The following is a 138,852-nucleotide window of genomic DNA, read 5'->3' as shown; positions in this document are numbered from 1 at the left end:
AGACACACCATGGGGGCAGTGTTGGGAGAGACAGAAAAGTGTAGAAAGAGAGAGATGGGGGGGGGCAGGGGAGATACATACAGGGCATACAGGGTGGATAGAGGCAAAGGGGAGAAAAAGATGGAGACAGAGAGAGAGAGAGAGGCAGGCACAGAAACAGAGACAGAGAGACAGAGAGAGATAGAGGAGGGAGGGAGGGAGAGGAGAGAGAGAGAGAGAGAGAGAGAGAGAGAGAGAGAGAGAGAGAGAGAGAGAGAGAGAGAGAGAGAGAGAGAGAGAGAGACTCAGTCTCCAGCTCTCCCACTCTTCCATCTTCCCCCAAAGGACAGTCACTGTCCCTACACCAAAGATGCAATTGCCTGAAATAATTTTATTGTCATCTACCTTTTGTGCCTTGTAAGACTTCAATGAGGAAGCCAGCTTCTTCTTGGATACGCTCCTCTATGCCCCTTTTGCCCATGCCAAAATCCCTGAGAGTGGTGATGGAGAATCTTCGGAGCTGCCGGGATCTCTCCCCACTACTGAAGATCACACCTGAATAGGAGCAAGAAGGAGGAAAGGGTGTCAGGCAGGCCTGGTAATCCTACAGGATCTAGCAAGGAATAAGAGCGTGGGCATCCAGGAAAAACCAAGAAGGAAGAGAGAAGCAAAAAGAGATAGATATAAAGGGAGTGACAAAGAGAAATGGAAAGAGGGAGATGGGAAGACAGGAAGAAATAGAGAAAAATTTAAATGGAGAGGAAGGGATATAGGAGGGAGCAGCTAGATAGGGAGGCAGGGAGGCATGGGAAGGCAGGAAGAGATGGAAGAGAGAGGAAAGATGGCAAAACAAGGAGAGAGAAAGAGGTGGATATAGAAATGAAAGAAGGAGAAACAAAGGGAGATGGAAGATAGGAAGTGATATGATGAGAGATCAGGAAAGATTGGGCAGATAAAGAGATGAGGAAAGGCAGAAAGGTGGAAGAGGGAGAAAATGGGAAAGCAGTCAGAGACAGAGATGGAGAAATGGAGAGACAAGAAGAGAGAGGGAGAGATAGGGAAACAAGGAGAGAGGGAAAGATTGAGAGATGGAAGATATGAAGAGATAGTGAGAGGCAGAAGAACAAGGAAAAACAGGGAATTAAGAAGAGATACCCCCAAAAGATGCCAAGAAATAATATGGAAAGACTGGGGAGATGGGAATAGGGGCAAAAAGAGAAATGGAGAGGTAGAGGGAGGTGGTGTTAAAATGAGAGTGCAAGAGAAATGAAAAACAGAAAGATGCAGAGGCAGAGAGAGCTAGAGGAAAAGAGGGAGGCACAGAACAAGATGAAATGGAGAGATAGAGAAATGGGGAGACAAGGATAGGCAAAGAGAGATGAAGAGACATAAGAGTTGAAAAGAAAGGAAGATATGAGAAGACAGAAAGAGACAAAGAGAAGTGATGATAGTCAGGACAAGAGAGAGGAGGGGACAGAAGATGGCAGTTCACGGAGGAACTCTGGCAGGCTGCCTAGAGGAAGCCACACTGGTCAGGGGAAAGTTGTGTGTGGGTGTATGAGAGTTCCTCCACAGACACTCACCATATTCCTTAAAGAGCCAGTCAAAGGTGGCCTGCTTCCCCCGACCAGAGAACTCCTCTGCTTGGTCCACCAGTGCCTCCTTCACAGCCTCATACCCACTGAGGACCACGATGGGCCTGGATCCCAGGTGCACTGTGAACACGGGTCCGAATTTTTCCCCAATCTGTAGGGTATGGAGAAGTCAGAAGAAGCAGTATTTTTCCTCTGAGGCCCATGATTTCCTCCTTCTTAGACCTTTCTTCCTAGAAGATATCCTCTTGCCTGTTGTCTCAGCAGCTTTTTCAAAAATGTGTAATTGTGATGTAGACATTTCTTTTTTTCTTTTTTTTTTTTTAAGCCCTCACCTTCCGTCTTGGAATCAATACTATATATTGGTTCTAAGGCAGAAGAGTGGTAAGGGCTAAGCAATGGGAATCAAGTGACTTGCCCAGGGTCACAGAGCTAGGAAGCATTTGAGTCCAGATTTGAACCCAGGACCTCCCATCTCTAGGCTTGGCTCTCGATCCACTGAGCCACCCAGCTGCCCCCCAAATGCAGGCATTTCAAACACACAAAGAACAAGGAAGAGGTTCACCAACCCCCCTATTGTACATAGTTTGTTTACACACACACACACACACACACACACACACACACACACACACACACACCCTTCTATTCTTCAAGAGGCAGCATTGTATTGAGGACTCTGGTCTGGGAGATAGGGAGACCTGGGTTCAAATCTTTCTTCAGACACTGATAGCTCTGTGACCCTGGGTAAGTGACTTCATCTCTGACTCAGTTTCCACATCTATAAAATAAAAGGTTTCTACTCAGTGGCCTGTCATCTTTCCAACTCTATATCTATAACCCTATTATCCTCAAGGGAGAACAAGATTGCCGTGGTTGCTTCCTGTTCAGTCCATCTTTCTGTCTTCTTCCGTGACAAGTCAAGGTAACAAGCATTTATTTGATGCCTACTGTATGCCATGCACTTTGCCAAGAACTAGAGATAGAAAGAAAGGTCAAGACAGTCCCTGTCCTTAGGGAGCTCATAGTCTACTGGGGGAGACAATTTGCCAACAGCTTAGTATGAACCAGCTCTAGGTAGCATACATTGGCTATGATCAACAGAGGGAAGGTTCTAGCATTAAGAAGGCTGGGAAAGGCTTGTTGCTGAGGGTGGGATCTCAGTTGAGACCTGAAAGGATCCAGGGATACCTGCAGGAGGATTTCAAAGTACTTTTAGTTTTTTTAAACCCTCACCTTCCATCTTGGAATCAATACTGTGTATTAGTTCCAAGGCAGAAGAGTGGTAAAGGCTGGGCAATGGGGCTGAAGTGGCTTGTCCAGGGTCACACAGCTAGGAAGTATCTGAAGCTAGATTTGAACCCAGGACCTCTGGTCTCTAGACCTGGCTCTCAATCCTCTGAGCCACCCAGCTACCCCACCCTAAAATGCATTTTAAATATTTGGTTGATGCCATTTTGTGGTGGAGCCATATCTATTCCAATTCACTCATCTGCCCTGGACATCCTGAAATAATTCTGCAGTCATGTCTGAAGCTACACTTCTAGCCCTCATTTTTCTGTCATGAGATCTCCCCAGTCTCTCCTCTCTCCATCTGCTCCCTCCCTTCCCCTCTCTGAGCCTCTTAGGCTGGCTCTCCAGCTCTCTTGACTTCTTTTCCACTGTTCCCCCTGAAACTTTCTCTTGCAGCCTAGCTGTGCTCATCCCTCCCCAAAAGAAGGTTCTGGGCTTTGGCTGCAGCCTCTTAACCACAGAATCATAGAACTTAAAAACCATCTTGCCCAACCTAGTGTAAAAATAATAGACGACTGTAAAACTAAATAAAGCAATGGACTTGATTATTTATTATAAACTGATTTTTGGGTACACTGCTTGCTATGCTCGCAAAGTATCTTCAGTTTATATCAGTGAAGTGAAGCTCATATGTGAACTCCTCAGGGCCAAGTTCAAGGACGCTAAAGAGACTCTTGTTATAAAAAATAAACTACAAACCCGGCCTCAGCCACTTCCCAGCTGTGTGACCCTGGGCAAGTCACTTGACCCCCATTGCCCACCCTTACCACTCTTCCACCTATGAGACAATACACCGAAATTAAGGGCTTAAAATGAATAAATAAATAAATTTAAAAAAAAAATAATAAACTATTTCTTGAAATAATATAAGGATAAAAGAATTTCTAACTCTAACCCAAATAAAACTCCCTGGTTCCTCAAGGAACTGCTGCTTCTCCTGTTTTCACAGGCTACACTAATCCTTCCTGATCTGACTAACCCAAATTTTTACTATTATATATTTCAGAGAGAGAAACTGAGGACTAGAGAGAGATAAGGGACTTTCTTCAAATTGGTAGTAAGAAACAGAGACTTTTCTCTGTCTTTCTCCACCTCTCCTCTCTAACCCTCCCAGAGTCTGCCTCCAGCCCTCCTGGAACCCACTTATGCGAGTGGGAGCTAGATCTCTCTCTGCCTCCCTCTCTGCCTCTGAGTCCATCTCTCTGTGTCTCTGAGGTTGTCTTAATCTCCATCTCTGCTTTTTCCTTTCTGCTGAATTGTTCGGATATGTCTCACTGCTCGTTTCCCTGTCATTTTCTTTGTCTGCTTCTCAGTATGTTTCTCTTGCACTTCTCATACACCTTGTCAGGCTATCTTTGCCGCTGTTACTCTCTGTGTGTCTCTCCGTTTCTGGGTCTCACTCTCTCGGCTCCTGTGAGTTTCTTTGTCTAAGGCTCCATCTCTCCATAATTGTCTCTGTGTTCCACCGTCTCCCTGTTTCTGTGTGTCTTTGCTTTCTCTTCTGGTTCTCTCTATCTCTCTGTGCATCCCTTATCTCTTGATTTCACTGTGGCGGTCTCTGTCGTGCTCTGAATCTGTTTCAGTGTCTCCCTGCCTTCATGATTCTCTGTCTGTCTCCCCATCTCTTTATACCACTCCCTGCCTCTGCCACACTTGGTGTCTGGCTCAGTCTCTGTCTCTGGGACTTCCCAGCTCTCCTTGCCTGTCTCTGTGCACCTGCCTTCCCTCCACTCAACCCCACCCAGTCTCTCTGCCTTTTTGCTCCTTGAGTCTCTCTCCATCTTTGTGTTTCTCTGCCTCGGTATCTCCATGTTCTCCCTCTTGTTCCCAGCCCCCCCCCCCAGCCTCAGTACCTTCATGAGGGAGTCATACATCTGCTCAGTGTTGAGCTGCAGATAGTTGCCGATGAAAGGCAGCGGGGTGGGCCCTGGAGGAAGGCTGCCTCGGAGTTTCCTCTGTCTCCATACAGAGAGTACCACCAGGATTGAGAGGCAAAAGAACAGGGCCACCAGCAGCAGCCCAGAAGCCAGCATGGTGAAGGGGACAAGAACCTCACTGCACTGTCGCTAGGGGGTTGGAGAGGTATTGAGACAGGGCTGGGTCCAAATTGGGCTGTCTCTGCTTTAAATAGTTGGGCTTGGGAGTGGAGGCTGGGACTTGGCCCTGCTCCAACACACATATAATATTCTCAATCCCAATCTTCTCTTCCCCTGAGATCCAGGAGCAGCCCAAACTGACAGCCAAAGAAAGGGAGGGATCTAGTGGAGTGGGAGCTTAGAGACTTGAGGATTCCAGAGTGCACAAATAGAAATGGAAGAGGTTCAAAGGGTATCACGGTCCAGAGATGAAGGCGGGGGTTCAGAACTTGATGATGGAAATTAGAGGGGCAGCTGGGTAGCTCAGTGGATGGAGAGCCAGGCCTAGAGACGGGAGGTCCTAGGTTCAAATCCGGCCTCAGACACTTCCCAGCTGTGTGACCCTGGGCAAGTCACTTGACCCCCATTGCCTACCCTTACCACTCTTCCACCTATAAGTCAATACACAGAAGTTAAGGGTTTAAAATTAAAAAAAAAAAAAAAAAGAAATTAGAGAGAGGCTCTTGAGTCTCCAAATAGTGGAAGGGGCGGAGGGCTACTGTCTTGGAGTCCAGAGATAAGATGGGGGAATCCCAGAGTGTAGAGATGACAGTTGGGTATCCAAGATCAGAGAGGCTTAAGCAGCCAATAATAGGATCTAGAAATAGGGTTTGGATGGGGGAAAGGGGTTTCAAGATTTGAAGATGAGGCTGTAGGGGATCTCAGGGGGGACCAGAATAGGTCATTTTCTGACTGTGGCCTTTAGAAAGTCCTTTTCTCTCTCTGAAATACCCATTTCTCCTTTATGTGAGGAGAGATTTTATCAGCTGAGCCCCGAGAAGTCCCTCAGCAGGCAAGGGGTCCTGTAACTATTGCTAATTGAGTATTTCTTTAAACATAATATTCACCACGAACCACAAACTGATCCAAACATGAGATAAATCAGTCTCTAACCCAAACTCCCATGTCATAGCATTTAGACCTTGAGGACTAAATTGCCTATTGGAGACAATTATTAGATCTCAGGTTATAGACTTGGGATTCCCCAACCTGGAGAACTTCTAATCTCATTCTTGTTCCTTTCTTTTAAAACTGTAAATGTATTTTTTTTTAACCCTTGTACTTCGGTGTATTGTCTCATAGGTGGAAGATTAATAAGGGTGGGCAATGGGGGTCAAGTGACTTGCCCAGGGTCACACAGCTGGGAAGTGGCTGAGGCCGGGTTTGAACCTAGGTCCTCCCGTCTCTAGGCCTGACTCTCAATCCACTGAGCTACCCAGCTGCCCCTAAAACTGTAAATGTATTTTGAGGATAGACTTAACAATGATCAACAAAGAGCATCATTTCTGACTTCTTTGTTTTGCAGATGAAGAAACTGAGTCAGACAGCTAGTCGGTGACAGAGCTGGAATTTGAACCCATATTCTCTGGCTGGGAGGATAGCCATGGTGAGCACCCCCAGATTGGGTACCTGCCCTATCTACCTCTGGGCACCCTTTTGGTAGAGGAGAAAAGAAGCAAGAGTTGGCAAACAGAAGTCAAAGGGCTGTGGTACTTTTTAGGAGGATTCAGGGAAAGGCAAGTTAGGCAAGGTAAGAAACTAATTGGCCTTCCTTCTTCCCATCTGGGCAGCTTCCCAGTGGGGCAGTGGAAAGAGTACCAGGTCTGGAATCAGGAAGACTCCTCTTCCTGAGTTCAAATCCAACTTCAGGAATTTACTAGCTGTGTGACTCTGGGTAAGTCACTTAACCTTGTTTGCCTCAGTTTCCTTGTCTATAAAATGAGCTGGAAAAGGAAATGGCAAATCACTCCAGTATCTTTGCCAAGAAAACCCCAAATAGGGGCAGGAAGAGTTGGAGACAATGGAGAAGGACTGAAAAACAACTCTTTCCCAATTAGGGTTAACCCTGGTTAACCCCCACCCCAAGATCATGGCCTAGGAAAATTCAGAGATAGGGGAAAGCCTGGGAAATCAGAACAATCTTCTTTAAGTCTTCTTTTGGTGAGAGGGGCCTAGGGTGGGTGTGGGCAGGGGCTCACTGGAACAAAATAAGGACTTCCTAGAACCCTGGTTAAATTGTCAGTGTCTGTTTGCTCCTCAGAAATCAGTGATTGCTACAAATTAGAGCTTGATGTTTTTGTTTTGCTGATAATTTAGATTTAACAAAGTATAAATAATGCAGAATAGACTTTTAAAAGTTTATATACTTAAACCCTTTGCTCTGCCTTCCACAGTTGCCTTAAATATTTACCTGCACATTCCAATATTGCTCTAGGAACAGTTCTTGGACTCAGCAAGAATGTAATAAAAGGCTCAGGGAAAGAAGTGGACCCTAGCCAGTTGGCTTGGTGATTAGAGGCCAATGGATTATGTGACTTTACAATGAGCCAAGGTCTGACATTCAGTATCTCAGTCGGGTTTTATAACATCCTACAATATGAGTGATTGAAGAAGAACTAACTGGAAACAGAGACCAGGCTGACTTTGGAGGTCGGGGCTCTCAGAAAGAAAAGTCTTGGAGAGCAGAGATACAACCTTCAAGTCTGGGGTCAGTGAGGGCTGGAGGAATCATGAAAGGGGCTCTTGAGATCTAGCCTGGCTCATGGACCCTCCATCAATCTGGTTGGCTTCTGTCCTCTGTGAAAGTGAATTAGATCAAAGGGTCTGGGTCCATAGTCACCAGGTTCTGCTATTCTAGGAAGACCAACCAAAGATTGCCCTAGGATTGTGAAGAATCTAACCCAATGCCTCCGGCAGTGCTGGACTCTGTTTGATCCCAGCTGCAGGCTGCAGCTCTGTTACTTACTACCTGGGTGACTTTGGACAAGTCGATCAACATTCCTGGGCCTCAGTTTTCTTATCTGGACTTGGATTGGGTAATCTCTAAGTAAACTTTCCAGCTGGACTCTAAGTAACACCAAGCCAAGAGTCAGGAAGATCCATCTTCCTGAGTTCACATTAGCCTCTAGCATTCCTAGCTGTGACCCTGGGCAAGTCACTTAACCCTATTTGCCTCAGTTTTCTCTCCTGTTAAATAAGCTGGAGAGGAAAATAGAAAACCCCTTCAGTATCTTTGCTGTGAAAACCCCAAATAGGGTCATGAAAGGTTGAACATAACTGAAAAATAATAACAAACTTTCCAGTTTGAAATCCTGAGATTTGGAGGGTATAAAATTTGGCTTCCTATCCTTGGGAGGAAATGCCTTTGGTCAAAATGTTGCTTTCCTTTCTGCCTCCCTCCCTCTTTTCTTTCCATTCTGGGCTGGAAGTAAATTTCTTTTCTTTAAATCCTAAGAGAAGGGCAGTGCAGTGCCAGGGGCCATCAAACCCAGCCTGTCTGGCATGGTCACAGGAGGGACCTTGAGGAAGTGCATGGCAGCCTCAGGAAGGATGGAAACCCCTCACTTAGATACCCCTGTGTGACTCTTCTCTTACTAACACTCATTATTGGAATCATTGTGATCAATATCCCCACTCAGCCCCAAGGAAATACAGAAGAACATTATAGGCTATTATTAGAGCCCTTACCAGCCCCCTACAAACTCCTAGGAAATTCCCACCTTTACATGTATTAATACAAAAATTCCCCTAAAAATCACTTCATAACAAGCCAGCAAATAATGAGTTAACGTTTAAGATTTTTAACTCCAACAAACTTTACCCGAATTTTCCATTCCCATACACAGAAGCTTACATAATGAGAAACCAGAAACAATAAGCCTTCCCGCCCCCATCCCTGATTCGGTACGTTACAATGGATGAAAAATGGAGAAGTAGCCTTCTGTGTAAAGGCCAGTACATCCCTGAACTGTTCTCTCTCCACCCCATTGCCTGGGAAGCATGTCAAAACATACCTTTGAAAAATATTGAAAGTCACTGGGGCATGAAGAGTTGTTAGTAACAAAGTTAATGTATGACATTCATTATTTCCAAGAAAAGATGTATGTCAAAAATGAATTTCCATGCCAACATTATGTGTGATCGCAAAGCATATAAAAAAGTATATAAAAATAAAGTTTACTCAAGGTAAACCAGAGCAGTATTTATGATGCCTGCCTGGCTGAAGTTTAGACTGTCTCTCATTTGTCTTAATGTGCTGACGCTGTCCCACCACCGAGATTTCCTGGACCTGTGGGAGTTGGACTCCCACTGTGCAGGAAATGGAGGAGTATGAAGAGGGACTTGGATTTGGAGCAAGAGGGGAAAGATTGGGACATAATGAGGAGTAGTGAAGCTTGCATCAGAATTTGTAGCAAGCAAAAGGTGGTCTGGAGGCTCAATACCAGATTTATTAATAAAAATAGAGAGAAAATGCTAGAGAGAAGAGGTATTTCAGCCTAACTATAACTGATTCCTCATTTGGCTGGCTCAGAACCTGCTGCCTCAGCAGTGAAGCTTGTGATTGTGAAGCCCCTTACCCCATTTTATGATGATAATATTATTAGCGTTTATGATTATTTTTATAATACAATCATTAGTTTTGAGTTATGGTTAAATAATATAGTTATTTTTTTTAAGACCCTTAACTTCGGTGTATTGTCTCATAGGTGGAAGAGTGGTAAGGGTGGGCAATGGGGGTCAAGTGACTTGCCCAGGGTCACACAGCTGGGAAGTGGCTGAGGCCGGGTTTGAACCCAGGACCTCCTGTCTCCAGGCCTGGCTCTCACTCCACTGAGCTACCCAGCTGCCCCCTATAGTTATTTTTTAATGAATTATAAATATTAGCTAATGTAAGCTTAAAAAGTAATATACAATATCACCAAGTATTATATTTAATAATATTTTATTAACAATAACTTGAAGTAAAGGAAAATTAAAAGCTAGAGTAAAGAGGGAGCTAACCCAGCCAAGGCTGCCAGAGAAGAGAGAGAAAAGGCGGGGTTACACACAACTTATTTATCAAAACGTTAGGACACAACGTGGATGAAGGGAAAAGAATTCTGGAAGATGGAGTCTTTAGGGTACAACATTCTAATTACATACTAAGAAAAATACAGCTTTGGGTGGTATTAAATCTCGCTGATAGACATTTTGGCCTTAAGCCTATAATCCAAAAAAAATCCAAATCCAAATCCAAAAGCAAGCCCACCACACTCTGCTGCATGTAGGACATAAGATGGTCATTCGGGAGATAGACAGCTGCCTTTGGGGGCATGACATGAGGCAGTCAGTCATGGGGTAGAGGAGTACTTTTGGGATTTGACATAAGACACTCAGTCATGAGTACAAGATGTCCACTTACTGGGTGCAATGACTTAGATCAGACACCCTTAGGTGCCATCTTTAGGTCAAAATATAAGAGGGACTGACTCCTGACAGAAATAAGAATTGTCAGCAAAAAATCTGACCCTGACCCACTTATTGCAGAGACCTTGCAAAGGTCGGTCCTAATAATAGATATTAGTTACCACCCATAAGGATGGTAATTTCCAGCTCATTCAGCACTTGCATCACTAATTAAGACCTGCCCTTGTGGAAGACTTATATTCATTTTAACTATATTTTCTGACTTTTATCTGACACTGTATCATTAGATTTCTCTGCATAAAAAAGACCACCGCCTGAGGCTCCAAGTCTCTGGTCTTGACCAGGCTCTGGCTTTCTTGTGAGATAGGCCCTCTCTCAATAAACCTCTTTTCTATTGGCTTGGAGATTTTGTTTCCCTTATTAGTGTTTCTGCTAATAAATTTTCCCCACAAGCTCACCATAGATCAAGGGCCAAGATAAGCTGGAGCCTGGACAGTTTAGAGAGCCAACTCTAGTACCCGTGTCAGTGGGCAGTATGGAGCTGAGAGACTGAGAGAGCTCTTCCTACCCGGGTTTAAGAATCCTCCTTGCCCCCCGTCATCTACCCTTCTGTGGCTCTCCCACATTGTCACTCACGCTGAAGCTGAGACCAGGGGACTCCAGGAGATGTCAGCTTATGACAGCTTATTACTCTGTGACGTGAACCGGTCCTTGGGATGGAGGTATTTTACTTAACACGAACTTCAGTCAGAATAATCGAGGTTAGATTTATAAAAATTCAGAGCTGCAAAGGACAAGAAAAAGATGGGTGTTAGATAACAGATGGGCAGGTTCTACTGAACTTCACTCAAGCCCAGCCAATCAGTTTCCTCTATTATGCTGGACCATTTGGCCTCTTTCAACTTTCCATCTGTATTTTTTTTTTTTTTTGCTTTCCATTCAATTATATATTTTTTATTTTTTTAATATTTTAAATATTCATTTTTAACATGGTTACATGATTCATGCTCCTACTTTCCCCTTCCCCCCCCCCCCGCACTCTCCCCACCACCCATGGCCGACGCACATTCCCACTGGTTTTAACATAGATCAAGACCTATTTCCAAATTGTTGTTAGTTTTCCATCTGTATTTTTATAAAATCCAAGATTTAATTTTTTGTTCTAGAAAAATTCTCAGGGAAAGAAGCTTGCTGACTCCTTAATCCAGAGAATGAACTTGCAGAGAGATGCCTGAAGAATCTACATTGCATCAAGAGATCCAGAATGAACTTTGGGGTACAATTGATTGAACTGATGGGGTTTGAACAGTTACTTTGAATGTACATTTTATGCCAATAGGGGACTGCCCCCAAATGATTTTTTGTCAATGCACCTAGCAAAGCATTGGTTTTTCTTTCTCTCTCTTCCATTCCCCTCTTATCTCTAACTCTGTGGGTACAAGATGATTATGTAAAGTGATCACTTGGGGTGTTGTGTGAATGGAATTAGCTCACCCTCATTCATTTGGGTAGACTTAGCCACCAGGAATAATGTCACCCCACCCAACTTAGAATTAAGTGTGTGTGGGGGGGGTCTGTGACCCACACGTGATAGTAACAAATCAAAGACAAGGGACTCTTTGGGCAGTCCAAAACAGTGCCGAGGCTGCCATTTGTCCACTTGAAATTGGAGGTGGACGCAGGAAGTGACAAAAGCTGCTACCTTTTAAATATGATGGTAACTTCCTGTGGAGGTGGTTGGCGTTTTGAACTTGGTGTAGAAGGATCTCTGGTGAGACCTCAGACGGCTTCCCTTGAATTGTCACGTGGGTAAGTTGGGCTGACTTTCTCTCTCTTCCCTTGGCCTTTCTGGAGGCTTTAGCCTTAGGGAGGCCTCTCTTCTTGGAGGAGGCCTTGTGGCTAGAAGCCCTGTTTTATCAACCTCTGTGCCCCTCTGCTGAGCCTCTAAATATCTACCTGGTTTGGACCTCTGGTCCGGGCCAGAGTTTCTCTCTCAATTTCCCTTCAACCTTCCTAATTGTAAATAAACTACCATAAAAGGCATCCTGACTTGGGTCTATTTTATTTTGAAATCGAGTTAATCGATTTCTGACGACCAAACCTTAAATATCTAGTTTTCCCCTCTTACACATCTTTGATCTCATGGCCCTGTGGCATTCTGGTAGCTATTGTCTACCACCCTCTAAGATACTCTCCTTCCTTCTTTCCTCAATGAGTTCAGTATCTGGCTCACAGTTTTTTCTGTTTACCAACTCCTGCTCTCCTACTATAGGACTTCAGTACACAAATGACTCCTTCAATGACTCTAACCTGACACCGGTTCCTCAGCTTTTTTACTTCCCATAACCCCACCTCAGCCACAAAGATAAGCTTAATCTTACCATCTCCCAGAAATATACACCGATTTCATATTCATGAATTCTGAAATTATCTGATCACAACCCGCAGTCATTCTGCCTCTCCTCCTTTCATAAAATCCCAGATTCTGCTCTTACTCACCCACCCGGACTTCTTTTTTCTAAAGTTAATTTAATTAATTAATTTTGAATATTTTTCCATGTTTAAATGATTCCTGTTCTTTCCCTCCCCTCCTCCCGCCCCACTCCCACAGCCAAGGAGCACTTCCACTGACCACCCAGACTTCTAATCCTTTCACATTTCAGTTCTTTCCCAGGCCTTAATTCTACATGAACTACATTCTGTTCTCTCCACCCTTTTAATCCCTTGGTGAGTCAATCCCACTCTACACTGTCCTCTTCCCTTCTGTTCTTTGCCCCCCAATATCAATATTCTTGCCCTACAAGCCTCAGCCTTGAATCCCTACTTTCGTCCCCTGCCTTCATTCCTATACTTGTACTGCTGAACAAAGATGGAGAAAAATCACAGAACCTTGCTGAATGGATCCACCCAAATTTTGTCTACATAACCTGTGTTGGAGCTTCACTGCTACAAAACAGTCCTTTTACAGCTCCCTAATTAGCTCACTATCCCATTAACCTTGGCAGCTCTTCCAAGACTTGGTATCCCCTCCTCAAATCTCCATTGGCTCCCCTCCCATAAAGCCTCTCAAATAAGAACCACACATTTTACTGAGGGAAAAAAAAGGATGCCATTTACCAAGAAATCTTTCATCTCTCTCCTCTTTATCCTGTATCATCCAAATGCCTTCTGTCACTACTTTCTCCTTCACCCTTGTCTCACATAATTTGGTGTCTCTCCAATATCTTTGCCAAGAAAACCTCGAGGATAAAGTTAAAATGAAAAAAAAAAAATTGTGACACTAGAAGCCGAGTCCCTCAGCTTGGAAGATATCCAACATACTATCGGGGAAGAGCAGAGAACAACTACAAATAGCTCCAGTGCTAATGAAGTATCTGGGCCAAAGCTTGGCTATAAATGTGTCTGCTGATAAAAGGAAAGTCTGATGCTATAAAAAAAAAATGAGTGATTTTATTATTTTTTTTTAAATCCTCACCTTCCATCTTGGAGTCACTACTGTGTATTGGCTCCAAGGCAGAAGAGTGGTAAGGGCTAGGAAATAGGGGTTAAGTGACTTGCCCAGGGTCACACAGCTAGGAAGTGTCTGAGGCCAGATTTGAACCTAGGACCTCCAATCTGGCTCTCAATACACTGAACTCCCTAGCTCCACCCCTCCATATCAACATGGTCAACATTGAAATTATATACTTTGCAGCCGAAGATAGAAAATTGATTATATACTTTGCAGCCGAAGATAGAAAAGCTCAATAGAATCAGTTAAAATAAGACCTAGATCAAACTGTGCCTCAGATCAGGAGCTTTTATTGCAAAATTAAGTCTTAAATTGGAGAAAGTAAGGAAAACTATCAGACTGTCTAGATATGCCTTAAATAACATCCCTTTTGAATATAAAATGAAGTGATGTGTAGGTTTTAGAGATTAGATCTGATAGAGTGCCTAAAGAATTCTGGACAACGGTTCACAGTATTGAAAAGGGAGTAGCAATAAAAATATCAGAAAGAAAAAAAAAACACAAGAATGCCAAATGGCTATCTGATGAGACTTTACAAATAGCTGAAGGAAAAAGAACAGGGAAAGGAGAAAAGGAAAGATATTCCTAACTTAATGCAGAATTCCAGAGAATAATAAGGAGCTAAAAAATTTCTCCTAAGTGAGCAATGCAAGGAAATTGAAGTAAACAAAGAATGGAAAAGACAAGAGTTCTCTTTAAGAAAATTACAACTTCAAGGGATATGAATAAGTAATTCTCAAATGAATAAGTTAAAGCTATCAATAAATCACATAAAAATGTTCTAAATCACTCTCAAAACATGTGGAAAATTGTTATTACATGTAATTGGTAAAATAAAATATTTTTAAAAAATAAATCATTTTTGATTAGAGAAATGCAAATTAAAACAACTCTGAGGTACCACCTCACACCTGTCAGATTGGCCAATATGATAGTAAAGAAAAGTGATAAATGTTGGAGGGGATGTGGCAAAATTGGGACTCTAATACAGAACTGATAAAGTTATGAACTGATCCAACTCTTCTGGAGGGCAAGTTGAAACTATGCCCAAAAAGGCTATAAAACTATGCATACCCTTTGATCTTGTAATAGCACTATTGGGTCTGTATACCAAAGAGATCATAAAAAGGGGAAAAAACTTACTTGTATAAAAATATTTATAGCAATTATTTTTGTGGTGGCAAAGAATTGGAAATTGAAGAGATGTCCATCAATTGGGGAATGGATGAACAAATTGTAGTATATGTTGGTGATAGAATACTTTTGTGCTATAAAAAATATAAACAGGATGATTTCAGAAAAAGCTGGAAAAATCTACATGAACTGATGCAGAATAAAATTAAGCAGAACTGGGAGAACATTGTACACAGTAACATCAATATTGTACGATGACCAACTGTGAAAGACTTAGCTACTCTCAGCAATACAATGATCCAGGACAATTCTGAAGGACAAAGAATGCTGTCCACCTCCAGAGAAAGAGCTGTTGGAGTCTGATGCAGATCAAGCAGACTATTTTCACATTAGTTTAATTTATGGTTTTATTTGGGGGATTTGGTTTTATATGAGTATTCTCTTAAAACAATGACTAACATGGAATCTGTTTTGCATGATTAACATATGCATAACCCCAGATCAAATTGCTTACCGTTTCCAAGAAGAAGGAGAAAAAAAGGAGGGAGGTAGGCAATTTGGATCTTATAACTTCAAAATACATATGTGGGAAATTGTTATTACATGTGATTGGGAAAATGAAATATCTCTGAATAAAAAATAAAGAAAACTAGGACTATCAACAGTATGTCAAAAGAGAAAAATAGTAAAGACTTAACAAAAGTAGGAGAGATTAAGAAGAGATGGCAAGAATATACAGAAAATACTGTACAAGAAAGTTCTTAACATCACCAATAGCCATAGCAATATAATTACTGATCTAGAGTTAGACATTCTGGAGAATAAGGTAAAATAGGTCTTAAGCTACCTTGATAATAATAAGGATAGTGGAGGAATTAGATTTCCAGCAGCACTATTGAAAATCCTAAAAGATAATGCTGTTAAGCTGCCCTCAATATGCCAGCAAATCTGGAAAATTGAACAGTGGCCACTTGATTAGAAAAGATCAATTTACATTCCAATTCTAAAGAAAGGCAATGCCAAAGAATATTCAGATTACCAAACAACTGCAGTCATTTCACAGGAGAGCAAGGGTTTTAAGATTCTACAAAGTGATCTCTACTAGCAGCAATGCAATGATCCGAGGGACTTATGAGAAAGAACGCTATTCACATCCGGAGAAAGAACTGTGGGAGTGGAAACACGGAAGAAAAACAAGTATTTGATCATATGGGTCAATAGGGTTATGATCGGGGATGTAGACTCTAAACAATCACCCTGATGCAAATATTAATAATATGGAAATAGGTCTTGATCAACGACACATGTAAAACCCAGTGGAATTGCTCAATAGCTATGGGAGGGAGGTTGGAGGAGGGGAGAGAAACAACATGAGTCATGTAACCATGGAAAAATATTCTAAATTAATTAAATACTTTTTTTCAAATTAAAAAAAAAGATTCTATGAAGTGAGCTTCAGCAATGTGCAAACTAAGAATTAGTGCACTCTGTTTTTTGAAGAGGGAGAGGAACTAGAGACCAAACTGCCAACATTCACTGGATTATGAGGAAAGCAAGAAGTTCCAGAAAAGCATCTGTTTCTGCTTAATTGACTACACTAAAACGTTTGACTGTGTGGATCACAACAAAATGTGACAAGTCCTCAAAATGATGCAAGTACAAGATCATCTTATTTGTCTCCTGAGGAACCTGCATGTGGTCCAAAAAGCAACAGTTAGAACCAAACCTGGAACAACTGATTAGTTTAAAATTGGAAAAAGAGTACAACAAAGATGTAAATGTCACCTTATTAATTTAACTTATATTCAGTGTGCATTTTGCAAAATGCCAGGCTGTTTGAATCAAAATCCAGAATTAAGGGTGCCAGGAGAAATATCTGCATTCTTAGATATGCAGATCATACCACTTTGATGGCAGAAAGTAAAGAAGAATTAAGAAGCCTCTTGATGAAGATAAAAGAAAAGAATATAAAAGATGGCTTGGAATTTAAGATAAAAAAAAAAAAACACTTTAGGATCATTGGAACTGGTCCCATCACTTCCTGGCAAATAGAAGGAGAACAAATGGAAGCAGTGTTGGATTTTATATTCTTGGGCTCAAAGATCATTGTAAATGGTGACTGCAGCCATGAAATGAAATGACACTTGTTCCTCAGAAGGGAATCTGTGACAAATCCAGACAGCATCCTAAAAAGCAGAAGCATCACCTTTCTGGCAAAGGTCCATATAGTCAAAACTATGTTTTTCCCATAGCAAAATGTGGCTCTGGAAAATGGATTATGAGGAAGGCTGAACACCACAGAATCAATGCTTTTGAACTGTGGTGCTGGAGAAGACTTTTGAGAGTCTTGGATAGTGTAGGATTTAAATTAATAACCAACACTCCAAGTATTATATTTTTTTAAGTTTATTAATAGTCACTTGAAGTAAAAGAATAAAAAGGCAATTATCTAAGAAAATATAAAGCCACATGAATAGATTCTCCTGCCACTCACCTCACGCCACCACCACCAAAATCAATCAGAGCAAGAGAGCACGAGAGGCAGGGCTACACGAAATTTATATCCTTCCTACATCAGCATGTAATGTAAGAAGGAGAGTGGGGTGCTGGGAAGAGTAGTTTTAGGGTACAGAAATTCTAATTACACAATAGCAAGGAGATTAAATCTGTCAATTCTTAAAGAAATTGATTCAGACTATTCACTGGAAAGTAAATACTTCAGCTGAAGCTTAAATAATGTGACCACATAACGAGAAGACAAGTATCTCTAGAAAAGACACTGATGTTGGAGAATGGTGAAAGGCAAAAGAAAATGGGATGGTAGAGGATGAGATGGATGGATAATGTCCTAGAAGCAATGAACATGAGCTTGGACAGACTTTGGGAGATAGTGAAGGATAGAAGAGCCTTCCATGTTAGGTCATAAAGAGTCAGACATGACTGAATAACTGTACAACAACAACATCAAGAAAAAAAATCACCAGAACCTGATCAATTTGCAAGTGAATTTTAGCAAACATTTAAAGAACAATTAATTCTAATATGATATAATTCTAATATATATATATTCTAATACTATATAAACTATTTAGGAAAATAGTCAAAGGAGTCCTATCAAATTCCTTCTATGACACAAATATGGTCTTGATACTAAAACCAAGAAGAGAAAGAAAAATTTTAAATGAATGTCAAAAATTATTTTTATGTGTAATTGGAAAAAATAAAATATAAAAAATTTTTAAATTTAAAATTAAAAAGGCATATTGTGGAAAAGGAGGAAAACCAAAGGAAGGATTGGTCTAGTGATAAGTGCTGATGAAATGACAATGGATGTAAGAGCAAAGGTAGAATTACACAGTTCTGGTTTGCTCTGATTTTTCTGCCAACAAGATAGCCTTTGGGCCAGGGAGGATAGAACAAAAATAACTAACAGGAAACATGCCCATGTAAGCAGCCTAAGAGATAGTAAGAGATTGTTTTGCTGTCCTAGATAAATTCAGACCACTAGGTCCAGATGAACTACACACACATATTGTTTTGTGAAAGGACAAATGTATGTGACTGATGAGGTTCTACCTGGATTTTTGAAAGAAGTCAAATAGCTAAACAGGTGCTGAATGACTAAAGAGAGGTAAATATAGTACAAATTTTCAAAAAAAAAACAAGAAAACGAAAATAATTTGTTCTTGCTTGATTCTCTAGAACAGTGATTCCCAAAGTGGGTGCTACCACACCCTGGTGGGTGCTACATCAATCCAGGGAGGTGGTGATGGCCACAGGCACACTTATCTTTCCTATTAATTGCTATTAAAATTTTTAAATTAATTTCCAGGGGACTAAATAATATTTTTTCTGGAAAGGGGGACGGTAGGCCAAAAAAATTTGGGAACCACTGCTCTAGAATAAAGGTTCTTAACCTATCTTGAGTCGTGAACCCATTAGACAGTTAAGTCAGGTATAATCTATGGACACCCCCTTAGAATCCTGTTCTTAAATACATAAAATGAAGTAGAGAATCACAAAGGAAATTAATTATATTGAAGTACAGTTTTAAACATTCCAAATTCATGGACCCTCTGCAATATATTGTTGGACCCCAAGTTGAGGGTCTTAGCTCTAGAGCAAAGCAGCTGTTCTCCTCTCTAATCTACTAACCTAAACCAAAAATCAACAAGCTTCTGTTAAGAGTTTTTCTATTGACCAGGCACTGTGCTAAAGGCTGATGGGGAAAAAAAATGCAAAAACAGTTCCTGTTTCAAGGAACTTACATTCTTTGGGGGGGAGACAATATATAAATCAGTACATAAAAGATAGATACAGAGTAGATAGAAGATAGACTTAAAGGAGAAGATTCTAGCAGCTAAGGGGCTGGGCAATGGGAAAGACCTCTTTGAGGAAAGAACCCTCACCATGACTTGGAATTGTATTTCCCTTTCCCATCCTACTTTATTGTAGAAAATTAAAGCTATCCTTCTCTCCCCATTTTCACACACAGCAATCCCAATCATCTCAATACCACACCCCACATCCTCTGCTCCTTTGCTCTGCTTTAGGTGATTTTGAGGACCTTCCTCCTTGACAAAGTCAACCCTTTAACTTCTACCCTTGATCTCATTCCCTCTCTCCTCCTCAGGTTGTTTAACTCTTCAATCAATAGCTCTCTATTCAGAAATTTCAAGTTCTCCTCATCCTCTGGGTCTTTCTTTACTGCCTTTAAACATGCCTAGATCTTTCATCCTTCAAAACCCCCCACCATTTCTAGACCTTACTATCTTCTCATGGTATCATCCTAGGCCTCCCTTCTCTTTCATTGTTAAACTCATAGAAAGAAAAGGCTGTCTTTGTTCATTTTCTCCACTCTCTCACCTACAACTGACATTTTTAAATTACATTTTTATTTTGTCAATTAAAATCATCCTCTCTCTCACTTCCTCTCTCACCCCCACTAAGAAAGAAAGAAAAACAAACATGTATTCATTCAAGCATAACCAATTCCCACAAAATTCTATGTACCAAAAAAAAATGTCTCAGTCTGTACCCTGAGCCCATCATCTCTGTCAGGTGGCAGGTAGCATGCTTCATCATGAGTCCTCTGGAATCATAGTTGGTCATTTCATTGATATCCAGAAATTCTAAAGTTTTTCCAAGTTGCTTGTCCTTGAAATTATGCTGATATATAAATTGTTCTCCTGGTTCTGCTCGCTTCACTCTGAATCAGTTCATATAAGTCTTCCCAGGTTTCTCTGAAGCTCTCTTCTTTATCATTTCTTACAGTACAATATTCCACTCCTATAGCATAATTTGTTCAGTCATTCTTCAATTGATGAACATCATTCCCCCTATTGTTTTCATTTATTTTTTGTATATCTTATACATAGCTTTGTATACAGTGGTACCTTGATGCACAAGTTTAATTCGTTCCATGGTCAAGCTCATAACTCAATTTGCTTGAGTGTCAAATTGAATTTCCCCATTTAAATGAATGGAAATGCAATTAATCTGTTCCAGCCCCCCCAAAAAAAACACACTAATTTTTTGTATTATATGCTTTTAAATATGAAAATGTACTTCATAAATAACAAATAAATATATTTATAGATAATAAGAAAGAACATAAAGAAATAAACTTGCTTATGAAATGTTATTTACCTTCAAGGACAGGCGAAGATGCTGGCAGAGAAGTTTCATTTCGCGTGCTATTTATTGCTTAACATAACTTACTCTCTACACACATAACGCTACATTTAAATACAAAACTGACCTTACACGTTACTTATGATATGTAACTTTATTGCTAACCTTAATTGCTATTTTTTCACTTTTCTTAATTATCATCATTTTGACTGTTTTGCCACACTTTCCTCGATTTCACTTAGAGGCCGTTTCAACAAAAACTTTTCCATGGAAGTTTGTTTCTTCTTCCCTTTCAGAACATTTGATAATATGTGAAATAAGTCATTACACAACTCCAACACATGACCTGTTGCAGATTTTTTTGGGTGTATCTTTTCAATGAATTGTTTACATTTTCCCCCAATCCTCAACATTTCCTTAATCTCGCTTGTATTGATTACCTCATCCACCTCAGGCTCCTCCTCATTAATTTCCTGCAAACAAACCTCTATCCACTGGCACTGCTGTTACTCCTTCAATTCCTCCATCATCAGGACCCATGGTTAAAAGTTAAGAAATTTGCCCCCAAAACTGATAATAAATACAAAAAGAAGGAAGAAAACAAAAGCAATTCAATAGAGATGCTTGCATGGCCAGATAAACACTGAACTAAACAAGAGAGCTTCATGTAATTTGTGAAACCGAATGTTTGGCAGGCTATCTAGTGGAGGGTGGATTTCCACTCGTGACTTAAAGCAAAAAATCCTGATCACGACTTCTTGTATCTTAGACCGCTCATGACTTGAGGTGCTCGTGTATCGAGGTGCCACTGTATATGAATCCTTTCCCCCTTTCTCTGATTTTTTCTGGATATAGACTTAATATTGGTTTCACTGGATCAAAGAGTTTGCACAGTTTAATGACTTGGAGGCATAATTTCAAATTGCCTTCTCTAATGGCTAGACCAGTTCACAGTCCCACCAACAGTTCATTGATAGGCCTTTTTTCCCATAGTTCCTCTACTTTTGTCAGCTTTGATCATCTACTAGGTATGATGTAGAATCTCCGAGTTGTTTTCATTGGCATTTTTCTAATTAGTGAGTTAGAGCATTTTTCATATGTCTGTTGGTACTTTGGATTTCTCCCTTTGAAGAGGGAATAACTCTTAGCCTTAGAAATTTGAATCTGTTCCAACTGATTCTTAGCATCTTTCAGTCTGGCTTGACCAAAACAGCTTTCTCCCAAGGCAGTATAGAGTAAGTGCCTAATAAGTGCTGGCTGTGTGATAGACTGAGATTGCAAACTAAAGACAAGTGAGCTTGAGATTGGTTTCTGACAACCTTCTAGAATCTATTATTAAAGGAATGGTTAGTGGATGTCTAGAAAAGGAAGCAGCAATTACAAAGTCAGCTTGGTTCCATCAAAGACAGGTGATACCAGACAAACGTCAGTTCTTTTTTTGACAAGAGTAGATTGGGACACTGAAAGAAGTACAGGTTATAGGTTAACTAGATTCTGGCAAAACATTTGAAAAAAATCTCTAATGCTATTCTTGTGGATGAGATGAAGATATGTGGCTAGTCCAGTGGTAGGCAAACTTTTTAAAGAGGGGGCCAAAGGAAAAGAAATGCTCATCTCTCAGTCTGGTTCTAAGGAAACTCTTTCAAAGTTTCATTGTATTGTATCCTACTCATTGTATTCGTCAGATTAGGAATAATGTCAGATAGAACATTTCAGGGGGCCACATCTGGCCCGCAGGCCATAGTTTGTCCATCACTGGGCTAGAGAATAGGTGGACACAGAGCTACTTGAGTCAAGGAAGTCAATGACGAATGGGAAGGAAGGGAACCAAATCTCAAACTGCCCTACAAAATCATAATCATAGAAACAATCTGGTATAGGGTAAGAAAGAAGTTGATTGGTGAAAGAGATTAGGTACATAATATACAAAAGCAAAATGGACACAATAACCTGGTGTTTAATAAACCCAAAGATATGAAAAAACTGCTGGGAAAACTAGAAGATTGGCAGAAACTAAGCATAGACCAACATTTCACATGATATGCCAAGAAAAGCTCAAAACAGGTACATGAGCTAGATATGAAAGGTAACATTATAAGTTAATTAGTGGAACATGGGAGAAATTACCTGTCAGATCTATGGATAGGAAAAGAGTTCATGACCAATCAAGAGATAAAGAGGTTCACAGCAGGTTCTTTCTTCTTTCCTTCCTTCTTTCTTTCCTTTTTTCTTTCCTTCCCTTCTTTTGTTCTTTCTTTCAGACATGGCCATGGGAAGAATTTCTTTTGCAGCCCAGCCCCACCTCCCTCTGGCTTTCTAGTAATGAACTCTAGCAAACTCTGTACTGCTAGGACAGCCAGTAGGCATGCCAACCCACAGAGAGGTCTCTGTGTGCCGTCCATGGCATGCGTACCATAGGTTCACCACCATGGATCTCGAGTAATACAGGACGCACATGAGGAATAGGGGACAAGAGAGAGAATTCAGGCCAGACTGGGGAAACTTCAAATACTACTTCTAGATCTAATTCTGGAAGCCATAGGGAGCCAAAAAACATCTGTCCTTTAGCAGGGGAGGACAAGGTCAGAAATGGGCTATTAGAAAGAGGAGCCTGGGGTCAGAATATAAGGTACTAGAGACTGGGGACAAAATTCAGACAGAAGAAATAGATTCTAAATCCTCCAGACATACTGATTAAGCTTGTATGTGATCATATATCAACTCCCTTTTAACCCTACCCCCAGCACAGAGAAGAGAACATCAATAAAATTTTATTAGGAGAAGACACAAAATGTAAATGACGGTGAAGCAGGGTGAACAGAAAGCCTCAGACCCTGCCCATAACTGCCCATCAACGGGCTACAATGCAGAGCTTATAGGTGGGAGGGATGTTGCCAAAGCCACTGATCTGGGGGGTGACATCAATCTCACTAGGTGGAACCAGAGGTTGGAGGGAGAAGTTCTGCAGGATGGTGGTGAAGTAGAGGAAGAGCTCCATCCGGGCCATGGCCTCCCCCAGACACACACGCTTCCCTGGGGAGAGCCGCCATTGTCCATGGTACCAGGAATGGGCGAAAAAAAGAAACATACAGCATGGATCATTGAAATGGTTCCCAACAGATAACCCAAATCATGGTCATCAAATAAAATATTTATATACACTGATGGCAATGGGATGGGGGAGGCAGTTCTAAGATCCAAAAGGTTCAAAAGCAGGAATGTGCCATTTTGTTGCTCTGTCATTTCACTAATGTCCAACCCTCTCTGACCCCATGTTGGATTTTCTTGGCAAAGATACTGGAATGGTTTGCCATTTCCTTCTCCACCTCATTTTATGGATTAGGAACTCGAGAAGATGAAGTGATTTTGCCCAGTGTCACACAACTAATATGGGATAAGGACGGGATTAGAATGTAGGAAGATGAATCCTTCTGATTTCAGGTTGGCACTATCCACTGTGCCACCTAACTGCCTCAAGGAGTATATAATAGCCAGTGCTTAAAGCTCCAGTGAGCCTATAATTAACTTCTCAATAGAAGCATTTACTCCTCAGAAACTGGCAAAAACTACAAATCAGAGTTTGATTTCTTGTTAAGCTGATGGTCTACTCTAGACTTAAGAAAATAATGGAGAAAATGGTAATACTTCAGATTAAATTTAGAAGTGTGTCATGAGTACATTAATTTTTTTCAGAGATCTGGTTATTAAATATTGTACTAGCACATCCCTGGTTGCAAATGTCTAAAAGCTCAAAGATGCCAAGATTCTAAGAGTTTAACAATTTGATATTGTACTTTCCTACAGTCCTAAAATTCCGTGGTTCTATGGGACAATGGAAAAAGTATCAGACAGAGGCCCTGAGTTCAAATTCCCTCTATAAGCCTTATTTCATGTATGACCTTGGCCAAGTCTCTTCCCCTCTCTGGGCCTCAGTTTCCTCCTTTGTAAAATGAGGCAGTTGGACACTGAGAGTCCTCTCCAGCTCTAGAGCGATGGTGTTGTGATTCTTTTCTAAGATTCTAGGGGTTTGTGGTTGTACCCCAGCCTTATGGCCCAGGATAAACCATGCTCCAATCCCAAACTCTTCAATTTCTCTGAATGAGAAGATTGGAGGGAAGGGAAAGAAATCTAAGAACTCACCGGAGGCGAATGGAACGAAGGCCTCATTCTTCTTGAAGCGTCCCTGCTCATCAAGGAAGTGCTGGGGTTCAAAGGCTTCAGGTTTTTTAAAATACTTGGGGTCTCGGAGAGCAGAGCCAATGAGAGGGAAGATATCAGTGCCCTGTTGGGAGGATAGTATGAGCAGAATGAGCAAGGCCAGTTCAAAATATAGGGCCTGGAGTTGGGGTAGTAAACAGGGGAATGGAGAAAAAAATATTGGGTCGGGGAGACACGTCAGGAAGAGCCCCTGACCTTTGGCAGCATGTAGCCTCGGAAGTTGGTATCTCGGGTGACCGTGTGAGGGACGCCCATGGGCACAATGTCTGTAATCCTCTGGATCTCATGGATGACTGCATCTGTGTATGGCATCTGCATCCGGTCCTCTGCCTTGGGGATTCGGTGTCGCCCAATGACGTGGTCAATCTCCTCTTGGACCTTGGCTGGAGAAAACAGAAATCATGAGAACCTGAGCTTCAGGCTCAAAGGAGCCTCAGAGCAGAGATTAGGTGACTTTGGGCAAATCACCGCCCTGTCTGGGCTTCAGGTGAGAATTAAGAGAATTGATCTCATCATATTCCAGTTGGAACCTGCCAACCTTAATGTGAGAATCATTGACTCTTGAAATGATGAATGTAGGGCTGGAAGGAATCTCAGAGGCCATCTGACCCCCTCAGATACAAAATGAGGAAACTGAAGCCTATATGATTTGTCTAAGGCCATACAGATCAATGGCAGAGACAAGATCTAAATCCAGGCCTTCCAACTCCCTAATGTAACTATCTTTCTACAGTTTCATGCTACCTCCAAAAAGCAGCAGCCTAGAACTGTAGGGTGTCAAAACCATAGAACATGGGACTATAGAATTTTTAAATCCTTGTATTTCAGAATCCTGCAATCTGATGATCCCCAAAGCCCTTGGATCACAAGATCTTAGAGACACAGATCTCTAGGACATTTAGAATCCTGGAACTTTGGGACTGATCAAATCTTGGACTCTAAGAATAATGGAATATTTATCATGGTCAAGAAGAGATGAAAAAAATGCACTTTCTTCTCTTCGTAGGAGAGGTGAGGAACTATGGGTATTAAACACTGCATATACTGTAAAGCTCAGCTGATGCGATCCTCTTCCTCCCTCTTTTTAATTCTTATTCTTAGACTTAGAGACTTGCCTAGGGTTACACAGATGGTGCATGCTAGAGGGTCTTGACCCCAATTCTTCCTCACTCAGAGACTAGCTTTCTATCCACTAACACCACAGAGATCATGGTTAGGTGGATAGATGGATGAGTGATAGATAGATAGATAGATAGATAGATAGATAGATAGATAGATAGATGATAGATGGATGGATGGATGGATGGATGGATGGATGGATGGATGGATAGATCAGAAAGAGAGACACAGACAGATAGATAAATAGACAGACAGATAGATAGATAGACAGATAGATAGGTAGATAGATAGATAGATAGATAGATAGATAGATAGATGATAGGTGGATGAATAGATAGATGATAGATGATAGATAGATAGATAGATTAGATTAGATAGATTAGATAGGTAGGTAGGTAGGTGATGAAGAGATAGCTAGAGAAACAGAGATAGATGATCAGTTCATGTATGCTTGATGGATGAATATAGAGATAGATGATTAATGGATGGATACTTGATTGGTAGATGGATAGGCGAATGGGTAGATAATGAATGGTTGGGTAGTTAGATAGGTACCTTAAATTGTTAGAATATTAAGTTTTAAAGTACATGAAAGAGAAGGTTACAAGCAATTGTCTCCAAGGTCCCTGTCTAACTCTGGCGTGTGATTTTATGACTAGTTTCCTAAGTGTCTCTTTCTTAATGTCTCACCCTCTCCCAACCCTACAGTTGCTTGAGAGTTTATTTGAGATGTTATTTGAGTCTTTGTTTTTAAATCTCTAGAATGTAGACCAAAGTCTAGTACACAGTAGGTACTTATGCCTATTGACTAGGTCTGTGGTGGCAAACCTATGGCATGCATGATGGAATATACCAGTGGGGGCTATTCACTTCCCCCCCCTTCACATGTACCTGAGGAGGTACACGACCTGTCCCTCTGCGAAGCAGCCCCATGAAAGTGCTCCCTCCCTCCCTTGCCTGGGGTAAGGTGGGACAGGGAGGGGTTCCACATGCAGCTTGAAGGTTACAGTTTGGGCACTCAGTCTCTAAAAGGTTTGCCATCACAGGACTAGATGATTGATTCAAGGAGATCAGAAGGTCCATGGCCGTCAAGATCATGGATCAGGCTCAGGATTAAGGAATGAGGTTCTCTTCAAGGCTGGAAATGGGGGTAAAACGGGTGAGAACCAGGAGGATGGTCAGGAAGAAGCCTCACCTCCCACTTCTGGGTGTTTCATGAGAAGCAGAAACCCTTGGCGTAGAGTAGAGCTGACTGTTTCAGTCCCAGCAAAGAACAAGTTTAAGGTGGTGAGGACCAGGTTCTTAAGGTTGAATTCTGTCTGAGGGTTGTTTTTTTCCTGGAGGTAAAAGGGAGACAATGCATCTCAGAATTCATGCTTTCCTCTGCTCTTCAACAATAAACCTCCCTCTTCCCAGCTGTGTCTCAGTTGCTGGCCAGCTTGGTCTCTAGGAGTGGGAATTAGTGAGATCAGGTAGGGCTTTCTGGAGGAAGGAGGGAGAAAGAGAAAGATTGATTCAGGCACATGAGGCAAGGAGGAGTGACAGTCTGGTGGTAGGGGGAGGTGTTCCAGATGGAGTTTGGCTTATGTAGGGAAAAGGTTTCCTTTCTATAAGAAGCCTTCCTTGATCCAAAAAAAACTCAGAGGACATGAAGTCCAGTTCCCTCATTTTACAGATAAACAAACTAAAGTCCATAGAAATTAAGTTACTTGCCCAAAGTCATCTTGTAGTGAGTAATGGAACCTGGTACAGCAGAAAGATCTCTGGGTCTAAAGTTAGAGGACCTAGGTTCAAATCCTACCTCTAATAAAAATAATGTTTGACCCTGGGCTGCTTGGTTTACTTCCTTGGGACTCAGCTTTCTTGTTCCCTGTCAAATGAGGGAGCTCTAGATTTATGCACTAGCGCCTCTGATTCAAATCCAGTGTGGTTTTTCCTTGAATTATCAAACATCTGCATGTATTTATAGGTTCTCTATCCCCAACCACTTTAATAAAATGTAAGATTTTTTATCCACAGTAGTATGTACTGTATTTTATTTATTTATGTGTGAATATATTATATATATAATATTTATTATTATGGTAGTTGATTGGGGAAATCATTGGCATAGATTTGGAAAGGCCCTTTGAAATTTTCTAGTCTGATCCCTTTCATTTTACAGATGAGGAAACTGTGTTCAAGATTGAGGAAGGGATTTGCCTTGTTTTACACAGCTAGTAAGTGGCAGAGTCAAGATCTGAACCCAGGTGTGACAACTTAAGATCCCTGGAAAATGGCCAGGGCAGCTGTGGGACCCTGGGCAAGTCACTTAACCCTGATTGCCTAGCCCATGCCACTCTTCTGTCTTAGAATTGATACTAAGACCAAAGGTAGGGAGCAGCTGGGTAGCTCAGTGGATTAAGAATCAGGCCTAGAGACAGGAGGTCCTAGGTTCAAATCTGGCCTCAGACACTTCCCAGCTGTGTGACCCTGGGCAAGTCACTTGACCCCCATTGCCTACCCTTACCACTCTTCTGCCTTGGAGCCAATGCACAGTATTGACTNCCCAGCAGAGGGTGCTGGCACAGCACTCCATCTGGGGTGTGGGGTATGGGCAGGGTCTGGCACTCCATCTCTAAAAGGTTCACTATCACTGCTATAGGCCATTCCGCCTTGTTTCTTTAACCCCTTCAGTCAACTCAATGAGTATACATTCTCTTTCCTCTGTCTCAAAGTGTTAAAGTACTTGCACATAACCAAGAATGGGAACAGAAACTGCCTTCACAAAAGAGACCAAGTAAATCACTGTAATGGTAGAACAATAAGGACAGAAAAGTAGAAAGGTGGGGCCTCAGACACTTCCTAGCTGTGTGATCTTGGACAAGTCACTTAACCCCCATTGTTGAGTCCTTATAACTATTCTGCCAGGGGAGAGGAGAGGAGGGGAGGGGAGAGGAGAGGGAGAGGCGAGGAGAGGGAGAGGAGGGGAGAGGAGAGGAGGGGAGGGGAGGGGAGAGATGAAGAAGTTGAGGGAGCCTAGGGGATGGGAAGATGACTCAAGAAAGAGAGTTTGAAAGACAGCCTGAGGAGTATGGCTTGGATCCAAGGGACCACAGGGAGAAATGGAGCCACTCTTGATTATACTGATAAGAGGGTCAGGCCTGGGCAACAGAGACAGGATAGGGAGAGGCTGGGAGCACTCAGGGAGGAGTAGGGAATATTGCAGGCGGTACCTGGTGCATTTTGACCAGGAAGCAATCAATGAAGTCCCGAGGGTTGCTGGGATCCAGGGAAGCCTCGTTGATCTTGACCCTGGATGCAATGAAGTCCTTCAGCTCTTCGATAAGGTTATAAATTTTGTTATGGCGACCGGGCAAGTACTGCATAATCCCTGAGTACATATCATAGAGCTGGAAGATTTGGGGGGGGGGGGAGGGGGAGGAGAGAGAGGAGAGCAAGTCTAGTTAGACTGGAGAAACAGGACTTGAGGGAGGGGAAGGAATTGGGGGACTTAAATGGGCCGGGATACCTAAAGGGTTAAGAAATTTCAGAGGGAAATAAACAACTCCTTTTTTCTTCCAGAGAACATTTTTTTTTTTACTGTTCTGTCAAATTGGAGTGAAAAGAAACAGACCCAAAATGTGAAAGCACATCCCTCCACCACCACAGCTCCATTCCCACTCCCTTCAGGCCAAATGTTTTCGAAACTCCCCTCTAGTGATGACATCTGCAAACCACTTGGAGGTTTCCAAGTTTTTATTTACTTCTCATTGGGCTCTCCAACAACCCTAATCTGAGGTGCTGTGGGAATTATCATCCCCTTGATTGAGGGGAAAAAAACTGTGGTCACAAAGCTAGCAATTAGAAGGAATTACCAGAGTGGGAAACTCTCTCCATTGAGTCACCTGAGGGCACTAAGAAGTTCTAATTTGCCCAAAGTCGCCCAACTAACATAGATGTCAAAAGCAGATTATTCTTGCTGAATCATTTCAATGAGATTTGACTCTTTGTGACCCCATTTTGGATTTTCTTGGCAAGGATACTGGAGTGGTTTACCATTTCCTTCTCCAGCTCATTTTATAGATGAAGAAACTGAGGTGAACAGGGTAAAGTGACTTCCTCAGGGTCACACAGCTAATAAGTGTCCAAAGCTAGATTTGAACTTATGAAGATTTATCTTCTTGACTTCGGACCCAGTCCACCCAGCTGTAGGATTTAAGCCTGATTTTTTCTGCCTCTCAGGAGTTTCCTTTATCCACTATGCCACACTTTCACCAATAAATGATCATGTGTATAGATAAATGATTATTTATTTATCTAAAAAAGAATAAATCTTAGAGTTCCATGATTCTGAGGTTTATAATATAATTCCAAGGTTCTTAATTCTATGATTCTGAGGTTCTGTGATTTCAAAGTTATGAAATTCTGGGGTTCCATGAGTCTAAGTCTCTGGGGTTTGATGATTCTGAGATTCTAGGATTCTGAATCTATATTGCTAAGGTTCTAAGACTCATGATTCTAATATTCTAAAATTTGAGAGTCTAATATTCCATGGTCCTGGGGGCAGCTGGGTAGCTCAGTAGACTGAGAGCCAGGCCTAGAGACAGGAGGTCCTGGGTTCAAATCTGGCCTTAGACACTTCCCAGCTGTACGACCCTGGGCAAGTCACTTGACCCCCATTGCCTATCTCTTACCACTCTTCTGCCTTAGAACCAATACACAGTATTGATTCCAAGACAGAAGGTAAGGGTTTAAAACAATATATATATATATATATTCCATTTTATATTCCATTATATATATATATATATTCCATGGTGCTAGGTTTGTTTCTATGGTTCTATTATTCTAAGATTTATTTGGTTCTAATATTGTATGTTGTTTCTTTTCCAAGTTTCCAAAATTCTAAGGTTTTATAATCTAAAGCTCTAGAAATTCTAGTATTCTAAAATTCTAAGATTTTGTGATTCTAATATTATAAAATTCCAACATGCTATGATTCTATTACTCTAAGATTCTGAGTAAGTATATTTCTAACACTCTTGTATTCTAAAATGTATAAATTTTAGTATAAAGTTCTGTGATTCTAAGGTTCTAATGTTCCAGCAGTCTCTGGTTCTATAGCTTAATGGGCGATGGCCCTAAGATTTTGTTGTTCTTTGTTTCTAAGGTACTTGTATTCTAAAATTAAGAGATTTGTATCTCAGGGTTCTAAGTTCCCAATATTCTGAAATTCTAGAAACTAAGTTCTTTTAATAAGACTTTAGTCTTCAAAAATTCTAAAGTTCTATGATTCTAATTTTCTAAGATTCCAGTATACTAAGGTTTCATGATTCTAGGATTCTTCAAGTCCACATTTCTAACATTTTAATATTCTACTTTATGAAGGTTTTGATATAAGGTTCCTATTTTAAAGTTTCAAATTTCCAGTAGTCTGGTTCTAGAGCCTAAGAATCTACGACTCTAAGATTCTGTGCATCTGCATTTTTTTAAACCCTTAGCTTCTGCCTTAATATCAGTTCCAAGACAGAAGATTAGCAAGGGCTAGGCAGTCACAGTTAAATAACTTGCCCAGGGTCACACAGCTAGGAAGTATTTGAGGCTAGATTTGAACCTAAGTCCTCCCAACTCTAGGCCTGGTGCTCTATCAACTGTGCTAGCTAGGTGCCACTGTGATTCTATGTTTCTAAGATACTAGTATTATAAATTCAAAGATTCTAAGTTCCCAGCATTCTAAGATTCTAGATCCTGTGATTCTGTTTCTATTGTTCTAGTTATCTAAATTTAAATTTTTTAATCCCCTGAGGATCTAAGTTACAGAGTAATAGTAAATATTAAGGTTCTAGTCTATTTCTAAGGTTCTAGTATTCTAATGTTAAAAAATTCTAAGTTCTCAGCTTTCTAAGATTCTAGATCCTGTGATTCTGTTTCTATGGTTCTAGTTATCTAAATTTAAATTTTTTAATCCTCTGAGGAGCTAAATTATGGAGTAATAGTAAATATTAATGTTCTATTCTATTTCTAAGATTCTAGTATTCTAATGTTAAAAAATTCTAAGTTCCCAGCTTTCTAAGATTCTAGATCCTGTGATTCTGTTTCTACCGTTCTAGTTATATAAAATTAAATATTTTAATCCCCTGAGGCTCTAAGTTACAGAGTAATAGTAAATATTAAGGTTCTAGTCTATTTCTAAGGTTCTAATATCTAACATTAAAAGATTCTAATATTCTCAGCTTCCAATATTCTAAGGTTCTATGACGATGAAATCCTGTACCCCAACAAGGCTATCATTTTATGAGTCTATGCTTTGAGGATCCCATTGGGTAGCCTTTGCTTAGATGTGGGGGGTGGGTGGGGTTAGGAGAAGTTGCCCCCACAGATACCACCTGGGCCCAGGGTGTGCTCATCTCAATGAAGCTCTCATTGATCAGACGGAGCAGATACAAGAATTGTTCATCCTCATAGTCAAAACGGCTCCCAAATACCACGGAGCTGATGACGTTGGAGACGGTGCGGCTCAAGAAGAAGGTGGGATCAATGGGGGTCCCTAGGAGAGAGAAGGAGGGAGGAAAAAAGGAAATAGGGGGAGTAAAAGAGACAGAAATGGAGATGGGAAAGGAAAAACCCCAGGTGAGAAAACTTTTTTGGGGTCATCCCATTCGCCAAGTGACCTTAGACACTTCTCCTTTCTTCTCTCTATGGTCTTAGTTTCTTCCTCTGTCATACTGACTTGTCCCCATGTGCTAAGATCATGAGGTCATAGATCCAAAAGGAACCTTAGAGGTCCCTTAGTTCAACCCCTTTTCATTTTTCAGATGAGGAAACTGAGGACCAAGTCAGTACAGTGTCTTGTCCAAGTGTACTCAGGGATGGAATTTGAACCCAGCTCCGGCGATTTCGAACCAATGCTGCCAACATTCTCATTTTGACAGGTGAGGAAACATCTAGCAAGGTTAGGTCACTCGCCCCAAATCACACAAATAATTCAAATTTGAACCCAGGTTTCCTGACTCCAAATCCAGTGCTCTTTCTAGGTCCCTTCTAGGTGTGAGTCTGGACCAAGGGAGAGAGAGAGGCTGGGCAGCCTCCAGAATTCAAGCCCACCCCTTACTAAGCTTTCTTCCGGAGCTGCTGAGATTCTCATAAGCCCATCTTTCCCAATAAATACCTCCTTCCCCCACTTCTGGCTCTCCCTGTGGCCCTTTGGTCTTGAGCTACCACCTCCGGCTCCCTCTTCTCCTGCTTCCATTTCTCCCAAGGCCCCTGGGCATCCTCTACCTTTGGTCTTCCGAAACTCCTCCAGCAAGAAGCCAGCTTCTTCCTGAATGCGTTCTTCAATGCTGCGCTTCCCCATCCCAAAATTTCGAAGGATGGTCAGAGAGAAACGACGCAAAGTCCGCCACCGTTCCCCGTTGGCCAATGCCACACCTGCCAAGGTCAAAGTGAGTACCTACTGTGTGCCAGGGGGTGGGGTGGGGATCAAAGGCAAGTAGGTCAGGGAGGGAGAGGAATTAGTGTTGGAAGGGATCAATCTGGCCCAATTCCCATTCTACAGAAGAGAGAACTGAGGCTGAGAGAAGTGACATAATCATTGATCAGTAGCTGTGAGGGAGATCAAAGGCTATCTACTACAACTTCTTTTTTACAGAAAAGAAACTGAGACCCAGAGGTCACAGATCCAGAACTGAGAGAGACCCCAGAGGTTACCTAGTCTAACCTACTGACATTTTACAGAGGAGGAAACTGAAGTCCAGGGAGACCACCAGACCATAAAATCATAGATCTAGAGCTTGAAAGTATTTGGTTGTTATTCATTCATTTTTCAGTAATGTCCAACTCTCCATGACCCCATTTGAGGTTTTCTTGGCAAAGATCCCGGAGCGGTTTGCCATCTCCTTTTATAGTTGAGGAAACTGAGGCAGACTCAGTGAAGTGACTTTCCCAGGGTCACACAGTCTGAAACCAAATTTGAACTCAGGAAAATGAATCTAGCACCCCAACCACTGCACCACCCAGCTGCCCTTGGGTTTTCTAGTCCCCTCCAACTCACTGTGGGACCTTGAGTGAACTCCTGCCCCTGAGTCTCCATATCTTTGCAGTGAGCAGATTTTGTTCAGTAGACTCTAGGATTCTTTCTAGCTCTTGTATTCTGGGATTCATTGATCCCTATCAGAGCTGCAATGGTGTGGGTCTGTGGGAGAAAGGCCATTGGTTTGGGAGTCAAAGGACCTGTGATCTAGCTCCCCAGTCTGACCTTCTTTAAAATGAAGGGACTGCTGGCAGCTGGGTAGCTCAATGGATTGAGAGTCAGGCCTAGAGACGGGAGGTCCTAGGTTCAAATCTGGTCTCAGACACTTCCTAGCTGTGTGACCCTAGGCAGGTCACTTGACCCCCATTGCCCACCCTTACCACTCTTCCACCTAGGAGCCAATTCACAGAAGTTAAAGGTTTAAAAATAAAAAATAAAATAAAATGAAGGGATTGGCCCAGTGGCACCAGACTCAAAGAGCAATGGATCCCTGAGGCCATAGACTGACTGCCTTAGAAAACCACAGATGAACATTATGGTGTATTTCTGTTTCTTTTGTTAAACATTTCCCAATTATATTTCAACCTGGTTCAGGGAGTTTGTGGGCCACTTGGGGCCCCGAGTTGGACACCTCTGGCAGAACATCTCTCAAGTCAAAGCAAGAAGCATTTTTTAAGTGCCTACTGTATGCTAGCCGGCAAAGAAAGACAAAAGACAATCACCTCCTCAATGAGCTCAGTTAATCAGTGAGGCCACCTGCAAACAGCCATGTACAAACTAGCTAAGGAGAGGAAAAAGGAGAGGAGGCCTCAGATGGAAGGCAGGAAGGGGAAGCAGGACCAGGGCTGAGTTTTTTTGCAGAAGGTAGGACTTAAGTTGAGACTTGGAGGAAGCCAGGGAAGCCAGGAGGCAGAGATAAGGAGGGAGGGCGTTCTGGCCATGGCAGACATCTAATGGAAGTGTCCAGAGTGGTTTTGTATTTCTCCCCATCTCAGTGGGGATAGGGGGGAGGATCTGGACTGTAAGACTAAATTACATTAAATTAAAATTAATTTAAGATAAATTCAATGGAAAAAAGAATCTCCCGGGGTTGGGCGATGGAGGTCATCGAGCCAGCTCCTTCTCACGTCTCCATCTTAAACTTCCGTCCCCTCCCACCCAAGCTCCACGCTCTGGGCAGGTGGCCCATTTCCTCGAGATTCTAGAGGGTCCTGGGAAAGGTGGCACCTTGGCCTGGGCTGCCCACACGAATAGGCTGGGATCGCTCACCGTGGCCCTGGAAGTTCCGGTCAATGGAGGCCAGCTCCCCACGTCCACTGAACTCCTCGGCCTGGTCCACCAATGCTTCCTTCACTGCCTCATGGCCACAGAGCACCACGACTCTCCGGGGGCCCATGTAGACGGTAAACACAGGCCCATATTTCTTACTAAGCTGAGGAGAAGGGAAGAGAGGTGAGACGGGGGGATCGAAGCCCACATTTCTCCGGTTCGGGCCTCAGAGACAAGGTAGGGGAGCACTACAGAATGGTCCAGGGGCAATCCTGGAGGATGTGCGGGAATAGCCCTGATGGAGGCAGCTAGCTTTCATCCCGGGCTCTCTCCTGGATTCCCAGGTGTCCTTGGGGAAGTCATTTCTCCTCTCTTGGCCCTTCCCTGTTTGTTCAGTGTGGGGAGTAGACTAGATGACTTCTAAGGGCTCTTCTAGGCCTTTTGGTCTAAGCCCCTGCAACGTGAACATTCTGTCCTTTCTCCAGTCGTGATGTTCAGGCTAGGGAGTCCGGCTCTAACGTCCAGGGCTCCTGAGCCTCTGTGGCTTCATGAGAAAAGGGGGGCAGACTCACCTCCAGGAAAGACTGGAATGTGGCATCCGTTCGGACCTGCAGCAGGTTGCCCAGGAAGGGGAGGGGAGTGGGCCCGGGAGGCAGCTTGCCCCCTTTGTGCATGCGCTTCCAGGCAATGAGGATGATGAGGCAGGGGACGCAGAGGGCCAAGAAAAGAGTGATAGCACCGCCAAACTCCATGGTGCCTGGAGGAGGGGGTGCCCAGCCTGCTAAGAACCCCGGCTATATACTCCTCAGGGCTCAGACTTATCTGAAACCGAATCCTTCTGGGATTAAGCTTCCCAAAGCCTGGCACTCTGGATTACATAACTAGTGTCCCCTCCCCTAGGCATGGAAGGTAAGGTCACTCCTGGCTGGAGCAACCAGGGAGAGCTTCCTGAAGAAGGAGGCCTCAGCCTGGATTCCTCGGCTCCTTTTCCCTCTCTAACCCATGCCCCATCCCTCCTTCTAGAGTCAGGAGTGACGGCCCGGCAAGGACTTTGATTCGGGAGTTACAGGATCTAAATTTGAATCCAGCTCTGCTACTGCCTGCCCGTGTGACCTTGGGCAAGTGCACTACCCTTCCTGAATGTGTTTCTTCACCTATTAATGAGAGACCAACTTCAGAGAGCCCGTCTAGCTCTAGGTCTAGGATGCAATGTATGAGCTTCCTCTCCTTGAGACTCAGTTTCTTCATTTGTAAAATGAGGAGTTGGACCCAAATGGCCACTGAGATCCCTTCCAGCTCTCGGGTTGTGTCTGTCCTTCATAATAAAGACCAGTCTGACCCGCTATCTCTCCAGCAGAAGAAACCCAGAGTGGGAAGAAGGGAGGGATTTGTCCAAGTCCCACAATGAACCAGAAGTAGGTTCTAGGTTCTAGGTTCTAGGTTCTAGGTTCTAGGTCCCAGGGATCTTGATGCCTAGCTCTGCCTTCTACTTTCAGCCTCTGTAGTGGAACGGGAGTCATCTGGACCCTGCAATACTCTCTGCTGCCTGACTTGGCCCTGCAGAAATGACTTTGGCCTCTGAAGAAAGCTGGAAGGCTCCTTGGGGCCCCTCTAGGCCAATTCTCTCGTGCTAGAGATGAGCAAACTCAAGCTTACGCAGGCAGGAAGTGGGAGGCAGTAGGGGACAGTGGCTACTGAGGTCGCTTTTAGTTCTGGGTCTGCGTCCCTAATTACCAGGTGCTGTTGGCACCCAATCTTAGGCTCTTCCCACTGCACTATAGGCAGCTCGGTGAGCCCAGGCAGGAAGACCTGAGTTCAAAACTGCCCTATAACACTTGCTATCTGTATTACCCTAGGCAAGTCACTTTACCTCTATTTGCCTTGGAGGCAGATAGGTGGCTCAGGGGATAGAGTGGTGAGCCTGGACTCAAGAAGATCCAAATTCAAATCTACCTTCAGACACTATCTGGGTGACCCTGCATCACTTAATGCTTGCCTCAGTTTTCTCAACTGTAAAACAGGAATACTAACAATATTGACTTCTCTGAGTTATTTTGAGGATCAAATGGGATGTTTGCAAAGGACTTGGGACAGTGCCTGGCACATAGTAGGTACATAATAAATTATTTTTCCCCTTCCCGATTTCCTTGAGCCTCTGAGGCTCTGAGCTTTAAGGGTCTCTGGGAGAGAAACTGAGCTTCAAGGTCACTCTTATATATGGTGAAAACAAGAGCCCAGAGAGGGGCATGGGCACAGAAGAACCTGAAGGTCTTATCTCCTTGGTGAGTCAAGACCCTGGGGAGGAAAGGGTCCGGGAGCCAGCAGAGATGCCTAGGGTGGGGCTGGAGAACTGAGACAGGTTGCCTATGGGTTGGGTTTAAGCTCTTTATTCTTTGTTTCAGAAGAATTCCAGTCAGGTGGGAAGAGAAAACTAGAGCTAGGATGCAGGTCTTGGCAGGAAGGGGTGCCACACCTTGGTGTTTGCTTTGGGAACCTGGGAGGCCAGTGGGGCAGTCTTGCCCACGACTCAAATGTCTTGGGATTAGCAGAAACCAGATCACCCAGGGAACTCAGAACCTGAGAGGGCCTGGGCCTCAGGGTCCAGAGGGACCGAGGCCTCAGGGGGGAAAAGGGGGAAGATATCTAAGAGAACTAAACAGACCCCTCAAAAGGCTTCCTTCGGGTGCTGGTTCTTTCTCTCCTCTTGTTCCTCCTCCCTAACTCTCTGTGTCCTCTATCATCTCTCTTTTCTTGACTAAATATATTTCTCACATCTCTCTATTCTAGCACCTCTGGGGGGAGGGCTTGCCAGGGCTGGAGGGGTGGTTTTTAGGGTTGCTTTCTTCCTTTGGTGCCATCCAGCTCTTACCTGTTGCTCAAAGAAGCTGTAGCATGTGTGGTGGCCACACCCTGGCAAACCATTTTGGCAGGCAGGCTAAACCGGGTTGTGGGTAACTGATGGATCATGAACCCATCGGTGAGTTTGGGGGACGTCTAGCTCAGACATGTGAAGACACCCCCCAGCAGAACGGGCCGATGAGAACAATTTGTTCCGACAGTCATGAAAGCACAGGTGTAGGTGCTGTGGAGAGCTTGGCACGCAGTCAGACCATCCACTGCGTTCTGTAAGGGGGAAAAGGGGATTTTATGGGTTCAGTACATTAAAGATGGTCGCCAGAGGATTGAACTATTATCAATCCTCAATTAAGAATAATCTCAAATCAAAATTGACTTTTATGGAAGTTTCTAAATAGAAGTTTAGGAAGATTCAGTCTTTAAACTCACCATGTGGAACAGTCTCAGTCACGAACCAGCAAAGCTCCCTCAGGTCCCCTTCACCAAACCAGAAGCCGCCTCACTCACTCCACTCCCTCTTTGGAAGCGCCACATATGCATCCCTTCCAGTGCCTTCCCCTGGCCTGAGTGTCCAATCACAATAGACGCTTTCTAATAGAAAGTGTAGGGGCCGGTGCCTTGATTCTGATCCCTTACTCACTCTAGCACACCTCCCACAATTGGAAGGTGCTCTCACCTTTGGTGATTAAATCTAAAGATGGTCAGTGTAGACTTAATCTAATTATCACAGTTCTGAGCCATTCCCAGCCTTTGTCCTGCCACTGGACTTGGATGACTCTGCTATAAAAATATTTATTTTACATGTAATAAGGAATTTCCACACAAGAGGATCCAAATTATCTCCCTTCCTCTCCCAGAGCTGGCGAGAGATTCGATCTGGGTTATGCATGTTTTATCGCACAAAATCTATGTCCATTTTGTTCATTTTTGTAAGAGAATAATCATAGAAAGCCAAAACCCAAATAAACTAAAGTGAAAAAATCGCACGCTTTGATCTGCACTTGGACCCCAACAGTTCTCTCTCTCTCTGGAGCATTCTTTGTCCTAAGTCCTTCAGAACTGACCCGGATCGTCGTAGTGCTGAGAGTAGTCGAGTCTTGGATGACTCTGAAAGAGAGAAGCTGACCCCTTTGTGCGACTCTGCTTCACCTAAATCCAGTTCACATGCCAGTCACAGAGTGATTCAGCCTTTGGTCCTCTTTAAAAACAAAGAATGAACAACAACACGTGCCCATACATCTTTCTGGCTCTGTCTGTGTCTCTGCCTCCCTCCCTGCATCCCTGCTTTTCTCTTCCTCTCTTGTTTTCCCCTATTTTTTCCTCTTGTCTTTCTTTCTTTTTATGTTCTTCTCCCTTCTTACTCCTCCTTTTCCTGTCTCTGTGTCTGCCTGTCTGTCTGTGTCTCCCACAGTCTCTGGGTCTATTTTGATTTCTCCCTCCCCGACTCCTTCCTTAGCCTCGTGGGCAGAGCTGAGTGTGTCTGTCCTGCTCAGTCGGGTACTTTGAGGATCTGCCTTGGGGAAAGAGACAACAGGGGTCTCACACGGTCCCTCTGCTCCAGCCAAGCCAGCTTCTCTGGGTCCAGCCTCCTCTGTCTGGCCCTAGCCTCTCCCTCTTCCTCCTTCAGCCCAAACCCGCCATTCCCTCCTCTGAGCTATCCACCAGCCTTTCCCCAACAGTCTACTAAGCTGGATTTCCTCCACTGCCATCTCCCCCAGGAAGGTCCCTAACTCCTAGGGTTCTCCCCGAGGATTTTCCCCATCTTCAAGGGAAGCTCTGCACTTGAGGCTCCGTGCATGATGAAGCAGAAAAAGGGATCATGGGAAAAAGTGACAAACCGCACAGAGTGAGGCGTGAGAAGCTTTATTCATTTCGTGGCAATCTACCACTGCAGAGTAAAATCCAGGCTGTTCTCAAGAGATTGTGGCGAGTGGTGACTCGATGGTGCTTGTGGAACAGAATTAAACTCAGTTCAATGGAATCATCTAGACCAGTGGTTCCCCAGCTTTTTTGGCCTCCCGCCCCCTTTCCAGAAAAAATATTCCTTAGCCCCCTGGAGATTAATTTTTTTAAATTTTAATAGCAATTAATAGGAAAGATAAATGCACCTGTGGCCATCACCGCTTCCCTGGATCGCTGCACCACCCACCAGGGGGCGATGGCGCCCACTTTGGGAATCACTGAATTCTAGTCTAACCTCCCAATCCTCGAAAGATGAGTCAATTTGTGCCGGATCACACAGCTAGCATGACCCTGGCTGTGGAACTGGGATTTCAATCCTCATCTTCTGACTTCAAATGCGGAGCTTTCTAGGATGTTCAGCTGGTTCCCCAAGCCCATGATTCCCATCATCGGGGCAAGAAGCGGAGCTTATAGGTTTGGGGCAGCGTCCCAAACCCACTCTGCTGGGGCCTGATATCCAAATCTTCAAGGGGCTTGGAGGAGGCCAGGGAGAAGTTCTGCAGGATGGTGGTGAAGAAGAGGAAGAGTTCTGTTCGGGCAATCCCCTCACCTAGACAGGTGCGCTTCCCTGTACATGGCAGAGAAGGACAATAAGAAGAGGAACCAAACAACAAAAACACTGCCTAGCACTTGGAGCGTGCGAAGCCCTTTCTATTTGTCTTTGAAGTTCACAACAACGCTGGGAAGTGGCTGCTATTACTCTACCTGTTTTACAGATGAAGAAACTGAGGCTGAAAGGTTAATTCGTTTACTCAGGGTCACACAGTTAGATAAATGTCTACAAAAAAAAAAGGATGATAACTCCGGCTCATATGATCCTAGATTTAGAGCTGGGAGGAATTTTAGAGATTATCAAGTATAACTCCCTCATTTTACAGATGAAGAAACAGGAGAACAAAAGGGAAAGCACTTGTACACGGTTACATGATTCCTAAAATGTCTCATACAGGCTTTCTGGCTGAGCTCTAAGACCTGTACCCTTCCTTCCATTCTTTTCCTGGAGTAATAAAATCACTGATCTTTCCAGCCACGGGATTACTGAATCTCAGAGCTGGAAGAGCAGTGAGGTCAGACTACACCCGAATGAAGATTCCCCAGCCCAGTGTTCCTGCCAAGTGGTCACCCAGTCTCTTTGTGAAGGCCTCCGATGAGGAGGAACCCAGCACCCGACTCCCACAGCAGTCCCGTCCCCAAGGACAGCTCTCATTGTTAAGAAACCACATGTCAGAGTGAGCCCAAATTTGCCTCTTTTGGGGAATAGATTCTATTCCCAGTTTTCCCTTTTGGTGCCAAGAAAAATTAAGATGTCCTCCCTCTCCTTCAGATACTTAGCCATGTCCCTGCTGAGATAGATGATCCTAGTTCCTTCAAGAAAGAGCCAGCACGGGGTAAGGTTGGAGTTTTGACTCCCCAAAAGACATTCTTGGAGTCCATGATGCCCCCTCTCAACCCAGAGGGCCTCATTACATGGGACACCTGGGATAAGCAGGGATGGAGTGATAGTGGTGGGAGGCAGAGGAGGGAGCCAAGCAGTGACTGTCTCTTCTCCCCTCTTCTCCCACCCCTCACCAAACTCAGCCCTAGCCCTCCCCAGTCTTTCCTCTCTCCATTAAACTCTTAAACTATACCCTCTGGCATTCCCTATTATTAACAAACTCCTCCTTTTGCTTCCCAGAGACCAAAAGATGTCTCAGTAGGCAGATTGCTAAAACCTGGATTCAGGAAGAACTGAGTTCAAACCCATCTTCTAACAATTCTTATCTATGTGATCCTGGGTAAATTAGTTAACCTCTGCCTCAGTTTCCTCAACTGTAAAATTAGGTCAACAATAGCAACTGTCTCCCATCATCTCCCATCTACCACGTCCGACAGACTCTTCTTCTGACCATTGAGCCAAAGCTCAGGATCCATTTCTCCTGCTTTGAGTTTATTCCATCCTTATGGCTACCTTCTATACATCTCCAGGTCATTCTCCCTCCTCCCTAAGAGTTTCAGAATCCCCTTCCAACATCCTATCTTCCCTATTTTTTTCAGTATCTTCAAATATCATAATTACTTTCTCAGGGCTACCTGAACCACAAATGAGATAATATTTGTAAAAAAAAAAGGGGGGGGGAGCTGGGTGGCTCAGTGGATTGAGAGTCAGGCCCAGAGACAGGAGGTGCTGAGTTCAAATCTGGCCTCAGACACTTCCTAGCTATGTGACCCTGGGCAAGTCACTTAACCCCCATTGCCTAGCCCTTACTGCGCTTCTATCTTAGAACCAATCCCCAATATTGATTCTAAGACAGAAGGTAAGTGTTTAAAAATTTTTTTAAAAGTGTGTGGCTCTGTGTCTGGCACAATGGACTGGATAGGGTTTGATAAAGACTGAGGACAGAGAAAACATCACCTCCTTAGGCCTGGACACTGCCTTCCTACATTTGCTTGTCTTCAAATACTTCCTAGCTGTGTGACCCTGGGCAAGTCACTTAACCCCAATTGCCTACCCCTTACCCTTCTGTCTTAGAACTGTTTCTAAGACAGAAAGTGAGGGTTAAAAAAAAAAAAAAAGATGACAGTTGCTTCTTGCCTACTGTATCACATGGTTGGCTCTTATTGAATTTGTAAATTCACTAAAACCCCTAGATCCTCTTCAAATACATCTTAATCTTGTATTGAGTTTTTGAGCCCAGGTATAAGACTTTACATTTATCCCTATTAAATCCATTCTCTTAGATTTGGACCTACTTTAAAGCCCAGCAAAATCTTTTTTGGATCCAGTTTAAGTCACCTAGTACACTAACTATCCCATACTGCTTTGTGTCAGGTGGATCTAAATAAGCATACCATTTATGCCTTTATGATTCAAAGTTAAATAGCACTTAGCCAAACACAGATCCCTGGGGTCCTCCATTGGAGACCTCCATCTGTTGTGCTTGTGGTGGTGGTGGTTGTTCATCTTTTGTTTTGAAGAGGACCGATGACACCATGGGGTGATACCTTGATTTGCTCATGAATTAGATTTAAGCGAGGCAGAGTTGCAGCCTCTCTTTCTTCCAGAGTCATGAAAGTCCAGTGGCAAAACGATAGTCAGGACAACCAGCAATGGCCCCAGGGTGCAATGGACGACCTTGGAGTCTTCCATGTTTGACCAAGCTCTTAGCATTCCACTGTGCCTGCTTCAGCCACCTCCAAGGCCATTGGAACAAATTGTTCTTATCCATCCATTTCGCGGGGGGACGTCTTCACGTGCTTGGCTTAGACCTCCTCCAACTCACCAGCTTGTTGGAGGCCCGGCAGCTACCCTCAACTTCATTTAGCCTGAATGATAAATGGTTTACTGGAGTGTGGTTGCCATCCATGCTACAGCTTCTTGGAGCATCAGGTGAAAGTCGAATGAGAAGTAGATGCCAAAGGAGGATGCACAGCCCTGAAAAGGGCTGGGAAATCCCACTCGCCAGGGTGCTAGTCCTCCCCGAATACCCCACATGCCCCAGAGACTTCCTTCTAATTGACATCAAACTATTCAAGAGTACTTCAGGGATCTGACCACTCAACTGGCTCTGAATCCAGCTACCTTTCCATCCTCTGAGCCACGTGTCGCCATTTTGATCCCAAGAACGTCATCAGATGAAAAACACTGCCTGCCTCCAGAGAAAGAACTGATGGAGTCTAAAGGCAGATTGAAACAAACTTTTTTGCTCTCTTGATTTTTCTTGTGTTTTCTTTTGGGTCTGTGTTTTCTTTCACAACATGGCTAATTTGGATATATGTTTTGCATGACTGAATATGGATACTTAAATCAAATTTCTTGCCTTCTCAAGGAGAGGGGAGAAGAAGAGAGAGGGAGAGAATTAGGAACTCATATTTTTTCATGTTAAAATTTGGTTTTAGGGGGCAGCTGGGTGGCTCAGTGGATTGAGAGCCCTGAGACGGGAGGTCCTGGTTTCAAATTTGGCCTCAGACACTTCCTAGCTGTGTGACCCTGGGCAAGTCACTTGACCCCCATTGCCTACCCTTACCACTCTTCTACCTCTAAGTCAATACACAGAAGTTAAGGGTTTAAAAAAAAACACCAATACACAGTATTGATTCTAAGAGAGTGAGGATATAGAAAAAAAAACTGGTTTTACATGTAATTGGAAAAAATAAAATATATAAATTTCCCCCCCTAAAAAAACACCATAAGAGACTTTGTCAAGTACATGGTTAAAATTCAGCATTTAAACTTGATCAATAATCTTTCTTTGATCTAGCCTAGTAATTCCTTTCAAAGAGGAAATGAAGTCAACTAACATGAGGCATCTTTGAGGAAGAAGCCCTGGCTGACTCCTTGTAGTTATGATTCTTTTTCCTGGATGCTCACTAGCCATCCCATTCCAGATTGTTGCCAAGAGTAGGTCGTGTTCAATGGCCTGTGACTCAAGGGCTCATTTTCTTACTTTTTTGGAAAATCCAAGGGCCATTTGTCCTTCTGAAGTTCTTTTTTTTTAAACCCTCACCTTTCGTCTTAGAACCAATACTCAGTATTGATTCCAAGGCAGAAGAGCAGTCAGGGCTAGGCAATGGGGGTCAAGTGACTTGCCCAGGGTCACACAGCTAGGAAGTGTCTGAGGTCAGATTTGAACCTAGGACTTCTGGTCTCTAGGCCTGGCTCTCAATGCACCGAGCTCCCCAGCTGCACCCCTTCTGAAGTTCTGCAAGAGCACTTCTCCCTTTCTTTCATTACTCACTCACGTGGCCCAGCAAGTGCATGTGATAATTCTTTCAGTGTCCTGGGATAAAAACAAAATGGCCCTGGCCATCTCTGGTGTCATCCACGAGTCCTCATTCTCACCCCACATATCCAGCCTGTTGCTGGATTCCAACTGCACATCCCTCAAAGACGGCTCCTTTCTGCTCACACGTCCTCATCACCCCTCCGACAGACTATAGCAATAGCCTTCAACTGGCCGCCCTGCCTCGGGTCTCCCCCACCTCCAATCCATCTTCCACTCAGCTGCCAGGATGATGTTTCTAAAACATGGGTCTGACCAAGGCACTCCTCTGCTCGTTGAGTTCTAGGAGCTCCCTATTTGCCTCCAGTACCAAATAGGAGGTCTTTAAGGCTCTTCATAACCTGGCCCGTTCCTTCCTTCCTTCCTTCCTCTCCAGTCTTCTTCTCCACCTTCTTCCCCTCCTCTCTGTCCCTTCATTCTACAGCCCAGTTAAACCTCCTCAGACACGATGATGGTCTGTCTCTCCCCTCTGCACACTCTTGCACTAGGGGAGCCCCATTCCTGGGATGCTCTCCCCCCGCCTCCATCTCATGGGTGAGCCCAAAGTCTGGCCACCCTCCCATCAGCTGCATTTTCAGTTACCCCTTGTGCCTTCTTGTCGTGCCCAGTTATCTCCACGTTGGGCCTCCTAGAAGGAAGAGGCTAGACTCTCTGGACAGCGAGCAGCCGCAGAGATGCCCCTCTGGCAACCCCAAGGCTGAGAATCCCCAAACCCTTCCAGAGGGACGAGCTCCTGGGCAGCTCCAGCTTGTCAGCGAGAGAAGTCGGCTGCTTCCTTTCCCATCACACGGACGGGAATCACATGTGCAGCCATCCAGTCCCCAAGAGGGTGGCATTTCCAGGAACGCTTCATTCCTGTTTCCAGAAGGCTCCACCCTGGAACTCTCAGACGTGGTTACTAAAAACAGCGAGCTCGGGGCTGTGGCGGCCCAGGAAACTGCATGCCAGCCCTTGTCATCCATCAAGACTTTAGGACCGCGTTGTTCCCTCTGTTCTGCTTGGCCTCGAAGGGCAGAATTGGGAGTGATTTAGGGAAGTTGTTGTAGGGAAGCAGATTTGCCTCATCATCGTCATCCTCTTAGCTCTCCAAACTGGAAGCGGTAGCATGGGGTGGTGGATAGAAATATGGCTGCAGGGAGACTTTTATCTCTGTCCTGCCAGAATTAAGGGACGTGGCCAGGATCCCACAGCTCCTGCTAAGATGTTTAGCCACTGCCTCTTCAAGTTCAAAAACCCTGCTCTCTGGACACATGGATGAGAATCTCTTCAGTTCCCAATTAACTTTGGAAGTGCTGGCGAAAGTGAGGGCTGTGCCCCTCTCCCATGAGCCCGAATCGACTCTTGGCTTTTCACCCCCCTGCCTCATTGGCCAAAAAGGTACACAGGCCCTTTTATGGGGGCCCAGGACAAAGGGGTAGTTCTATTTTTAAACCCTCACCTTCCATCTTAGAATCAATACCATATTGGTTCCAAGGCAGAAGAGCAGCAAGGGCTAGGCAACAGGGGTTAAGTGACTTGCCTAAGGTCATACAACAAAGAAGTTGTGGTAGCTCAGATCCCCAATAGTTGAGCTAATCAAATCACCCTGGAAGACCCAGAAGCTATTTTCAATCCTCTCTACAAGGGACATTCAATACCCTTCTTAGAGAGAAGTGAATAAAGTCCTAAACAGAAGCTTGCCTGGGCAGAGTCGACAGAGAGCCCACCTTGCAGTCAGGAAGACCTGAGTTCAAGTTCCACCCCTGACACACAATGGCCATGTAATCCCCACAAATCTCTTAACCTCTCTATACCCTAGGCAGCTCTATTAGACTATAAACAGCAGGGCAGGTGGTATTCTGCAGGAGGGGAAGTTCTTCCTAGGAAGTCCCAGATCTGATCAAAGCAAGACAAAACAACATGCCCTAAAAGTTAGGCAAGTTGCCTGCCAATTGGGAAAGGTTTCTGTATGGTATCTGTATTGTATCTTGGATGGCTTCCATCCAAGGCCAAAGCATTTTGAGAACAGTTATGGCTCCAGAAGAAAAGGTGCTTCTTGGAGAAAACACTGAGCTCCACTTGACCCTGACTACTTGTGTGACTGCTTGGTGATGCCAAAGTTTCTTCTGAGAGAAACACTCATGGTGCACCACACCCTCCAGTTGGGAAACACAGGAAGAAAACTCTAGAAATAGCAGACATTTGGAGAAAGTAGCTTCTCTCTATGCCATGAATTTTCAGCTGGGGCTTCAGACTTTCCCAGGGCTCTGGAAATATTCTCCTCACCAGAGATCAGGTCCCTTCTCCACTTGAGCTTTCTCTATGTGTCTCTAGCTTCCAGTCTTTTGACTTCTCTTCCAAAGAGTGTGTTGCAAAACATTTGTTTCTCTCCCCAAACTTTCTAGCACCAACTCTACTCATTATCATTTCCAGCTCAGAATTCTCTCCACCATGAAAGATCAAGACTCCACACAAAAAAAATTGGAAAATGGGGGGATTTCCTTTGATTAGGGCATGGCTGAACAAATTGTGGTATCTGTTGGTGATGGAATACTATTGTGCTCAAAGGAATAATGAAGTGGAGGAATTCCATGTGAACTGGAAAGACCTCCAGGAATTGATGTAGAGTGAAAGGAGCAGAACCAGGGGAACCTGATTCACTGCGGCACAATCAATGGGCTTCTCTACTAGCATCAATGCAATGATCCAGGACAATTCTGAGGGACTTATGAAAAAGAACGCTATTCACATCCAGAGAAAGAACTGTGGGATCAGAAACACAGAAGAAAAACAACTGCTTGATCATGTGGTTTGAAGGGGATATGATTGGGGATGCAGACTCTAGACAATCACCCTAGTGCAGATATCAATAATATGGAAATAAGTCTTGATCAATGACACACGTAAAACCCAGTGCAATTGCACATCAGCTAGGGAGGGGGAAAGAGGAGAGAAAGAACATGAATCTTGCAACCATAGAAAATTATTCTAAATTAATTAAATAAAAATTTCTATCAAAACAAAACAAAAAGACTCTTTCCACATATTCAACAGCTTTCAAAATGCCTGGAGCTGTTGAGAGCCTGGTTACATGCTTGTATTTGTTGTTGTTGAGCTGTTGCTGTCACATGCATGTCTTCATGACCCCATTTGGGGTTTTCTTGGCAAAGATACTGAAGTAGGTCGTCATTCCTTTCTCCAGCCCATTTGACAGACAGGGAAACTTAGAGTTAAGTGTCTTGCCTGGACTCACACAGCTAGGAAGTGTTTGAGGTCAGATTTGAATTCAGGAAGATGAGTTTTCCTGACTTCAGACCTGGCCTTCTTCTATCCACTGCAGCAGCTAGCTGCCCCAAAGTATACCTAGTAGGTTTTTGATGAATACTTGTTAATGTTTTGACTGGTCTGAGAACTCCTCTTCTTCTAAGGGAACTGACCACAAGCAGCTACCCATTTCAGAAATAAGTGCTTCTCTTGGGAAAGTCCTCTCCCTTCGATCAATCAGTAACAGTAATGAAAATATTATCTTTTGCCTGGAAATCTTTGCTTTCTTACTCTGTATTCCTTAGCAAAGGCTTCTAGATTCCTTCTGACAGTATCGATGGGGCCACAGAGTGAGTCCTTCTGGTACCAATGAGTTCAAAAGGTTCCCTGCCATGACCTAGACACATGCCCATGGATGGCAGCAATGATGTCTCTTCTTGACCAACTTCTTCCTCTTCCCTCCTCACCTGAGGAGTCACCACCTGCCACCTTCTGTCTGACCTCTCACCTGAAAGGCACTGACAGAGTATCCTAGTGATTCCCTGGAGGACCAGGGCTTCTCCCTCCTTCAGGAAGGGTCTCCTTTTCTTTTCCTTAGCTCCAGAAGTTCTGTGGTCCTTTCCTTTCTGCTTTGTGCTCCTCCTTCTGCTCACCAATTTGGCATGGATCAGGATGCCCCCTATCTCTTCAGATCTTTTTCTTATTTGTTGGTTTTTTCCCAAATTCTTGCTCCATTTTTAATAAGATCATAAATTTAGAAACAGAAGATAAATTAGAGGTCATTTAGTCCAAAGATATTATTTTACAGAGAAGTAAACTGAGGTCCAGGATGGGGAAGGGATTTCTTCAAGGCCACCTCATTGGAAGAGGGAGGTGGGATTGGATTGGGAGAGAAGACTCAATTGTAGGTCTTCTCCAGACCTCTGTCTACTAAAACACACTGCCCTTCAAGACAGATAGTAGCCCTCCAAGAGGCATCCATAGCAAAGAATAGGTTGTTCCCCACACATCTTTAAGGAGTCTCCTCCCAAAATGGGCCAAAGAAGATCCATTTGATTTCCCTGGTATGGTATAAAGAGTCCTGGATTTGGAGTTATAAGACTGCCAATAACCCACTGGATCACCTCAGAAGTGAGTTCCCCTCTCTTCTCTTATTTCAGTGGTAGAATGGGAATAATAATATTTGCACTGCTCACCTGATAAGGCCACCTGTGGCAAAAGCCCTTTGTAAATCTTCTGATGCCATAAAAATGGGAATTATAATTAAGATGATTATCCTACATTAAATAAATTTTTTGCATTCTTTGCAAAAGCAGGGGACTAGGGATGGGGAACACTGTATAATGTTGGGTTCAGTTGATACACTGGTAATTTTGCTAAAAGGCTTTTGTTCCTTTTTTTCATGTGGAATAGCTTTCTGGTAGATAGGGTAGGAGGAATATTTTTGGAAATTAAGGTAATATAAAAATGAAAAATATCACTATATTTTTAAGCCCTTGCTTTCCATCTTAGAATCAATACTAAGTATTGGTTCCAAGGCAGAAGAATGGTAAGGGTTAGGCAATCAATATTTTTCTAAAGGAAAAGAGTTCTTTGGTTTTTTTTCTTAATATTTCTTTTTCTTAAATAATTTTTTCTTACATTAAAAAAGCATTCTAATGGGGCGTGGGGGTGGGAATCCATTGCTGTTAGCATTCCTTAGATAACAAACTCCCTGTTAAAAATGAGAAATTTACTGTGGTTTGGTGGAGATATCTCTTGAAAAATTCACATCTTTCTGTTATAACTCTATCCTTGTCAAGCACTTCTCCCACCCTCCCTCCCTCTCTGTCTCTGTCTCTGTCTCTGTCTCTGTCTCTGTCTCTGTCTCTGTCTCTGTCTCTGTCTTTCTCTCTGTCTGTCTCTGACTTGGTATTCACCCAGGCAAGATGCCATTGCAAGGATCTAATGGATTCTGTTTAAGCGGCCCATGCCTCCTAGGTTTGGTTAGTACCAATCCTGATTCCATAACTGAGGGGGGGAAAGGGGGTACAGGCAGAAGTGTAGCATGTGTGTGTGTGTGTGTGTGTGTCTGTATGTGTTCTTCACCAACACCATCAGGACTCAAGGGCATGTACTTACCCATGGAGAAAGGGATAAAGGCTTCTTTCTTTTTCAGAGCTCCTTGGGCATCCAAGAAGTGGTTGGGGTCAAAGATATGTGGATTCTCAAAATGACAAGGATCTTTCAGACTGGCACTCAGCAACATGAACAAATCGGTACCCTAGTGTAAATTGAGGGAGAAGGTCTCAAAGTAGGTAGGAGTGAGACTCCCCCTAATATACTACCTTCCTTTTATAGTAGAAGGAAGGTGGTTTAGAGTTTACATCCCAAATCATGTCCACACATCAACCCACGTGTTCAAGCAGTTGTTTTTCTTCTGTGTTTCCACTCCTGCAGTTCTTCCTCTGAATGTGGGTAATGTTCTTTTCCATAAATCCCTCAGAATTGTCCTGGGTCATTGCATTGCTGCTAGTACAGAAGTCCATTACATTCTATTTTACCACAGTGTACCAGTCTCTGTGTACAATGTTCTTCTGGCTCTGCTCCTTTCACTCTGCATCAATTCCTGGAGGTCATTCCAGTTCACATGGAATTCCTCCAGTTTATTATTCCTTTGAGCACAATAGTATTCCATCACCAACAGATACCACAATTTGTTCAGCCATTCCCCAATTGACAGGCATACCTTCGTTTTCCAGTTTTTTGCCACCACAAAGAGTCCAGCTATAAATATTTTTGTACAAGTCTTTTTATCTATGATCTCTTTGGGGTACAAACCCAGCAATGGTATAGCTGGATCGAAGGGCAGGCAATCTTTTAGCTCTCTTTGGGTATAGTTCCAAATTGCCATCCAGAATGATTGGATCAGTTCACAACTCCACCAGCAATGCATTAATGTCCCAATTTTGCCACATCCCCTCCAACATTCATTACTCTCCCCTACTGTCATTTTAGCCAATCTTCTAGGTACTACCCTAGTACAACTATCAATAATTTGGAAATAGGTTTTGATTGATGACACATGAAGAAACCAGTGGAAATGTGCGTTGACTACAGGGGTGGGGTGTGAGGTAGGGGGGATGGGGAGGTGGAGGGGAGAGTAAGACCATGAATCATGTAACCATGGAAATTTTTTTCTAAAAAACAAAATTAAATAAATAAATGAATGAATCTCATTGAAGAAAAAAAAAAGAAAAGAAATTGATGAGCAGGATGCTTTCAGAAAAAAACCAGGAAGACTTTTATGAACAGATGCAGTGTGAAGTGAGTAGAACTATAGGAACAATGTTCATAGTAACAGCAACCAGCAAATGCCAAAGGACTTATAATGAAAAATGGTATCTACCTTTAGAGAAAGAACTGATGGAGTCTGAACGTATATCAAAGAATTTTTAAATTTTCTTTATTTTTCTTGTTTTTTCTACTTTCTTTTGCAACATGGCTAATATGGAAATATTTCTTGGATGAATGCATATGTAAAACCTATGTCAAATTGTTTGCCTTCACAAAGAAGGAGAGAGAAGGGAGGAAGATAATTTGGAATTCAACATTTTTTAAAAAGAACAAAAATTGTTTTTATATGTAATTGAGAAAAAAATTTTTAAATTTAAAAAGTAGAAGGAAGGTAGCATAGTATGCCCACATCAGGGGTGTTGCAAGCATTGTTTGGGGTACATACCACTCCGAAGACTCCAAGGACCCAATGACTTTACCTTAGGAAGAAAGTAGCCCTGGAAGGAAGTGTCCTCAGTCACCATGTGAGGTAAACCCAGAGGAAGTAGGTCACTAAATCTCTGGATCTCATGGATGACAGCATCTGTGTAGGGCATTTGGGCTCGATCCTTGAGTTCTGGGGCACGGTTCTTCCCAACCACCTGGTCAATCTCCTCCTGGACTTTCTCTGGAGCAGAATGCAGGACATATAAACCCAACTCATAAGAAGGACCCCAGAGAGAACCTGGTGAACTGGCAGACTAGTGAGTGCCATTGCTTTACCAAGCAGCCTAGAGGCATCCATATTAAAATGTAGACACCACTTTGACAGTAGAGCCCATTTGGAAAAAGTTAAGCTTGAATCTCTAATGGACACTCACATTCAACTTGCCCAAGAAAGCTTGAGACAGTGGGAGAAATCATTCCTTCACTTAACCATTGATCGAGTGATCAATGTGCAAAGTCTTCACTCTAGAATAACCAAGGAACATGGAGTTTCCTTGGACATCTTTAAAGTCCAAGGGAAAGTCATTTAATGCCTCATTTCCCAAGTAAATATAGGATACCTAATATAGGAGAAGCTCCTTGATTCCCTGCTTTATTTTCAAGGCTTTAAAAAAAAATCACATTTTTTCATTGAATTCAACTCAATTCCTCCTGGTGAGATGATGAAATCCTCCCAGGCTTTATCCTACCCCTGACATTGTCTTCTAAAGTCCTCTAGTCCTTGGCACCTGCCCTGCCACTACTTCCTCAGGTCCACCAGGTCTTACCAACTGTGATCACAATAAATCTGTGATAATGAGAGAATGAGGCATAAGAGGTCTGAGCTTATCTATTTCTTGCCTGGTGGTTGTCAACAAATAGAGGTCAATGGTCCCTCAGTAACCAAACACCCCTGATGCAGTTAGAATAGCTCTTTAAACAGTTCAGTGGTTACATAAAATGCCCCCCAAACTAAGATTGTGATTGGTTCTTAATTATGCTATCTCACCACTTGACTAGGAGTCTTCACCCATCTTGCTGACCAGAAAATCCAATGTAGGTCAACATCCTTTTCTTAAAACCAACCCTACAGTGGGCAGCTGGGTAGCTCAGTGGATTGAGAGCCAGGCCTAGAGATGGGAGATCCTAGATTCAAATCTGGCCTCAGACACTTCCCAGCTGTGTGACCCTGGGCAAGTCACTTAACCTCCATTACCTAGCTCTTACCACTCTTTTGCCTTGGAACCAGTACTCAGTATTGATTCTAAGACAGAAGGTGAGGGTTTAAAAAAAAAACCCGCAGTGCCTTCCCAGACCAGGAACTTGCTAGAATTCATGGTATTATAAAGGATGGCATAGAATTAGTCTTCTCCCCTAAACATTCTGCAGAAGGTCTCTTAACTACCACTCCCTATCTCAGCAGAATCCAAAATGAGGAAAAATCTTGTGACAAGGTTGTATCATCCACCCCTCATCCATCTTTCTTATCTCTCTCAACTAGCATCTTGCTTCATTCGTTTATCACGGGTTAGAATTAGATCTGCACAATAAACTCTAAGCCTCAATGCCTTAAAGCTCACTTCCAATAATAAAGCTTGATGATTATGCTTATTATTCTTTAAAAACTCTTGATTATAAGCCAATTAGCAATAATCAATTTCCATTTCCACAGCAAGATGGGTGAAGACTCCTAGTCAAGTGATGAGATAGCATAATTAAGAACCAATCACAATCTAGTTTGGGGGGCATTTTATGTAACCACTGAACTGTTAAAGAGCTATTCCAATAATCCAGACCTCTGGAATTGTCATCTGGCCCACCATTTTCTCTCTTTCTCTCTATCTCCTGGCTTCCCTGGCTTGCCAAATTGCTAAAGTCTTAGCCAAAATCTCATCTGGAAGAAGCCTTTCCTCATCCCTTTTAATGCAAGTGCCTTCCTCCTATTGAATACTCCCAAATTATCTAGTTTATATCTTGTAAGGAAAGCTAGATAGAGTTTCTCTCATTAGATTGTGAATTCCTTCAGGGTGAAACTTGGCTTTTCTTTATAGCCCAGTGCCTGGTACATAACAAATGTTTAATAATGTGTTTATTGTCAGACTGGCCTCTTGATATAGCCTCAAAACTTTGGACCACCCTGATTCTTGTGGCTTCTAGGTCTTTCTGTCTGCCTTATGAATGAACTTTCTTTTATGTTTGAGAGCATAAGTTCCTTAACAGTGGGAACTATAGCTGTCGTTTATTTGAATCCTTGGCACTAAAAGAAGTGATTGGTATATTCTAAGTATCTTTTAAATACATTTTAACTCATTCATTCATTCGTTTATGCATCATTACAAGTCTGAGAAGAGTGTTTCATCCGAGTCAGAATTTGAGGTAGGAAACCAGGGTAGGGTTAAAGAAACACTTCTCTGAATGGGAAAGTAGAAAGAATACCATCCCACAGAGATTTGTTTCTTGGGTTGGTCTTATTTAACATTTGGATAAATTGTCTGAAGAGGGAAGGCATCCTCTGACTCCTACTGTCTTAGGGTCTCCCCCTCTGGTAATTTCCCTGTTTCCCTGTTTTTATTATTATTGTTTTTGTGATAAAGATGATAATAATAGCTAGTATTTTTATAGCATCTACTATGTGCCTGGCACCTTGCTGAGCACTTTATCTCATTTATCCCATTTGGTCCTCATAATAATCCTGGGAGGTAGATTCTATTTTTATCTCCATTTCACAGTTGAGGAAACTGAGGTAAGCAGAGGTTAAGACACTAGAGTAATTTGCCATTTCCTTCTCCAGCTCATTTTACAAACAAGGAAAATGAGGCAAAGAGGATGAAGTAAATTGCCCCAGGTCACAGAACCAGTAAGTGTCCTAGGCCAGAGCTGAACTCACAAAGATGAGTCTTCCTGATTCCAGGTCTGACACTCTATCCACTGCATTATCCAGCTGCCTCTCTTAGGGACACCCCAGAAACTGCTTGAGAGGGCTAGATGAGAAAAGCCTTGCTAAAATGAGAAGTTCAGGAATTTCATAGCACATCATAACTGGAAGGTACCTTAGGACACCATCCCAAGTTTCCCTTGGCATCTTTTGAGTTAGGAGGGACTTCTGTGGCCATCAAAACCAACTTACACATTGCCGAAAGAATCCCCACTCCAACACACCTGAAAAGTGGTCAGCATTGGTTTGGAGACCCTTCCCAACCTCCTGAAATAGTCACTTGGTTCCACTTAGAGAAAACTCTCTTGATTTTTACCTCAAGCCTCGGTTGGCTTCTTTGCCACCTCCCCAATTGCTTTTGGTTCTCCCCCTGAGCCAAGTAGAAGAAGGTTACTTCTTTCCCACAGGACTATCCTTCAGATACTGGAAGATGTCATCACAGTCCCCCACCTACCTGATCCTCTCCAGGCTAAACATACAGTTTCTTAAATCACTACTCACACGCCAAGGACTCAAGGCCTTCCAATACCATGATTGCCCTTCTCTGGATGCTGTCCAGCTTATCAACATCTTTCCTAAATGGTGATCTCCAGAACCAAACATAACATTCCAGCTATGTTCTAAGGAGGGCACAGCAACACAGGACTAGCACCTCCTCGTCCCTGAAAACTACGCCCCTCTTTATGGAGTCCAAGATTCCATTCGCTCTCCCGGCTGACTCATATTGAACTGGGGGCCCACTTAAACCCCCAGATCTTTACTAAGCTACTGTTTAATTGTGAACCCTCATCTCATATGTAGGTTTTTAAAAACAAGATTGTACACTTTCCATTAATTTCTATTCAATTTCATTCATTAGATTCAATCTAATATTCTAGTTTGTCTAATTATTTGGGGATCAGAATTCTCTCATCTGCATGTTTGAGTTCAATTCCCATTTTTCCCACATGGGGAAACCAAGTCCCAAATAAGAGAAAGGACTTGTCCAAGGTTCCCTATTAAGCCAGGGGAAACACAAGTGCTACGACATTACCCCCAGGCTCTCCGGGTGCAGAAAAGGCACCTTCAGTAGTCCCAGCGATGCCCTCCCTTCAGATGCATGCTTACCTGCCACCTGGGGGTGTTTAAGAAGCAGAAGGAAGCCATAGCGCAGAGTGGTGCTGGTTGTCTCAGTGGCCGCAAAGAACAAACTCAGGACCGTAAGGACAAGGTTCTTAACATGGTACTCGGAACCTGGGATCTCCTTCTCCTAGGGAGGTTCACAACAAATAAAGAAGGAGGGGTGCAGAGAGCTCCCTGTCTCTGGTCGATGACTTCTATCCCAGAGGCTGAAGCTTCCTCTGCCTATCCTGATCTCTATCCATTTCAGTCTCCATTCTGTCTGCCCATGTGTGGATTAATGTTCCCCTTCCCGTGTCTCTCTCTGAGCATCACCCTTTTCTCTTTGTCTCTCTTCTTCTTCCTCCCACCCTGGCCTTTCTACCTCTCTTTTTCAGCCTCTCCCTCCATACCTCTCCATTTCTCCATCTCTCCTGGGGTTCTCTGTATCTCTTCCTGCCTTGTGGCTTTTGACCCTCCCCTTACCACAGTCCTTTTCTGTACAAATCACTAGGGTTTTTGTGTCGGGACAGAGAGAAGCTTACTTTTTCTATGCGGAGCAGGAAACTGTCTATGAAGTCCCGGGGGGAACTGGGATCCAGGCTCTCTTGGTGCCGCTCGACATTGCTAGAAATGAAGTCTTTGAGGTGCTGAGCTATCTTCAACACGCGGTAATGGGGCCCAGGAAAAAACTTTAGCACATTTGGGAACTGTTCAAACAACTGGAGAGAGAGGACATGGAGGAGGACTAAGGCCTGGCTATGCCCCCAACCTCCCGGGTCTTCCACTTCTCATCACGCTTCATTGGAATTGATCCACATGCCCTCCCTCCCACCACTGTGAATGTGAAATCCCCTTCCCCTTATTTTATATATTCTATAATTCTGTAATGCTTTATAGCTTTCCTGTTCTGATATAACCCCCCCACCATGATTTAAACTTCTGGCCTTATTTACACCAGGCTGACTAAGCTGTATATCCCCGGTCATTTTGTTCTATGCTTCTACTGCCACAAGGCTGTGAAATTATTAATCTGGCACACACAAATTATACCTACATATGCTTTGCTGACTCCGCCTATATGACCTCTACCCTATGTAAAATCCCTGTATCTCCATATCTGCTGATTTTAGGTTTATATCATAATTTCCTTTATAAGGGGGCTGATCTCAAGGCTCAAGGTCTTCAATTGCCAATCAGACTCTGGCTTTATTGTGAGACCGGCCCTCTCTTGATAAACCTATTTCTTTTTGGCTTGGAGACTTTATTTTATTTTTGGCATCTTGGCTAATAAATTTCCCCCATACCATGACCTTTCCTTACCCCTAATCCCAACCTGATCCCATCCCAAAACCATTCTTTTTGTCCCTGTGACCCCTTCCCTATGTCTTTTCTCCCTTCTCTTCCTTTTGGATTTTTATCTGACTAGAAATATTAATGTTCCAAATGAATGTTCCATGTTGTTGTTCAGTTGTTTCTGACTCTTTGTAACCCAATTTGGGGTTTTCCAGGCAAAGATACTAGAATGGTTTATTAATTCTTTCTCCAGCTCAAGGCTAGAGCCAAAATGGTGGCTTAGTAGCAGTGAAAACTGGAACTGATCCAAGAATTCTCCCAAGCCAACCTTAAAATAGTGCCTCAAAATGACTGAAGTCATAGAACCAACAAGGAAACAGAATGAGGGGGCTCTCCTGTGGAAAACAACTTGAAAGGTAGGCAGGGGAAATAAATTTTCATGGGATAAGGGGGAACCAGAATTACACAGTAAGTGGTAAGAGTGCCAGCTGATTTTCTTATTAACACTCCTTATTATTGAAATTATTGTGATCAATATTCCTATTCAGCCCCAGGGAAATACAGAAGAATAGTAAAGGCTGTTAGTAGAGCTTTTACAGACTCCTAGGAAATTCCCACCTTTACATGTATTAATATGGAAATTCCCCTAAAAGTCCCTTCATAACAAACCAGCAAGTAGTGATCTGGAATGATAGCATAATGAATGAAAAAATGGAGAAATTGCCTTCAAAGGCTAAGCACATCCCTGAACTATTCTCCCAACCCCATAGCCAAGGAGATGAGCCAAACATACCCTTGAAAAATATTGAAAGTTACTGGAGAATGAAAAATTGTTAGTAACAAAGTTAATGTATGACTTAATCCATTATCTACAAGGGGAAAAAAAGTATGTTGAATATGGAAATCCATGCCAAAATGTACGTAATCTTAAGAGAAGGTTATAAAAAATAAAGCCAGCCTGAGGCTGACAACAGTCTTTGGGATACATGACTGAAACGCTGACTGTATCCATTTGTCTTGATCTGCTGATGCTGTTACACCCCCTCAAGCCCCTGGACCAGTGGAGAGCAGGCTCTCCATATTAATGGCACCCAAACAGGCTCTCCTCTTACCTACATCCTTTCCTCTGTGTCCTCTCTTTTCTGTTTCCCCTTATTTTCTTCCCAATGTGTTTTTCTTCCTTTGTTCTCCACTACTATCTCTTGTTTCCCTCTCCCTGTGTCCATGGCTTCCTTGTCTCCCCGGGCACCTTTGTGATCCCCCTTCTTGGTCCCCAAGTCAAACCTGCATCCATGAGGAGCTTATAATGGTAAAAGCTTCAACAAACATGTTCAGTATTTCCTGGAACTGGGTGTCTTGATAAGAGAAGCGTTCACCAAACACAATCGAACAGATGATATTGGCTGTGACTGAATGGAAAATGAAGGTGGGATCTAGCAGGGCCCCTGGGGAAAAGAGAGGACAGAAAAGGAGAGAATTAAAAGAAGGATGGTAAGAAGCTCCAAAGTATATACTATCTGTGTGTCTTTGTTTTCTGGTAGCCCAAGAAAATCTTTTTCTCTTCTCTTGGTGAAAATCCTTAGAGCAAAAGGAAATGATTCACAGAGGGAGCCTGTGGAGCAAATTCTAAGTCTCTGGGAAGGGAAAAGGACCATCTCTTCCCACCTCTGGCATCCATTCTGTGACTTGTGAAGAGAGAATTAGACTCTCTTAGTTTATTTTTGCAATCAATCAACAAAATTTAATTTAATCAAATCAAGAACTTAAAGTACCCCTACTTAGTACCTAGCTAACCATTAAGTAAGAGAGCTCACAAGTCACTTACTAGTTCACAACCCCAAAGGCCACAAGCACTGCCCGCTCTTGTGCAGTGCTAGATAAATTGGGAGGTTGTGATTGGTTCCCATGAAGTGGGGGAGAGACAGAAAGTGATGTGGAAAAAGGCCAAGCCCAAGGACTGATTCATTCATTCTGCATTGATGAGCCAGGCTAATGGGAGACTCTTGGAGGCAGTCACTTTTTCTTGGGTTCGTCCTTGGCTAGAGCTTTCTGTGCTGAGAGGCTTGCTGGGTGAGTGACTGTAGCTGAAGGAGGAGGCTTGTGTTGGTGGATTTCTGGCTAAAGATGCCACCTGGACTTCCATATGGAGATCGGGACTTGAGGGAGCTCTTGCTCGGGGCTGAGCAGGACTTCACCAGATCAGCACTTAGGCTCTAGTAGGCCAGACAGTCTCTGCCTCCTTCCTATATTTCCTACTTTTTTGTAAACATTTATTAATATTCATTTTTAACATGGTTACATGATTCATGCTCCTACTTTCCCGTTCACCCCCCGCTCTCCTCCCACCCATGGCCGATACACATTTCCACTGGTTTTAACTATATTTCCTACTTTAATATCTCTACCTTGGTGTAAATAAAAGCTGCTAGTGGTTTTTTCTGACTTAAGGGTTAATATTTTATAATTGGCAACCACAATCTTACTTTTATAACTCTCATATTTAGTCAAACCTAATTTTAAGACACCATCTGTGATTTTGCCTCTTTCTTTTCTTTTATTCCTTCCCATTCAGACTTTTTGAAGAGAGATGAGAGAAGTTATGAACAGTGAGCCAGGCCAAAGACAGTGGAGCAGCTAAGAGTTGACCCTTGAGTTGAAGAATATATGCCACCCCAAACTTAAAGTTGCCCAGAACTTGCTGAATACCTCAGTTTCTATGAACTCTGTGACTCATGAACCAGGGAGAATTCCATCTTGAGCATAACATGAGGGAGTAGATCCAGCACTCTGTGCCACCTATCACCTTCATCGCTTACATTCTGCTGACTCTTCTTCTTACACTGACATAGTCAATAAATGCCAGTGTTTGCTACAATGACGCATCCATGAAGTTTTATTGCATTTAGAAAAACAAAAGACAATGTTGGTGATGAGAAGGTCATGAGACACCCAATCACCACTATTGCTGTCTCCAACTCCATTTCCCCCCAAGGAGTCCCTGCCATGTCTGAAAGTCTGTGCCTCCTCTAGAGTTAGTCATCCAGAATTACAAACTTGTCTTCTTTCAGCACATCAATGATGAGGGTGTCCAGGTCTTCATGAAATTTTTCTTTGACTTTACTAGGTTTCATCATGGTGGGAACAGATACACTGATGATGGTGGCATGGTATGTTCCTACAATTGAAAATTGCATTGCCACGAGCTTCTCATTCACTCTTTTGGGAGGCATATAAGCTTGTTGAATAGATTAGATTTGACTGTAAAACCTACACCAGTATCATAGGTTCTTCATCACCACAGCCAATCTAGAAAAATGCTCTGACTTCAGTAAGCTGGCCTTCATTTGCCAGCCTTGTTTCACTCAGGACTATTTGGATGAAATACCAGCTGAGTTCTCTCACAACAAGAGCTGTTCATTCTTTCATTTCTACTGGATTTAATAGCATCTGTAAGTGTGCAATAGTGAATGGAATTATCTTTGCAAACATTTTTATATAATTCTTTGTGTTTCAACCACAGAATGGAATTCCTGCCTGCTGCAATAAGCAAGTGAGGATGAGGTGAAGTAGACAATTCACAGGATTCCTTTTCTACCTCCTTCTTTACACCAGGAGGTAAGTAATGTAGTCGTTTAAAAGGCTTCTCAGACACCCCAGGGGATATAAAATCCCACTACTGCTTCAGTCCAATGAGAAGATGACTGTCTGCCCTGGATCATGTGAAGATAGAATTATCTCTCTTTATTATTTCTAATGTAATCAATCAACAACCTTTAGTTTAATCAATCAAAAATTGGTTGAAAACACCCCTACTTAACACTTGACCAGTCACTAGGTGAAAGAATTCACAAGTCAAAAACTCTCACCTCCAAAGGGGACTGCCCTTTCTGAGTAGGGTAGGGCTAAGCAGTTTTGAAACTGTGATTGGTTCCTGTGAAGAGGGGAAAGAGACAGGAAGTGATGTGGAGAAACGACTGTAAAAAATCAATGGCTTCCTAGATTCGGGACTTCTCTCTTTGGAACTTCTGGCTTGGAGTCATTCCTTCCTTGGTGCTTGAAGAGACACTTCCCTTGGTCCTACAGTGGCGAATGGATTGATTCCTTCCTTGGTTCTTAAGTGAGGAGACACTCTCTGTTCATTGGCACTTTGATGTGTCACTCCCTTCAGTGTGAGTTCTGGTGAGATTCTTGGTGATCTTAGCCTCACATGCACTGAAGGTTCTCGGTGAATTCTTCAGCATCTCCTGGTTCTTCAGATTTTGACTTCCTAATTAGGACTTTGGATTCTGGTGAGATTTGCTTTTGGATTTGCATTTGTGTTCTGGAGACATTAGGATTAAATTTAGGGTATTTGTAGCTAGGCAGTACTTTCTATCTCTTTATCTACATTTTTCCACTTTCACTCTTTCCACCTCTTTGTAAATAAAGCTGCTAAAAGTCATTTTGACTTAAGCCATAATATCTTTAAATCGCAACCACAATATTACTTTAGAACTTTCATTTTAGCATAAAATCTAAATTTAAATTCTTACAGCCATTTGTATGCAGGGTTGTGACAGTAGTTCCAGTATATCTACACATGCTACTTCATCACTAGCTTGTCCCCACAGGACTTCAACATAGGTAAAGTAATAACAGAATAAAATAGTAAAATACATAAAATAATGAAATAGTAAAAGATAAAATGATATAGATGATGTCTTTTGACTCAAGCATAAACTGGATTTAAGTGAGGCAAAGTCATCAGCCTCACTCTCTCTTCCAGATTCAGTAAAGTTCATTGGCAGGACAAAAGTCAAGATTACTGGAGAAGGCTCAGGATGCAGCAGATAGCCTTGGTGTCTTTTATGTCTAACCAAGATCCAAGTGCTCCATAGGACCTGCTTCAGATGCCTTCATGGCCCATTGAATCATATTGATCACATCTGCCTGTTCTGCTGGGGATAAGTCTTCACATCCTTGGAGTAGACACCCCCTAATTCACTGACAGGTTAGAGGTCTATTGGTTACCCTCAAACTCATTTAATCCATCTGCCAAGACAGTTTGACCTAGATATGGCCACTTCATATGCTGCAACTTCTTGGAGCTGCAGGTGAAAGTTGAGTGACAAATAGACCCCAAAGGAGGACAAGTAGCCCTGAAAAGGCCTTGGCAGCCCTCACATCAGAAGTACTAGTCCTCCCTGAATACACCATACACTACTGTATTTCAAATATATGTTTTTAAACCTATATGCTCACAACATAATAATTATGACAGAATCTATTAATGTCAAGAAAATAGACCTGAGAAAGGAAAATATTCACAAAGGTTATGGATAGTCAACCCAAAACATAAATAAGAAATTTCATATTTTATTGCTCATCAGCTCTGGGAGGTGGGAGGGAGGATGAGGTGGGAGGAAAAGAACATGAATCATATGACCATGGAAAAATATTCTAAATTAATTAATCAATTAAAAAAGGAAAAAATAAAAAAATAATTTTTTGATTTCATATTTTAATATTCAATTAATGTATCATCTCCTAGGCTAGAGAGTAACCCAGGAGTCAGAGAAAAATGTCACAAAGAGCAAAATTCCATTTGGGGCTCTTAGGCTACCAGAAGGGGTCTAGACAGTGTGCAGAAGTGGCAAATCCCAAACAGCTCAGTAGAGTGCTCCCTGGCAAGTTGGTTGGGTGGTTGTCCTTTGTACACAAAGAGGACTAAAATGACATCACTATGTTAGGGTCAATGTACAGTACATCTGACTGGGGCTGATCAGGCCAATATGAGCTTGGGAAACTATACCATGGGTTGGCACAAATAGGCCATATGAATAATATATAAAAAGCCCTAAGGAGTAATTAAAACAGCAATAACAATAATCATAACACTAACCATTTACATAATGCCAGGCCCTGTACTAAGCACTTTACAAATATCTCATTTGACTCACAATAAACCTAGAAGGTCCATGCTATTATTATCCCCATTTTACAATTGAGTAAACTGAGGTAGACAGAGGTTAAGTGACTTCCCCACTGTCACACAGCTAGAAAGTATCTGAGTCTGGTTTTAAGCTCAGGTCTTCCTGAATCCAGATTTAACATTCAATTGACTATGCTAGCTAGCTGTCTCAACATAAATGCTGAGTAAAATATATGTTGCAATCTGACCTAATTCAAGCCCCCGGCTGGATTTTGATCTATGTAAAATTGGTCCATATTTGTCAATGCTCTAAATGAATAATGCCACAACACAGGTGTTTACTTGCCTCATTGTAATTTGTTACATGTTCAAGACTCTTAGAAGGCCATCTTGTCTCTTATTCTCAGACTTTGTGCCTCTACCTCTTGCTCCCTTTCCTGGCTTTTTCTCTATCTGCCTGAGTCTTTCTATTTCTCCCTTTTATTTTCTATACTGTATATATGTCTCTATCTCTCTGAATTTCTGCACCTGTCCCTCCCATCTCATCTTCTTACCCTGGGATTTCTGGAGTTCCTCTACCAGGCATTGGGCTTCTGTCTTTATTTGTTCTTCAATACTCTTCTTTCCCATCCCAAAGTCCCTGAGGGTAGCAATTGAGACTCTTCGAAGTGTCTTCCATCCATCATATCTAGAAAAAAAACCTGGGAAAAAGAGAAAGGGATGGGAAGCAGAGAGCTGGAACCCTTTCATATAATCAGTGTATCATATATTTAATCCTCAGGTTCATGTCCTCAACACCTCCCTGCAAGTAACTCCTTTTGATTCTTACTACTCTTTGTCCCCTACATTCCTCACCCTATAATTCTCTTACCTTATCATGATTTCCCTTTTCATCTTCTTTCCCTAAATTACTCTTCTCTCACTTTCCCTACCTTTTTTCCAATGCCCCTTTATCCACTATACCATTTCTCCCTGACTTCCTATAATAGCCCTCTCCTAATCTTCCCTCCCTAGCACTTTCCTGGATCATCTCCCATAGCTTGTCTCCTCAAGGTCACTGCTCCAGGAACCTCTTTGACTTCTTCTCCTTCTATAATTTGAGTCTCATCCTTATCCTGGTCTTCTTCATTCCAACACCCACCCTCACTGTATCCCCTCCACCCTGATCCTCTGTCTCTCCCCTCCCCAAGTATACATAATTTCTCTACAGCTTGCTCACCATATCTTTGAAAGATCAATTCAGCTATAGAAAGGGTCCCACGGCCACTGAACACTTCTGCATTATCCACCAGGGCCTTCTTCACAGCCTCATGTCCACATAGCACAACGACCCTCCGGGTACCCAGATAGACAGTGAACACATCTCCATACTTGTCTCGAAACTGCAGAGAACAAACACACCCACTCTACCATCAATGATACAGTCCTAGGTGTCCCAGGGTCTCAACCTCTAGCCACCTCTGTCCTGGGTCCTAATACCACCAGGAACTTCTCTAAAACTAGAGTCTTAGATAATATGGTAATTTAATTTCTTCTCTAGCATTAGCATCCTTCCCAGATATAAGATCTTTTGTTCTAGAATAAAATCATTGATAGCGAGATAAAGGACCCTAGGCATCCTCTGGGGGGGAGGAGGTATCAAATTCTTGGCCCACTGTGACCTGAACCAGATAAATTGTAACTGGGAAATGTTTAACAAAATAAATAAATGTACAATACAACACGGAAAATGTTAATTTGTGATTTTCTAAGTCAGTACCCTGAAAGGATCTGTTTCTATATGAACTTGACACCACTAATCTAGTCCAATCTCCTTGTACTGCAGATAGAAGAACTGAGGCCCAGAGAGAGTAAATGATTTCCCCCAAATTGCACAGTTGATCAGTCAAGTCAATAATCTTTAATTAAGTGCCTTCTATGCTTCAAGCACTTTATGCTTAAGCAATGGGGATTCTAGGGAAAGCAGAAGTAGTCCCTCTTTTGAGGAGCTTCCATTCTAATGGAGGGGATAGTATGCTGACTCCATACATATAAGTTATATCCAGGGTGTAATAAATAAAAATTAATCTTGGAATTTTTATACTAAATTTATAAGTATTTATTAGTAGAGAGAAAGAAGGTATTACCACGCTAACTACCCAAAGGTCTCCTGCCATGTTGCTGCTGCTTCATCAGGTCCTAGATTTCCAACCAGCCCTAGTCCATTTCACAATGGTCAGCTAGGGGGCCCAGCTAACCACATGATTGGGCCAGATAAATTAAGGCCAGCCAAGGAGCAGGTTTGAGTTCAGGAAGAGATTGGAGCCAAAAGACCTAGTTCCTGCTTGTCCTGGCATTTATATCTTGCCAATGACTTTACACCTCTTCAGCTTTTGATTGGACAGTCTGGGTCATGTGTTCTAATGTCCAGGCACATAATCATGCCACACCATTGGGTCAGAGGCCATGCAGGGGGGCTTCCATCCACCCATTCTGGAAGTCACTGCACTGTCACTTTGCATCCTACCTTGGGGTTTATGAGCCAACTATGAGTTATATTCTTATGTTAAATTTGTACTATTGCCCCAATCTGATTCTTTGGTAGATAAGCATGTTGTCTCCTCACTTTTGATTCTCCAGGAAATGAACATATAGTCTCCTTAGTGAATCATTCTACATATGGTATCTATACATTTTAGGATTGTCCCACCAGAGTGCAGGAGGGAACAAAAAATATTGTACATTTCATGGAAGGTGTAACTACCATTTAGATAATTAAAAGAAAGAGGAAAATAAAAGATGATTGATAGGTGCATTGACAAGGAGCTATTAGGGGAGCATTCCCCCTTTTGGCACAAGATTTTTACAATCAGGATAAAATATCAATGCATGGGAAGAACAAAAGTAGATGGAGGGCTTGATCCCACTTCAGTTCAGTTGATTATATCCAAAGGTTCACTTAGAATCTCATAATGTAGCAATTGATTTCTGAAAGCATCCTCTATTGTTGTCATCTTTGTAGTCCATTTGAAATGTTGAAGGTCCTTACAGCATCTTCTTGGGAAATCTGCTTTCCTGGTCCAGGTTATTGGTGATATCTTTTCCTAAAATTGCTTTAAAAAGATCTTAGGCTGTGTGACCCTGGGCAAGTCACTTGACCCCCATTGCCCACCCTTACCACTCTTACACCTAGGAACCAATACACAGAAGTTAAGGGTTTAAAAAAATAAAAAAAATAAAAAGATCTTAGGCTTTGAACTTTTAGGATAATTACATAATCGACCCCTTCAGAAAGATAAGATACTCCCCAGGATCTAATCTTAGTATAACCTGAATCTAACACATCAACAATAGACTTGACACAGGATGTATGGCTAAGCTATTAGGTAGGTTATTGATTTTTTAAAGCATTAAATAATAAATGGATCAATTCTCCCAAAAACAAAAGGAAAAGGAAAATTACATTTTAAAATATATTTAAATCATATATGTGTGTATATTATATTATAATGTATATTATATTATATATATGTTTAAATTAAAATCATAACAAGTCCTTGAATCACATTCAAAATCTAATGGAGGTAGTTCATGTTCTACAAGCATATAGGACAGGTACGACAATATTGAAGTTACCCATCATCAACCAAGACCACAGAAAGTTGCCATACTAAATAAAAAAGAAGAGACAGAAGTCTGACAAAAAGGGAGATATGATCCCCTAGTCTGATTTCCATTCCAAACATAGAGATAGCAAGCCAGAGTTAAAGCCAAATAGAGATATATTTTAGTCTCATATCTTAAAGGCAGAAAACATGGAAGTCTGACCTCAAGACTTGCTGAACAGCTGAGACAGGTCCTCTACTTTGGCACTGACATTCAACCCCACAGGAGTTGTACACATCCTTTATCCTGTGCTCATCTGCACTTATCAGTGACTTGTTATGGAATCAGCCACAAACAGCAGTTAAAGTCCTATAATATTTAATAACCAATAGCAGGTTTCAATAGTCCAAAGCTTTTCATGCAATGTTGTCAGGGCTGACAAGCATTATAAACTGATACTTCAATATCAAATATCAATCATGATTCCATAAACTCAAGTTTAAAATAAAAATCAATCATATTTAAATTAGAAAGAAAAAATCCAAAAGAAAATCATATTGCAAATCCCATTAATCTCTTTTGCTTTAAACATTTGCTTCCATTTCTCAACTTACTGTTCATTATAAGAAAGAAAAATTTTTGTTTCATTATTAGATGTCAGAGTTAAAACCAACTCAGGTCCTTTTAAGGCAGTGAGGTTAGCTGCAGTGTCTGCCCAATGATTTGCTCTAGAAACAGGGTCAATGTCACCTGTATGGGCAAAACAATGAATCAGAGCTGTGGGTAGTTGGAGAACAGAGAGTAAGTCATTAATGATCTCTGCATTTACAATACTGTTACCAGCAGAAATTAGAAATCCTCTATGCAACCAAAGAATTCCAACAGAATGACAAATAGTAAAAGCATACTGGAATCTGTGTAAATTGTTGCTTTCTTTCCCTTGGTAAGTATACAGCCATTTTTGAGAGCCAGCAGTTAGTTCTGTGTCTGTGCACTAATATTAAAGAGTAGAGAAACTGACCAAATGGTAGCAAATTCTGTAACTACAACAACTCCAGTGTAACATATGTCATTCCTCATAAAATAAGAAACATCAGTGAACAGAATTAAATCTGTGTTTTTTAAAGGTGTGTCATAAAGATCATCACAGGGTTTTTCAACCATGTCTACTGCTGATTATATAATTGCCCCCAGAGATTGGCAAATTAGGAAGCAATGTTGAAGGATTAAAGGCTATACAGCATTTTAGTATGATATTTAGGATATTTCCCTAACAAAGTTATCTCATATTTAGCAAACCTTTAATCTGAAAATGCCTGTGTCCTATCAGCAGTAATATATCGACCTCACACAGGCACAGAATTGTTAGGGAGTCTGATTTAATTACAGGTAGAGCTGTGGCCACAACCACTCTAAGGCAGGGCAATACTCCAGCAGCCACTGAATCCAGATATGCTGAAAAATAAGCAATTGGGCATTATGCAGGACCTAAAGTTTGAGTTAAGACTCCAGAACCTATCCTCCTCTGTTCATGTACATACAAGGTAAATGGCTTTTTTATAATCTGGAATTCCTAGAGCAGGGGCAGACATAATGCCTTGTTTTAATTCTGAAAGAGCTTACAGGTGTTCTGAATCTAATTGGAGTGGTTCAGAGACTAAATTTTAAGTCAGAGTTACAAGGAGATTAGTAATTTCCCTATACCAAGAAATACACTGTCTACAGAACTCTGTTGCCTCCAAATTGCTTTCAGCTGCCTCTTGATAGATAAAGCAGCCATTTGCTGAATGGTTTCAATGCACTTGAGGGAAATGGAGAAGGCTCCAGCAGTCAAAATAAAACCTAAATATTCTACCTTTGGAAGACTACACTGAACCTTTACCATAGAAAACTTGTGGCCTCTCCTGTGTAGCTCTAAGAGAAGATGCCTACTGTCTTCCTGGCACATCTATACATCTGATGCTGTTAAAAGCAAGGCAAATTGTATTAAAAAGCTCCCTCCAGAAAATGATATTAGCTAAATCCTGCTTTAAAATTTGTGAAAACAAAATTGGGCTCTTTACAAATTTCTGAGGTAATCTCATACATGTCCACTGGTAACTTTTCCAGATGAAAGCAAATATATTTCTGGAATCTTTATGGATAGGAGTGGAGAAAAATACAGAACACAAAGGTAAATTGAAGATCATCTCAGAGGGAAGGCACTAGCAGGAGCCAAGGTTGAGCTTTCAACCGAGAAGTGAAAGAATCAGGATTTATGCCCCAATTCTCACACTCCAAATTCTGAAGCATTCATTTCTTTCCCTTCTGTTTTTACCTGACTCTATCCAGTCAAGATTCCAGACCTTGCTTCTTTAAAGTAGAGATGTAGAGCTAGAAGGGACCTTATAGGGGAGCTAGGATGCTTAGTGGATAAAGTAGAGAAGATCTTGGTTCAAATCTGGCTTCACATACTCCCTAGCTATGTGACTCTGGTCAAGTCACCTAACCCCAATAGCCTAGCCCTTGCCACTTTTCTGTCTGAAAATTAATATTAAACAAGAAGGTAAGGTTTTTAAAATTGTGTGTGTGTGTGTGTGTGTGTGTGTGTGTGTGTAAATAGAAGGAACCTTAGAAGTCACCTTGTTCAATATTAACCTTTTATAGAAGAGGAAACTGAGACATGTGATTTGCCCAAGATTACCTAGATAATAGGTGGCAGAGCTTAGATTTGAACCCAGGTCTTCTAGACATCAGGTCCAGTGCTCTATCCACAACACAATCATTTCCCAAGGTCCACTTCTTTGAGGGCCTCTCTCCCTTTACCAATGGTCTAACCTCCCAAATTAATGAATAACTTCACAATATTTAGTCTTCAGTGTACAGACATGAGACTTAGATCTGTGAAGGTCTCTATGGTTCTCCAGCCCACTCCTCACCCAGGTCCCATCCTTTTAAAGAATATCAAAGCATTCCTCTCCCCAGGAGAGAAAAGAAAACAAGCAACCATATCACAAGCAGTCTCATACTTCCCTGACCCAGAAAGGCCCTAAGTCCACTCAACTACCCAGACAAAAGGAGAGCTCACCTCCAAGAAGGATTTGAGGATGCCATGGCGGCCCATGTGTAGCAGGTTGCCTAGAAGAGGCAGAGGTAGGGGCCCTGGAGGGAGGTTACCTTTCTGGGGTCTCTTGGCTAGAAGTAGAAGGAGCCCCAAGAAGATAGCTAGGAGGAGGAGGCCCCCAGCATCCATGGCCTGTCCTCTGATGGTGTAACTCCCTTCTGCCCCTGCCTACTAACTGGCCTGAACTTTTATTCTAGCCAAGGAAGGAGGTTCAACCACCTCCAATCAAAGTTAGGTAACTATCATGCCTCTAGGACTGATTTACCACCACCACCCCACATCCCAGACTTCAGGCTGAGATAACACACAGGATCCAGGAGGTCCTTCCTTGGTCCCATGCCTTGATAGGATGCTCCCTTCCCCCTCAGGGGTCACCTGGCTCTCTCAGGGCTACTGCCTGACCCTTTGTCTTTTCCTGTCTCTCACCCTCTCTTCCCAAGTGTGCAGTCAAGAGGAAGAGGTCTAAAAGCCACATGCTCTCTCAGTTATTCTGTTTCCACTTCAGCCCACACCCAACCCACACTGGCTTTACAAGTTCTGTGTCAATATGATCAGAATTGTCCTTGTGTTTACTAGGTGAGCCTCCAGTGGCTCAAAACTTTTCCCAGCTGCTAAGGAGATCAGGTGCAAGATAACCTGACCTGTGAATCTGGAGGAGGACTGTGGCTTAGAGTGAACCCCATGCTCATAATTGAGCCAAACCTATATGAGACTGGGGATGTGAAAAGGTCTCCCTTTGACCACTTTTTAGGCTTGGTTTCAGCTACTTTCCAAAGACTGGGTCCTTGGGAAGCAACCAGGATGAGAGAGCTTTCTTGAGTCCCTATTATATAATTATCCATTGGAAAAGTCAGAAATATATAATCTACAGAAGAGGAGACTGTGGGAGGAAAGGGGTAGCACATAATAGATGTCTTATAGAATTTAAAGGGCCATATCATGGAAGAGGTATCTGCTTTGTTCTGTTTGGACCCAGATGGCAGAACTAGGTGGAAATTATAGAAGTCAGTTTAGGCATAAAATCAGGAAAAAATGTCTAATAGTAGATTGGCAAGGGCTAGGCTATTAGCATTAAGTGACTTGACCAGAGGGTTCCTCTGCAGTAATCTTTAGGCAGAGGCTTAATAACTACTTATTGGGTGTATATTAGTAGGAATTTGGGGGAGGGTGCAGCTGAACTAGATGGCCCTGAGGTCCCCTCCAGGGCTGATATTCGGTGGATCTGTGACCTATGGACTGGCCTAACCCTTAAGGAGAGCCTGCTCCAACAAGGAGACAACATTATTCAAGTGTGATGCTAGAGATTGATTGGAATGCCTGCCATGCCTTATCTTCCCCACTTCATGCATGATGCTATAGGCTATCCAAAAACTGGGCCCTGAAAGGTACTTCCAGAGAAAATCTTTCCTCAGAGGGTGAATATGCTGAAAGAGGAATTCCATCAGGTTACATGGAGAATTTAGAAACCTTGGCTGAGGAGAATCAAAACTCTGTCCTTAGGGGAACTTCCATCCTCAGAGAGAGAACTCAGCCATGGGCAGAGTTTTTTTTAAGGAGGAGAGACATCCATTTGTCTGAAAAAGACCTGGGAGTTTTAGTGGACTTCAAGTTCAAAAAATCAGTCTCTTGATGTGATAGCTGGATGAGATAATACTATCTTGGGCTAAATGAAGAGATACACAGGTCTTAAGGGAAAGAAGGTGATAGTCTGAATGTCCTCTCAAATGGTGAATGTCCAGAGGTGGGCAACCAAAACAGTGAAGGTCCTTGAAGAGTCCATGTCCCATAAGAGGATTGAGTAAAAGAACTGGGGGTGTTTAGACTGGAGAAAAAGACTCATGTGGATAAAGGACTGGCAAGTAGAAGTGAGTTTAAATCAAGTCTGTCTGATCCTAGTGAGCAAAAGGAAGGATAATGGGTAGGTTCCAAATAGGTGGATTCTTAAAGATATGAGCTGTCCCAAAGTAGAAGGGGCTGCCTTGGTAGAAGGTGCCCCCCCACCTCCTTGGAGATCTTTAATTAGAAATTGGGCAACCTGCCCTGAGGAAGACCCTAGTCTGACAAGGACACTAACTGTTGAGGTAGGGCAGGAGCCCTCATATCAGAGAGGCCTCTGGGGATCTGGGTCAAGTTTGGCTTTGAGAGAGCACATGATAGCAAGGAATTATCATGAGAAGCACAGGTTAAATAGGTCAATTAGGTAGCACAATGGGTAAAATGCCAGATTTGGAGGCAGGAAGACTTGACTTCCTGAGTTCAAATCTGACCTCAGGCACTTACTAGTTATGTGACCCTTTACAAGTCACAACTCCGTTTGCCTCAGTTTCCTTATCTATAAAATAAGCAGAAGGAAATAGCAAACTAGTTCAATATCTTTCCCCAAAGCCCAAATAGTGTCATGAAGTAACTGATATGACTGAAAACGGCTTAATGACAACAGGTTGAATAGGGGAACATTGGAGAGGGCACTTTGATTTGGCCAACCAAATCTCCCCCACTCACTCCCCATAATAAAGAATAGTAACTAAGCATTCAAAGGGGAAAATCACTGAGGTCTGAGTGGGAGTCCACCGGTGTATAGCCTCCTACAGGCACTGAAAGTCCAATTGGTGAAAGAAATAAGAGAACTTAAATTAGGATTCAGTGAGTTCTTGGAGCTATGGATGGAGGGATTCCCAGCTACTCTGACCCAAGTGGGGAGCTTCTCCTGGGATGGGTATCAGGAGTCCTGGGTTCTGCTCCTGAATCCCCTCCAGTGAAGGGCAAAGCAGTTCATTCCACTCTGGGACAACTCTACTGAGGTTATTTTGCTTTTCTAATCTCATACCTTAATTGATCTTTCTGGAACTTCCACTCATGGTTCCTATACTGACCTCACTGGGTAGCAGTAAAGTTAAAATGTATGTAAAGGCCAATTGTTCTTTGTTTTGTGTATGGAGAAACCAGACCTGACATTTCAATGGTATGGCAAAAAGAAGACTCAGGGAGTAAGGAGATGAAAACTATATTTGAAGGACTGCCATATGGAAGACAAATATAGTCTGTTTGATTCAGGTGGGCAGATCCAGGAACTATGAGTATGCGGATTTTAAAAATGAATATTCAATATCTCCATATTATAATATTTATAAAGATTTATTAATATTTAACTAGAAAGCTAGAGAACACGAGGAGCACTCACCAAACCCCACTCACATGGAAGAGTGAGCTAGAGAGGCATTCCCAAACACTTATATACAATCACGTAAAGGATGCAGGTAAACAAACAGGGGGAAAAGGAACCTTGGAACTAGGGGAGAATCCTGGGAGATGAAATCTAATTTCCACTTACACAAGTTCCAGAAATGGTTCCCTATTCAACTTGTTGTTCAGTCATGTCAGACACTCCAAGGTACTATTATCCCTCCTTCCCAGTTCATTCTCCTTAATTTTTTTAATATTATTCCAAGTTATTCAACGCATATCCTTGCCCTCTCTTTATGTATACTCCTTCTAACTACTCTAGTAATGATACAGTTCTTAGGAGTTATCTTTTCATGTAGAGATGTAAACAGTTTAACCTCATTGAATTCTTTATGATTTCTCTTTCCTGTTTACCCTTTTATGCTTCTTTACAGTCTTGTATCTGAGAGTCAAATTGTCCAATCAGCTCCAGTCACTTCATTAAGAATTCTTGAAAATCTTCTATTTTATTAAATACTCATCCCTTCCCCCAGAAGAACCATACTCTTGCTACGTAGGTGGTTCTCAGTTGTAATCAGAAGCAAAACACTTTTGAGAACTGATAGAATGAAGAAAAAGAGGGGGAGAGAAGGAGAGACAGAGACAGAGAGGCAGAAAGAGAGTTAGAAGGATAAAGGTGGGGGTGATGCAGGATGGAGGAAAATCATAACTGTGAATGTTAACGGGATGAACTCACCCCTAAAATAGAAGTAGATGGCAGTAAGGATTAGAAATCAAATCTAACAATATGTTGTTTACTAGAAGCACACTTGAAACAGAAAAACACACAAGAGTTAAAATGAGTTGGTGTAGACTATATTATGCTTCAGCTGAAGGTGGGAGATGGGGAAGCAGGGATAAGAATCATCATCTCAAACAAATTAAGAGCAAAAATAAACCTAATTAAAAGAGGCAAGCAAATAAACTAAATTTTGCTTAAAAGTGCCATAGACAATGAAGTAACAACAATACTAAACACATGCACTAAATGGCATAGTATCCAACTGATGGGGTTAAATCTTACTGGGTCTTGTCCAAAGAATTCACTGATGACCCAACTGACTCTATTCCGAGGAAACAAGCTTTATTCTAAGACAATATAGTAACAGTAGCTGTTATATTAAATAAGTGAGGGAAGATAAAGAGGTGTGATAAGTGAAGGTAGTGAGAGAATGAAGAGCGTGAGGTAAAAGGTAAGAGAGTGTGTACGTGGGGTTTTCAGGAATGCTTTTTATCCAAGGAAGGGGTCATTTCTTTGTGCAGTTATTCTCCTGTGTCCCCAGGGAACGGATGTGGCTTTTCCCTTGGTCCTCCCGGTTTTGCTTTCACTCTGTTTGCCCACTGTGGGGAGCAAACAACGATATAAATGGGATGCTAATGATGTGTTAAATGCCCTGGGGCAACCTGCCTAGACTCTAAGGAAGGCAGTGGATGTGGAAATTAAGCCTTGTTTGAGTCTAGTCCTATATGACAGGGGAACAGAGAAACCTGTATTTGCTGTCTAGAGACCCCAAACAAGGACCTAGATTATGTCTAAAGATTGATGTGAAGTTTTCTCATAATCGTAAAGCTAAGCAACTCATATGTTTTATATGAAAGGTAGCCCCATACTAATCAATTAGTTATTGTTTCCAGGTTCTTTTGCTTGCGTGCAGCTACTTATCAGGGTTTACTTATAATGTCATATACCTATTTTGACCACATCTTGATGTAGGTAGGGTAGAAGATATTGATCTAAATCTAATTTTTGCCACACAGCTTTCCAATTTTCCCAGCAGTTTTTGTCAAACACTGAGTTCTTATCCCAAAAGCTGGGATCTTTGGACTTATCGGGCACTAGATTGCTAAATTAATTTACCCCTAATCTATTCCACCATTCTATTTCTTAGCCAGTATCAGATTGCTTTGATGATTACTACTGTTAAAATCATTAATCTGGGATGAGTTGGATGCCACCTTGACTGACAGGGATGACAGTTGAGAGATTTGGAATGTTCCCAGGTGCCATGAGCCAGGGGCAAACGTTGGTTGTCCCCCACCCTATAAATACCCCTAAGAACCACAGTTGAGGGTCTCAGAACTCAAAGCTGGGACTTGAGCAAACATCATTGGAAAACTGGGCAGAGGGAGGTGAAAGGGTGGTTGAAGGGTGGAAGAGGGTAAGCCAGAACCTGAACCTATATCCTTGCTTGACTGAGAGAGCAAGCGAGCCATCAGTATCAGATCAACAATCTCTATCTACATCCATAGCCTTCCCTATTCTCTGACTTGGCTGTAGCCAGGTCCAGTCAGAGACAGTGAGAGGGTGAAGACCTCAAGCTTCTACCAGCCTAGCAGCCTCCAGTCCTGATCATCGATTAGCTTAATAGCCAAATATAGCAATAGGGTTTCCAATCTCCAAACCTAGTACCTTCTTATCCTTTTCCCATCAATAGATAATATAGTGATTCAACAGTACCTTCCTGAGTGGTTATTCTATCACAGCCCTTGGGAAGGGAGCATTAATTACGCTGTCAGATTTCAGTCATTTCCATAGCCAATCAATAGCCTATTATCAATCAATCCAACCTCAGATTGGGCCTAGAGAGGTTAACCATCTACCTAACCTCTCAAGGGGTCCAGCCTGAGCAACTGTTAGAAGGAGCCACTGACAGGTTTAACAAACCAAACCTGTCGGGGAGAAGAGGGATAAATGACAGGAACAGCTAGGGTGAAGGAGTGGGTGTTCCTCCTTCACCAACTGCAGTTGGCTTAGGCTTTGGGCTCTGATCCCTCCTTCATCTACTATCCCTAAGTAACATACTAGCTATCCTGTAATATCTAGAAGAAGATCTATAGGGAATAGTAATAGTTAGAGAGAAGATATAGAAAGAAGAAACAAAGATCTGCTCTCAAAGCAAGAGATCAGATCAAAGACAACATCATTATATACATATATTTCTTGGGTCCTTCTCTCTATTCCTTTTTAACACTACTTTATAGTACAGTTTAAGATCTGTTCTGCTAGGCCACAATCCTTCACATTTTTTTTATTAGTTCCCTTGATATTCTTGATCTTTTGTTCCTCTAGGTGAATTTTATTATTTTTTCCAGCTCTATAAAATCATTTTTTGGTATTTTTATTGGTATGGCATTGATTTATATTTTTATGATATTGGCTTAACCTACCTATGAGCAATTAATTCTGGAGAGTAATTTGGAGCTATGCCCAAAAGGCATATTCCTATTCCTGCTCTTTTGAGCCAGTAATACCATTACTAGGTCTGTATCCCAAAGAGATAAAAAAGAAAAAAGACCTCTATGTACAAAAATATTTGTGGAAGCTCTTTTGTAGTGGCAAAGAACTGGAAAGTGAGGTAGTATCCATCAATTGGGGAATGGCTGAGTAAGTTATAGTATATGATTGTAATGAAATACTATTGTGTGGTATGAAATGATGAACAGAAGGAGCTCAAGAAAACTTGGAAAGACTTAAATGAACTGATGCAAAATGAATTAAGCAGAACCAGGAGATCACTGGACATAGTAATAGTAATATTGCACAATGATCAACTGAATGAGCTATTTTCAGCAATACATTGATCCAAGATAATTCCAAAGTACTTATGATGAAAACTGTTATCCACCTCCAAAGAAAGAACTGATGGAATCAGATTACAAGTTAAAGGATATTTTTAAAACCTTTTTTTTCTTGTTTGCTTGCTTGAGATCTGTGTTTTCTTTCACTGCATGACTAATATGGAAATGTGTTCTGTATGACTGCACATGTATAACCTATATCAAATTGCTTGCTTCTTTAATGAGGAGGAAGGAAAGGAAGGGAGAGAAAAAATTTGGAATTCAAAAAATGTTCAAATGAATGTCAAAATTATTTTTACATGTAATTGGGAAAAATAAAATATTAAACTGAAAAATAAAAAATAAAATTTCAAGGTAAAAAATTAAAAAGAGGAAGTTGCAGGTAGAATTTATTATCTGTTTAAAAGATAAAGTGAGAGATTTGGAATTTCTAGGCAATAATACCCAATTCTGTACTTCTTTGCATAATGAAGTACTTAATTCATTTGGTGTTAAGTCCAGAATTTTAAAAAAGAATCAAAAGAATCAAAGGATATAATGGGAACCTTAAAGTAACAGAAATGAGATTCAAATTCAAGTCTTCTAATTCCCTAGCTAGCATGCATATTATCATATCTCTATCACCATCTGGAGAAGCAAGGTGGCTATCCACCAATCTCATTCCCTTGAATATTTGGGCAGGGGAGGGGACAGGTAAATTTTACTCAAGCCTTCAAATAAGCTACATATCTATTGGCCTTGCGTAACTTTTTCCTGCATTATACTCATGGGACATATTTGTTTTATATGAGGACTTTGATTTGCTGGGGTTTGCTTTTTTTTTTTTTTAATTATGACAGAGATTTAAGGGAAAGGGAGGATTAGTGATTAGAATAGTCTAAAAAAGGTGGGAAAAGATTCTGATTGGGGCAGAGGGACACTTTTGGAAATTATGTCCAACTAATCAATCAATAAATAAATTTTTATTAAAAGTCTACTATGTGCCAGGTATTGTGCTAAATGCTGAGGAGTCAAAAAGATATAAAAGGCAATGCCTGCCCTCAAGGAGCTTATATTCTAAAAGATATGCGAAAAACCAAAATCCTACCATATGTTGTCTACAAGAAACACATTTGAGACAAGTAGACACACAAAGAGTAAAGGTAAGAGGCTGGAAGAGAATTTATAGGGCATCAACTGAGAAAAAGAAGACAGCAGTAGCAATCATGATCTCAGACAAAGCTAAAGCAAAAATAGATCTGATTAAAAGAGATTAGGAAGGAAATTACATCCTGATAAAAGATAGTATAGACAATGAAGAAATATCAGTTCTGTAAGGGGCAAAAAGGGGTTTTGGTTAGGTGGATTTTAAAAGGTTTGGCCACCAGGTAATTGAAGAATTATCAATCCCCAATTAAAGAATAACCTCAAGTCAAAATGACCTTTATGAAAGTTTATTTACAAATGAGGAAAGGAAGAGAAAACAAGAAAATCAGAAAGAGGATAAGATAGGATAAGTAACCTAACACATTAGGTAATTTGCTCTGGTCCCCTAGTTTAACCCAGGCAGATTTAATTAGTCCTCAGTCGAGCAAGGCCCAGCCTTGAGCCCAAGGCCGGAGAACCTGAGGGCCGGAGGACCTCTGAGGTGAATGAAGCAAAGGCTTCAGTCACAGAATCTCTTTTGAAAGGGAAGTTCCTCCATGCTCAAAGGGCTTTAAAAGACTATCTGCCTTTTGATCCAGCCATAGCACTGCTTGGTTTGTGTTCTGATTGGTGGTAAGTACAATATTATGTTTTCCACAAAATCTAGCCAGTCCTTGACCATATTAATCATATCTTGTTTTATATCCCATCCTGCCATCCACCTTAAACACCTACTTGCCATCACACTCCTACTCCTTAGTTACCTATTCCCTCATTTTACATCTCTTCCTCTCATAAGTAAAAGCAGATTAATACCACCATTGTTTCTTGAGGTGTGTCCATTTTATCCCTCAAGGGAGCACTCACCATTTATGTCCCTTCATAGAGAACAAAATAACCTTCCTTAATCAGAAAATTCTTAAAATTAATTTGTGTTAGAATGGACCTTTGACCTTGATGATCCAATCTATAAATAAAAAAAAAACCTCTTACCTTAATATATCTGACAAATGGTTAGACAAACACCTATTGTCTATTCTTAAAGACCTCCATTTCTGGACATTTTTAGGAAGTTCCCTCTACCTTCTTTCATCCAGGTAATATATCTTTTCTTGCAGTTTTTATCCACTGATACTGGTCCTGTCCCCTTTAATCGATCAGAATAGTATAATTGCTGTTCACCAGATATGCCTTCTACAACTTGAAGAGTTCCAAAGATAAGTTCTGATGAATTTTAGTTTTTGTAATGTCCTAAACAAATACAAACTATATTTTAAGAAGCATCTAATGAAATCTGATTGAGTGTTCTCATTTATTTGTTTAAGGATAAGAAGAAAAAGCTTATAAGTAGAATAAAATAGCAAATAAAAATGATGGATACCTGAAGGGTAGAAAGCTTTGGATCTTCTGGTATTAAATCAAGTCTTCTCAAGAAGAAATACTCCTGTACAGTTCAAATGATCCTCACATGGCAAGGACTCAATGTTTTTCTTTTTTTTTTTTTTTTGTTCCATCAAAAAAACTTATGTTCTTTTTTTCCTTGTTTACACCTGCTTTATTCTTTGATTTAATTGATTAACTTAATGCAGAGTCCAGGTAAGCTTCACTCATACATAAATGAGGAAACTGAGTCCAAGAAAAAGAAGGCATTCTTTTTACCCCCAAAGGACACATACTGGCACACAAGCCTCAAGTTTAGGTCTTTAGGCTCTAATTCTGTACTCTACATAGTATGCTATTAGGTTAGGCCACCCAGCAAAAATCTTTCCTGGTCCAGGAAAAGATGGATAGTTAGATGTTAATGTTGATGATGATGATGTTGATGACATTGATGACAATTATGTTGATGGTGATGTTGATGATGTTGTAGATGATAATATTGATGATGTAGATGATATTGTTGATGATGTTGATGACAATGATGTTTCTGTGTTACTGAAAGTTTCAAATGGAAGGAAAGCCTCCAACTCCAAGTCCAATCATCATCAACAACATCATCAGCATCTTGTGAATTGATCCAACCATTCTGGAAGGCAATTTGGAACTATGCCCAAAAGGCTTTAAATGACTGCCTTCCCTTTGACCCAGCCATACCACTGCTAGGTCTGTAACCCAAAGAGATAATAGAGAAAAATACTTGTACAAAAATATTTACAGTCGCACTCTTTGTGGTGGCAAAAAATTGGAAAATGAGGAGATGCCTTTTGATTGGGGAATGGCTGAACAAATTGTGGTATCTGATGGTGATGGAATTCTATTGTGCTCAAAGGAATAATAAACTGGAGGAATTCCATGTGAACTGGAAAAACCTCCAGGAACTGATGCAGAGCAAAAGGAGCAGAATCAGGGGAACATTGTACACATAGACTGATACACTATGGCACAATTGAATGTAATGGACTTCTCTACTCGCAGCAATGCAATGATCCAGGATAATCCAGAGGAACTTATAGAAAGAACACTATCCACATCCAGAGAAAGAACTGTGGGAGCAGAAACGTAGAAGAAAAACATACAATCAATCGCGTGGTTCAGTGGGGATATGATTGGAGTTTTGGCATTAAAAGATCACTCTACTGCAAATGTGAATAACATGGAAATAGGTTTTGAACAATGATACATGGATAACTCAGAGGAATTGCTTGTCAGCTCCTGGAGTGGGAAGGGAAGAGGGGTGGGAAAAATCATGAATCATGGAACCAATATTCTAAATAAATTTTTTTAAAGATATTTTATTTTTACCAATTACATGAAATAACAAATTTCCACATAAGTTTTCCAAAGTTATATGATCAAAAATGTCTCCCTTCCTTCCCTGAGTTGGAAAGCATCTAGCACACACTTTTAGGATTTTCTTCATAATTTTCTAAAGTCTAAACAACCAAAGAAACAATAAATCAAGCCCTAACTTATAGTGTTCAGAATTTCTGAAGTATAAATGCTCACACTGAAAATGTAATACTGTAATTTGGCTCCCACAAATCAATTTCAGCTGCCTTTAGCAAACCTCTAACCCCTCCAGCCTTCTACTTTCCAAATTACTTCCTCACTCTAATTATAAATGGCACTTATTTTCCCCTTTGAGACTCTAACTGGTAAAATGGATATAGAACTCACCTTGGACTCCAGAAGGCTTTGGTTCAAGTCCCAACTTTAGCCCATCCTGGCTATGTGAAACTAAACAAGTCAGACATCTGGGCAACCCCCAGGAACCCTCTAAGACCATTAGATATAAAACAGGCTCAACTCTGCATCAGCAGAGGGAGTTTCTGTAGTGGAATACCCTATCTAAAAGAAATCATAGGTGGAGGCAGCTGGGTAGTTCAGTGGATTAAGAGCCAGGCCTAGAGACAGGAGGTCCTGGGTTCAAATCTGGCCTCAGACACTTCCCAGCTGTGTGACCGTGGGTATGTCACTTGACCCCCATTGCCTGAACTTACCACTCTTCTGCCTTGGAACCAATACACATTATTGACTCCAAAATGGAAGATAAGGGTTTAAAAAAAATTTTTTTAATAATAAAAGAATTCATAGGTCCTGTCTTAAAAAAATTAAAACGGAGCTCATAATACCCATTTTACTTATCTGACAGGGTTGCTATGAAGCTCAAATGAAATGCTATATATAAAGAACTGTGTTTTTTTTTAATTTCATTAAAAATTCCTAATTGAATTTTAACAATTTTTTTAGCCTAGAGATAAAATGGGAAGTCTTAGGTTCAAATCTGGCCTCAAACACTTTCTATCAGTGATTTTGGGCAAGTCACTTAACTCCAATTGCCTAGCTGCTACCTTTCTCCTGCTTTGGAACCAATACTTAATATTGATTCCAAGACAGAAAGTAAAGAAAGTTTAAGAGAAAACTATCTGCCTCAGTGTGATATCATGAAATCTCTCTTTGGAGATGGATGAGCTTTTCCATCATGGTTCTGTTGGCATGGTCTTAGATCATTATCTTGATCAGAGGTGCTATGTCTTTCACAGTTGAAATGATCTTCATATTAAAGATGAGAAAGTTCAGAGCATTTAAGTGGCCTGCCATATAGTCACAAAGTTGGTAGGAATTGAATCCAGATCTTAGTCAGCCAATAAGCATTCTTTGTGTGCTTCCTTACTGTGTTGCAGGCTCTGTCCTAAATGCTGGAGTTAAACAGGGACCCAAAAATACTGCTCTTGTCATCAAAGAACTCACACTCTATTGGAGGAAACAACATGCAAAAAAATATGCATAAAAGATACAAGGAAAGTACTGGGGAGGGAAAAGGTTCCAAAGTAGAAGAGTGGTAAGAACTAGACAGTTGGGGTAAAGAGCTAGAGTCACACAGCTAGGGAATCTCTGAGGCCAGATTTGAATCCAGGACCTGCTACATCCGGGCCTGGAGTTCTATCCACTGAGCCACCTAAGCCCCTTGAGTTCAGTCTTGAAAGAGGACAGGGAAGCCTGAAGGTGGAGATGAGAAGAGAGAACATTGCAGGTATGAGGGACAGCCATTGAAAAGGCATGAAGATGGGAAATGAAGTGGCTTGTTTGAAGAAAAGCAAAGCCAATATCAATGGATAGTAATATACGTGAAGAGAAGCAAAGTGTTGGAATCCCAGACAGGCTGTAGGGGAGCTTTAAAAGCCAAACATAGGGATTAATATTTGAACTTGGAAAAAATAGGGAGCCACAGAAGCTATTGGATAAGAGAAAGACTTTAGTAGATCATTTTGGCAGCTGAATGGAGGATGAACTAGAATAGGAAGATAGTCTTAAGGCAAGGAGAATAATCAGAAGGTAATCACAGGAGTCTAGGTGTGAGTGGAGAGAAAGAGACTTATACAGGAGATATTGTGCAAATGGAAATGGCAGGGCTTGACAGGAGATTAGATGGAAGGGGGCAGGTGAGAAAGATTGAGGAGTTGAGGCTGACATCCAGGTTGTGAAAACAGGGATGGAGGGAAAACAGGATGGAGAAAATAGATTCAGTTGAATGTTGAGCTTGGATGCCAGAGTGCAGAGGCTTTAGAATTCAAAGAGAGGAAATGAAATGGAAGCATCTAATGGAGATGGCTTCCTGGAGCTTGGCCAGGGTAGGGAGAAGAAATATAGAATGATACCTAGCAGGGGTGATCAGAGAAAGTGAGAAGGTGTTCTTGTTTTTGTTTTTTAATGGGGGAGATGAGCCTGTTTGTAGGTAACAGGGAAATAGCCAGTGGATTGAAAGACACAGGAGGTTAGAAAGAAAATGGGAAAATAGAGGAGGAAATCAGCTGGAGATTGTGGGATGGAATGAAATGACAAGTGTATTATAGAAGGTGCTTTGGCAAGGAGAAGGGCATCTCTTCATTGTGAGACAAGGATGAAGGAGAAAAAAGTGGAGGAAACATCTAAGTAATGTGAGATGAGGAAGAGGAGAGAGGATTTCTCCAAGAATAGCCTCAAGTTTTTTTAATGAAGTTGTATGAGGCAATGTTCCTTGGGTGAGGCGGGGAAGAATGCCATTGGAGGCTTGAAGAGGGATGAAAGGGCTTGGAAAAGTCACTGTGGTGATTTGGAAAGCAAACTCACTTGGGAGATAGAACCGGTTTCACCCCAGTGAGGTCTCAGTTTGGATTATGTAACAATTTATGGTGAACCAAAACAACACAATTTTGTGGTTTTCTCTGGCTCTGTTTAGCAACATGAATAAGAGAGAAGGTAGCAGATTATATAATGCAAACTTGAGGTTTGTCAAGGTATGATCAACAACACAATGAAGGGGCAAGAAATTCAAGTGCAGGGAATAGTGTAGAGTTGAAGTGATTCACCAAAGGGTCAAGCTTAGGAAGGTAGGAAACCATGACCAATACAGGGTTGATGCTGGAAAAGAACTGAGGAGTGCTGGAATTGGAAGTCAAAGTGGGGATGAAGAACATGGTCAGGGTCATAAGGCAGAAGGAAAAATGGAATAATAAAGATTATCATCAAATAAAGGAATTTCAGAGTTCATGAGTTCTGTGGAAGTGAACCCACACCAAAATCAAGATATAACCATCAATCCATGTAGCTGAGATCTGGTCATCTAGATCTATTCATCTAGAATAGAGTAGGAAGTTAGTGTTTGCTGGAGTATTCATATGCATGTTGAATTTATCTAATAGAAAAGCAGGACCTGGGGAAGAGAGCCAGGCAGTGAGCGAGGCACTGAACTCACTGAGGAAGGAAGAGAAATCTCCTGGAAATCAGTAAGCAATAGCCATCAGAATTTTTTTTATAACCCTTACCTTCTGTCTTGGAGTCATTGACTCCAAGGCAGAAGAATGATAAGGGTAGGCAATGGGGGTCAAGTGACTTGCCCAGGGTCACACAGCTGGGAAGTGTCTGAGGCCAGATTTGAACCTAGGACCTCCCGAGCCATCAGAATTTTGGTTGAGTGATAAATATTGGTTGAATGAACTTTAAAGGAGAGGTTACTAAGTGATGACAGCAAATGGAGAGCCTAGAGGTGGCAATGGAGAACAAGAAGAACTCCAACTCTCCCACTAGGACCAATGAGTTATAAATAAAAGTACCAAAAGTATTCCAAAAGGTTACCAGAGGTGCTTTGTCATCAGGTTGGAGCCAAGGTTCAGTGAGTACCAAGAAGATGGAAAGGATGAGAAACAAAAAATTTCAAATAAAAGTTTGTTAATTTTGATACCAATATTTCACAGAGCACAGTGGATATAGGAGTGGAAGGTAGATGGCTGGGGGGTGGGGGGAGTTGGGGGTGGGAGGAGAGATACTGGTGTGCTAAAGTTGAAGACAAAAACAGCCCTTGAAGAGAATCCAGGCTAAAGGCAAAATTCGGTCCTGCCATGGGGGATTTTCCCTCCCATCTGAGACCGATTCTTGTTATTTCCATCCAACACTGTTTCGAAACCAATATGCCTCTCCAAGCAATGAGGAATCATGATAAACATGAATACATTGGCTGGAAGCATTTTATCTGGCTTGTCCCCTGTTCCTTTCCCTCCTTTACCAACCTACCAGTTCCATGGAAATAGATTATTAAGGTTTCACAGGGTAGAGCTCAGAAACTTCCCTGGATAGGTGGCCATAGACACAGAGCTTTGTCTCACAGCTCAGGCCCGTTGCAGGGTCTAAGAAGGTAGATGCCAGGATAGTGCATGGAGAATCAGAGAGAGGAAATTAGGTCAGACCCCATTGGAGACTAAAAGCTATATGAGGATGGACCTCTGTACCAGCAGCAATGCAATGATCCAGGACACCTCTGAGGGATTTATGGTAAAGACGCTACCCACATTCAGAGGAAGGACTGCAGGAGAGGAAACATAGAAGAAAAACAACTGCTTGAACGCATGGGTCGGGGCGGACATGATTGAGGGTGTGGACTCGAAACTACCACACCAATGCAACTACCAACAATTTGGAAATAGGTCTTGATCAAGGACACATGACAAAACTAGTGGAAATGTGCGTCGGCCATGGGTGGGGGGAATGCGGGGGGTGAAGGGGAAAGTAGGAGCATGAATCATGTAACCATGTTAAAAATGAATATTAATAAATGTTTAAAATTTTTAAAAAAAAAAGCTATATGAGGATATCCAGATTTTCTGCCTTGAGAAATAGGAGATATCTGGAGCTAGAAGTCAGAAGACCCAGCCTCCAGCCTTAGTTCTGACCACCCATGGCCATGGAGTGAGTGACTTAAACAAGTAAATCCCTTCTCCTCCCTGGTCTGTCAAAAATGTAAGATCACGTGGAATACTATTGTGCTGTAAGAAATGATGAGCAGGATGATTTCAGAAAGAGCTAGAAAGACAGACATGAACTGATCCAGAGTGAAATACGCAGAACCAGGAGAACATGGTACACAGGAACATTATATTGTGAGATGATGGATGAACTGGAAAGACTTAGCTACTCTCAGCAATACAATGATCCAGGACAATTCTGAAGGACAAAGAACGCTATCTACTTCCAGAGAAAGAACCGTTGGAGTCAGAATGCAGATCACAACATACTATTTTCCACTTTAGTTAATTTGGGTTTCGATTGTATATGAGTATTCTCTTACAACAATGACCAGTATGGAAACAATTTTTGCATGATAATATATATAATACAGATCAAATTGCTTACTATCTCTGGGAAGGGAGAGGGAAGGGAGATTAGGGAGGCAATTTGGATTTTATAACTTTGAAAATTATATGTGGAAAATTGTTATTACATGTAATTGGGAAAATAAAATTTCTCTAAAAATATTTTTTAATGGGGGCAGCTGAGTAGCTCAGTGGAGTGAGAGTCAGGCCTAGAGATGGGAGGTCCTAGGTTCAAACCCGGCCTCAGCCACTTCCCAGCTGTGTGACCCTGGGCAAGTCACTTGACCCCCATTGCCTACCCTTACCAATCTTCCACCTATGAGACAATACACCAAAGTACAAGGGTTAAAAAAAAAATTTTTTTTTAATGTAGGATCATGGATCTAGAACTGAAAAGGACCTTGAAGTCCATCTGTTCCAATTCCCTCATTTTATGGTTGAGGAAACTGACGCCTAAGAAAGTGAAATGCTTCCTCTAAGGTCACATAGGCAGCTTCAGAGATCAGAGGTGAGAGCCAAACCCAGGTCTTCTGACTCCAGAAACTAGGTTCTTCCCACTGCTCCACCTCACCTGCTGGAGAGGAGATGAGGACATATACCTTGGAAATTTAGAGGCCTCTCGATGTGAATTGTCACAGACATGACCCTTGTGACTCTTGATTTTGCTTCACTGTTTTTCTTTGTTATAAAGAAAGGTTCAAAAAAAAATATAAAGGGAATTGGAAAATGGAGGAGGGAGAGAGGCAGCTAGCATGAAGATAGAGCCAAGTGGAGAATGGGCTAAAAGCAAAGTTATACCTTGACTATTTGAGGGATCCTCATGGTGGTGAGAGTTCTTTGGGGACTCATCAATCACTGAGAATTCTCAGGGTAGAGATAGCAGCAATGGCCTCACTGGGTCACAGAAAATGCACAGTTTGGGGACTTTGGGGGCACAATCCCAAATTAAGTTTGTTAATAGTTTGAATTACTTCTTCTGAGAATTTCCTTTTCATATTCTTGAACTATTGGTCCATTTGTAAATGACTCTTGGTTTTATGCATTTGTATCAATCCTTTATATACCTTTTATATAACACCTTTATCAATAAAAATGGCTGTAGTGATTTTTATCACACACAAAAAAAGAAAGGTTCATGGGTAGGGAAAAACAATATTCAGCAAATGCTAGGATGCAAAACCAAAAGTTGTCAATCACATTTTTTAATATGTTATTTGAAGAACAATATGGACTGGAGCTCCCATCTTTGTGTTTCAGTGCCATAGTGTTATGCATACAAATGGGTGCTTAATTATCACTTCTCAAAGTATAGAAGTGAATCGGAATCATTTGAGAGGACTAGACTAGTTCATTTCCCAATTCCATCCCCCGTCCCACACACACATACTCTGCCTTCCATAAATAGAAAAGCCCTCCAGCATTCTACTTTCCAAGGTGCCTTCTGACTTGGAATATCTGGTATTTAATGTTTATATAGCCTTTTGAGAGTCTAATGAGCAGAATGGATACAGAGCTGGCTTCAGAGACCAGAAGACATGTGTTCAAGGCTTGCCTCTGACCATCCAGGTAGGGTTCATCCTGGACAAGTCCCTGTAGCTGAGGTGGTTCCAGCAGCTCCCTGAGATCATTTGCTGAAAGCTAATGCAGATTTGAGGAATATATCATGTGTTCCTTCCATCCACAAAACCAAAAGTCTCATTAAAAAAAATTATGTCATTTTTCATGCATAATCTCACTTGAATTTTAGAGCCTCCCTGTGAGATTGGTACTTATGGTATTATTATCTTCCATTTGCAGCGATGTAAAAACTGAAGGGTCTTCTTTCTCTCTGCTTGCGAGGCTCAGTAAGTCAGTGCCACAGGTGGGATTTGAATCTAGGTCTTAGCTTCTTGTCCAATACTCTGTTTGCTTTGCTGTTATGTGACTTGATACCCTCTCCTGGAACAGGTATAGAAAAGGCTTTATGATCACCCAGTAGAGACACAGGAGCAGGAAGGGCGGTTCGGACTCCCTCTTGCAGACTGATGTGCACACATAAGAAGGACGTTAGGCTACGGGAGGAACATTCAGGATGGGAGGATGTTCTGGTCAGTTAGATCCTTGGAGGTTTAGAACTGAAGGGGTTATTATTAAGGGCAACCCACTCATTTTATAGAGGAGGAAACTTAAGCTAATTCGAACCCCATCTCTGCTCAAGTTTCCCTCGTGTGAAGGTGGCAAATGGTGCCATGCCCCCTCCAGTCCCTGCTCTGGTTGATTTCTGGGCTATCAGGCTTGGTAACAGTAGGGTCCAGTGCCTGCTTCTTCCAGCCTCAGCCCTGGCACCTTTCAGCGGGGGAGGAATTGAATCGTGTATGTGGGAGGTACAGTGCCCACCCCACTCTCCCTCGGGGTGAGGTCGATGTCAGCAGGAACCATAGAGGAGCTCAGAGAGAAGTTCTGTAGGATGGTGGTGAAGAAGAGGAAAAGCTCCATCCGGGCAATGCCCTCTCCCAGGCAGATTCGCTTTCCTAAGGAGACAGAGAGGAGTGTCATGGAGGCCATTGCCAAGGATACCCCACCTGCCAAGGATCATCTCAGGAGCTCACAAAAGACTTTCTTCACAACTACCTCATGAGAGCAGCAACACTAGGGTTTTCTCCCAGTTCCCACAGAATCAGTGGATGAGAGCTAAAAGGGACCTCAGCAGCTACCCAGTCCAAATTCTTCATTTTGCAAAAGAGGAAACTGAGGCCGAGGGAGGTGGAATGATTTAGAGTCACAGGTCTTCAGCTGGAAGGGACTTCAGAAGTTCTTTAGCTCAAGCCTCTCATTTACACGTGAAGAAACTGAGGCTTAGAAGAAGAAAGTGACTTGACCAGGGCCACTCTGGGGGAAATGACAGGACTGATACAAATTCACCATGTATGAAGTAATAGAAGAAGCAAGAGATCTCAATGCAAGGAAGCAAAATTTGATATCACAGGTACTCTAAGGCCCGGAGAGATGGAATGCATGGCCCAAAATGTGTTATCTAAAGGGTGGGGTACATCATGTTCCAGAGGAATGGAAGAGGCAGCAGAAGGGCACTGCATATTAGAAAAATAAATTCATGTGAGAATAGCCAAGAAACGAAGTAGAGAAGCAGGGTGGAAGGCTTTGGGTGAAGAGTAACAGAAGGAGAAAGAGATTGTTTGCTCTGCAATATTCTGCCTTTGGCCACCTTGATAAAGGAAGATAAACATAGAGAGGCGTAGCCTGTAAGGAGGGGACACCTATGGACCTTGACGTTGAGGTACCAGTTTATACTATATCCCCCATATTTCTCAGTGGACCCTCAGCCCCCTTGGTCAGCCTGAAGACAGACTATCATTGAGGAAAGGCCCCCAGGGAGAGTCTTTATGGGCCTTGGGGACATTGCTTACCTGAAGAGAAGGGAATAAAAGCTTCATTCTTCTTCACAGATCCCTGAGCATCCAAAAAATGATTGGGGTCAAAAGCATAAGGCTTCTCAAAGTGCTTGGGATCATGCAGGACTGTGCTCAGGAGAGGGTACACTTCAGTGCCCTGCCACAAGAGGAAAGTGTTACTAGAAGGAGAAAGTGAGCTCTCCTGAATCTCCCCATCCCTTAAGGACAGACCATCAAGGCCTTCCAGATCCAGGTCATAACCTGAGCAAGCATAGCCATGCCAAGGAAAGGCAAGGCCTAGAGCCAAGGGCATATGAGGGTTGGAGTTTGCAGAGATGCTGGGCCAAGCCAGCCTCTTGAGGTACAGCAGAGCTTAGACCCATGACGAATAAGATAAAGGCGAGAATATTGTCCATCATTTTCCATTGGCCAATGAAAGTTAGAGTCTGGGACTATAAAATCACAAGCTTAGAGTTTATCTAGTCCAGTGGTTCCCAAACTTTTTTGGCCTACCGCCCCCTTTCCAAAAAAAATATTACTTAGCTCCCCCTGGAAATTATTTTTTTTAATTTTAATAGCAATTAATAGGAAAGATAAATGCACCTGTGGCCATCACCGCCCCCCTGGATCACTGCAGCACCCACCAGGGGGCGGTGGCACCCACTTTGGGAATCACTGATCTAGTCCAACAATCCTCCTGTAGAGATGGGGAAACTGAGGCATAGAGAGGAAATATCTGTCATAGGATTCTGCACTAACCAACCTTCTAGTATTCTTTAAAACCTAAATTCTGACTCTGGCTTTTTCTTTGGCATACTTTCAATATATACAATGGATCAATGAGTGAAGTCTATTTTAAAGTGGATACAGTCTTATTGCTAAATTTTTTTCCATCTAGATTTCAATTTCTTCCTCTATTAGAAGAGTGCCTTGAAATAGATCTCTAGAGTCCCCTGCAGAGGAAACAGCATTCTATTTTCTATTCTTTCTAACTCTGGAAATCTTTACTCAATGGCCTAAGAACCCTCAGAAATGTAGCATTATCTATCTTTGTTCCAAGTCCCTTCACCTCTAGTGTTTTCTGTTCTATATTCTCAGAGCCCTTAGAACTCTAATATTCAATGTTCTATGTTATAAGTACCCTTACAGGTTTGATATTTTATGTTCTAAGGGATGCAGGCAAGCCCCAATCTAGGATGAAGACCTCCAAGGTCATGGATTCCATGGAACCTTGAGTTCCTGTACAAGAATTAGAACTGAGCAGCTCAAAAGATCCTGGGGATGCTACAGGTCTCACCTTGGGAATGAGGTAGCCCCTGAAGGAGGTGTCCTGAGTCACACAATGGGGCACACTCATAGGGATGAGGTCACTGAATCTCTGGATCTCATAGATGACAGCTTCTGTGTAGGGCATTTTGGCTCGATCCTTGATTTCTGGAGTACGGTTTCTCCCAATCACCTGGTCAATCTCATCTTGGACTTTCTCTGGGGACAGAAGAAGGGACATGTGAACTCACTTAATGGAAAGGGTCCCAGAGGGAAAACTGAGAACCGGCAGACTAGGGAATGTCATGGTCTTGCCATCAGTCTGATGAAGAAATGACAATTTTTCTAAAGTATCAATAATGCTTTTATTTTTAAAATTTAAAGAAATAGAAAAAGGCAAAGAAAATTCTTCCTTATATTCAACTGAAATGTCTGTCTTTAATTTTGACTCATTAGTTCTAACTCTGGCTTTTCTTATATGCCAACTACTATTTGTCTCATTGTAAACCTTAAATCTTTACTACCTCCAAATAATTTCTTCCACTGGATATGCACCTCTCTTAGACCTTAGGGCCTAGAATTTATTTTTTTATTTTTATTTTTAATATTTTCCCATAGTTACATGTTTCATGTTCTTTCCCTCTCCCCCAAATCTTCCTAACCCCCCTTAGCTGATGCACAATTCCACTGGGTTTTACATGTATCATTGATCAAGACCAAATTCCATATTATTGATAGTTGGACTAGATAGAGCCAAGAATTTAGCAAGTCAAAGCTAGAAAGTTTCTAAAATGTGCAACACAGAATGTCAGACTGGGAGGCACCTTAAAATTTAGAATGTCAGAGTTGAAAGGGTCCTTGGAACAGAGAATTTTAGAGCTTGGAGGGACATTAGAGCACAGAAATAGAATAATAGTTTTCTCAGGGCAATTAAAACATAAAATTTAGAATGTTAAAAACAAAGGGACGTTAGAACAGAGGAAAATGAAAATCATTCCCCACTGGATACATGGACAAAGTATAGTTCTCAAAAGATTTACAAACTATTAACTATCACATGAAAGAAAGTTCCAAATCACTAATAATAAGAGAAATGCAAATCAAAACAATCCTTAGATTTCACCAAATGCCCTGCATATTGGTAAAAATGACAAAAAATGGCAGTAGTCAAAGTAGAAGGAGTTGTGATAAAACAGGCACTCTAGTTCATTGTTGATGGGGCTGTGAATCAGTACAACCATTTTCAGAAGTAATTTTAACATTGGACACAGTAACAGCAATATTGTGGAATGATCAACTGTGATAGACTTAACTATTACTGGCAATACAATGATCCAAGACAATTCTGGGGGACTTAGAACAAAGAATGCTATTCACCTCCAGAGAAAGAACTGTTGGAGTCAGAATGCAGATGAAAACATCCGATTTTTCACTTGTGTATTTGGATTTATGTTGGGGGGGAGGGGTGGCTTTGTCAGATTTTCCAATTACAAAAAAGAACAATATGGAAATATGTTTTGCATGATAATTCATGTATAATCCAGATAGAATCATCGGCCAGATTTGGAACTATGCCCCAAGGGCTTTAAAAGACCGCCTACCCTTGGATCCAACAAACCACTGCTGGGTTTGTACCCCAAAGAGACAGGGAAAAAAACTTGTACAAAAATATTTATAGCCACGTTCTTTGTGGTGGCAAAAACAATTGAAAAACGAAGGGATGCCCTTCAATTGGAGAATGGCTGAACAAATTGTGGTTTCTGTTGGTGATGGAATACTATTGTGCTAAAAGGAATAATGAACTGGAGGAACTCCATGTGAACTGGAACAACCTCCAGGAATTGATGCAGTGAAAGGAGCAGAACCAGAAGAACCATATACACAGAGACAGATACACAATCGATTGTAATGGACTTCTGTACTAGCAGCAATGATCCAAAACATTTCTGAGGGACTTATGAGAAAGATCACTATCCACATCCAGAGAAAGAATTGTGGGAGCATAAACTGACCACATGGGTCGATGGGGATATGACTGGGAAAGCAGACTCTAAATTATCACCCTAATGCAAATATCAATAATTTGGAAATAGGTCTTGAATGATGACACATGTAAAATCCAGTGGGATTGTGCATTGGCTATGGGAGGGGGAGGGAGGAGAGGAGGGAATGAATATGAATCATGTAGCCATGGAAAATTTTCCATAATTAATCAATAAAATTGCCAGCACTGAGAGGGAAAAGGGAAGGGAAAGCAGGAGAGAAGTTCAATCATATAACTTAGGAAAACTTATGTGGAAATTTGTTATTACATGTAATTGGCAAAAAATAAAAAATAAGTAATTTGAAATTATGTAAATAAAATTACTAAAATATCCATACCATTTGAACCTGAGATCTCATGAATAGGCTTAAACTCCAAGAAATCCATTAATAAGAAGAAAGTCCTCATATACTCCAAAATATTCATTGCAGCACTTTTTATGATAACAAAGAATTAGAAACAAAGTAGATGTCCATTGACTGGGGAGTAGTTAAACAAATTGTGGCCCATGAATATAATGGAATATTACTGTGCTGTAAGAAATGGTGAGTGTGTTGAATACAGAGATTCATAGGAAGAACTCTATGAACTGATCAAGAGTAAAGTAAGCAGAACAAAAAAAAATGCACAATGACTCTAACAATGGAAATGGAAATAACATGCAAAAAATTCAAAAATTAATATTGCAAAATTATAAAGAACAAGAATGACTCAAAAGAAGAGACACCCCTTTGCAAGGGTGAGAGGTCCACAAATATTGCACATTGCACATATTTATAGACTTCTTTGATGTATTGATTAGTTATTAGGTAATTTGGGGCTCCTATTTTGTCTTTATGAAAATACTACTATTTAAAAGAACACAAAAGTGGGAAATTAGAATTCTAAGCATTCTCAGAACACAGAAGATTGAATGTCAGACCTGGAAGGGTTCATAGACAATATCTATTCCAACCCCTTCATTAAATGAAGAAACACAATTTCAATTAAATGGGAAAAAACAGAATTGTTTATCTAAGAGTGAGTCATGCCTGACTTGTCTAGAAAACTTCTGCATTCTGAATAAATCTCTAAAGAATAAAATAATTAATTAGTTATTAGATAGTCCCAAAGGGGTCTATNCAATCTCATCTTGGACTTTCTCTGGGGACAGAAGAAGGGACATGTGAACTCACTTAATGGAAAGGGTCCCAGAGGGAAAACTGAGAACCGGCAGACTAGGGAATGTCATGGTCTTGCCATCAGTCTGATGAAGAAATGACAATTTTTCTAAAGTATCAATAATGCTTTTATTTTTAAAATTTAAAGAAATAGAAAAAGGCAAAGAAAATTCTTCCTTATATTCAACTGAAATGTCTGTCTTTAATTTTGACTCATTAGTTCTAACTCTGGCTTTTCTTATATGCCAACTACTATTTGTCTCATTGTAAACCTTAAATCTTTACTACCTCCAAATAATTTCTTCCACTGGATATGCACCTCTCTTAGACCTTAGGGCCTAGAATTTATTTTTTTATTTTTATTTTTAATATTTTCCCATAGTTACATGTTTCATGTTCTTTCCCTCTCCCCCAAATCTTCCTAACCCCCCTTAGCTGATGCACAATTCCACTGGGTTTTACATGTATCATTGATCAAGACCAAATTCCATATTATTGATAGTTGGACTAGATAGAGCCAAGAATTTAGCAAGTCAAAGCTAGAAAGTTTCTAAAATGTGCAACACAGAATGTCAGACTGGGAGGCACCTTAAAATTTAGAATGTCAGAGTTGAAAGGGTCCTTGGAACAGAGAATTTTAGAGCTTGGAGGGACATTAGAGCACAGAAATAGAATAATAGTTTTCTCAGGGCAATTAAAACATAAAATTTAGAATGTTAAAAACAAAGGGACGTTAGAACAGAGGAAAATGAAAATCATTCCCCACTGGATACATGGACAAAGTATAGTTCTCAAAAGATTTACAAACTATTAACTATCACATGAAAGAAAGTTCCAAATCACTAATAATAAGAGAAATGCAAATCAAAACAATCCTTAGATTTCACCAAATGCCCTGCATATTGGTAAAAATGACAAAAAATGGCAGTAGTCAAAGTAGAAGGAGTTGTGATAAAACAGGCACTCTAGTTCATTGTTGATGGGGCTGTGAATCAGTACAACCATTTTCAGAAGTAATTTTAACATTGGACACAGTAACAGCAATATTGTGGAATGATCAACTGTGATAGACTTAACTATTACTGGCAATACAATGATCCAAGACAATTCTGGGGGACTTAGAACAAAGAATGCTATTCACCTCCAGAGAAAGAACTGTTGGAGTCAGAATGCAGATGAAAACATCCGATTTTTCACTTGTGTATTTGGATTTATGTTGGGGGGGAGGGGTGGCTTTGTCAGATTTTCCAATTACAAAAAAGAACAATATGGAAATATGTTTTGCATGATAATTCATGTATAATCCAGATAGAATCATCGGCCAGATTTGGAACTATGCCCCAAGGGCTTTAAAAGACCGCCTACCCTTGGATCCAACAAACCACTGCTGGGTTTGTACCCCAAAGAGACAGGGAAAAAAACTTGTACAAAAATATTTATAGCCACGTTCTTTGTGGTGGCAAAAACAATTGAAAAACGAAGGGATGCCCTTCAATTGGAGAATGGCTGAACAAATTGTGGTTTCTGTTGGTGATGGAATACTATTGTGCTAAAAGGAATAATGAACTGGAGGAACTCCATGTGAACTGGAACAACCTCCAGGAATTGATGCAGTGAAAGGAGCAGAACCAGAAGAACCATATACACAGAGACAGATACACAATCGATTGTAATGGACTTCTGTACTAGCAGCAATGATCCAAAACATTTCTGAGGGACTTATGAGAAAGATCACTATCCACATCCAGAGAAAGAATTGTGGGAGCATAAACTGACCACATGGGTCGATGGGGATATGACTGGGAAAGCAGACTCTAAATTATCACCCTAATGCAAATATCAATAATTTGGAAATAGGTCTTGAATGATGACACATGTAAAATCCAGTGGGATTGTGCATTGGCTATGGGAGGGGGAGGGAGGAGAGGAGGGAATGAATATGAATCATGTAGCCATGGAAAATTTTCCATAATTAATCAATAAAATTGCCAGCACTGAGAGGGAAAAGGGAAGGGAAAGCGGGAGAGATGTTCAATCATATAACTTAGGAAAACTTATGTGGAAATTTGTTATTACATGTAATTGGCAAAAAATAAAAAATAAGTAATTTGAAATTATGTAAATAAAATTACTAAAATATCCATACCATTTGAACCTGAGATCTCATGAATAGGCTTAAACTCCAAGAAATCCATTAATAAGAAGAAAGTCCTCATATACTCCAAAATATTCATTGCAGCACTTTTTATGATAACAAAGAATTAGAAACAAAGTAGATGTCCATTGACTGGGGAGTAGTTAAACAAATTGTGGCCCATGAATATAATGGAATATTACTGTGCTGTAAGAAATGGTGAGTGTGTTGAATACAGAGATTCATAGGAAGAACTCTATGAACTGATCAAGAGTAAAGTAAGCAGAACAAAAAAAAATGCACAATGACTCTAACAATGGAAATGGAAATAACATGCAAAAAATTCAAAAATTAATATTGCAAAATTATAAAGAACAAGAATGACTCAAAAGAAGAGACACCCCTTTGCAAGGGTGAGAGGTCCACAAATATTGCACATTGCACATATTTATAGACTTCTTTGATGTATTGATTAGTTATTAGGTAATTTGGGGCTCCTATTTTGTCTTTATGAAAATACTACTATTTAAAAGAACACAAAAGTGGGAAATTAGAATTCTAAGCATTCTCAGAACACAGAAGATTGAATGTCAGACCTGGAAGGGTTCATAGACAATATCTATTCCAACCCCTTCATTAAATGAAGAAACACAATTTCAATTAAATGGGAAAAAACAGAATTGTTTATCTAAGAGTGAGTCATGCCTGACTTGTCTAGAAAACTTCTGCATTCTGAATAAATCTCTAAAGAATAAAATAATTAATTAGTTATTAGATAGTCCCAAAGGGGTCTATCCTGGGTCTACTAATATATTCGCATGAGCTTGATTGAATGAGTCTAAAAATGTATTCATGAATAAATAAATGCCTCTAAGGATAATTATAAATTCATATCAAGGAATATTTCTGCTTTATTTAATAGGATTATAGGTTTGAAACCAAAAGAATGAAAAAATTGAGGACCCAGAAAGGTTAAGACCAGCCTGGACATAGTCTCAACACCAGGAAACTGGTCACTTGGTGATAAATTCTTTGAACAAAGAGAAAGCAAAAATTCAAAATCATACTCAACCCCATGGGATCCTTTTCACCTTCTGTGGAGTAATGGTGGGGAAAGGACCAGCAGGTACTAAGAACCGACACAATATTTAGATCATCTACCAACCTAATTGTTGGTAATCTGAGTGACTTTTTTGTTCTGCGACCCACAAGTTAACACACACCTAGAGAAATTCAATTAGGAACATTCTTTCTATAAATAAAGTAAGAAGACAAAGGGAAATTTTAGCTAAATGGAGGGAAACTCATGAGATCTCAGAGAGAAATTGCTAGAGTTGGTTTTTTCAAAGAGGTCAAAACTTGTAAAATACATAGAAACTTTATGTTTACATATCAATAAATTATGAAAATGGGACACACTGAATAACATCACAAAAAATGAAACTGCCTATTTCTCTCAGAAATGAAATGATCAATGTGAGCATTATTTCTAAATTCACTTCCTATGGCAAGTCAGACCATCTATTTGTTAGAAAAAGATCAAAGCAACATTGTATTAGAAGAATGAAAATAAGGATAAAATAGAGTATATCATTAAAAATAGTTCTGATACAACCTATTTTAGCAAGCTATTGATATTAAATAATGAGAAACTGATAAAGAAACAGACACTTACACGGACTAACAACATGTTTTGTGCAAATTGAAACAATGTTAATTAATCACCACAACTAGGAACCCAGGAGGTCATAAAAACTATCCCAAAAAACTTACTGTACCTGACAGGCAGAGAGCTGTGACACCCCAGGTCAATGTTTGTTTAGAATATAATCTTATTTCCCAATATTACTGAGGAAAATATTGAAGATTATGAGCAGCATCAACTCATAAAAGAGCTAGAAGAAATGATGAGTTAAAAGACAGTTTTGTATGAAACCCAGCCAAGATCAAGCTTAAGAGTATATGAGGATGAAAATAGAAATACAAGGACCAAAAAAAATGGAAATGATCTATTGATATTTCTATGACAATTTTCTCCATCAGTGAAAATTGAGGCATCTCATACATATTCTCATATCACAGTTCTTATTCAATCAATTAAGAATATTAATTATTATAATTAAGAAATATCTATTGTGCTTACTCTGTTCAGGGTACTAGGGATACAATACATAAGGCATCCTCATTTACAAAGAACTTACATCGTAATAGAGGAGACTACAAGAAATCAATGTAAGAGTATACAGAATAAATATAAAGAGAATAGATATCAACCAAATGCAAGGTATTTTGAGCAGGAAAAGACTAGCATGAAGAATTAAAAGTGTCACTAAGACAAAAAGAGCAGCCGGACTAGACTAAGTATATACATAGAAGAGGGCTATGCAGCAGACAATACAATTTTGAGAGTGTTAAGGAATTAATTTCAGAAGTCTCAAGACAAAATAAAGATTCTAAATATCTGGTAGAAAAAACTCATGGATATTGCTATTATCCAAAAATGTGATCCAGATGTTTTCAGAACCACCAACCCATACACCTACTTTCTCAGACCTACAAAGTCTTCTTGAGAAGAGTCTACCTCTGTATCAAAAGTATTATTGATTGATACATGTAAAACCCAGTGGAATTGTGCATAGGCTACAGGGAGGTGGAGGAGTTTGGGGGAGAAGAAAAGAACATGAAACATGTAACTATGGGAAAATATTCAAAATTAAAATAAGAATAAAAATAAAATACAACAACAAAAGCATTATTGATAATAATGTAATTAAGGAATAATTCTAAAACAATATCACAGAGCATAACACCTGTAGTCACACAGCTTACTGAAAGGTATAGAGAATAGAAAATCTCATTATCCTTATTTCTGGTATATTTAAAAAAAGGAATTTGATTTCCTAGAGGAAAAGGTTGCTTTAAAAGTTGTCCTCTAAAAAAAAGAGTCTCCTATGTTAACATCATAAAAGGTCATCATATATGCAACAAAAATAATATTTTCTCACAATTTTCTGATTGTCAATATAAATATACAAAAGATGTAGAAATATGATTTCCAAATATGTTTGCTACTATCGGGAGGATTGAAGGAAGGAAGGGAATAAACATTTAGTAAGCATAGACTATGTGCTAAACACTTTGAAAATATTACCTCATTCAAACTTCACAACAACTCTACAAGGTAGATACTATTATTATCCCACTTTACAGATGAGGAAGCTGAGATAAAAACAGGTAAAGTGACCAGAATAGTCCTTGGATGATAGCTTCCCAATGAGAGAGTTTGAGCTGTTAAACATTATCCAAAGCATAGGACACAGTTAGGGAAAATGACTATATGTCCTTCACCCTTTGAGTCATTTCTCAGAGTCTTTTGCCAGAGATGGAGACTTGGGAATTTAGGCTGAAGAAAAGTGTTCTTTAGTCTGTTTTCTTGCTACCAATTATAATAGGCTCTGTCCCTCTACCTGGTCCCCACCTCCACTCAAAACCTTTGCTTAGCATCAATCTCTGCACAGAAGGATCACTCCCTGGAGCTGCCCCATTTACCCACCTGCCACTGAGGGGTATTTGAGAAGCATAAGTAAGCCATAGCGCAAGGTGGTGCTGGTTGTCTCAGTGCCCGCAAAGAACAGTGACAAAACAGTGAGGATGAGGTTTTTGTGGTGGAACTCAGTGCCAGAGATTCCCTTTTCCTAGGGAAAAGAAGGAGAAATGTACGGAGAAATACAGTTAGGGAAGGAGAAGATGATAGTTTATCCTCAGAGTCTCTCCATCCATATTCCTGAATATTCCTTTCTCTTAGCCTTCTATCACTAAGGTTCAATCATTTAGTTTTTGGTTCTTTCTAAATCCTTCCAAATTGGTCTTTTTCTGTCTCTCCCTCCTTTTTTTCTCTTTCTGTTTCTTCCTCCTTCTGTCCTTCTGACTACATTCTCTTCCTTTGTCTCCCTCCACCTATCTGTCTCATCCTCTGTCTCTACTTCTGGCTCTCGTGATCTCCTTTGCTGTCAACTTCACCCCCTCACACCATGTCTTTCTCTGTCTCTTCTGTTTTTCTCTCCTCATGCCTTTTCCCTTCTCATTCTGTTCATCTTTCCCTATCTCCCTCCATTTCTGTCTCTTCTCTCTCCTATGGTCCTATTATTTCTAGGACCATAGATCTAGAACAAGAAAGGACCTTAGAGGACATCTAGTCCAAATCCCTCAGTTTAACAGATGAGGAAACTGAGTTCTAGAGAAGACAAATGACTTGCCTATATAGGTCATATAGATAGTAAATGGTAAAGGTGGAATTTCAACCCAGATTTAATGCTCTTTTTTCTGAACCACCCTGCCTCTCTCAGTTCAATTCAACTAGCATTTATTGCGTTACCAAGTAGAACATATCATATCAGACACTGAGCCTATAAAGACAAAACAATCCCTTCTTCTGGGGAGTTTAGACTCCACCAGGGCATAAGAGGCATAAGACATATACAGAAATATAGATAGATAGATAGATAGATAGATAGATAGATAGATAGATAGATAGATAGATAGATAGATAGATAGATGAATGGATACATGGATGGATGGATGGATAGATAGATAGATAGATAGATAGATAGATAGATAGATAGATAGATAGATAGATAGATAGATAGATGGATGGATAGATACACAAAGTACTATATATAAAGTATTATGAAGTCACTTCAAGAAGGTGATAACATGAATAACTAGGGGCAGTAGGAAACCCCTCATGAAGGAAGTGACACCTGAGCTGAGCTTTGAAGCTAACTAGGAATTCAATGAAGCATACAAGAGGAGGGAGGGCATTCTAGAAATGGGGCACGGCTTGTACAAAGAAAGGCAAGGTATGAAATATCCTGTGAATATAAAAAGGAGAGTATGAAGGCCAGTTTGACTAGAATAGGAATTTCAAAGGGGAACAAAGTAAGAGATAAATGAAAAGAGAATCAGATTGTGTAGAGCTATACATGCCAAGTTAAAGGGGTTTTACTTTATTCTAAGGGCAATAGGAAGCCCTGAAGGTTCTTGAATAGAGGACAGAAATAGTCACTTCTATGTTTTCAGAATATCAATTTGGCATCTGCGGGGATTCATTTGATTACAAGCTCCTTGAAGGCAGAGCCTGTCTTTTTGCCCCTTTTGTGTTCCTAGTGCTTAGTACAGTGCCTGGTGCACTAAAGTACTTACTAAATGTTTATTGAACTGAAAGATAAGATGGCAGAAAAAGCTAAAGAGATCCTGGACACAACAATAGTTGGCCAAATAGGTATAATAAGTTAGAGTTAAAGGGATCATAACCCTTCCTGGAAGCCAACATGAAGTTACAGCAGCAATGCTAACTTAGTAGAAAATCAGAACTGCAAGAAGAAGGAAAATGGGGGTGAGGGGGGCACAAGAAACATTTTTTAAAAACCCAAGAAATACACAGGCACTGTGTTAGAATTCAAAAAGAGTCCAAAACACAAATATTAAAAGAAAAAAATCTAAGAAAACCAAAGATGAAGGAAATGTATGACCAAAAAGATTAAATCTGTCACTACATAAAAAATGACAGATTAAAAAATTGACTTAATTACAAAGTCATCTGTATTCAATTTGTTGTAACATAAACAGATTCAAACTTCATAAATAATGTCATGGAAGACCCTATGCTGCATGTCAAATATTGCTGCTTGATTATTTGATTTTTACATCAGAGCTTTACTAACACAAATTTTTTCTTCAGAATTGTGAGTTGTGACCAAGTAACATGAGAAGTTTTGCCTGGGGAATCTTATTTTCAACCACCATTAATTAGTTTAGGTGGAGTCTACAGTACTGTGAAATTTTCACATATGAATTTTTTTAATTACCTGGCAGAAAAATCTGGAGTCCATCCTAAAATACCAACAGAATGATTTGTAGAATTCTTCTCAGCCCTGTTATGTCACTTTTTGATTAAAATAAGATTTTTCAGTAAACTTAGAAAAAAATAAAGTGTAAAATGTTTATTGACCAGAGACCAGATTAGAGAGAGAGAGATGATTAGAAGTAGAAAGGCTAATTAAATAGCTATTGCACTCAACAAGGTGAGAGGTGCTAAGGACTTGAACTAGAGTAAAGGCCATAGGAGAGGAACCAAGGGAACACTTAGTACTGAGTTGTCACTGAAGGAGAAATTATAAGATCTGGAACTGATTGGATGAGGGACATGAGAGATAATTAAGGGTCAAGGTTGACTGAGTTTACAAACAGTGAAAATTGGAAAAGTGATGCTTTCAAAAGAATCACAGAAGATTGGAGGATGGATAGGTTAGGGAGAGGAAGGGGGGGATGTAAGGTCCTTTTTTGGACATTCTTTCATTCAAAAAACATTTATAGGGGGCAGCTGGGTAGCTCAGTGGATTGAGAGTCAGGCCTAGAGACGGGAGGTCCTAGGTTCAAATCCGGCCTCAGACACTTCCCAGCTGTGTGACCCTGGGCAAGTCACTTGACCCCCATTGCCCACCCTTACCACTCTTCCACCTATGAGCCAATACACGGAAGTTAAGGGTTTAAAAAAAATAAAAAATAAACATTTATAAAGCACCTACTATGTGCCATGTATTGGGCTAAGCAGTAAAGAAACCAAAAAGGCAAAAGATAGTACCTGTCTTCAAGGTGCCTACAATCTAGTAACAGAATTTCCAATCTGAGGTGTGTGTGGGATCACAGCTGTGGGAGGAGCTGTCCAGCATGCACTTGGAAATGTGGAGCTGGAGCTCAGAAGAGAAATGAGGGCCTCCCTAGATTTCCCTCAGCATCTCTACATAGAAGTGGTCAGACACTCAAAGACAGAGATGGAGGAAGAGAGAGAGGGAGGGAGGGAGAGAGGGAGAGAGGGAGAGAGATAGAGACAGAGAAAGGTCTCAGGGCAGATAGAACCTTGGGAGAGCCCTCTCTGGCTCTTTTTTTCTCACTCTGTTTATCCTTCCTTTCTTTTCAATCACATTTTCTTTCCCTATCTCCCATCCTTTGTCCTATTCTCTCTATATAGTTCCCTTTCTTTTCATCAAAATCCCTCAGCTTGTCTCCTTGTCTCAGTCTCTACCCAACAGAAGAAGGGATTCTGGCCACCAAATTTCACCAAGAAAACAATTGGATTTATTTTTCTCTCTCCTTCCCTACCTCTCTTTCTCCCCATCTCTGTCTTTCACACACACACACACACACACACACACACACACACACACACACACACACACCACAAAATGTGCAGTACTTGATAGGGAAAGGAATTGCCCCACCTTCTCCATTCGGAGCAAGTATACATCAATGAAATCTCGGGGGGCACTGGGATCCAGACTCTGTCTGTGCTTCTCCACATTGTCTGCAATGTAGGCATTGATGAACTCCAGATTGCTCTGACAGCGCCGATGTGGACCAGGGAAGAACTTTAGGAAGCTGGAAAACAGCTCAAACAGCTGATGTGGGGGAAGTGGAAAAGATAGAATAGGATGAGCCTCCTGACTTCCATAGGTCCCTGGACTCCTCCAAACCTGATCCACCCTCCTGTCATCCCAGCAGTGTGCCTGCTCCCTGCATCCTCCCCTCCCTTTGTCCCCTGCAGTGTCTTCTATTCTTGCCTCCTTCTGTGTCCTCTTTTTCCTCTCTCCCAGTGTCATGCTCTCCCTTTAGCTCCAAGCCCTACCTGGCCCCAGACAGAGCTAGCAAGGGTAAATGTTTCATTGAATTTGTTCAACAGCTCCTGAAACTGGTCATCATGATAGGAGAAACGTTCACCGAATACAATGGAGCAAATGATGTTGGCCGTGATGGAGTGGAAGAGGAAGGTGGGATCCATCAAGGATCCTGGATAAAGGATAGACAGAAAAGGAGGGAAGGGGATGGGAGAAAAGAAAGGGTTCAGGAAGTCAGTGGGAAGTACCCCTGTCTCCAGAACCTCTCCATCTTCATTCCTATCTGCTTCTTGCTCTCCATGTTTCTACCTCTGTATATTTTCTATGCTTCTAAGATTATCCCTACAATCACCGCCACTCCACCCCAAATCAGCTCTATGGAAGGGAAATTTCTCCCCTCCCCCAGGGTCTAGTCTGAATCCTGCTTCCTTGATAGTCAGGTTGTTGTTCCCTTTCTAAACTTTCTGTCTCTAGACCTATCTGTACAGGTCTCAGTAGGTATCTTTGGGTGCTTCTCTCTCGATGAGTCTTTAGCACTCTCTAGATCTGTTTCTAAATATGACTGCATAATTTCCTCACCCCTGGACTTCTGGAGTTCCTCCACCAGGCACTGAGCCTCATCCTGGATCCGTTCTTCAATGCTTCTCTTTCCCATCCCAAAATCCCGGAGGGTAGCCAGAGAGAATCTTCGCAAAGTCTTCCATGTATTTCCATTGGAAAAGATAACCCCTAAGGGAAAAAGGAGGATAAGATTTGAGATTCTGCCCTACTTACATTCCTCCTTCTTCAAATCTCTCTTCCCTAGACTTCTTAATTCCTCCATTCTAATCTGCCTTTCCTATCTACCTAGATCCTCCTCTCTTTATCTTTAGCCCTACCAGTCTCCTCTGAGCCTCAGAGTATGAAGTCCCTCCTTCCTCAATCCCAACCACCACCTTGCCTCTCTTCCCCAAACCCTGCCATAGTCTGTCCAACTCACCATGCCCCTGAAAGACTGAATCAACCATGGCGATGGGTCCTCGACCACTGAACTCCTCAGCCTTCTCCACCAGGGCCTCCTTCACAGCCTCAGGTCCACATAGCACAACCACAGGTCGAGAGCCCAGGAAGATGGTAAATACATCCCCATACTTGTCCCGAAGCTATGAAAAAAAAACCCATCCCATTAAATCCCAATTGGCACAATGCATTCTCCAGAACCAAACTTCTAGTGTCCATCTATTGTTCCTAGTCTTCCACTCTGGGCTCTAGACTCCCCCTCTATAAAACAGAGGGGGATGTATTTCTATATGGCCCCTTTTAGCTCTAACCTTTTAAGTTCTGTATTCTAAGGTTCCTCTCAACTCTTAACATCCCTGTCTTGAGATCCCTCCCATCTCTTGATAGTCTATATTCCAAGATCTCTTTCAGCTTTGACATTCTTTCATCTACATTCAGAGAACCCACCTAAGTCTGACATTCTATAATCTAAAGGCCCTTTTAGCTCTAATTGTCTATACTTCTAAGATTATACCTAAAACCACTCCCCCACTCCCATCCCACCCTGCCAACTAAGCACCAGAGGCAGGGAAGTTCTTCTCTCTAGGATCTAGCCCAATGCTTCACTGGTAGTCAAGTAAATTGTTGGTGATCTGGTCAGACATGTTGGAGGAGCTGCTCAAAGGACAAGATTATCCTCCTCCCCCCATCCCTGGCTGCCCATATCTTCTTCTAGAAGTTAAGTCTCCAGTGTTTCTGATTTGCTTTGTTTGACTTCAAGTCTTTTGGGGAGAGAGAGACAGAGACAGAGAAAGAGAGACAGAGAGACAGAAAGAAATAACTAAACCAACATAATAAAAATGACAAGGCTCAAATCTGACCTCAGACACTTCCCATCCATGTGACCCTGGGCAAGTCACTTGACCCCCATTTCCTAGCCCTTACCACTCTTCTGCCTTGGAGCCAATACACAGTATTGACTCCAAGACGGAAGGTGAGGGTTTTAAAAAAAAATGACAAGGCTACTTAAACAAATTTACTTGAACTACCAGCTATTACTTTTTTGAGTGAGAAGAAATAATTTTTAAATTTCATTTGAAAGAACAAAAGGCCAAGAATATGAAAGGAATTAATAGAAAATGTAAAAGGAATACCAAATCTTAAACTGTATAATAAGCAAATCATTATCAAAACTATCTGGTCCTGGCTAAGAAACAAAATGGTGGATCAGTGGAATTGAGTAGATACAATACACGGTGTAAATTATTATAGTAACCTTGTGTTTGATAAATATTAAGATCTAAGTTTTGGGAATAAGAACTCAGTATTTGGTAAAAATTGCTGGGAAAACTAGAAAGCAGTCTGGCAGAAACTAGGCATAAAATGATATTATCACTTGCCAAGATAAGATCAAAACATGACCTAAAAATAAAGGGAAACATCATAAGTAAATTAGAAGAGAGTGGGATAAATTACCTATCTAACTTATGGATAAAAGAGGAATTTATGAAAATAAGAGAGAGCATTGTGGGATATAAATGGATCATTTTGATAATATTAAATTAATTTTTTTCAATTTTTTAAGGTTTACATTTAACTTAAAATATTGTGTACAAATAAAACCAATGTAGCCAAGATTAAAAGGAAAGCAGAAAAGAGGGGAGAAATTTTATAGCCAGTTTTTCAAAGTAAGGCCTCATATTTCAACTCTATAGAGAAGTGTGTTTGTTTTATAAGAATATGGTCTATTCTCCAACTAGTGAAGGTCAAAAGATATGAATTATCAGTTTGGGGAAGAAGAAATAATATATATATATACATATATATATATATAGTCATGTGAAAAAATGCTCTAAATAATTATGAATTTGAATAGTGCTGAGGTGCTATGTCACACTTATAAGATTATCTAAAATGATAGAAAGTAACAATAATAAATGTTGGAATAATGAGGACACTAACATACTGTTGCTGGAGCTTCAAACTGATCCAGGCATTTTGGAGAGAGATTTGGAATTATGCCCAATGGGTTATAAAACTGGGTGTACCCTTTGACCCAACTTTACCACTCTTAAGTCTGTTTCCCAAGATGATCAGGGAAGAAGAAAAAAAACATATATTCTAAAATATTTATAGCAGTTCTCTTTGTGGTGGCAAAGAACTGGAAAGAGAGGGGATGCCCATCAATTGGGGAAATTGTGATGTATAATTGTAATGGAATATGGCTGTGCTGTAAGAAATGATGAACAGGTTGATTTTAGAAAAACATGGAAAGACATGCATAAAATAACAAAGAGCAAAATAAGCAGAACCAAGATCATGTTGAATATAATAACAGCAATATTGTTTGGAGAGTAACTAAATGACTAAGTTATTTTGATTAATATGAACGTTCAAATCAACTGTGAAGAGTTTATGAAGGAAAATGCTCTCCACCTCCAGAGAAAGAACTGATACATGGAAGTATATACTGCATGGTTCTACATTCTACATTGATGGTTGGTCTTCTCTAATGTGGGGTTGGGAGGGAAAGTGGAGAGAGACAACTTAGAACTCAAAATGTAACAAACAGAATATTGAGAGAAGGGGGAAGACAATAAAACATTTAAAAGGAGAAGAAACAAAAGATCAAAGTCTCCTTTCCCCTCCTTAGACTTCCCTTCAAACTTCACCTTGTCCCTGGATCCCCTTGCAAGGAGTCTGGGTTGGGGTGGTTGGACAGAACTGTAGTGACTGTTCCTGGTGGGCAGTGGGAGAACAACATGGAATCCAGATGTCATTATGTTCATCTCCATATCATCCATGCTCCCATCCATAGGGAAGGCATTGCTGAAGGTCTGGTGCACAATTTCTAACTTCCCTCCTTTCTTTACCTCCTTCCCCAAAAGAAAACTGAGGTAGGCAGAACTGGAGATATCCTCCTTCACCTCATCCTTGAAAAGCTCCAAGAAATCCAGGCTTCGACTTCCCTTCCCTCTGAAGGATCACAATGAACTCTTTTTTTTTTTTTTCAAAGAAGCAAGAATGGAGGGAAATAGAAACAGGGCATCAATGGGACTCTCCCCTCCCCACCACCATCACCATCAATAAAAATTCTTTCAGGCTCTCAAATCCAATACCCACATGCCATTTTCTATGATAGATCTCAAAATGCTTGTATCTCACCAGAGAGGAAATAAAAAAGAAAATAGGAGTGAATCAATTCTTTTTCTCACTCCGCTTCCCCACTTCTAGAGGATCCACTTCCTCCAGAAAAAACCTAACCCTTCCTTCTCACCATTACTGAATATGATTGCGCTCAAAGCACTTATTCCTAGAGATAGCCAGGAGGGGAACTGAATTAGAAGGCTTCTCACAGGGGCTGAAGAGGGGCCCAGAAAATCCTCCCAGTGACCCATCTCAGAGCACGTATTCCAAGACAAAAGGGTTAAAGAAGAAACTTCACTGGATCTCCAAGGAAGGTCCTAGAAGTTCACTATCCTCTCCCCCATTTCCTTTCCAGTGAGTAATTTCAAAGTGGTTAAGGAAGGATCTTAGAGAAACTGAGGCAGGCAGCATCACTACTACCCCCAAGTGCTCCCAGGAACCCAGGTGTGCCCAACCACATAGTTCTGCCAGTCCTCACCGCCAGAAAGGATTTCAGGAGTCCACGACGGTCCATCTGCAGCACATTGCCCAAAAGGGGCAAAGGTTTCGGGCCAGGTGGGAGGTGGCCTCTTCTGGAAGAAGGAGTACCCCGTGTCAGGAAGAGCAGGAGCCCAAGAAGGGCAGCCAGAAGAAGAAGCAACCCAGAATCCATAGCCGGAGCTTTGCCTGGCAGTGTTCCCCCAGCAAGCCTATAAGCAGGTCCAGGAGGAAGGCCCCGCCCTAGCTCGCCCTTTCCCCCCTCCCTAACTTCCACTCCTGCAGGGTGACAGCAGTTCCACTCCCCAGGGAAGTGACCTCCCTGCCCATCAAGGTCCCTCCCTGATCACCACTCTCCACCCCCACCTATGGCATGTGGGGCATCCCTATGAAATAGGATCCAAGACTCTGCAACGTCTCTGCCACACCTCCACTACACCTGCCACTGTTCCTGCCCACCTCTGAGACACTATCTCTCTTTGCCTGTCTCTGTTTCTTTGTATCTCCTCTCCCCTTCTCTCTCTCTCTCTCTCTCTCTCTCTCTCTCTCTCTCTCTCTCTCTCTCTCTCTCTCTGCCCCCCCTCTTTCTGTCTGTCTGTCTCTTTGTCATTCTTTTCCTCTCTGTCTCTCTGCCTCTGTCTCTCTTCTTTCACCTGGAAATTGAGGCATTTTGAAAAACTTGGAGTGGTCAAATCTGGAATAGGCCTTTCCATCCCCAAGGGAAGTGAACCATTGCTGACCACAATTCAAGAATCTCAGAATTAAAAGGAATGTCAAAGGCTTCCAATCCACTCCACTCTTGAAAAGGAATTCCCTTTCCAATATCTCCAATGANAGAGAGCATTGTGGGATATAAATGGATCATTTTGATAATATTAAATTAATTTTTTTCAATTTTTTAAGGTTTACATTTAACTTAAAATATTGTGTACAAATAAAACCAATGTAGCCAAGATTAAAAGGAAAGCAGAAAAGAGGGGAGAAATTTTATAGCCAGTTTTTCAAAGTAAGGCCTCATATTTCAACTCTATAGAGAAGTGTGTTTGTTTTATAAGAATATGGTCTATTCTCCAACTAGTGAAGGTCAAAAGATATGAATTATCAGTTTGGGGAAGAAGAAATAATATATATATATACATATATATATATATAGTCATGTGAAAAAATGCTCTAAATAATTATGAATTTGAATAGTGCTGAGGTGCTATGTCACACTTATAAGATTATCTAAAATGATAGAAAGTAACAATAATAAATGTTGGAATAATGAGGACACTAACATACTGTTGCTGGAGCTTCAAACTGATCCAGGCATTTTGGAGAGAGATTTGGAATTATGCCCAATGGGTTATAAAACTGGGTGTACCCTTTGACCCAACTTTACCACTCTTAAGTCTGTTTCCCAAGATGATCAGGGAAGAAGAAAAAAAACATATATTCTAAAATATTTATAGCAGTTCTCTTTGTGGTGGCAAAGAACTGGAAAGAGAGGGGATGCCCATCAATTGGGGAAATTGTGATGTATAATTGTAATGGAATATGGCTGTGCTGTAAGAAATGATGAACAGGTTGATTTTAGAAAAACATGGAAAGACATGCATAAAATAACAAAGAGCAAAATAAGCAGAACCAAGATCATGTTGAATATAATAACAGCAATACTGTTTGGAGAGTAACTAAATGACTAAGTTATTTTGATTAATATGAACGTTCAAATCAACTGTGAAGAGTTTATGAAGGAAAATGCTCTCCACCTCCAGAGAAAGAACTGATACATGGAAGTATATACTGCATGGTTCTACATTCTACATTGATGGTTGGTCTTCTCTAATGTGGGGTTGGGAGGGAAAGTGGAGAGAGACAACTTAGAACTCAAAATGTAACAAACAGAATATTGAGAGAAGGGGGAAGACAATAAAACATTTAAAAGGAGAAGAAACAAAAGATCAAAGTCTCCTTTCCCCTCCTTAGACTTCCCTTCAAACTTCACCTTGTCCCTGGATCCCCTTGCAAGGAGTCTGGGTTGGGGTGGTTGGACAGAACTGTAGTGACTGTTCCTGGTGGGCAGTGGGAGAACAACATGGAATCCAGATGTCATTATGTTCATCTCCATATCATCCATGCTCCCATCCATAGGGAAGGCATTGCTGAAGGTCTGGTGCACAATTTCTAACTTCCCTCCTTTCTTTACCTCCTTCCCCAAAAGAAAACTGAGGTAGGCAGAACTGGAGATATCCTCCTTCACCTCATCCTTGAAAAGCTCCAAGAAATCCAGGCTTCGACTTCCCTTCCCTCTGAAGGATCACAATGAACTCTTTTTTTTTTTTCAAAGAAGCAAGAATGGAGGGAAATAGAAACAGGGCATCAATGGGACTCTCCCCTCCCCACCACCATCACCATCAATAAAAATTCTTTCAGGCTCTCAAATCCAATACCCACATGCCATTTTCTATGATAGATCTCAAAATGCTTGTATCTCACCAGAGAGGAAATAAAAAAGAAAATAGGAGTGAATCAATTCTTTTTCTCACTCCACTTCCCCACTTCTAGAGGATCCACTTCCTCCAGAAAAAACCTAACCCTTCCTTCTCACCATTACTGAATATGATTGCGCTCAAAGCACTTATTCCTAGAGATAGCCAGGAGGGGAACTGAATTAGAAGGCTTCTCACAGGGGCTGAAGAGGGGCCCAGAAAATCCTCCCAGTGACCCATCTCAGAGCACGTATTCCAAGACAAAAGGGTTAAAGAAGAAACTTCACTGGATCTCCAAGGAAGGTCCTAGAAGTTCACTATCCTCTCCCCCATTTCCTTTCCAGTGAGTAATTTCAAAGTGGTTAAGGAAGGATCTTAGAGAAACTGAGGCAGGCAGCATCACTACTACCCCCAAGTGCTCCCAGGAACCCAGGTGTGCCCAACCACACAGTTCTGCCAGTCCTCACCGCCAGAAAGGATTTCAGGAGGCCACGACGGTCCATCTGCAGCACATTGCCCAAAAGGGGCAAAGGTTTCGGGCCAGGTGGGAGGTGGCCTCTTCTGGAAGAAGGAGTACCCCGTGTCAGGAAGAGCAGGAGCCCAAGAAGGGCAGCCAGAAGAAGAAGCAACCCAGAATCCATAGCCGCAGCTTTGCCTGGCAGTGTTCCCCCAGCAAGCCTATAAGCAGGTCCAGGAGGAAGGCCCCGCCCTAGCTCGCCCTTTCCCCCCTCCCTAACTTCCACTCCTGCAGGGTGACAGCAGTTCCACTCCCCAGGGAAGTGACCTCCCTGCCCATCAAGGTCCCTCCCTGATCACCACTCTCCACCCCCACCTATGGCATGTGGGGCATCCCTATGAAATAGGATCCAAGACTCTGCAACGTCTCTGCCACACCTCCATTACACCTGCCACTGTTCCTGCCCACCTCTGAGACACTATCTCTCTTTGCCTGTCTCTGTTTCTTTGTATCTCCTCTCCCCTTCTCTCTCTCTCTCTCTCTCTCTCTCTCTCTCTCTCTCTCTCTCTCTGTCTGAGTTCTCTGTGTCTCTGTCTCTCTGCCCCTCCTCCCATTTTCTGGTTTTCTGTGTCAAAGACCTATAAAAAAACAAACTGATAACTGCTGAACTCTCAGAGTCAAAGGAGTTCATGATAAGTCAGCCTGGGGGTCATAGGAACCTTCCTGACCCCAGTGGAACCATGACCTGCCCAGCCCAGCCCTGTCCTCAGCTCCTTTCATAGTACTCTTTGGTGTGTTTCAAGGTGGATCGCCCTCTCTGGGCCCCCTTTATGCCCCCAGCCTTCTCTCTTCCTCCTTCTCTCAGGGTCTTAGTTTGGGGGAGAGAGAGACACTTACTGAAGCATCTTTCCCCAAAACTTGAACACAGAGAGAGGAGAAAGTGGGAGATAGAAATATGCCCACAATAGGACAGGACTGGGAGAAGCAGAAATGGAAAGGCAGGTAAGGGGAGGGAGAAAGGAAGAAAGATGGGTAGAAAGATTTGGAACTGCAGAGAGAAACAAGAACAAGTAGAGTCCAAGAGGGACATGAAGGAGGAAGACACAGAGAATCAGGGCTCCAGAATCAGAGAGGAGTCAGAGTTCGAAGGAAGCTTAGACGGCATCTAGTCTAACCACCTCATGTTACTGAAGAGGAAACTGAGGCCCATGGCAGTCACATGACTTTCCCAAGGTCACACAGGTAAGTGGCAGAGCTGAGATAAGAACCTGAGTCCTCTGTCCCCCAAATGGAGCACTGTACAGTAAACTACACTGCCATCAAGGAGTGAAAGAGAGAGACATAGAGTGAAGGAGAGGCAAAAAAAGAGAAAAACACAAAGAGGGAAAAGGGGAAAGAGGAGGATAAAGACATGGAGGAAGAGAATGGAAGATGGATAGAGAAGGGAAATGAGAGAAGAGAAAGAAAAGAGATTCAGAAAGGAAGAGGATCAAGAGAAGGAGAAAGAGAGAGGAGAGAAGTGAGGAGCAGAGAGAAGAGAAAATCAGAAAGAGAGGAAGAGAGGGAAGGAAAGAGAATGAGGAAAGAGGAGAAATTCAGAGGGAAGAAAGATAGAGGGGAGAGGGAAATAAAGGGCAAGAAAGAAAGGAAAGAGGAAAACAGACTGGGAAAAGGACAGAGAGAAGCAAATCAAGTGGTAGAAAGATGGAAAGGAGGGAAGAGACATGAAAAAGGAGGCCAAAAGAGGAGCAGAGAGACTGAAGGAGGGACAGAGACCGGGATGAGAGAAATTCCAGTGTCTCTTGAAGGCTTTGAGACAGCAGAGAATTGTCAGCTGCAGCCAATGGGAAGATGCACAGACAGACTCTGAGTGGGAAAAGACCTTAGAGATCCCTTATTTATGGATGGTAAAATTCAAAGGCTAGCTCCAATCCATTCCTTCTTGGAGGTGCAAGGTTATACATTACATACATTTTTAGACTTTTTAAATCTATGAATCAGTCGTGCCAACTTTTTCCCCTCTTCTTTTTTTGTCTTTAAAAAATACTATTTGTTATATGGCATGGCTCTCTGGAAAGGGGACACGGAGGGATAATGGAGATAATTATGATGTTTCAATAAATGTAAGACATCAATAAAAAATTATTTTTAAAAAAAGACAGCATCTGATGGGTCTTAGTTTATTTCTCCTAAACGTTTTCAGATGCCCCTGTGCTTCACACTTCTTTATGTCCCTTTGTTCAAGGTGTGCAGGTTCAGGTCAGCTCTAAGGGCATCAGAGGACAGAAGCAGGTTGGGATCCTAGCCCACTTTAAAAGGATTTCTCTCTCTCACTTGGGGCATCAACCCAAACCGTCTGCATGTTTCCCGGTTTCACTTCCAAGGACAGAATTGCTATGAACTTGGACCATGACCTAAACCTGTGAACAACTCTGTTGTACATTCATTCATTTGTAGATGACTCTTCATGACTCCATCAACCATAGCATGCCCAGTGTCTCTCTATGGCGTTTTCTTGGCAAAGATACTGGAGCGATTTGCCATTTCCTTTTCCAATGAATTAAGGCAAACAAAGATGAAGTGACTTACCCAGGGTCCTATAACTAGAAACCTCTAAAGTCAGATTTCTTCCTGCAATCTACTGAGCCACCTCACTGCCTCTGGTGGTGACAAATTGATGAATAAGAACAGAATTTATTAAGCATTTACTCTGGGACTGGTATTGGGAAAGGCAGAAAGGAGGAGACCAGAGGGGGTGGGGGGGAGGGGGGAGAGACAGAGTTCCACAGAGAAGGCAGACACAAAAAGAAAGCTTTAGAGTGAGAGAAGATGAAAAAAGAGAAAGCAAATAGAGGGAGAGAGAAGTAGACAGAGACAGAATTAAATGAGAGAAAGGGAGCCCATGGTAGCTTTTTATCCATAGTGAATTCCCAGTTTCATCCCATGAGAAGCCAGCTATATAGGCAGCCAAGCAAATTAACCTAGAAGTGAGGAAAGTCTGCAGCTGGGAGGACCCTCCAGGGAGAGCAGATTGGGTTTGGGGTGGACCTACCACCTACTTGCCTCTCAGGTCTCTGGGTCTACCGAGAACTATGTACTCCTCAGACTTCTTCCACTGTCTCTTTATCCCTTTCATCTTCTACCTTTCCTCAGTCTCCCCCCTCTCCCTGTCCTCCTGTCTCTCTGTCACCATACTCCTTTCTCTTGGATTCTGTCTTCCTCCTTGCCTGGCACTCACATGCTGTTCTAAACATGCTGTTCTGAATAAGTGCCAACGGGCAGAGAGACTCAGGCACTCTGACTTCCCAGCTCCCTCCATGGTCTCTCTCAACAAGGCAAGGTCTATAGGCTGAAGGAAGGAGGCAATGGAAATGATAAGGATTCTAGGGTTAAGAACTAACAGAAAGGAGGGCAGCTGGGTAGCTCAGTGGATTGAGAGCCAGGCCTAGAGACGGGAGGTCCTAGGTTCAAATCCGGCCTCAGATACTTCCCAGCTGTGTGACCCTGGGCAAGTCGCTTGACCCCCATTGCCCACCCTTACCACTCTTCCGCCTTAGAGCCAATACACAGAAGTTAAGGGTTTAAAAAAAAAATTTTTTTTTAAATAATAAATAAATAAATAAATTTACAAAAAAAAAAAAAAAAAGAACTAACAGAAAGACAGAGAAAGACACAGAAGGGAAAGATTAGAGACAATAAAAAGATTAGCCAGGAAACAAAGAGGAAAAAAATAAAAATAAAATAAAAAGATTGGCAGGAAATCACACAACAAATAAATAGAAAAAGACAGAAATGTGCAATTGCAGGTTCTCAGACCACCACTTTCATTATACAAATTGGGGAAATTAAGTCTGAGAGAGAAGAGGCTTGCCTAAAGTGAAATCAGGGAAGAGTTGGAGCAGGAACCAAAGACCTGGTCTCCAGTGCACGGCTCTTCCTCTGGGTACTAGAGATTATTTCCCCTTAGAGGTTACTGTGCAGCTTAAGGTTGGCATTCTTTTGAGGGTATGGAAAAGGAAGCTAGATACTTCGAGACAGGTTTAAGAGAATAAAGAGGTCCCTGACCCTGGTTTTCTGTCCTTTCCCCAATTCCAACTCCCCAACAGAAACAACAGTGAGCCGAAGGGACTGCTAATACCCTCAATTCCCCATCTCTTACCCTGTATGGCCATCTGACCTCTTACTCCTAATGATGCCACCATTTCGAGTCCGGAGCAGCACTGTTCAGGGAGCAGGCTCAACCTCTCTGTGACCATCTGCCGCCTCCTCCCATTGGAGGAGGTTGGTATTGGTTCCCTGTCTCTCCTTGAAAAACAATTGCTGGGTCCAGAGGAGCTTGGGTATTGCACCCATCCCTTTCTTCGTATGCAGGCAGGTTTGAACTAGGCTCAGTCCTGAAGGAGCCTGGCATCTAATGCAAAGAATTTAGTTCTTTGCCTTTTACTACTCACTGACTCATTAAACCCCATGCCGGTGTCCCAGGGACAAATTTACTTATACCTTTCAAAGTATTTCATGCATAGCATAAATAAGGTCTGGGAAAGGTAATTAATTCCCGCATGCTAAAGAAATGCTAACCATTTTTTACATCTAGAATTTTAGCAAAAGGTTTAGAAGTCTTTAAGCTTTGTGACATGCATTTACAGAATAGCTTAAAACAGGATTCAGTAACAATTTATAATTACAATCTACTGGGGGAGAGGTGATGCCCAGAAAAGAATAGAAGGAAGTTAAGAAGGAAGCACAGATTCATAAGACAGTTTAGAGAGGGGGGAAACTTTTTAAGAAGTAAATAGTAAAGGCAGCTAGGTGGCTCAGTGGGTAGACAGGCAGGCCTGAAGATGAGAGGTCCTGGGTTCAAATCTGGCCTCAGACACTTCCCAGCTGTGTGACCCTGGGCAAGTCACTTAACCTCAATTGCTCAGCCATTACCACTCTTCTGTCTTGGAATCAATACTTAGTATTGATTCCAAGACAGAAGATAAGGGTGTGTGTGTGTTTTTTTAAGCAAGGAGTATAAAATAGAGATTCATGATTTCAGAGAAAATTTTCTTTTTAGGTTCTGTTACATGTGTATAAATTCTCTCTTTATTTTGTGTTTAGATTCATAATTAAAAATACAGCTTTCTTAAAATCTGCTGGAAGGCTAATACTTAATCCTCACAGAATTAATAGGATTGTTCATTCAGTAGTTTGCTTTTCACCTTGGCTCTGCATAACTCCCAGGACAGGACTACTGATAATCAGTCAGGTTAGGGCCAGTTGTCTTGTTGGTGCTTATCCTCTCCAAAACAGGAGCTTCCCTTCCCTAAAAGCCAACCAAAGACAGAATACATGCCCTGGCACACAGAAGAGTCAAGGCAAAAGGTTAAATTGATATCAATCTCTCCTTTAAATGAACAGAACCTACCAAAGCCCTGCCATTGTACTGGGAAAGGACCAAGGAACCACTCAGGGCTTGCCACATCATATCAAAAATGTCAAGTCCTTCCAATGTGGAAACTGCCACATGACCAAAAGCAGGCCTTAAAGTTCCCATGTATGTAGTCAATAATAGCAGGAAGGGCATCTCCAAGTATGCTCCATCGGCTGGCCCTGACGACATCTGGGAGACATAGTGGACCTGCTCCAAGGTCTGTAAGCCCAGAGCCTTGGAGATATTTCTTCCACATCCCTCTCTCCCTAATGCTATAAAAAGAAACTTGGTTTAGACAAGGGTTAGACAGGTCCTGGAGACCCCAGGGAAGACTTAAGGCTACCCTCCACCACTTCAGACTCTGAAAAAAACTCCTTTCCAGCTCAATTTGAGAGGAGTAGAACAGAACCCACTGTGATTTAGCTTAAACCCCATCATTTCTCTCTCTCTCTCCTCTCTCTCTCTCTCTCTCTCTCTCTCTCTCTCTCTCTCTCTCTCTCTCTCTTTCTTTCCTCTCTCTCTTTCCCTCCTCCAGTTTCCCAGTTTCTTACAAATTTGTATCTAGGCTATGATTTCTTCTCTTTAGTAAGGGGCCTGGCACACTATTGTCCTAGGAGCTGAACTGTGAATTGGTCCTATTGACCTGAAAAATAATTTGGAATTGTATATAGAAAAAAGCACTAAATGGTGTATATGCTCTGACCCAGTAATCCCTCTGCTGGGTCACTCTGATTCCCAAGAAGGTCAAGGACAAAGGGAAAGGCACAAGGACAAAACTATTTCTAGCAACACTTTTTGTAGCAGCCAAAAATTGAAAGCAAAGTGGCTGTCCACTGATTAGGGAAATTGTATATGAATACAATGGAATATGATTATGCCATAAAAAATGAATATGGAGGATTCAGAAAAACTTCAGAAGACTTATATTAACTGAGCCAGGGCAAAGTAAACAAAAGCAAAAAGAATATTTTATCCATAAACATTTATTAAGCACAATTTTGTGTCATATGCTATGCTGAGCTCTGGAGCTATGAAGACAAAAGTGAACCAGGACACAGACACAAGACATATACAAAAATGAAAACAGTGATTTGGTGGGGCACTAACAACTGAACGACTCAGTAAGGGACCCTTGAAGGAAGTAATACTCTGAAAATGGATTGAAGAAAATTAGGAGTTTTAAGGGTCAGAAGTAAGAAAAGAAAGCAGTCCAGGCATGAGGGGTTGGGGAAAAACAGCCTGGGAAACTCATGGAAGAAAACTAAACTTGCCAGCTAGGCTAACCAACCAAGTATAGTAGAGGGAGTATTGAATAACCATCTGGAATGAGAGGTTGGAAACAGATTGTGGTGGTGGTCTTTAAATGTGAATATCTAAAGATTAAAATTTAGCTTAAGTGCAATGAAGTTTCTTTCTTAATAGATTTTATCCACAAATGTCCCAACCCCTCCCCATCCTCCTTGCATCACAGAAGGTATTATCTGGGAAAACAATATGTTCATACAAAATTAAGTCTTTGATGTTTTCCCTTTCATTTCACTCTGGAAGGAACATTCACAACTTATTCTTCCACTATTAATTTTGTAATTATGTAAAATGTCTTTTGGTTCTGCTCATTTTATAGTTCATTATCTTTCTTTCCAAATTTTCCAATTTCAATTCTTTCCAAGTTTTTTTAATTAGCCTGCTCATTGCTTCTTATGGCACAGTATTATCCCATCACAATCATATACCACAGCTTATTTAGCCATTCGCCAATTGATGGACATTCCCTCAATTTCCAATTCTTTGCCACCACAAAGAGAGCTGCTATACATATTAGAACATATTGGTTCTTTTCCTTTTTCCCTGATCTCCTTGAGAAAGTACAATGAAGTTTCTTGAGCAAGGGAGAGATACATACTTTAGAATATCAATGTGGCAGCTGGAAGGAAGAGGGCTTAGTGAGGAATGAATGAAAGGAGATCACTTAGGAGTTCTACTGTATGGTCCAGTTGGAAGTGATGAAGGATAAGTAGAGAGGAAGAAAATTTGGGGTTATTTATGGATATGGATAGTCTGGGGAAAAAGGGTAAGTAGATATTGGGGAGGGGGATGTTGAGGACATTAAATCAACAAGATTTAGCAACTGATTGGATTGGAGAAAAGAGATGACAAAATATAAAGAGTTGTCAATAACTTATAGGTTGTGAGGCTGGATTACTGGAAGGATAACTGTACTCTCCCCCAAAACAAGGAAGTTAGGAAAAAAAGAGAGAATTTACAGGAAAAATAACTTTTATAATGACCACAATGATACAAAGGAAAACTACTCAGAAGGACACTAAGACTCTGATCAATGCAGTTGACCACTTGTGACTTCAGAGAACTAGTAACTGGCCAGTAGAAAATGATCATAGTATCAAATTGCTAGCCAGATCTAGGAGATGAGAAGGAAGGAAAAGAGGGAAACAATTTGGATCATATAACTTCAGAAAACTTATGTAAAATTTTGTTATTATATGTAGTTGGTAAAAAAATTAAAAATTAAAAAATAAAATGATTATAGTAATCAAGTGTTTGATAAGCCTGAAGACCCAAGCTTCTGAGATAAGAACTCCTTATTTGACAAAAACTTCTGGGAAAACTGGAAAACGAAATGGCAGAACCTATGTATAACTCTATTTGGCAGAGAGGTGGTGGGCTACAGGTGCAGCATTGAGCATACAGCACCTACAAGACATAACTAACATGTGTGGGTTTTGTTGTTTTTTTTTCTCTTAACTATACTTTTTTACAATGGAGCATCCTATGGAGGAGGGACAGTTGCCCAATAAAAATCACTGTTGAGGGGCAGCTGGGTAGCTCAGTGGATTGAGAGTCAGGCCTAGAGATGGGAGGTCCTAGGTTCAAATCCAGTCTCAGACACTTCCCAGCTGTGTGACCCTGGGCAAGTCACTTGACTCCCATTGCCCACCCTTACCACTCTTCCTCCTATAAGCCAATACACAGAAGTTAAAGGTTTTTAAAAAAGCATTAATAAAAGATTATTAGATGAAAAGGGGAACCCAGGATGTTTCATCTTGGAATGTAGCATTTTTAAAGGATAAGTGTTATTTAATGAAATGAAAAAATTCTATGAAAATGGACAGAGGTATGTCTATTTTTTGTGTTTGTGCGTGGATATATCTGGATATGTACATGTTTGTGTTTATGTCACTATTTGTGTTTCTGTGTGTCTATATGCCTGTATGAGTGTGTGGATGCCTGTCTCTACCTACTTGCATCCAGGTGAGAGAGGAAACTAGATTCATCTGCTGGGAGGTTAGAGCGTGAAGTGTTTCACAGGAGAGACAAATGATGACTCCTCTTCATTCACTCTATGATCCAACTGGACTGACTTATTAGGCATGGGAGGACACACCTGAAAATTGCTTCTGAGGGTACAACTAAGTAGCTCGATGAATGGAGTTAGACCTGGAGACACAGGTCCTAGGAAGAAAGAAAGAAAGAAAGAAAGAAAGAAAGAAAGAAAGAAAGAAAGGAAGGAAGGAAGGAAGGAAGGAAGGAAGGAAGGAAGGAAGGAAGAAATACAATAACTACAAATATTATATTTTACAAGATTTATTAGTTATCACTAGAAGTAAACAAATAAAAAGGTAATTATTTAACAAAATAAAACCAGGTGCCCAAGTTAATCTACCTGCTCAAAAAACCCACTCCACCAAATTCCAACATGAAGGAAAAAGAGGAAGGGAGGCGGAAAAAGGGAGAATTTGTATCCTGCCTACATCAGTATGTAACAACAGGAGGAGAGTGGGGTACTGAGAAATGGAGTTCAAGGGTACAAGATTTCTAATTACACATTCCCCACTGTGATCCTTTGGGAGACCAGTCTCCCCAAGGGATCATTTAAAACATAATCAACTTAAAACTCTAAAGATTTTTTTAACTAAAGGTATATACGATATTGCAGTTTCCAAAGGGAAACTACAATAATTTAGGAATTAAAAAAATGCTAGGTGCATTGACGAAAAGCCAACTAGGGACTTTGGCATAACATTGTACATTCAAAACAAATGTATTTAACCCCCTACAGTTCAATTTAGCACATCCCAAAGTTCACTCTGGATCTTTTGGTGAAGTGTGTGGTTTCTGTAGGCATCTTCATGGTGCCTTCTCCAAACAGTTGACTTTCTGGATTCTGGGAGATAGCAAATTTCTTATCCTAAAATTACTCTCAAAAGAATTTAAACTTTGCATTATAAGATAATAATACATTCCCCCCGAGGAGGATATTGACAAACACAGGGATCACTCAGTGATGCATGGCTAAATTATGAAGTATGTGAATTGATTGGCAAAAGAAATCAAAAACAAAAAATCCAAATAAAAGAGAAAAAAATAACTTCTGGATGAAAAATAAAATATCAAAGTCTTATGTGTAAAAATTCTAAGTGAAGAAAAATAAACCTATAACAGGTCCTTGCATCAGGCCCCATAAGCCTGTAGTAGAAATTATGCATTTACCCAATCAGCAGCCAGGACTAGAGAAACTTTGACACACTATGAAAGACAAAAAAGGGACTAGATTTCAGTAGCAAATTGGTAAATAGCATTCCCTGGTCTGATTTTACCTTTTCTCTCAGGGATACTGGAGCCAGGATGGCAGCCAAAGTGAAGTGTTTAATAGAATGTGAGATGGGGAAGACCTGCTTCTGATGTACGTCAAAGAGCCACAACCTCAAACCTCAAACAAGTTCAAATCCTCTTGTCTTGGCTCAGAATCTCCTCAATCTCACTGGGATTAGTTGGTCTCTTTGAGCTTGTGCTCAATTGGCACTATGCAGTTTAGCTTCGTGCTTCTTTGGCACTATGCAGTGGCTCTTTTTGTATTCCCTTCTCCTGGAATCAGACAATCATTAAGCAAAGTCCCATAATTTTTAAACAATCATTGGCAGGTTTCTATAGTTTAAAGCTTTTGGGTATGCATTTACATTTAGGGCTAATGGACATTTTAAACTTACCCTAGTGCAAAAAAAAACCTTAATACTGGTAACATGTGCTTCAAGTTCAAAAAATGAGAGAAAAAATAAAACTCAAATACTGTATTGCACATACAAGGTGTAGGTTTAACAATTATTATCCAAAATACTCCAAGTATTATTTTGATAAGATTTAATAATAATAACTTGAAGTAAAGAAAAAAATAGCCTCAATAAAGAAGCTTCACAGACTGCACACCCAAGGGAGAGCCCAGAGTCATCAGAGCAGAGAGCCCCCCAGAGGGCAGGGTTTCCAGCAAATTTATTTCCCAAAACATAAGGATGCCAAGAGAGGATGTAACTTAAAGGGATGCTGGGTAATGTAGTTTAGGTGCATCAAATTTCTATTTACACAAAGGGAAAACAATAATTAAAAATGTTTTAAAAATCAAACATATATCCCAGCTGTGTGACCCTGGGCAAGTCACTTGACCCCCTTACCACTCTTCCACCTATAAGTCAATACACAGAAGTTAAGGGTTTAAAATAAAAAAAAAATCAAACATATATAGCTTACAATAAATGACATACTGTGTCAGCCAAGGAGAGGTAGAATACAAAGGTTCCTCACCAAAAATGAGATCCATTTCCTTTTTAACTTGGCCATGATTCACAATGTGAGTGCAAATGATTTTCACAAAGTAACAGCTTTATAAAACAGGTAATGCATATTCAAAGAAGTACCAAAATCCAAAAATTCCCAATACTCCATCTAATGACAATAGCAAACAAACCCACCATTTTATAGGATTCACATGAGTCTCTATATAGTCACTTGCTGTATGACATTTTAAAAAACCTATGAACTCATGGCTACTTGCTACAAGTTCTACAGATCTAGCCAATCTTTCAAACTTGGCAAAGCTATTTTTAACAAAGTCTATTACGGCCATCATTCCAAAAGGTAGCAGAGGAGCCTAGAACAAAACACAAACTTCTGTATTGCTGATGAAAACCTTTTGGGATCTAAAATGTCACCGAGAATCTAGATCATTCTGGTGGAAGGGTAGAATTAAGCTGAAGAGTTAAAAATCATCCAGAAACTACTTAGGCTTCATGGGAAATGCTCTCTCTTGGGAGCCATCCAGGGGTTCCATGACCTAGGAACACCTTCCCAGCTCCTCTTGTATGAGACTGTAACAGCCATAAAAGCCATGTCTTTATATGTCTCATCCATTACATTTTTATAAATGCAGAGGTAGGGAATATAAATAGTGCTACAGCACTTCACTCCGGCTACTAAATGGACCCTTACCTCTTGTTACAAAGAACTCAAAGGTAGGCATATGATCAGCCAGAAGTATTGATGCTACTAGATATCTAAAAATCATGTCTGAAGACCCCTTAAAATCAATTGAGATATTTAGCTCATTAAATTCTCTAACGCTTATATACAGGTTGTAACCAGTTTGATGGAGCCCATCCATCATCATCTATGTGACAATTAACAAAGGCAAAAAGGAACAAAAAGACTGTTAAGGCAACATATGACCTTGATGGATCTGATGAAAAAGCTAGCATCCATAAAGACTTATAGTTTTGCCAGGAAAAGGGTTTGTGCAAGATGTTTATGGGCTTTGACAATGATATGTTCTTCAGTACAGTCATAGGGGAAAGGTACAAATAAAAATCATGTAACAGAACATATAGCTAATTGCCAAAACACAGTAGCTTAAAATGATTCAGTGTAACAGAGTAGTATAGATTAGATTAATATATGAACTTAAAAAAAATAAAATCTTAAAACAATGCACAAATAATAATGATAAGCATGATAGGATATAGTCACTGAATTCAAAAGTCCTTTTCTCCAATTCCAATAAAGATTTGTTCACTATTATGGAGGGGAAACAAAACTCAAAAAGTTAACATCAGTAAACTTCCAGATCTCTTTAAGGTTCCTTCCCCTCCCCAGTATTATCATCCATTTAGATTCTTTTTGTCATACCTTTGGAGTTCCTCATACATGCACTGGGCATAGTGTGAAGGAATCCCATATTAGATGTGTTGCAGAGACTAGGCAGGCCAAAATGACAAGGGGATTTAGGGAGGTGAATCTCCCATCTGAATCTTAAGATTAGTCAAGCTATCAACTGCAATGTATCCAATAAGTACAAAAACCCTCATGAACAGAAGTAAGAAAAAACATTCTAAAGCTGTAAGCTGCATGAGCTCGATAAGGGTCTCTGGAAACAGAATCTGTTTGATAGAGACAGGAAACTGAGCCGTGCTTGTGATCTCTACTTCCTGTCAGTAGGTAGTGCTACCCTAGTATGCACTGCCTAAGAGTAAAAAAAACCTCACAAGGAATGTTTGGGAGAAAAGTTCTGGTTCTTCCCCAATACAGGGGTAAAAACAATGGTCCCGTGATAACTCAGTCTCCTTTCCCCACAGCTAGGAGCATGGAAGCCTTCCTGGGTTAGCCAGGCTGGGGTTGAGGTGGATAGCATGGATTGGCTGTTCCACACCGTGTTCCCCGGCTGAAAAGCAGTCAACACAGACTTGAAAACCACATTGGGGGTGGGAAGGAGGAAGGGATTTATACTTCACCAGCTTCTTAACTCCTAGGTTATGTGTTGAAAAGACACAGAATAGGTTTACAGCAAAGGGTCTAGCTGCAGCAAACAGAGGCTGCAGACTGGGTGGTGCCAGCAGGAGCAGCAAGGGCCAGAGAGAGCAGTGAGGATCACTGCTAATCAGATGGGCATGAGAAGTGCCTTATCCCTTCTTGGCCAAGAGGGCCCCCCCCCAACTAAGTCACTCACATGAAAGCAGGCTGGCAGGCCCTGGTGGGTGAAAAACAGCAAGGGGGGGAGAGAATGGCAGGAGCAGGGCACCAGAAACAGCAGGAGAGAAAATTCAGCTTTGCAAAAAAAAAAAAATTTACCCCCTATTCTTCACTCAAAAACTTAAGAAAAATATTTGAGAATTCTATCCTGAAGTGGTAGCCATAATGTAAGTTTAAAAATTAATATATAATAACTCCAAATATTATATTTTATAAGAGTTAATAATCACTAGAAATAAAGGAATAAAAAGGTAATTATTTAACAAAATAAAACCATATGCCCAAGCTAATCTACCTGCTCAAAAAGGCTGCTCCACCAAAGCCCAACAGGAAGAAAAAAGAGGAAGAGAAGCAGAAAAAAGGGAGAATTTATATCCTGTCTACATCAGTACATAACAATAGTAGGAGGGTGAGGTATTGGGAAATGGAGTTCAAGAGTACAAGATTTCTAATTACACATGTGTACGTGTATATAAATATAGACATAGATTTTTCTTGGCATTATATGGGTATATGCAAACAATCACCCCACATCAGTCATTTTCCCCTTTAGTAATGTTTTATTCTTTCCCAAATTACATGTAAAATAAATTCTAAGATTTGTTTCTAGCATTTTGAATTTCAAATTCTCTTCCTCCCTCTCTTTCCTCTTCCCTCCTTAAGATAATAAGCAATTTGATATTAATTAATATGTGTTATCATACAAAACAATTCCATATCTGTGATGTTGTATACGAAGATATATATATATTTTTTTAATGAAGAAAATAAAGTGAAAAATGATCTGCTTTGATCTGCATTCAGATTCTATCAATTCTTTCTCTGGAAGCAGATAAGTCCTTATCATCATAAGACCTTCAGAATCATCTTGGATCATTGTATTGTTGAGAATAACTAAATCAGAGTTGTTCGTCATACAGTACTGTTGTTGCTATGTGTATTGTTCTCCTAGTTCTGCTCATTTCACTTTGCATCAGTTCATGTAAGTCTTTCCAGGTTCGTTTGTTTGTTTTTGTGGTGTTTTGTTTTTTTTTTTAATAAACCCTTACCTTCTGTCTTGGAGTCAATACTGTGTATTGGCTCCAAGGCAGAAGAGTGGTAAGGGCTAGGCAATGGGAGTTAATTGACTTGCCCAGGGTCACACAGCTAGGAAGTGTCTGAGTCCAGACTTGAACCCAGGACCTCCCGGCTCTAGGCCTGGTTCTCAATTCACTGAGCCACCCAGCTGCCCCCCTTTCCAGGTTTTTTGTTTTGTTTTGTTTTTTAAACCCTTAACTTCTGTGTATTGGCTCCTTGGTGGAAGAGTGGTAAGGGTGGGCAGTGGGGATCAAGTGACTTGCCCAGGGTCACACAGCTAGGAAGTGTCTTTCCAGGTTTTTTGAAAACATCCTATTTATCATTTCTTATAGCACAGGCCCTCACAAACATATACCATAATTTGTTCAGCCATACTCTAATTGATGGGAACCCCCTTGTTTTCCAGTTCTTTGTCACCACAAAAAGTTGCTGTAAATATTTTTCTATAAATAGGTTCTCTCCTCTTTTAAAACTAAAACTCTATGGGATATACCATAGTGGTATTGCTGAATCAAAAGTTATGAACAATTTTATTGCCCTTTGGAGATAGTTCTGAATTTGTGCATTAGTGTTTCTGTTTTCCCCACATCTCCTCCAACATTTATCAATTTCCTTTTCTGTTATATTGACTAAACACATAGGTGTGAAGTGGCATCTAGAGTAATTTTTTTTTAACCCTCAGTATCTTCTATCTTAGTATCAATACTAATCAATATTGTGTATTGGTTCCAAGGCAGAGGAGTGGTAAGGGCTAGGCAATGGGTGCTAAGTGACTTGCCCAGGGTCACACAGCTAGGAAGTGTCTGAGGCCAGATTTGAACCAGAACTTCCTGTCTCTAAATCTGGTTCTCAATCCACTGAGCCACCCAGCTGCCCTCAACATATATTCTTATAAATTTGACTCCATTCTCTATATATTTGAGAAATGTCGCCTTTGACAGAAGATAAAAAAAAATCTCCAGTTTTCTGTTTTCCTTCTAATTTTGGTTAAATTGATTTTGTTTGTGTAAAGCCTTTTTTGAATTTAATGAAGTAAAAATTACTTATTTTATATCCCATAATGCTATCTCTTGTTTGGTCATAATTTCCTCCCTATCCATAGATTTGACAGGTAAACTATTCCTCACTCTCCTAATTTGCTTTTGGTAGCAGCCTTCACAGCTAAGTCATCTTCCCATTTTGACCTTATCTTGATACATGGTGTGAGATGTTGGTCTATACATAGTTTCTGCCACACTGCTTTCCAGTTTTCCCAGATGTTTTGTCAAATCTTATTTTGCTAAGCTCTTATCCCAAGAGCTTGAATCTTTAGGTTTATCAAACCCTAGATTACTATGATCATTTTCTATCATGTATTATGTGCCTAATCCATTCCATTGGTCCACCACTCTATTTGTTAGGCAGTACAAGATTGTTCTGATTATTACCACTTTATAATGCACTTTGAGGTCTGGTATACCTAAGCCACCTTCCATTGCATTATTTTTCATTAATTCTCTTGATATTCTTGATCTTTTGTTCTTCCAGCTGATTTTTATTATTTTTCCCAGCTCTATGAGATATTTTTCTCAGTAATTTAATTGGTAGAGCACAGAATAGATTATTTTAGTGAGAATTGTCATTTTTATTTTATCAGCTTGACCTACCCATAAGCAATTAATGTTTTTCCAATTGTTTATATTTGCCTTTATTTGTGGGAGAAGTGATTTGTAATTGAGTTCATATATTTGCTGAACTTGTCTTGGCAAGTTATTTTATGTTATCTGCAGTTATTTTAAATGGAATTTCTCTATCTCTTGCTGCCAAACTTTGCTGGTTGTGTATAGAAATGCTGATGATTTAGGAGAGTTTATTTCACATCCTGACACTTTGCTAAACTTGTTAACTGTTTCAATTAGTTTTTTTAATTGATTCCCTATGATTCTCTGAGTATAATATCATTTCATTTACGAAGAGGGATAGTTTTGCTTCCTAACTGTCTAGTCTAATTCCTTCCATTTCTCTTTCTTCTCTTACTGTCATAGGTAGCACTTCTTATGCAATATTATATAATAGTGGTGATAATGGGCATCCTTTCTTCACTCTTGATCTTGATGGGAAGGCTTCTAGTTTATCCCCCTTGCAGAAAATGCTTGGGGATCATTTTATATGAATGATGTTTATCATTTTAAGGAAACCTCCATTGATTCCGCTGTAATCTAGCATTTCTAATAGGAATGAGTGTTGTATTTAGTTAAAAGCTTTTTCTTCATCTATTGAAATGATCATATGGTTTTGTTATTGATATGGTCAGTTATGCTGATAGTTTTTTCCTAATAATGAACCAGCTCAGCATTCCTGGTATAAATCCCACCTGGTCATAGCATATAATCATTGTAATGTATTGCCATAATCCCCTTACTAGGGTTTTATTTAAACTTTTGCATCAATATTCATTAGGAAAATTGGTCTATAGTTTTCTTTTTCTGTTTTTGCCCTTCCTGGCCTAGGTAACAGCACCATATTTGTGTCATAAAAGGAATTTGGTAGGACTTCTTCTTTGCCTATTTTTTCAAATAGTTTATATAGTATTTGAATTGATTGTTCTTTAAAAGTTTGGTAGAATTTACTTGTGGGGACAGCTAGGTGGATTGAGAGCCAGGCCTTTAGTAGGAAGGTCCTGGATTCAAATCTAATCTCAGATGCTTCCTAGCTATATGATCCTGGGAAAATCATCTAACCCCAATTGCCTAGCCTTTATATTCTTTTGCCTTGAAACCAGTACTTAATATCAATTCTAAGATAGAAGTTAAGAGTTTAAAAATAATAATTCACTTGTGAATCCATCTGGCCCTGGAGATTTTTTCTTAGGGAGTTCACTGATGAATTTTTCAGTTTCTTTTTCTGATATGGGGCCATTTAAGTATTCTTTTTCTTCTTTTGTTAACCTGTGCAGTTTATATTTTTGTCAATATTCATCCATTTCACTTAGATTGTTAGATTTGTTGGCATACACTTTGGCAAAAAAAAAAAAAAACAACAACAACTGTTAATCATTACTTTAGTTTCCTCTTCCTTGTTGGTAAATTCATCCCTTTCATTTTTGTTACTAGTAATTTGGATTTTTCTTTCTTTCTTTTTAAACCAAATTTACCAATGGTTTATCTATTTTATTGGTTTTTTTCCATAAAGCCAGCTCTTTGTCTCATTTATTAGTTCAACGGTTTTCTTTCAATTTTGTTCATCTTGTCTTGACTGACCACACATGTTAAAACCAGTGAAAATGCAAGTTAGCTACGGCTGTGGGGGGGGAGTTGATGGGGTGAAGGGTAAAGTAAAAACATGAATTATGTAACCATGGAAAATTTTTCTAAAAATAAAAAATTATAAAAATTTTGTTCATCTTGCCTTTGATTTTCAGGATTTCCGATTTGGTATTTAATAATTCTTTTTCTAGTTTTTTAGATGCAGGCCCAATTCACTGACCTGCTCTTTCTCTATTGATATAAGGATTTAGAGATGTTAAATTTCCCCTAAATGCTGCTTTGGCTGTGTCTCTTAAATTTTGATATGTTGTCTCATTGTTGTCATTCTCTTTAATGAAATTATTGATTGTTTCATCCTCTGTTTTCTGCGTCGTCTTAGATAAAGACCTATAAAAAGCAAACCAATAACTGCTGAACTCTCTGTCTGATTCTTGGAGTCAAGGGAGTTCAAGATAGATCAACCTTCGGACAACAGGAACCTTCCTGACCCCAGTGGAACCATGCCCTGCCCAGCCCAGCCCAGCCCTGCCCTCAACTCCTTTCACAGTACTCTGCTGTGTGTATCAAAGTGGATCACACTCTCTGGGCCCCCTTTACACTCCCAGTCTTTTTCTCTCTCTCAGAGTCTTAGCTGTGGGGGGAGGGGGAGGAAGGGAGAGAGAGAAAGAAAGAGATACTTACTGAAGCTTTCCCCCAAAACTTCAACACAGAGACAGGAGAAAGTTGGAGATAGAAATATGCCCACAATATGACAGGACTGGGAGAAGCAGAATTGGAAAGGCAGATAAGAGGAGGGAGAAAGGGAGAAAAATGGGTAGAAAGATTTGGAACTGCAGAGAGAAACAAGAACAAGTAGAGTCCAAGAGGGACATGAAGGAGGAAGACACAGAGAATCAGGGCTCCAGAATCAGAGAGGAGTCAGAGTTCGAAGGAAGCTTAGATGGCATCTAGTCTAACCACCTCATGTTACTGAAGAGGAAACTGAGGCCCATGGTGGTCACATGACTTTCCCAAGGTCACACAGGTAAATGGTAGAACTGAGATGAAAACCTGATTCTTCTGTCTCCCAAATTCAGCACTGTACATTGAACTACACTGCTGACTCCAAGGGAAAAAAGTGGAAAGAAAAGAGAAAAATAAAGACCCAGGGGGTGGGGGTGGGGAAGAGAATGAAAGAGGGACAGACAAGGGAAAATATAGTGACAGGAAAAAGAAGAGAAATTCAGAAAAGGAGAGGACAGAAATAGAGTGGGGGAGAGATAAGTAAGAAGAGAGAGGAGAAATTCGGAGAGAGAGGGAGGAGAAAAAGAACAAGAAAGAAAAGATGGGAAAGAAAAGCAGATGGAAAAAAGGGCAGAGAGAGGGAGTTCAAGTGAAAGAGACATAGAAAGGAGGAAGAAAGAGACAGACAGAAAAGGAGACAGGGAAGAAAGACAAATAAAGGGGAGCACAGTGACTGACAGAAGGAAGAAACAGAGATGAGAGAAATTCCAGTGTCCCTTGGAGACTTTGAAACAATAGAGAGTTGTCATCTGCAGTCACTGGAAAGATGTTCAGATAGATTAACAAGTTAGGAAAAGGCTGCAGATGGAGGGAAGGACCTTCACGGGGTACTAAGATGGATTCAGTCAGACTTTGCCTACCTCTCCTTTCTATCAAGAGTAGAAAAAGATCTACAGGCACCTGCTCTTGTAACATCTGTTCCTTCTAGCCCTTCCAAATCTTCCATCCCTTCTGGCCTTCTGTCCCCCTGCTACCCTGACCTCCTCCTTCTGCTTATCCCTATCCTGATCTAATTGCCCAGTAGTTGACAATCTAATGAAGGAAGGCAATATGCAGACTATTACAAACAATATTTATACAAAATTCATTGAATATCAAATTTAAGGGAAAGCATCAGCATTAAAGGAGGTTGGGAATAAAAGGCAGGATTTTAGCTGAGACTTTAAAGAATCCAGAGAAGCCAAGAGGTAGAGATCAGGAAGGAGAAAAGTTCAGAATGGGGAACAGCCAGAGTAAACTCCTAGAATCAGGAGCAGGCATGTCTTGGTTGAGGAACAGCAAGGAAGCTAGTATCCCTGGATTGCAGTGGGTGGTGGGGAATATAAGGAGAGTGGGAAGGTAGGAAGAGGCCAATATAGGAAGGATTTTGAATGCCAGAGGATTTTGATTGTTTTTTCAATATTTTATATCAAGAAATACAACATGGAGAAGAAAAGTAGATAAAGGTCTGGCCTTGGAGCAGGAAGACCTAGATTTGAGTCTTCACCCTGACACATACCCGCTGTGTGGTTTTGGACAAATAACTTGACTGATTGACCTGTCCTAGGCAACTCTCTAAGGCCAAAGGTTGCAGAGAAGGTGGCAACCTGTATCAGCAGAGGAAATTTCCTCATCTGAGAGTTCACAAGTCCAATCCTTATCTCTATCCCTATTTTATATCAACCTCCCCTTAACCCTTTGCTGTCTAAAATTTAGAACCCAGGGAGTGTTTCTTCGTTGCCATTGTGGCAGAGGGGGAGGTTGGTTCACCCAATCACCTGAAAGAACATCTAGGGTAAACATCAGAGAACCCTTGACAAGCTCATTGATGGTCCAGATTAGCGCCACCTAGTAGGGAAAATGATATATCACACTCCTCTGGTAATTGAGCGGCATCTTCCTTAAGAATATTCAATGTGGGGGGCAGCTGGGTAGCTCAGTGAATTGAGAGCCAGGCCTAGAGACGGGAGGTCCTGGGTTCAAATCCGACCTCAGACACTTCCCAGCTGTGTGACCCTGGGCAAGTCACTTGACCCCCATTGCCTACCCTTACCACTCTTCCACCTATAAGTCAATACACAGAAGTTAAGGGTTTAAAATAAAAAAAATTTAAAAAAAAGAATATTCAATGCTCATGCAATGATCCAGGACAATTCTGAGGGACTTATGAGAAAGAACGCTATCCACATCCAGAGAAAGAACTGTGGGAGCAGAAACACAGAATAAAAACAACTGCTTGATCACATGGGTCTATGAGGATGTGATTGGAGATGCAGACTCTAAACAATCATCCTAGGGCAAATATTAATAATATGGAAATAGGTCTTAATCAATGACACATGTAAAACCCAGTGGAATTGCATGTCGGCTACAGGAGGGGGTTGGGGAGGAGAGGGAAAGAACATGAATCATGTAACCATGGAAAAATATTATAAATTAATTAGATAAATAATTTTTTCAAAAAATAATAATATTCAGTGCTTATTCAATTGAAATCTTCACTAAGAAGACTTTGGCACATAATCTCCAAGCCCATTAGAGTGTGAGCTCCTCAACAGCAGAGATTGTTTTGTCTTTCTTGGTATCTTTAGCACCTAGCACACTGCCTAGCATAAGTTGCTTGTTGATTGGCCAATTCATTGATGAGCTAGTACCAGCCTCGAATGTTATATGAGAAAGTCACCACGGACACATGCCTCTATCTCTGGCCCATAAATTATCTCGTTTAAGACAGATGACTGCTCTGCAAGCTAGTGCTGTTGGTGTCAATGTCCTCATGTAATTGTCATCATTGCTTGTCCTTTGTTTTGATATCGTGGAGTGATGTCTTGACTTGTACATGAATTGGATTTAAGTGAGGCAGTTACACAAAATCATCAGCCCTACTCTCTCTTCCAGAGTCATCCAAGTCCTGGGGCAGGATGAAAATCAGGATGGCTGGTGATGGCCTGGGGGGCAGTGGATGGCCTAGGCACCTTTGTACCTGACCAGCCTGTGAGCATTCCATGGCCCCTGCTTCAGCCGCCTTCAGGGCCATTGGAATAAATTGCTCTCATCTTCTCATTCTACTGAGAAAATTCATTACATGTTTGGCATAGGCACCCCCTAACTCACCAGTGAGTTTGAGGCTTCTCAGTTGCCCTTAACCTACTATTGTGCATCTGAAGAAATTATTTTAGTGAGTTGTGGTTGCTATGCACATAGTTCCTTGAAGTCACAGGTAAGAATTGAATCAAAGTTGAATGAGCAGCCCTGAAAAGGGATCAGCAAGCCCTCACACTACCAGCGCTGGTCCTCCCTGAACACCCCCATACACCCCAAATGCTCTACATTTGAACAAAACTGACCTACTTACTGTTCCATAACATTCCATCTCCAATCTTTGTGTCTTTGCCTTTTCTTCCCCACCGCCTTTCAGAAGTCCCAGCTCCCTTCAAAGCTCAAGACTCCCTCCTATGATACATTTTCCCACAATTCCTCTATTTCTTAGTCTTGTCCCCTCCAATAATTCCTTGTCCTTTTTTTGTTTATGTTTATCTATCTATTGCCAGGAAGGCAAAGTCCATTTTAGTTTTTTGTCTCTGTGTCCTCAGCACCCAGCACAATTTCTGGCATATTTTCATGTAATCTGGACCCATGACTTCTTAAGTGCAGAGAACTACCAATGAGGAAACTCTCTCTTTCAATACAGATCAGCATGTCTCCTGCAAAGCACAATCTTCAAGAATTTCTGGAACAGGGGCAGCTGGGTAGCTCAGTGGATTGGGAGCCAGGCCTAGAGATGGGAGGTCCTAGGTTCAAATCTGATCTCAGATACTTCCTAGCTGTGTGACCCTAGGCAAGTCACTTCATCTCTATTGCCTAACCCTTAACCACTCTTCTGCCTTAGAATCAATACACAGTATCAATTCTAAAATGGAAGGTACAGGTTAAAAAAAAAAAGAATTTCTGGAACACTAAAGGGTTAAGGAGGATTTGACCAAGTAGAAACCCCTAAGAACTATGTCATGGAAAGGACCTTTGGAACTACAGAGAGATGGACATTAAAACTCAAAAAAGACTTCCATAGAAAATAGAGAGAGGATAGGCTGGAGAGAGGGGAAATCCACTAGCATTTCTTCCCACATATGCTTGTGTTGTTATATGCTGTGTAAGAAAAAATATGAGTTTCTCTTCCCTCCTCCTCCCCCTCTCCACTTCTAGAGGCATGTTTGAGAACTCTCCACAAAGCCAAGGCCAGTTGTGGAACAAAACATATAGTCTCAAATATTAGCCAATATATAGTCAAAAAAGAGTAAAAGGTTGGGAACAGTGAGGGTGAGGAAAGGAGGACATGGGAAGATCATCTTGTCCATTCTCTTCCTCTAGTCTTCCCTCCCCTCAGAGGAAGATAAGAGGAACAGCCATAGTGACTTGTCTACCCGTTTCCTAGATCATTGCTCCTGTGTGTTTGTGGCTTCTGGGATTTTATTTAACACTGTTCCCAGGTGGGAAAAAAAAAGAGTTATGCAACAGGAGCCAAGGTTGCATAATCCCAGCTGCTGTTTCATAACTGGCCATGAGGTCCAACAGTCACTGCCACGTGAAGAAAGATGCCTCCTGGCTCTGGTCAAAGACTTCCCTTCCATCCCCACCTCCCATTTTCCCCTTAACACTCTAAAGCCTCTCAGAATCTGAAGCCCTAATCTTGGAAGCATGAGATCCAGAGCCATTATGGAAAGTCAGAGACCAAAGACCATCCAGTCCATTCTGTCATTCTCCAAAGAAGGAAACTGAGACCCAGAAAAGCCCAAGAAGTTAACTCAGCAAATATTTATTAGGTGCTGGATACTGTGCTATTGGAGAAGGAATTGGCGAGCCACTTCAGTATATTTGCCAAGAAAACTCCAAATGGAGCCATGACGAAGTCAGAAACAACTGAACCACCACAGTGTGCTTTAATGGGAAAAGATTTGCCCATGGTCAGAAGCCAAGTCAGTGATAGAGCTGAAAAGAGACTAAATCTCCTGCTGCCCAGCCCAGGGCTCTTTCTACTTCATAACTTTGGAATCTCCCATCAGCAATCCTCTCATCAGAGGATATAAGAACGTTGATGTAGAGATGGAAGGGATCTCAGATTCCATCTAGTGCATGACACATGGCACATGATGGATGAGGAAACTGAGGCCCAGGGAGTTTTATGGAATGACTATGGGATCTATCAATCCAGCATTTAGTAAGTGCCTACAATGTGTAGGGCATTGTACCAAGCTCTGGGAAGGTCCTCAGGCCATCTATTCTAACCCCTTCATTTTATAGTTGAAGAATTAAGATCTATGGATATTAGGAACTTGTCCAAGACCTTGAATGGAGGAAGCTCACAGCGACTGATATTTGAACCCAAATCCAGCAGAGCTCTCTCTCCCCAGGACTATGAACTGTTAGCTCTTCTCTTCTCCTTCGATCAAAGGAGTGCTGGTTGTAACTTTCATTGGCCCCAAGGACTGGAACACCTTTGCTGGCAGTCGACCATCATAAGCCAAACCAGAAATCCTATGCTCTAACCCCCTCCCACTTGCTGTAAGCACTGTTCTGGTATCTGAGATTAAGCAGGGAATGCATTCAGCTAACCTTTGGAGTTTGGCTTACCCTGGGTAGGAGGTAGGCTGGGCTGGCAGGAGCCTCTATGCAGGCTATCTGATCCTTTTACTCCAGGCTGAAAAGCTGGCAAGGATGGGAAAGAAGGATGGGCACAATGAGGAGGAGGAGGAGGCTCAGCTTCAGATCAGGCCCAATCTCTATTGACATTCCTTTTATTAAGGACTTTTTCTGCCTCACCCTAGTTCCCATTCCTATCCATAACTCACTTCCTGGTGCACAAAAGTAACCACTGACTTGATAAATAAATGTTAGTAGAGGGAGCATCTAGATGGCTCAGTAGATTAAAAGCCAGGCATAGAGATGGGAAGTCCTGGGTTCAAATTTGACCTCAAGACACTTTCTAGCTGTGTGACCCTAGGCAAGTCCCTTAATCCCTATAGCCTAGCCCTTACTGCTCTAAGAGTTTAAAATAAACAAAATGAATAACAAACGTTGGTGGAAACCTGGTCCTTAACTTTCCCTGCCCATAAAAATGTAAAAAATAAATAAACAAATACCAGATGGAGGAGGGACCTTATAATATCCTACCTGGATTTCATCACTCCCTCCTCCACAGGGCACCCTTCCTTCCGTACCTCTCCCCTATTAGATTGGAAGCTCCATGAGGGTAGGAGGTGTTATTTGCCTCTTTGTATCCTCAGTGCTATCACAGTGCCTGGCACATAGTAGGCATTTAATAAAATGTTTGTGTATTAACTGGTCAACCACAACCTCTCCATCTCCACAATACAGATGAGGAAACTGATAGGCAGAAAGTGGATGGCTTGTCTCCTCCCCACCATTCTAGATTGTCATCCCCTTGCCTCTCAGTCCTCTGATAGTCAATACTTCAATGCGCCACAACTGCCAGAAAGCCCAAGCAGCCAGCCTCTGTTTTATTTCTCCCCTGATTCCTAGTCAGATTATATCTGAAATACTTTTCTTTTAATCTTACTGTTTTAGTAACACTCTAAGACAGAAGGACAAGGGCTAGATAAGTGAGATTCAGTGACTTATCCAAGATCTCACAGCTAAGAAGTATCTGAGGTCAGATTTGAATCCATGTCCTCCCAACTCCAGACTTGGTGCTCTATATTCTGAGCCACCTAGCTGTCCTCAAAGGAACTTGTTAACTCTAATGGTATAGCAAAAAAACAATAGTTAAAAAACATTTCCAAAAAAAAAAAAAAAAACCCTGAACCATATTCCACACATACACATCAAGCTGATGGGGAAAGAGTACATACAGGCTTACAATACAATGGTAGTGAGGCACAACACACCACGTTGCCTGGTTATCATTCCAGTTCTATAGAGCCTTGATGTCCTTCTTTTCTCCAGAGCATCCTTAGGTCCTCCACTGGAAGCAGCATTAGTGATGGATGAAGCACTCCGTACTGAGTTAACATCCTCACTGGGCATGTTGTCTCAGACAGACAAGTCAATCCACTGTTAGCCTGGGTCAAACAAATTATTAAGCTGTAAATCTGGCTCCTTGCTGGGCTCAGCAGCAGCTAGAGCTGGACAGGTCCTCTGCCACCGGGCAACTCCTGCCTTAGCAAGATCAGGCTGAATCCTAAGCTTCCTCTTCACAAATCAAGAGTCCTAGCTCTGATCATCAAATCAACGAGTGAGTCAGTGATGTCATTCTGGTCTTCTCTGAGTATAAGGGACAGCAACAAACCAATTCAACCTCTCTGAGCTGGAGGAGACTCTAAGGCATGAGGTCAACCGATCAATCAGTCAACAAACATGTATAAAGTACTGTGTGCCAGACACTATGCTAAGAGCTAAGAATATGAAAATAAAAATGAGGCAAAACCATTCCATACCCTTAGAGAGTTCATACTGGAATAATCCCATAGTTTGGTTTGGTCAGCCTAGTACCCACACTCATGAAATTAGGCTCTAAAGGTCTAATAGTAATCATGGTCGTTGTCTTTCCTCCTAAAGTCATCTTTTCTAACTTCTGTCTTACTATTGAGAGCACCACCATCCTTCCAGGCACCCAGGTTCACAACCTCATTCTGCTTTACTACCCAAATTCAATCAGTTACTGTTCTGTGGGATCCAATCTATTTCTTCAGGATCTTTGGACTCATCCCTTTCCTCTTGCACCACAATCATTTCAGTCCAAGCCCTTAACAATTCTCTCCAAGATTAATTGCAACAGCCTCCTAATTGGTTGGTTTTCCTGCCTTCAGGCTCGAACCCTCTGCAGTTAACCATAATTGACACTTCCAAATAATGATTCCTATGTTCATTCTTTGTTTGCAAAGAGGCCCAATGACAGCTCGGGGTGATATCTTGACTTCAGGATGAATTTGGATTTAAGTGAGGCAGAGATGCACCAAGTGACAGCCTTGCTCTCTCTTCCAGAGTCATCCGAGTCCAGTGGCAGGACAAAAGTCAGGATGACAGTGATGGCCAGGGACGCATTGGACGACTTTGGCATGTTCCATGTCTGACTAAGCTTTAACCACTCCTCAGTACCTGCTTCAGTCACTCTCATGGCCTTTAGAACAAATTGTTCTCATCTGCCCACTCATTCTGCCAGAGGGAAGTCTTCACACGCTTAGGATAGACATCCTCCTAAGCCACTGACATGTATGAGGCCTCTCAGTTTCTCAACCTGGTTTGGCCCATCCACTAAAATGTTTTTACAAGGGTGTAGCCACTGGGTATGCTACAGCTTTCTGGAGCCACAGGTGAGGGTTGGGTAAAAGGTGGATGAGCTGCCCTGAAAAGGGTTTGGCGAGCCCTCATACCAGCGGTGTTAGTCCTTCCTGAACATCCCATATACCCCAAATACTCTACATTTGAACCAAAACAACCTACTTAACATCACATTCTATCACCAGTCTTTGTGTCGTTGCCCTTCCTTCCTCATCACCAATACTATCGCTCTCATCTCTTAGAACCCTCACCCAGTGCCTTTCAGGGATCAAGGTTGCCTCCTATGATACATTTTCCCCCAATTCCTCTATTTCTTAGTCTTGTCCCCTCCAAAAATTGCTTTGTACTTTCTCAGCACATGCTTATCTGTCTACCTCCTGAAGGCACACTCCATTTCATTTTTTGTCCCTGTGTCCTCAGCACCCAGGACAATTCCTGGCATGTTTTCCTGTGGTCTGGACCCATGATTTCTTAGGTACAGAAAACTCCCATTGAGGAAACTTTCTCTCCCAGTGCAGATCAGCGTGTCTCCCACAATGTACAATCTTCAAGAATTTCTGGAATGCTAAAGAGTTAAGGGTGACCTGTCTGGGGATTCCATAAGCACATCTGGATTGTCCTAACTCTAAAGACAGCCCTCTAGCCATTATTCCATTCTCTCACTCACATAATAAGGAATAAATTTTTTTAAATTGATTAGTTGAAATTTTGTTGAATTTTAGTTCAACTAATTTTAGTTGAAAATTAGTTCAACTAATTTTAGTTGAAAATTAGTTCAACTAATTTTAGTTAAAAATTAGTTGAAGTTTGAACCTTGATTGTCGCTCAGTTGTTACTTGGACAAAGATGAAAGATCTAATTGCTTACTACTTCAGGGCTCTTTTCTTCTCTCATTTCATTAAGTAATGCTACCACTGCTGTTATAAAACCAGAGATAACAACAGAAGTTGTTTATGTTTGATTTCCAACGTACTGCCCTCTTATTTACTATGAAATTCTTATTCGGTTTGTCCAGCTCTCAAGAGTATAAGTACTTAGGGCCACTCATCCAGTCTGCCAGATTATTCCTGCTCAAGTATGTTGACTTGGTGTCAAATAGCCTTCAGCTTGACTACTTCCTCTGCTGGGGGCTTTCTGCAGGAGTAATGATGTAAGAGGAGAATATGGAAGCAACAGGCCAGAGTTTGAATCCCATTTCTTCTCCATTTTGTTGCTCAGTCATCTGATTCTTCCTGAGCCTATTTGGGGTTTTCTTGGCAAAGATATTGAAGTAGTTCTCCATTTCCTTCTCCAGCTCATTTGACAGATGAGGAAACAGAGGCAAACAGGGTGAAGTTACTAGCCCAGGCTCACAGAGCTAGTCAGTGTCTGAGGCCACATAAGAACTCAGGAAAATGAGTCTTCCTGACTGCAGGCCTGGTGCTGTAACCACTGCAGCATCCAGCTGCTGCCTTTCTCCATAGTATAGGAGGGAAAGCATTG

General features: G+C 41.3%; 4 protein-coding genes across 4 annotated transcripts in view; all 4 read right to left on the bottom strand.

Annotated features, from left to right (window-relative positions):
- LOC123242994 (cytochrome P450 2A13-like) overlaps positions 1-4,924 on the bottom strand; it is a 15,330-nt gene extending 10,406 nt beyond the window's left edge. Inside the window, exons 1-3 of the mRNA XM_044671139.1 lie at positions 4,718-4,924; positions 1,563-1,725; positions 385-534 (exon numbers count right to left, since the gene is read on the bottom strand). Of these exons, the coding sequence (XP_044527074.1) occupies positions 385-534; positions 1,563-1,725; positions 4,718-4,897 (493 nt within the window). The 5' untranslated portion in view covers positions 4,898-4,924. The remainder of the gene's footprint in view (positions 1-384; positions 535-1,562; positions 1,726-4,717) is intronic.
- Positions 4,925-23,316: 18,392 nt separating this feature from the next.
- On the bottom strand, positions 23,317-35,834 carry LOC123242993 (cytochrome P450 2G1). Its single transcript, XM_044671138.1, has 9 exons — positions 35,655-35,834; positions 35,083-35,245; positions 33,063-33,212; positions 32,171-32,331; positions 29,018-29,194; positions 26,998-27,139; positions 24,879-25,066; positions 24,606-24,747; positions 23,317-23,498 (listed from the first exon to the last, which is right to left on the bottom strand). Exons 1-9 carry the CDS (start codon positions 35,832-35,834, stop codon positions 23,317-23,319), a joined length of 1,485 nt encoding a protein of 494 aa, XP_044527073.1.
- Positions 35,835-40,245: 4,411 nt separating this feature from the next.
- On the bottom strand, positions 40,246-69,701 carry LOC123242992 (cytochrome P450 2B11-like). Its single transcript, XM_044671137.1, has 9 exons — positions 69,537-69,701; positions 64,104-64,266; positions 63,439-63,585; positions 58,258-58,418; positions 56,223-56,399; positions 55,687-55,828; positions 51,659-51,846; positions 50,025-50,166; positions 40,246-40,468 (listed from the first exon to the last, which is right to left on the bottom strand). The coding sequence occupies exons 1-9, from the start codon at positions 69,699-69,701 to the stop codon at positions 40,287-40,289; spliced, it is 1,467 nt and encodes a 488-aa protein (XP_044527072.1). The 3' UTR covers positions 40,246-40,286.
- Positions 69,702-87,892: 18,191 nt separating this feature from the next.
- LOC123242991 (cytochrome P450 2B6-like) lies at positions 87,893-108,007 on the bottom strand. The gene is made up of 9 exons (XM_044671135.1): positions 107,834-108,007; positions 104,210-104,372; positions 103,810-103,959; positions 103,242-103,402; positions 102,838-103,014; positions 99,111-99,252; positions 90,251-90,438; positions 88,969-89,110; positions 87,893-88,074 (listed from the first exon to the last, which is right to left on the bottom strand). Exons 1-9 carry the CDS (start codon positions 108,005-108,007, stop codon positions 87,893-87,895), a joined length of 1,479 nt encoding a protein of 492 aa, XP_044527070.1.
- Positions 108,008-138,852: the final 30,845 nt, after the last annotated feature.

The sequence above is a fragment of the Gracilinanus agilis genome, chromosome 3 (genome assembly GCF_016433145.1).
Source record: "Gracilinanus agilis isolate LMUSP501 chromosome 3, AgileGrace, whole genome shotgun sequence".
NCBI lineage: Eukaryota > Metazoa > Chordata > Mammalia > Didelphimorphia > Didelphidae > Gracilinanus > Gracilinanus agilis.
The sequence above is the reverse complement of the archived record's forward strand: the minus strand, read 5'-3'. Positions and strand labels throughout refer to the sequence as shown.

Bases quoted from the DNA above. Each gene is read 5' to 3' on its own strand.
- LOC123242993 (XM_044671138.1), bottom strand. From the start codon at position 35,834: ATGGAGTTTGGCGGTGCTATCACTCTTTTCTTGGCCCTCTGCGTCCCC. The intron at 33,213-35,082 runs GTGAGCGATCCC...TGACCTTGGCAG, and splicing joins CCGGAACTTCCAGGGCCACG to GTGTGGCATTGGCCAACGGG. The intron at 32,332-33,062 runs GTAGAGGATGCC...TCTCTCTCCTAG, and splicing joins GGAGTTTCGGAAGACCAAAG to GGACCCCCATTGATCCCACC.
- LOC123242991 (XM_044671135.1), bottom strand. From the start codon at position 108,007: ATGGATTCTGGGTTGCTTCTTCTTCTGGCTGCCCTTCTTGGGCTCCTG. The intron at 99,253-102,837 runs GTGGGGCAATTC...TCTTTTCCCTAG, and splicing joins ACTTGCTCCGAATGGAGAAG to GAAAAGGGAATCTCTGGCAC. The intron at 90,439-99,110 runs GTGGGTAAATGG...TTCTGTCCCCAG, and splicing joins CAAATACCCCTCAGTGGCAG to AGAAAGTCCAAGATGAGATT.
- LOC123242992 (XM_044671137.1), bottom strand. From the start codon at position 69,701: ATGGATGCTGGGGGCCTCCTCCTCCTAGCTATCTTCTTGGGGCTCCTT. The intron at 56,400-58,257 runs GTTTGACTTGGG...CTCTCTCTCCAG, and splicing joins TAAGCTCCTCATGGATGCAG to TTGTTTGAACAGTTCCCAAA. The intron at 40,469-50,024 runs GTAAGTACATGC...TGCCATGTACAG, and splicing joins CTTTATCCCTTTCTCCATGG to GGAAGCGCACCTGTCTAGGT.